This window comes from Vidua macroura, chromosome 5, assembly GCF_024509145.1.
Source record: "Vidua macroura isolate BioBank_ID:100142 chromosome 5, ASM2450914v1, whole genome shotgun sequence".
NCBI lineage: Eukaryota > Metazoa > Chordata > Aves > Passeriformes > Viduidae > Vidua > Vidua macroura.
Genome location: NC_071575.1, coordinates 38074348 through 38218526, shown reverse-complemented (window position 1 = coordinate 38218526; position 144179 = coordinate 38074348). Strand labels below are relative to the sequence as shown.

The 144179-nt window shown below is 38.7% G+C and overlaps 3 protein-coding genes across 6 annotated transcripts; all 3 read left to right on the top strand.

The window, feature by feature from the left end:
* Positions 1 to 3499: 3499 nt before the first annotated feature.
* RAB21 (RAB21, member RAS oncogene family) lies at positions 3500 to 20819 on the top strand. Its single transcript, XM_053977434.1, has 7 exons — positions 3500 to 3861; positions 10459 to 10518; positions 10689 to 10796; positions 12395 to 12458; positions 13232 to 13286; positions 13724 to 13812; positions 14706 to 20819. The coding sequence occupies exons 1-7, from the start codon at positions 3715 to 3717 to the stop codon at positions 14843 to 14845; spliced, it is 663 nt and encodes a 220-aa protein (XP_053833409.1). The 5' UTR covers positions 3500 to 3714; the 3' UTR covers positions 14846 to 20819.
* Positions 20820 to 27770: 6951 nt separating this feature from the next.
* On the top strand, positions 27771 to 61228 carry TBC1D15 (TBC1 domain family member 15). Of its 3 annotated transcripts, XM_053977189.1 has the most exons (17): positions 27771 to 27824; positions 38712 to 38810; positions 39052 to 39126; positions 39856 to 39994; positions 41771 to 41981; positions 45861 to 45960; positions 47026 to 47223; positions 48699 to 48827; positions 50314 to 50417; positions 50677 to 50771; positions 52181 to 52297; positions 53860 to 53960; positions 54646 to 54745; positions 55155 to 55252; positions 59340 to 59456; positions 60090 to 60176; positions 60860 to 61228. In XM_053977189.1, the coding sequence occupies exons 1-17, from the start codon at positions 27801 to 27803 to the stop codon at positions 61064 to 61066; spliced, it is 2001 nt and encodes a 666-aa protein (XP_053833164.1). In that variant the 5' UTR covers positions 27771 to 27800; the 3' UTR covers positions 61067 to 61228. The 3 variants fall into 3 exon arrangements, with proteins under 3 accessions (XP_053833164.1, XP_053833166.1, XP_053833165.1); XM_053977190.1 differs by lacking the exon at positions 27771 to 27824 and having other exon boundaries at positions 39834 to 39994; XM_053977191.1 differs by lacking the exons at positions 54646 to 54745; positions 55155 to 55252.
* Positions 61229 to 71644: 10416 nt separating this feature from the next.
* On the top strand, positions 71645 to 123275 carry TPH2 (tryptophan hydroxylase 2). 2 transcript variants are annotated; one of them, XM_053977657.1, is made up of 11 exons: positions 71645 to 71818; positions 74686 to 74838; positions 77085 to 77268; positions 77364 to 77464; positions 80395 to 80462; positions 86485 to 86681; positions 88441 to 88576; positions 93191 to 93317; positions 113097 to 113192; positions 122613 to 122746; positions 122849 to 123275. In XM_053977657.1, exons 1-11 carry the CDS (start codon positions 71714 to 71716, stop codon positions 123021 to 123023), a joined length of 1476 nt encoding a protein of 491 aa, XP_053833632.1. In that variant the 5' UTR covers positions 71645 to 71713; the 3' UTR covers positions 123024 to 123275. The 2 variants fall into 2 exon arrangements, with proteins under 2 accessions (XP_053833632.1, XP_053833633.1); XM_053977658.1 differs by lacking the exon at positions 122613 to 122746 and having other exon boundaries at positions 122849 to 123011.
* Positions 123276 to 144179: the final 20904 nt, after the last annotated feature.

Sequence of the window (144179 nt, the reverse complement as noted above, 5' to 3'; positions counted from 1 at the left end):
CAGCCAATAAATGAAAACTTCCCTTTTACTATTACTGCTGTGGCCCACAGTCAGCACACTGCAAGATCTCACTTGCATTTCTCTCCCACCCTGAGCAGAGTCTGAGGAAGCCTATGCTGCCACTGTCGTCCCCATCTCCTGCTGTACCACACAGCAGCAAGTTATTCTGGTGCAAAGTTCCATTCTTTATATATCCCATGAAGTGAATACAGACCTGTGGGTCTGTTCTTGGACCTGCCTGCTTCTGTGTTGGAAAACACTGGCATGACTATTTAAACAAGGATTGCCAATGACTGGTATTATTCTAGGGAGTTTATGATTGTATGGGTCCCATTTTTATTTTTAAAATTTTAACCAATTCTGCCTTCCTCTGGAATTTCCCTAGTCTGCCAATATCTGTTTAAAATGAGAATTTCTGTGTCTTTTTTTTTGGTCTTTTTTAATGTTTTCATTCTTATTACGGTTATAGCATACATCTAGTAAGCAGACTTCTGCAGAAGGGAAGTTTTGTCTTTTGTAACTCTGACACTTTAAAACTATTACATTTATAAGCCATTGGTTTACCCTCTCTTAGAGGGTTAGGGCCTCTCATTTGGAGCTGGAACATTGCCTTTGGTCCTGAAAGCAGAAACACCAATAGCAAGGGGTCAGTTAATGGTAGAGCAGCACTCTTGCTGTTCTCATCTCTCTTGATTGCATGGGAATGGTATTCAGCATTGCTATGGGTGCATGAAAACCATAATGCAAAATGGCAAAGAATTCAGAACTGCTTATCCTGGGGGGAAATGACATTTGCAGACAATTCTGCTTCAACATGGAGAATTGAATTTTTAGAAAATAATACTCTTTTTCTTTACAAGAAAAAATAACATTGTTCCTTGCTGGCATTCTTTCTTAGGTAGAAATCAGATTCTATGTGTTACTTATTTCTATAAATCAGAAAAAAATTTCATGCTGCACAAAGTCTCCAAGGACATTGTTGAACCTGTCAAGTACATCCCTGTGGGAGTACTTGCAGTCTCTCAGCAGTGAGTGAGTGGGAAAAACACATTCAGAAGAGTCCCTCCAGTGTCACCAGATGACACAAGGAAAAACGACGCACCACAGCTATGGTCACGATGAAGAGACTAATTTATTTCCTCTGACTCCAGTCATTTATATAGTTCTCAAAAGGTGCCAGTGGATTGGAGGGTGAACGTGCCACCTCTCCAACGACACTGGACAAACTAGCTGTACATCAGATTTCTCCGCCTCTATGAAAGAATGCAAAACAATAGGTTGTTTACAGAAAATTGTGTGAGAAAGTTCTCTACAAGAATGTAAACTCAGAAGGCTTTAGAAAAATCTTAAAAATCAGGGTGACACGTCCAGGTCAAGATTCTTTACAAATTATCTTTTCTTTTCTTTTCTTTTCTTTTCTTTTCTTTTCTTTTCTTTTCTTTTCTTTTCTTTTCTTTTCTTTTCTTTTCTTTTCTTTTCTTTTCTTTTCTTTTCTTTTTTCTTTTCTCTTCTCTTTTTTTCTTTTCCTCTTTTTTCTTTTCTTTTTTCTTCTTTTCTTTTTTCTTCTTTTCTTTTTTCTTCTTTTCTTTTTCTTTTTGACATGCTTTGCTCTTAACATTTATTCTTTGTCTTCTGAATCTGAATTGTTCTTTTTGACAATATTATTAACTTCCTTTTAAGTGGGTTTTTGTTGTTATTATTGGGTTGAGTTTTTTCCCCTGTTCTGATTTCTTGCTTTTTTGGACATCTTGTCCTCTTATGGACATTGATCTTATACAACTGTATGTTATTTGGCTGATATTTTGTAATATGATTCTTTTACAAGCAAATCAAATAAATTCAGAAATTTTTTTTCTGCAAGTATATCAAATTATGCTTAGAAATATTCTCCAAAGGAAAAAAAAAAGGAAAAAAGACTGACATTATCTGCAAATCAACTTCTACCCTTATATTATTCAATATATATAATGGTCCTAGAAATGAGTTGTGTGTTGTCCACAGCTTGGGAGGTGCTGTTTATGCTGTTGTAGGTTTGACCAATTTAAGTATCTCCACTGACAGCTACTGCATACACTTAAGTTCACAGTGGAATGAACACATTTATTATTTTTTAAGCAGATCTAATAATGCAAGGTGAAAGAAGAACATTATTTTTACTTTTAGAGATGACACCACCTGTGAAATAAACAGAAATGTTCAAAGTTCATGGCAATGGATACAGTAATAGAATTTGTTTTGGTTTAATAACATACAGAGTATTGTAGTATCTTCATGAAATATAAAATACATCTTGAAAGGCATTTCTCATGCAGATGTAATCAGCAGCACAGATAACACAGAAGGTGTGTACGAGTGGTTTTAGGAAGTTGTGTAAAAAGGGGAAGCAAAATAAATTGAAGGTAAAAGAGCCATTCTCTTCTCAAATTCTCTGAAACAAAATAAACACTTCCCAAATTAAATTAACACCATTAAAATAACTTGGTAACACTCACAGATAGGTAAACCTACAGATTTTTCAATAGTATATGAGATTACAGTGAAATGTGGCACTTCAGGTAGCTCTGGCAGAATTTCTGTTCTCAGACAGATCAGCCTTTACAGGTGACTGAAGTTTTGGAAGTACAGGCTTCTCATACAACAAAATCAGTAATCACAGAGAAGAACAGAAAGGATGGAATACTCTACTACTGTCAGTGGGAAATGCATCGTTTGACTCTGCACCATGGCAGAGGTTTCCTTTACTTACCTCTGGATGAAATAAAAACAATCCATTTTGTGTGAATGTAATACTGTTCAGTGATGAGGCTTCTTACACCGGGAAATCAAGTCCTTGTTCTCCTGGATGCATTCTCTTTTTCTTTCTCATACAACAGAGCATTAATATTATCTGTCAGAGAAAAAAGAAATTGCACTATGAAGCCTTTTCATAGCTATTATTTTTCTTACCACTAAATCATCACTAGAGAGAGGTTGCACTGCAGTCGTTTGGATTGGTTTGTGAGGATTGCTTTTAATTGAGGAATGATACCCAGTTTTACAAGGTAGTTATCCAGTTCTTGTGTATGAAATTCTACTGGACCCCTTCAAGCAAGGAACTCGACGCGAGAACGTTTTACTTGGGCCTTTTTTTTCACCTGCTCCCACATACCTGATTTAAAGTACTTTATTATGGACTTTTATTTTGCAAACATTTAGAGAGTAGTGTAGCTTAGTTCCCAGGAACGAAAATCAAAAAAATCCGTGCCGGTGTTCATTAGGTGCTTTCGGTTTCCCGGGGGAAACGCTCGGTGGGTGCGTGCGCTGCAGGAGGAAGCCCCACCCCGGGATTTAGGGACAAATCCTTCCAGGCGCAGGGCGCGCGCGGGATCCCTGCTCTGGGCCCCGCCCCCTGCGATAGCCCCGCCCCTAATCCCGCCCCCTTCGGGACTGCTGGGCGGGGCCTCCCGCCGCCGCCGCGTCCCCCCCTCCCATTGGCGGCGGGGGCTGCGCGTGACCGGGCAGTGCGTGACGTAGGAGGAAGAAGCCGCCATTAGGGGCAGCGGGGCCGGGCAGGTTCTGTTGCCGTGTCCGTTTCCAGCCTCTGTCTCCGCGGCCTCGCCGGTGCCTCCCCTTCCCCGGCAGCCCCTCTCCCCCGCAGTTCCTCGTCCCGGTGGGCGGCGGCGGCGCCGCGGTGCGGCCCGTTGATGTGAGGCGTGGCTCGGCGGCGGGGTGCGGATGGCGACAGGGGCCGGCGCGGCGGCCGGGGGCCGCAGCTTCTCCTTCAAGGTGGTGCTGCTCGGGGAGGGCTGCGTGGGAAAAACCTCGCTGGTGCTGCGCTATTGCGAAAACAAGTTCAACGATAAGCACATCACCACCCTGCAGGTGCGGGCCGGGCCGGGGCGGGGTGGGGGTGGTGGTGTGGGGGTCCCGCTGTTGTTCTCTGCTCACTTTGCGCGCCTCCTCGCGCTGCTGTCAGTGTCTCGTTTGCAGCTTAGTGGCAGCCGAAGCCACCGTCGCCGCTCGCTAATGGTGCCTGTCCCCTGCCGAGTTTGCTGGAAGCCAATTTTCTCGTTCTTTTCACTCCTCAGATCTAAGCTTTCAATATGTTTAGGCCTCGTTTCTCCTCTACATACCAACTGCTCCGTTTTTTTTCAATTACGTATATGAATGTCTTCATTTGAATCTTGGAAAGTATGATGCAAAAGTAATGTTGTTATTGCAATCGTTGTTAGTCGTCTGATGACTAAGTATTTCATACGTGCCATGTTTCTGTTAATCATGGTCTTCCTCATGTTCTCAAATCCTAACATTAGCACTATCTAAACGTTTCTGTTTAAGGAGAACAGCTTTCACAAAGTAGTTTATGAGATTAAGGCTTATGATGTAATAATGAGAAAGATTTTTAAAGCTTAACTGCTTGTCACGACAGCTCCCTGAATTTTGCTGGGATTCTCAGTAGTACTGTCTGCTGTTTATATAGAACTGCAAAGTGATCTTCCACACATGAAATGTCACAGGGTGCCTGCTTGAAAGTAATGGGGTTTTTTATGGCCTACTAGTTAGTGATGGATGGCATGTATGCTGTGGTACAGAATAAACTGCTTGTACTGTGCATGGTCTCAGAAAACATGTTTTGAAGTTTGCAAGTGGTGTTTTAAGTCTTTCAGGATGTCACCTTGCATAGGTAGAAGTGTGGATTCAATGTATGCCACTCTTATTTTTTTTTTTTAATAGTAGAGAAAGAAACCATGCCACTTGGTGGACCAATAGTGGGTTTTGAACTAATTTTGAGTTTCTTGAAGTACAGAAGAAATAATAGATGGTGTTAAAAAGAAAAGAGTTTTAAGGTAGTTATGTACTGTTCCCATGCATTTAGGGGAAACTTCTTGAATTGTGTATCTCAGAAGTAATTAATAGTGAAGTTTTCCCATAAATGAAAGCAGCATTATAGATGCACTAGAAGCAGTGCAGGAAATGTTTCATAAACAGATAATGTAACTCCATTTTTGCTGTGAAGAAGTAAAAGGAATGTTTTAGACTTGTGTTCATACTCAGCTTTTGGTTAATCTATTGGTGAGTTTATAGGCAAGGTTTTATAGGAAGCTAGTTGTAGCTGTCATGCCACAGAGGTAATTGATGCTTGGTATGCCACAGAGATGCCTGGTAGCTTGTAGGTGTCAGAAGTGCAGCAGAAGTATAGCATTGAGCAGACAATCAGTTAAAGTGCATCAAAATGGTCATGTGTAGCTGAATTCTCATATCCCATCTTTTAAGAGTAGGTCTAAGTAGATTGTTATGTGATGAAGCTTATGTTTGTTGTTTGGGGTTTTATGTTCTTTAAATCTGTAGTGGAAAACCTAAAATTACAAGCAAGAACTAGGTTGAAACCTAGATTTTGACTTGGGTCATAAATATCATAAAACTCACTTTTAAATTGCTCCAAAATACTGATAGCAAATGTCCATAGATGGTGTGGCTCCAGAGCTTTTGGTTTTGACTGTCTGGAGAGGGGTGTGTTGAGGAGTGGAAGCACATGTTTGCCATTCCTACTGAGATTTTCTTTCTCCACCGCAACCAGGTTTGTGGTTGCTACCTGTCTTTTAACTGGCAGCACATTGTTTATCAAGTTGTTTGTTTTTCTGTTCTGAGCCTCCTTGGCCACATATGCATCTTACTGATTATAAAATACAATGTCAATTGCTGTTGAATCTTATTGTGCATCGTGTGCACTTGTTAAGTATCTTTTATTTCCCTCCATCTTACCATTCTAGAAAAAAAATTTGGAGTTCTTCCACTATTACATTAAAAGAGAATTTAAAAATAAGATGAAAAGAAACTAGGGTATCTGATTAAGCAATGAAGTAACATGTTTGCAAAGCATCCTTTTTTTTTTTTTTTTTTTTTTAAGATAAAAGGCTTAATATGATAAGGTTGCTTTGTTTCATGGCAACAGTTCATAGTAATGCACCAAATTCCTTTTGTTCCAATAAAACCAAAATTAGATAAATACTTTGCTCTTGGTCCAGCAAAGGAGTGACAGTGATTAATCATATGAAGCGATCACTAGATGTTGAGACAACAGGCTCTCCTTCCACAATACTCTCTAACTTAAAAAAGAAAGTATTGCATAGTGCTTTATTCTAGTATGTTTGCAACAAAAAGGGTAGTGAGACTGTAGCCTTCTGGAAACTTCATCTTGAGATGTTTTTCTACTGTGAAGTTATTATTTTTATACCCAAATAGGTAAGTTTCTTTGGTGCTAGTAATAGAAGACTGACTAAAAGGGTACAGTTTCTCCTCCCTCCCCACTCCCCTCTCTCAATGCCAACTGGAGTGCACTGGAACCTCCTGTGATTTAGGGGGCTGCTGGGATGTGTTGCTGTAGTTGTGTTAGCATCAAGTCATGTACTTAAGATGTTGATGACCTGCATGTTGAAGTGAAGGTAGCTACAGATTCACAGAAGAAAGCATCTAGTTAGAACATTGTGGTAAAGCTGACGCAGGAAACGTAGGGGTTTTTGCACACAATTAATATAATCCATAACCTGTTGGCAGACCTGGCGGGGCAGTTAGAATTGGTTCCCATTGTTTGAAATATTGAAGTAAGTGTCCTCATCTTCTTACAATAATTATAAGATATAAATTGATATCAAATGAACTGTGCTGGAGTTACTCTAATAATAAACCTAAACTATTGGGTTTTTTAATTGGGTAAATACTTATTACTCAGGATAAATACAATTTCTGAATACTGCTCTCTTAAATGTGTGGAGGATTGCAGAATATCCAACCCAAGAGAGCTGCCGATGTGGTTTTAATCATAGAGTTCCTGATTGCTTTGATGGGCTTAGCATAACCTGGAAAAGCTGTCTTGGTTATCAAGATAGCTGGGGAGTGAGTGGAAGTTCTATGCCATATGCAGTGTTTGTATCCCTGACCTGCTTCTGTTGAGCATGAAGCACTCAAGGGCAGGTGCCACACACCTGCTTTTGTTCAGTGACTTTCAGGAGACTCTCTTCCAGCTGTATCTTCCTTGTGTTCTACTCAAGCCCCTTTATCAGCTCCTAGCAGGGCCTGGTGGGCATACAAAACTGGATTTATAGAAGAAAGAATTAAAAGAAAGAAAATATTTCCTGCAGCCACATCAAAAGATTGGAATTTTAGCTCTTATAATTGCATTATTCTTTTCTAAGTGCCTAAGTATTCTTCAAACCAGTCATAAGACAGTAGAGTCAAAATACAAAAATTAGACGCTTCAAAGAGTTGTTTAAAATTACTTATATTTGAATTAACCATGGTCCTGTGAGTTTTTGAAAGTCCTAGCAAAAATGAACTGTCATAGTAATTAAAATAATATGGAGAATAGCTACTGGTTATAAATCAAGTCACAACTCAGATTTGTAGTACTCAATTCAGTAATTTTTTTTGGATAATAGAGAAAATGTTGAAGCTTTTTCTATGTGTAATTATCTAATGCCCTGTAGGTAGTCAAAGGCTTTGATTTTGAAACTTGACAAACTTTAAAATCTTGGCAACTGACTTTTTCTCTAAACTATCTCAAAAAAGAAGTTAAGGCTCTTTCTTATGTGTTGGGTTTTCCCAAGTTTCTAGAAACTGCATAGTCTTGCTATTCACTTGGTTTTTTTGTTGTTTTTTTTTTTTTTTTTCTCCTCACTAACCTCAGAATGGCTAGGGAGGGGTATGTGTCAGTTGAATGGATAAAAGATATTAATTGATTTGTCTTTGGCATGTTTTCCATTGTGGATGTAAAAATACATTTTATTGATGGTAAGCATTTACCAAACTTACCCATACCTACTAATTTATGAGCAGAGTCTGCTAACTGTATTCTTCAAGTATATGAACAAACTAAAGAAGAATGAAGACTTAAATCTGTAGTATAGTATTGATGGCTTCCTCCAGCATGTTCACAAAGCTTTCTGCTCATTACTAACCGCGACTGCTTCAAACACCAAGTTCCAATCTTGTTAGGTATCTGATAGAGGATACTGTCTCTCCTTTTTTGATTATGGGCCTAAGACTTTAGATAGACTACAACTTAATCATTACAAATTCATCAATCAAATTCATCAATCATTACAAATTCATCAGAGAGAGCAAGTGTGATAGCCCAGTGCTAAATACCCTTGCCAGAGTCTCCTGTTAGGGATGTTTTTGTAATAAAAAACAAGTGTGCATGTAGGAGTCTTTTAGTGCTGGAATAAAAAATGGAAATCTATAATCTGAGTGATAAAAGACAGTATTCCTATCAAAAGCTGTAGTACCTGAAGGACAGGTTATACTGAAGCAAAACTCACCTATGTAGATAAACATACTTTAGTTTTTGCTCTGTCAGATAGGAGATATACTTGTGCTATTAACTGGGTCATTGTCTAAAGCTGCAAAGATATGACTTTATGGATACTGAGTTCTGTGTTTTAAAACATAAATCCCCTTTCTGTGAAAGCTTTTTCTGCTCAGAAATTGATTCTCAAACACTTGTGTGGAATTCACATCAACTAAGCAGGTTTGGATTGTTGGTGTTATGACAAAAGCAAACATTGCTCAGAAGAGCTTTTCCTTTGAGATTTACACTAGAATATTGAGTACTGTAGTACAGCACATCAATAAAATATTGTCAGATAAGCTTGATTCATTGTACCTAACAATAGCTTCTCTCCCTGTGGCCCAAGTGTTGGTGGATTAAAACTTCTGAAGTTGCCTCCAAGCTTCTGGCTTTTAAACTGTGGTGTAATACAACGAATGATGAAGACTACTGATGAGTTAATCCTCAGGGACAGCTATTTGAAAGCCATCAACTGCTTTCTTTAGAGTTTTTGATTAAAGAATGAAAAGTTTTCTGTTGTTGAAGATTTGTTACTCTGTTAAGCTGTTGGTTAGAGGGTCAAATCCATTTAACATGCTGTCTGGAAGTTTTTCCAGGCTTTTGATACTACAGCGAGTCCCTTCACTGTAGACTGAGAGGGTAGTGTAGTGTTAATACTTTAGTTATGTTGAACACAAGGGTTGTAGTGATCAGTTCTTTGCTATCTGCTCTTGGAAAGTGTTTTTCTTCTAGTGTGTTCTCTCTCTTCTATTTTTTATCAGACTTTGTGGAAAGGTTTGGGGGAAGATACAACTTAAAGATGAAAAGAATTTTTTTAATCATCTCATCTTGGGTCATGCAGATGACAGGGAAGGAGCTGAAGAGCAGGAGCTGCTCTAGCAACTGAATGTTGAATGACTTCAACTGTAATACAGGCAGCACTCCGGACAGGCACTTTGACAGCAGTTTAGGCTAGTGTGCATTGAACTGCTGTGGTCTTCTGTATGCATTCTGGTTGCTTGTGTAGTTAAGCAGCAAGCTGGTTCAAGCAGCTCATCTGGCCCATGACACTTTCTTGGTTCTATGGCTGGTCGGTGCTCATACCGAGAACTCCTCTTGAGCTGCTGCAATCCAGCCTAAAATAATCTGTGATGAATGTATCATAAAATACCACTGAGTACTTGTTTGAACCCAAATGCAAACTGAGGTAAAACTGAAATGAAAACTCACTATAATTTAAGGCAGAAGAAAAAAGTTAGCCCTTGGTAACTGAATTGTTTGATATAACATGTTACTGCTAGTTTTTAGAATGGGGGGAGCAGGTTCCTAATGGATCGATGCATTGAGACCCTGTTCTGGTCCATTAAACTTGTGTTAAATTATATTCCCTTTTTAGCTGTCAAATTACAGACCTAGTAACAGAGGTGGTGTCTGAAAATGTGAATCATGCAAGTTTGGAGGAAACTAGACCTACTCAAGTTACTGAAATTAGATTAACCTTGCAATGTGCTCTGGTCCTGTAAAACATTTCCAGAAGTTAAAACAGTGGAATTCTAAAGCAGCTTATGCTTATTCTGAGGCTTCGCAGCTCAATCAAACAAAAATACAGAACAAAAAAACAGATGAGGGTGAGTTGTGGGCTCACTTTAGCAAAAAACAGAAAAGCTACAGACAAGGAAACTTGTGGAACACTAATGTTCCAAGATACTTAGTGATAAATTAAAACAATTGTTTGTTTCTAGTATCTTACTAATAGTGAACTATTTTGCCTAATTCCTACAGATTAAAAATCCTGTTAGGCTTGTTCTTACTCAGACTTCACGTAGTCTTGTGAAATGCTTTGAGTTTAGCTTAGACTTATCAGTGTTGTGAATTCAGAGTCTTTCCACACAGCTCATTCTTCCCAAATCATTCAAAACAACAGCAAAAAGATGTAGAAAATGGTTGGCTTAACTCAAAATTATTTAGAATAGACTGCTGGCAAACTATAGTGAAATGGCTAACTGGCTTAGTATTGACTTAGCCTTCTTGCTTACAGAGTCTTTTGATCTGGAAATTTGTATTTTATTGATTGTGATGCTTTATTAATTAATTTCAAGTCAAATTATGTGTTTGGCGTCTAAAACTTAACTCTAATCTGTTTTGCTTTCCAGGCATCTTTTCTCACAAAGAAACTAAATATTGGTGGAAAAAGAGTAAACCTTGCAATATGGGTATGTTTCTAGTTTTTTCCTCCCTAGCTAATTAGAATGTTCTTTTGAAAAACAAAATTACTTGGGCTTACTATATTGCAAGTGTTAGGCACTTCTTAATAAAGTATTTGGGGTTCCTCAAAGTATTGTTTACTTTGTTTTAAATGCTAACAAGTGTATTTTATATGCAGGATACAGCTGGTCAAGAAAGATTTCATGCATTGGGGCCTATCTACTACAGGGACTCTAATGGTGCTATTCTCGTATATGATATAACAGATGAAGACTCTTTTCAAAAGGTACTAAACTGTAAACTGGTTGAAAAATAATCTGTGATATTTGTAAACAGAAGTCTTTGTTTTTGGCAATATATATATTTGCAAATGTAGATCATGTAATGGAAGTATACAGCTTATTAGTATTGTTTTCAAGACTGACTTTCCTGATATCATGTTATTCAAAGAATACCAAAGAATTACTTCAGTTTCTTAGAGCACAGTGCAAATAATGGCAAAGTTGTGGGTTTGATCCCTGTATGAGCCATTCATTTAAGATTTGCACTTCATGGTCCTTGTGGGTCCCTTCTAACTCATAATAATCTGTGATGTAGATGTGTGAGTTACCTGTGACAGGCTGTAAACATAAACCTGGACTGATCTTTACTGTATAAACCAAATTACTAAAAGATACTAAGTGACATGACCTTTTACAGATCTGAGAACTCTGAAATTGTAATACATGATAGTGGAGACATTACCTTCTCTGTGATAAGTTATTTGTTGTCAAATCCTCATCAAAACATGTAATTCGATGGCTAGTTATTTTATGGCTGTGTTAGTTGATCAGTTTGGTCAGGTGAGTTTTTTCTACCCTATGTCAATCTATGCTACGACTCTAGGATTTTTCAGCTGAAAACTGGTGACACTGTTTTCTAAGCAAGTTTGTCTCTGACTTTCAGCAAAACCGTTTGGACTTCTGGGTAGAGAGAAGTGAGAAAATATGGTTGTATGGGCAAGGCTTGGGTTAACAGTGATAGAAATAGTGTAAGGGTACAGATCGACGGCAGCGTAACTAATTTAAATAGTCTGGTCTGGGGCAAGTAAAGCGCTTGTGCTAGCAGTTAAACACTTATGGCCACCTGCAGAATGGTGATGGCTTGTGGACACTGCTTCAACTTGTGCCTTTTCATGCTGAGCCCTACATAGTAAAACCCTGTGATACCAAAGCATTTAAATGTGCAGAAAAAAGAGTGAAATCTGATTTACAGAAGTTACTGCAGAAGCACTGCTGGATCATGTAGCCTTATTTTTAGATTCTTGAAGTGATTGCCTCTCTTCACAATTATTCCCTTAAAATAGCACTTCTTAACTCAATGCAGTGATCGTGCAACTTTCAAACTTTTCACCACAACAGATTTGTTAACAGATTCCTTACCATCAGCTGACTTAATGTGCTTGTCCCATATGTTCTCTCAAGAAATAATATAATATAATATAATATAATGTTATAATCTAACCTGAAAAACTTAGTTCAGGTGCCTCTACCTTTAAAGTACTATTTGTGGTCTGTCAGTAACTGCCTATTGATAAAAGATCTCATGTCTGATCTAAAGTGGCCCATGCAGTGAACTTGCTATATTCAGTGTGTTGAGTTATATTTCTGGAGTAATTGAACCATTTTATCTAAGTCATTTGCTCTAAATTTCACCTGTGAAATAAAACCTGCTGAACAAGGGCCATGTGTAGCAATCTAAAGATTACTTTTTCATCTATGTTGCTCTAAACATTTTTGCTGTAAGTTTAGAATAGATGGTTAATGAAGGAAATGGAATGGTTTCACACTGCCTAAGTTAATAGTATATCAAGTGCAAACAAACTCACCTCTGTTCTTTTTGCAGGTAAAAAACTGGGTTAAGGAATTAAGAAAAATGTTGGGAAATGAAATCTGTTTATGTATAGTAGGTAAGTATGTTTCAACATGACTGAATTGGAAACATCTCTTTTGATTAATAGCATCTTCCAAATGCTGCTTTGACAGCTTGTACATGTGAAGGGGTAAAGCTTATGTTAGATATTTAAAATTAAACTGGATCTAGAAGTTTCATTAGATCACGTTGAGGAAAATAAGAGTTTGATTGAAAAAATAAGCTGTTTAATTATACACTGTTAGAAGTGCATGGTACTGACACCTGCAGACTGTAGTTTAGCAAGAAAATGTATATGATCCTTCTTTCAAGTACTCAAACTCATGGCTTTTCTCAGTGGCATTGACTAGATGCTTGTCTGTTTTAATAATTAAGTGCTTGCCGGTTGGAGTGAGTCTTAAAGCTTGGAAATTTCAATGCAAATGGAATGCAACAGAAGTGCTGGGTTTAGATTTAAATCTGATCTAATTATTAAACACTTTCATGATGTTGGATATGTGGACATTCTACAAAAATTACCTCTGCAGCATATGGAAGGTGCTAGTAAATCACAAAAAAAGGGGCAAAAGGCTGAATTGGGTGCTTTATATGGAGGCATTTAGCTGTCCTGATCTCTCTATGGAAGTGGTGCTGTAAATGCTTGTGTGAAAGGAGATTCTCAAATCATGGTGTCCTTCAAAGTGAGACCTGTGTAAGAGCTGGTCTTTACTGGGTCAGCTTGAGAAAATAGAGTACCATGATTACATGTCTGCTTTCTTTTTGGATAATTTTAGAGTACAAAGACTTAAAAGATTAATTTGTTTTCAACAGGTAACAAAATAGACTTGGAAAAAGAGAGACATGTTTCAGTGCAAGAAGCAGAAATGTAAGTCACACCTATTACTAATAGAAACAGTCATTGCAGAGTTATGCTGGAGTAATAAACTCGTGATGCTGTTAACATTGCAACCAGCTAGGCACTGCTGGCTTATGCCTGCCAGTTGTTGAGTGCTCTGTTAGTATCTGAGTCACAGGGTGTCCTGACTGACCAAACTGTAGTTTGAGAGTTGTTTATGATTAAAGTCAACATTTAAAGTTTAAATCCATTTCTAGACATGAAATTTCCTTAATCTCATCTAGTGTGTTGCATCAGTCCTGGCAGCTCTAAACACGTAATTCCTTTTTTTGTGTTAAATAAGCATGTGTAGATTAACTCTGAAGTCAGAATAAAACCTCTTGTGATCATCTTATTCCTTCATGTAAAGTGACTTAGAAAGATTGAGTCCTTTACTACAATGAGGCTCCATATCTGCATTTCTACAGGTATGCTGAATCTGTTGGAGCAAAACATTATCATACGTCAGCTAAACAGAACAAAGGAATTGAAGAACTGTTTCTTGACCTTTGCAAAAGTAAGTAGTATGTAGTTTGTTGGTAAGGTGCTCATTCATAAAATGCTTCAGGCTTCAGAAATGCTTTTCAGGCCATATAGAAAAGTTTGAGTGTAAAGTACTACTTAGAACTGACTTCATTTCAGTCTACTTCAAGCCACTGGAGTTCTGTAACAGCTTTGGAAGCTTGAAGTATGGATGCTTATAATATTGCAAATTCATGCTCTACTCCAAAAATGTCTTGGTCTTTTGTTGGAGCACTGACTACTGTTCCACTTATCATGCATAAGTAGTAACCCAAATCAAATGTCATGTTACTGGTCTCACCACTGATTGCTTCAAATCCTCTGCTTCATACTCTTTAAAAAATCTTCTCAAATTATGTTAATTACAAATCATAAACTCAAAGCTCTAATGATGCAAATTTTACCATTTGTTGAGAAATATCAACAAATGGTAAAGATCACGGTATGAGGGATGAAAATCCAACACAAGCAAATAATGCTTGTAGTTGTATTTATGTGATAAAAGAATTTAAGGAAAAGGTCTTGTGTGTTTCTGAAGAGGTAGTTGCTTGGGGATTTTTTGGGAGGGTGGAGTTTCTTGTTTGTTTGGGTTTTTTAAACAGTGTTACTGATATGGGTGTGTAAATCTAGCTTTTGAAGTTGCTAACTCCAGGACACCTGAGGATCTCTGTGGTCTCCCTTAGTTACCAGGAGCTCCTGTATGTTGGGTGCTTTAGAAAAAAGATTTAATATGTTCTTGCAGATATGCCATGTATTTAGTTCGCATAACAAATAGGAGAACCACTCTTGCTGAACTTTTGTCTCTGTGCATATAGTTCAGATAAAGATAGCAAAGTCTTAATGTAGAAATACAATGGAATATCATCTAATACACATCTTTCTTTACAGGAATGATAGAAACTGCTCAAGTGGATGAAAGAGCAAGAGGCAATGGCTCCAGTCAGTCAGGAATAGCAAGGCGAGGTGTACAGATCATTGATGATGAGCCACAAGTACAGAGCAGTGGAGGGTGCTGTTCTTCTGGATAATTATAAAACTGTGCATCACTGCCCTCTCAATATGAAGACTGCCATATTCCAAGTCACACATTCTTTACCAATGGAGTAATAGAATTAACAATATTTAAAAATAATCACATGTAACACTGCAGAGACCTTAAGTGCTAAACTAGGGGCGTCTGTGACCAGAGAATTGGCGTTTTCTACAGTGGTTAACAAAGCAATTACCAATGGCCTTTTTACATATTTTTCTTTAATGAGGAATAATATGCATGTAGAAAAGACTTACTTAAAGGCTTCATTTATATTCTTTTAAATCAGATCATTATTTAATAACTTATATACATTGTTGTTGGAATGGTATACGTTTTTGCAGCTCTTTGTACTTTGTGGTAGATGGAATTATATCACTTCTAAAATGCAAATTGATTTTTTTTAAATTAGCAGATACCTGAATTAATATTTTTGCAGGGCCTCCACAAGCCTATAACTCAACTACTTTGATATATTCTGTTCATCTGTATGCCAAGCTGATAAAATACATTGTAAATTACATATTAAATATTTTATCTGCTTTTACAGTTGCAGGTGCAGAAATATGTACATCAGTCTTGTCAGTGATTGTGAAGTGAATAAGTCAGTGAAAGATGCAAGCTTTTCATGTGCACTGTTAAATTGCTCATTCTGTTCCCCTGCCTGAAAACAGCTTTGTTTTGGGTACATCCATAGCTACAGCAATTCTTTAATCCATTTCTGGCAAGCAGCAGTACTTAGAGTATCCCCTTACTGGAAGAGAATGCTTCTATAAAAACTGCTGTTTAACATTGAGGTGTTTGACTTGCATCTAAAACAGTTGGTGCATGCACATACCTTGCCTCTGCAGTTACTTTGTTCTCTCAGGAGAGCCCCAGAAAGTCAAAGCAACTTTAGCCCTCATCTACCTGGAAGCCAGTAAACCAGATGCATGGGAAACTCTGTATTAGCAGCTCTAATACATTTGTTTCCAAAGACAGCATTATAAACTATTCATGAGCATTTTTTTTCCCTGTAGGACTCGAGTGAACAATTAATTGGCATTAACTAGAACTTCTAATTTGGAGTGATTAAATTGAAGATGTGAAACTTGCCAGATGTAGCTGTAACTTTGGCAATTCTAGGCAGAATTGAATGTATTCCCAACTTGCTCTTTCTCCTGTAAAGTGTTTTGAAAAACTCCACTTAAGTTTCAGGAGGAGGGTTTTCAGAAAAAAATGTGTTAACTACTGTCACAAAAGAACACAAGTGGTGGTAGCTGAAACTTCAAAATGTTTTGTGCTTTGACTTTTTTTACTTAAGTTGTCATGCTTGGAAAAACAGTAAAGGTGATGTCTATGACAAAGTAGAATATCCTTGGCCTTCCTTTTTCTGAAAGGTAGATTTAGTATTGCATATGAATGCACTGAATGGTGTGAATATGTTCTGATAAACAAAAAATTAGTAGTAATGAATTAGTCTGTGTAAGAAGTGTGCTGTCTTCAATCTGATTTTTATTTTCTCTGAAATAATAGAGGGCTTTGATACAGACTGATCCTGGTGCATTTTCTCCTTTTTTGCCTTAACTGTGGTGTAGGTACTTTTTCTTAGACTACCATTGCTGTGCTCTTCTTGTGCATGATGGAGAAAGGTGGTCTGTTTGTACTAGTGAAGATCAAGTTTCTTGGCTGTGCAGAGCTTTGGTTTGAACCTAAAAGCTGAGATTATATGTGTCAACATGTAGCAACACCATTACCTTTCACATATCTGACAACACTGAACTCTGACAAAGTTGAAAACCAGATCAGTTTGATCTAACACTGGTATCTGACAATCAGCCTTGTAAGTGATACAATATATGAAGAGTGAAATTGTCAAGTCTTGATGTTCAAGAATGGAATTGCCTCAGAATAGGAGTTTTTTGTTTTTTGATTAAAATTTAATTTTTTCCATCTCTGCAAAACCCCAAACAGCCCAACTTCAACTAGACTTAGTTGAAGCAGTGTGTAGAATGTATCTTTCTGCCTGCAGCTAAAGAGTTTTTAGGGTATTGTGTGGTAGGGGCACCCCATGTGACTTCTGTCAATTACAAAACTAACAAAGGCATGTTGATACTAGCTCTTAAGTCCCTTATGGAATTAAAACTGTTACTACTGAAAACTTAGGTGGGGATAAAGAGGTCTACAATTTTGTAATACTAAAAAGGTTCTGGGTGCTATTAGTGAAATATTTCTTACAATAAATTCTCAAGTTACTTTTCTTACTTAAGCTACAACATAAAAAATACTCATTGGAAACCTTCCTGTCTAAGCTGTGGTTTGGTTGGACTTTATTTATGAAACTTAAAATGTGTGTTTGCAGGATATCATTATATAACTGGACGAAAGTATAGCTTCATGAAATCTGGGAAGCTGGTTGATGACTAGACAGAGGAGAAAACATGAATTGTTTAGACTGATTTACATAAGACTTCAGCTATTCATTGTTAGCAGATAAAATATAACAGTTCCAGGAAAAAGCATCTTTGTCAAAGATATCAAGAATGTTCTTTGCACTTGAGATACAGAAAAGCACAAATAGCTTGGTTTTCTTGAGCAGGATCTTGCTCAACCTGGTGTTACTAGTATGTGACTTGCCCTTCAGGAGTCTTGAATCTTGCATTTGATATAGATTGCCTGGTTTGTATGTCTGAAGGAGAACTGTTTTCTTTTTGCTGATTTCTGTGGCTGTAAACAAGTAAGCTATTTTTCATTCTTCTGAGAAGTGAAAGAGAACAAGGCTGTCTGTCTTTAGGAAGTACCTCTGTTGTGGGGCAGATAGCCAGACGCTCACTATAGCATGTGTAAATCAACAGTGAACACACTTCCTCAGGGTGTATCTTGACAGAGATTACTCACATACATACTAAAATAAAATGGGATAACTTTGTACAGTACCTTTCTAAAACAACTCTTGATGTTCCTGCTATGAATACGTGAGCTACCTATGAAACTTTATCACTTGCTGAAATAAAATCCAACAAGCCAAAGTCCCAACAGCTTTAATGCAGCAGTATGTCTGTCTGCTGGGTGTTATTTATGGATACTGTATACTGCACTTAGACTTTACTTCAGAAGCTATAAAATATGGGATAGACTGATTCAGACAAGGACACACAAATTCAGATATCATATTTGGAGATGACTGTAACTAGTTGCAAAGACTGGGAGAGATGGCTTCATCTGGTTAGCAGTGGTCTTGCACATGGTTCCAAAATGGAGGTATCCAATGGCCAGATTAACTGTATGGTATAGTCTCTTGAAGCAGTCAAGTAATTGAGTGTTACGTTGATTATATTACATGTTTTTCTTCAGTGTTCACACATTTTGTGGACAGGTATTTTTGCATTCTACCACATAGAAAACTGCCTAGAGTTCTTAAAGAATGTAGTGATTAAAATTCTACTTTAGTTTCCAAACCAGATGAAAAAAGCTTTGCAAAAAGGTATGAAGTTATGGAAAGTGGTTAGACCTCAAATGGACTTCTCCAAAAATGTTGGATGCTGTCAAAAAAAAAAAAAAGTTTAAATGCAGGTCAGGAATCTCCATAAGCTGAAAGCAGTTAAGTGATATGAATAGTAGAGTATGGGAATAAGAGTTGGAGCCAGCCACATCCCATTTTTCTGCTTTTAGTGGAATGAAAAGGAGAAGTAGAAAAAAAAAGGAATACCGGAAAAACTGAGGTTACTGTTGGTAGGCTGCTGAGTAAGATGCTGAATTAACCATTTCTTTGAGTTGTTAGAGAGCCTCAGTAATGGCAATATCTTATTCAGGACGGCTAATACCACTTCTTGGGTTGTTCTTCTGTGAAATACTGTTTTTGCTTCATTAGAGAGAATGCAACTAACTTTGAGCAGGCTTTCAGGCACAATACTAACCTGCTTAAAAGTTTTTATTAGAATATGGTAATTTATTAACTATTTACATTTCACTGACTTTGTTAATCTTAGTCTGTATTGCATTCTAGGATTTTTTTATTGAGAAGTCAGGAAGTACATCATGCTACTAGGATAACTTTTACTACAGTTGTGTCAAAGAGTTGCAGATGATGACAAGCAGAATTGAGCAGAATAAGGAGATGATTTTGAGAGTTGAGGAGGATATGGAAGGTTTCTTGTCTTGAGATCTTGTCTCACTTGAAAAGTGAGAGTCCATGAAAAAGTCAACATTATGACAAAGTATTATTCTGCCCAAGGTAACAGGAAATAGTTTGGATCAGATAAATTTTTACTGTAATATGATAAAAATAATAAATTGCTCTACTTCTAAAATGAAAACTTATTTCAAGCTGATCTCTCTAGTCTTAATTCTTTTTAAGACTTAGGTTTGCTTAACTTGGCCAAAGCCTTAAATTGATTGCCATGTTGTACAGCCATAAACTAAACTTTTATGGTCGGGAGGAACAGCATACTTGTTCATATGCTGTCCAGTTTAGATCTTAGATTGTTTATTCAATACCAAAACCAACTATTTTTTCAGTCTATTTCCACTGCTTTGAGCACTCAGGCAAATAACATGGATGTGATGTAGCTGCAGGGTCACTGTGAAAAGAGGGCTCCTCTTTCTTTTCCTGCTTCTTGCCTGCATTGATACTTGGTGCTAAATTATTCCTACAAGAAACTGGGTGCTGCGCAAGAAGGGAAGTGCATGTTCTCTCCTTGCTTCTCTAGCTCCTCTAGACGGTGATAAGTACTACAGCAGTAATACCCAGTTCTTCTGTTTGATAACCGTTTTTTTCCTCAAGAGCAGCTTTTCTTACATCTTGGCAAATTTTTTTTTCAGTGTATCTAGTCTCACTGATCCATTCAAGGGATTTTAATTCTTTATTGTAGGTTACCCAAAAGATGTTTAATTTGAAAGTATGACAAGGAAGGATAATGAGTAGCAGTTTTACAGCAGTCTTCCCTACCAATTGGCCATATCCCATCTCCAAAACAGTGAAGAGAGAATATTTAAAGTTTAATGGTGAGTCCTTGCTAGCTCCTGATTCTTGGATATTGGAGGTGACTTATAAGAAATCTCAGTTGAAAGGTTTCGAGAGACTACTTCCTCATCAGATGCAAATAGTTGATATCATGTGACAGATCCAAACTCATGTTTCTTTTTAACTGTTGAAACTGTTAAATTGCAGGCCCTCCTTAAAGTTAACCATCACTCTGAAAAGTCAACAAATTTAGGACTTGCAGTGGAAGAGAACAAGTAGTTTCTTTTTCAGAACAGGAGAGTTAAAACTGCCTAATCAGGCTCGCTTTAGTAAAAAGAGAAGAAAAAAACCACATGATACCTAAATCTTTAAGTGCTGTCTATTTGATCATACAGGTATTATAATGATTGTCTTACTGGATTTTTTTCATCAGATAAGCTCATTAAGCTTATCAGTCTTACTCAAATAGAAAAAAACACTAGCAGGGCAAATCCAATGCTGAAAAGGATGTAGCATTTTTAAAGTAGAGCAACTTAACATTGTCAAATGTTGTAGGAATAATCTATTTGGCATTTGTGGATAAAAGACATTTTGGAAACACATACTGAAAAATACCTTGCAGAGGCTTCATGAATGTTAACCTTCCTAGTGCATTTCTGCAGCTGGAGTTATTAAATACGTCTTGATATATTTTATATACCAGTGCATTTACAGGAAGATAGTCCTGTGATAAATTAATGCCAAATGGTCAATCGACTGTGAAAACAAGGATTCTGTTGTCATGACTGCTGGTTTATCAATGCCTAATATTAAAAGTGAAAATGCATGGAAATGGACCAGTAGGGGGAAAAAAGTGTACTGAAGTCAATACAGAAAGAAAATATTGTCACTTCTTACATTTACAGAATGTTACACAATTTGAAACTTGGTGACAGTCTATAATAAAGTACCCTGAAAGTTACTGGAAACTGGGGGCAGTGACTGATACCACAGGTTTTTTTATGTTACAAATATAATATTTCTAAAACCACCTGGGCATGATGTGTCAAAAGATAGCTTTAAGATGTCAAACCAGGCTCACTGAGGTTGCTGTAAATTATGCTAGCATATCCCCAGTAAAATAAAGCTTTGATTCTCAACACTGGTCTTTGGCATCTCAGAACAGAGGAAGGAACAATTGCTGTCGAACCACGTTTATGTTTAACAGTAGACTCAGGTACGCTGCCTGTATGCAGCAAAGTCAAACATGGAACCAAGACTAGGGTGGGGATTTTCCACTAACTATGTGTCTATAAGATACTGCTGTCCTGTCTCCACCATGAGTATTTGTTCATGCTTCCCTAGTGAAAACTGCTGGCTGGCTGATGCTGTGGATTTGAACTGGGTGAACATTGTGAGTAAGAACAGCAAGCAACAGGAAAAGCATAGCAAGATGACAGCAATTTGCATGTTTCTGCTTTGGCTGTTCTTAGCCCTTTCACTTGCAGTTCTAAGAAGTCAGCAACTCTATTCCTACTATCTTCTTGTCACAGAATGACTGAATGGGTGAACTTGGAAGGGACCACAGTGGGTCATCTGGTCCAGCCTCCCTGCTCAAGCAAGGTCATCCTAGAGTACATTATATGGAATTGTCCAGGCAGTTCTTTAGTATCTCCAGTAAGGGAGACTACACAACCTCTCTTAGAAAATGTGTATTTTCTAGTAGGTGAGATTTTTTTTGTTGATGTTCAAGAAACTAAAAGCCAAAGCTTTTTAGATTAAATGTAGTCCCTTCACAGATTTAGTCTTTCCAAAATCTGTCAGCATTTCACTAAAGGGGCTGTATTAAGTGGTGAAGAGCAAATGTACTAGTTGTAGTTACACCCTGCAATCAGAGTCCTAGGGTGAATAATTCAAATAGCAAGAGGAAGCATACCTCTGAAGTCCATCTACTCTCCCACTGTTTTGTGACATAGAGTAATTGCAAAACAATCCTCAGCTGTAGTCTATGACCATCCTGAAGTTGGATTGAGGCTTAAAATTACTCCAATCAATTGCCTGCAACAAATCCTTTCAGTATGTGAATATTGCAGTGCTTAGCACTATGTACACCTTTTCTTTTTCAGAGACTTAGGGATTTCAGCCTGTATGGGAAATGAAGTGATCTCTGAAGATGATTATGGTGGCAAATTAAGATCAAGAAGTAAACATTGACGGCCCTCACACTAAAACAATTGTACTGTTACTTTTCTGCTCTTTCCAGGAAATGTTGTTTGTTGCTATTATGATGCATATGTAGAAGTGATAGGGTTACAACTATTTGTCTTCCGTGCTGCATTCCTAGTGCTGGCAATACTGGTGTGCCAATTGGCAAACAACAGATGAGTTTCTGTTTAGTCATCACTGTCATACAGCTTCCAGCTACCCTCTGTGGAGGCTGATGCAATCATGAATTTCTCCTTGCATGGCAAATGCAGAGCATTCATGTTAGTATCTGCTCTGCTTCTTTTGTATTTAAAAACTCCACAATTTTATGCCCCACTGAGAGAAAAAAGCTATTGTAAAGTGATGGTCAGTTATACCAACCATAATGTTTTCTTATGTGACAACTCCTGTATGTTTTGGGTTGATTCATATTCTGGAATTGTATTGATACACATAAAAAAATCAAGTTCACAAACATGAACTCAGTGCTGTGCTTAAGGATATACAAAACGTGACACAGCAAATGCTTCAAGAAATCTCATCATCCAGCATACATGCCTTCATGTCTTGTTACATCTCCAAGCCTTCACACTGCAAATGCAAATAAATGCCGCTGGAGGCATTTCCTCCCTTTTAATTTTGGTCTATATATACTTAGTTTGTCCTCATTTTTGTCTAACCTTGTGTCAGAAGGCAGCTAAGCATGGAACAGTACTCTATCTGCGTACTCTACTTGTGCAGGTTAGTGGGGTTTTTATGTTTTCTTTGAGGAACAGGTTAGAAAGGCTATCCTGTCTTCATCTCTCAGTTTCTGCCTTGAGGTAGAAACAATTGGTAAGTAGAGAAGATCCTAAGTGGTCCCAGAGGCTACATTTTCTGGCAAATAAATTAGACAAGGGTGCATAAGGAGCTCTCGCCTTGAGAGCAGATGGCACAATGCAGCTTTAATCCAGGTGCTTTACTCCTCTTCTGCCCTTTAAATCATATTTACATGCTGCCTGCTTGCAGTGGCTGTGCTGACCCCAACCCCATCTCTACGTATTAGTCTGAGAAACTGTAAATGGTATGGTCCATAATTACATAAAAGAGCAAACTAGTAATAAAATGCAAAGGCTGATTGTACCCCACAGGCTTTCTTGTTTGACCTGTATGGATGTAGGCAGGGACTGATCTCCCTCCTGCTCTCCTAATTGTGGAATAGAATGGGAGAAATTTTAAAAAATCTTTTCCTCTTGCATGGGGAAAATAAGAGCACTTCACAGCTAAATCCTTGGATATTTCCTTTATTGTCTACAATACAATTAATGCTGAGGACTGGTACCTCTTAAAATATGAGGAACTTGAAAAGCCTAGTCTGCAGTTACCTCCTGGGTGACTTGCTGCACCAAGTCCAGGACAGCACCACATTTACTATCTCTTTGTGGTCTGTGACAAACTGGAGTAGCCTAGAAAAATTGTGGGTTGCATCTGCCATGCAAGGCTTGGAATATATCCATTTCCTCTGAGGAGAAATAAAGATCAAAGGGAGATATTTCTGGTACTGTTTTTTCTTTGTTCCTCTGTTGTGGAGTTGTTTGTACAAATTAAGCCTGTGATGGAAGGACTTGACAGAATCTGCACTTGTCTTGTGTGGGCCAAGTTTTCATGTGGTTGAGCATGTGGGCAACTGACACTTCTGAATACAGGAAAGTACCTTGGAACTCTGCTGAAATAGCTGTGTGAACAACAACAATGGCAGCTGCTGCAGCTTTTGGCACAGTAGTAATAGCTATGCTTGCAGCTGTGACAGCAACAGAAGCCATGGGAAAGCCAGGAACACTCTGGCTGCATGCTCAGTGCTGGCTGGTGTGCTGTGACTACCTTTTATGTGACAGAAGTGTTAGAGCAGATGGTTAATTAAAATCCAACAAAGAGTGAGCCCCCAGGCTAAAGATATCCTCCTCCTTAGATTCCCATCTGTATAGAGTGTGAAAGGTTGGACTTCAGCATAGAGCTACAGACTGTCCCATTGTTTTCTTAAGGGGCTTATGGAGAAGGAAGAGGGACCTGCTAGCACCATGTCAGCCTATGGAACTTGCTGTTGTGTATCATTCAGGTTTGTAAAGTGCAATAATGTAATGCACCAATAATGTAGGCGGGAAGCAGCTTTGCATTAAGGTATCTGAGTGTCAAAACCAGTGCACAACAAGTCAGTCATGAGCCAGAAAATAAAGCCATCCTGGGCTCCATCAGGAAGAGTACTGCCAGCAAGCTGAGGGGTGATGATATTTCCTCAACCCTCGTGAGAGAGTCCTGGAATGCTGGGTCTAGTGCTGGATTCCCTGGTAAAATGGAGACACTGACATCCTGGAGTGAGACCTGTGAAGGGCAATCAAAGGCAATTAGGAGAATGGACCATCTGACATATGAAGAGATGCTGACAGATGTGAGACTGTTCAGTCTCTAGAAGGCTCAGAGGATCTTTTCAATGTCTAAAAAGAGATTATGAGAGGGAATAAAGAAGGCAGAGCTGGTCTCTTTAGTGGTATTCAATGACAAAATGGACCCAAACTGAAATACAAGAAATTCAATTTAAGCATAAGAAAAACCTTTGGCATTCCAAAAGCAACTAAACACTGATGAAACAACTTGACTGAGGAGGTTGTGGTGTGTATATTCTTGAAGATTTTCAAACCTCAAACTTTATAAAGCCCTGAGCAATCATTTGTGATCTGCTCTGGGCAGGAGGGTTGGATTAGATGATCTCTCAAAATTCCTGCCAACTTCAGCCTTTCAGCAGTCCTTTGATATAGCAACCTGATAACAAAGAGTAATTTTGCTCCTCATCTTGAGTAACAATGTACACATTGTTATGCAATGATAATTTGCTAAACAATAAGGGAGAAGGCCCAAGATGGATGTCTAGAAGATTGGGTAAGTAGCTATAAGATGGACATATATATCTCATGGAGTAAATTGGTCTGTGGGACTGAGAGTTCTCTGGAACGTACCGGCCTTCTTGACACCAAGGTAAGTGGTGACTGGCACGCAAAAAGCAGCACAAATGGGATTTACCTTTTAATTTTTTACTTAGTTGACAGCTCCATAAAGGTCATCTTGAGGAAAAAGCCTTTCACAAAACTTGTGTGCAAATTTTACAAATAATAGGCAAAGTCTAGCATTGAGCTGACTGGATAGAAGCAGGATCTTTGGCAGTGAGTGAGAGTGGGCGGAAATGGTCCTCAAAATGAATAATGGCATTTTATCTTGGGCCCTGTAGAAGGGTGAGAGTGGGTAGATGAACAGGAGGAATTAAGATGTGAGGGTTAAAATAATATGGGCTGGATGATTGACACAAACATTCTGCAGAAGTCTGGACATATCAAAATGGTATTGGTCACTGTCAGCAAACAGAATGTTACAAGAAAAAATATTTAGCTGTGTGGCTAGATGGGGAAAGTTATGATTTAGTGCTGTTGTACTAGAAAATGTCAGCAAGGGAGTTGGGTAAAGCATGAAAGAGTCCAGAGAGTTCTCTAAGACTAAGGCATCAACCAAGCTGTGGGCCCTGGAGACATATGGCTATTGATATTGAAGAGAGAGAGATGACTGCCAAGATAATCTGGAGGAAAGTAAAACCATTTTACTGTTAGCTGCCTGCAATGATAAAAAGAGATTTAAATTTGGATCAGAATTAATGGCTATCGTAGAAATATGACGATGAGTCATGAGATAAATATGTATTTATTGACACAATTTCCTACAAAGAAACAGAGGCTTTGATTCAATATGCTAATGATCAAGTCCAAGAGACAGGAGAACTAGAAGCTGGCAATCATGTTGGTAAAGAGAAGAGACCTCAAGGAGTCATTGTAGATTGTGGCTTGGCTAACAAAGTGGAAATGTGAATCTCAATTTTGAGCTTCTCCTAGGAAAGAAACCTTGACAAAGCAGTTTCATTGAAGAGCCAGAATGAGGGGATGCAATGGAACTAATCAAAGAAGTCCCCAGTGTTCATTGCAAATTCTAGGGAGGTTAGAGATGAAAAGGAAGTACAGAAGAAAGAGGATTACAGATGGGTGTGAAACGTATGTATGGTTATATTGCAAAGAGTGAGAAACAAAGGAAAAGGGTAGGAAAAGGAAAGGATGAAAATGAACACATGGGAGACCAAAGGAGATGAAACCGATGTGGAAGATGGCTAAAACAATTGCACTCCTCAAAACAATTAATTTATGGTGATGCATTTTTAATATGTAGCCTTCTCCCTTGTATTCACTGTGACATTAAGTTGTGTCCTTATTAAATTTAAATCAAAGGACTACCAAAGTTAAGGTGTCCATTTTTGCTACAGACCTAGATATTACTACAAGAACTTGTGATCTGTGTTTTTATTTAATTTTCTCATCTTTATGCATGTTTATATACAGAGAGTCACAACAGGCTTCTCCAACTTTGAAGCAGGTGAGTATTTATCTTGAAAATTGCAAATCTGGTTTTCTAAGGTAAGTATGGTATGGGTATTAATCTAACTAAACGGGTTTTTAATTCAAAAAGTCACAAGGGAATTATAATGCCACTACGGAAATAAAAACCCCCAACCAACCCATCCCAAAACCCTATAAATTACCTTTGCTCCTTCAGAGAACCAAGTCACTTCCCTGCAAGCATGTCATTTGTCTGTTTCAAATAAACAGCATTTGGGGATGTACTGTTTGCTCAAAATATTTTATGGTATTGTTGGAATATAACCAATGTCTTAAAAAACATCTTTATTATGTTTCAGACATTACATGAGAGCCAATTTTTTAAAAGTAATACCACACATAATATACTTTTTCAGATAAGTAAGACCTATTAAAATCCATTGAGTTTTGCAGAATTCTTTCAGGCTTTATAAATCTGTATACATATGAAAGCTGAATATTTGCTAAAATAGATGAGATTATAATTAAGATTTATCTTTGTTCCTTGATGTGTTGAATGCATTATGTGTTAAAAACTACCATCTTGAAAGTAGTGTATTTTTAACTGACATTAAAAATCTGGTCAGCTTAGTAGTGCCTGTGGGTACTGTGATATTGAGATCTCATAGCACTTTCCAGTACCTAAAGGGGGTCTGCAAGATAGCTGGAGAGACTTTTTGCATGGGGATGGAATGGTAAGACAAGGGGGAATGTCTCCCAACAGGCACAGGGTAGGTTTAGAACAGGTATTAAGAGAGAAATTCTTTCCTGTGTGGATGGTGAGGCACTGGGACGGGTTGCAAAGACGAGTTCTGGATGTCCATCTCTGGCAGTGTTCAAGGCCAGGTTGGACGGGGCTTTGAGCATCCTGGTCCAGTGGAAGGTGTCCCTGACCATGGCAGGGTGGTTGGAGCTAGGTGATCTTTAAAGTCCCTTCCAATACAAACTATTCTATGATTCTATGACTGGAAAACAGCAGAAAGAGAAAGAAAATAATTTGATGTGTATTTTATATCAATTATATAACATTGCTCAAATTATAATTGCAATCTCCTTTCTTCCTCGCGGCTGTACTCGCCCGCTGTGGAGCGATCACCGCTGCCCCGGCCGCCGCGGGGCCCGCGGCTGGACACTTGCCAACCTCCCGGAGGGCCGCGTGTGTGCCAGGGATTCAACATGAGAGCGGGACCGCGGCGACCGCTTCTGGAACAGAACAGCACATCCAGGCCTCGCTCCCCGTCGCGGGCCGCAGCCTTTCAGTCCCGGGCTCCGCCTGGCCCCGCGCAGTGCGCATGCGCGGCACGCAGCTGTGACGCCGTTGTTGTGGCGCGGCGGGGAAGCACGTGAGGAGTGCGACGTCACCATAAACACTCGTGGGCAACATGGCGGCGCCGCCGAGCGGCAAGGTAACGGGGGCGGGCGGCGACGAGCGGCGACGAGCGGCGGAGGGGCCGGCCTCTCCCCCCCCGGGACGCGCCGTGTCGGGCGCTGGGTCACCCTAGCTGGCGGGAGTCGCGGGGAAGGGGGGGGTCGGGCCGCTGAATGGCGTGCGGGTCCCTTTTCCCCCGCCGTGCGGGTGTCACCTTACGGGGCCGCCTCTCCGGGTACGTGCCGTCCTGGCCTCGGGCAGGCCGGGCGCTGGCAGCGGCCGCGGGCCCTCTGCGCCGGAGGCGGTCGCGGCCGGCGCGCGGAACTCGGGCCCTTCCCGCACCTGCCGGCCGGGCAGCGCCCCGCGCCTCCGCAGCAGCTCGGCTCCGGCCCCAGGGCGGCAGGAGGCCGCTCTCCGCCGGGGGCGGGCAGCTCTGCGGCCGCGTTGGCTTTCGGCCTGAGGCAGAGGAACGCGGCTTGTCCCGTCTACGTGTCCGAGTGTCCCCGAGGTGCTCATGGACGGTAGTGGCCTTTCCCCCGGCCTCCGCGCTGGTAGTGTGTGAGAACCTGCCCTCGGCGTGGGTACAAAGCCTTGTCAGTCCTATAATTTGGTAATTTAAAACTTTTTGTATGTCGCGGATCCTTGCCGAGCGTTCCGGAACGAAACATTATTGCTTGACAGGGACTGAGCTCGCAGGAGAGGGAGGTACAAGCAACACCCACTGTTTCCCTCCGCCCCCGCCAACAGATACGAATTGCGTCCGTATTGGTTTTTTGTAGAAACAGTTTTATTTCATGGCTCTGTCTTCTGAAAGCGTTGCTTTGCAATGCAGTGTTCTCAAGCACGTGGATCCTTTATTTAGGATTTAAAATCTCAGTGTGGTGTCCGATTGTATGTCGTAGCCATGGTGAGTGTGTGATAGTCTGCGGTTTCACTTTTCCAGCACGGGGCAGAAGATGATAGTTTCAGTTCATGCTGGTCTCGGCGTATGAGAACACACGTAATTAGCCACGTCTGCGCTTCTCCGAGGGTGCTGAGGAGTGACCTTAGCTATAGCATGAAAGTTCCTTAGAGCTGTGCCACCTTACCAGACCCGTTTTAACCAGAATTGTTGGAGCAGGCAATTTGTGCAGCTGGAGCTTTTGCAATTTTACTTTTACGTTCTTTACTGCTGTTAAGTGTGTAAATATAAAGATAGCCATACTGTCCTCCCAGCTATTTCTAGCTATGCACATCCAGTTTTTATGTATACAGAGAAGTTCCTTTTCTGGTTTTATCCATTTTAATATCAACACAGAAGTTTATTGGATGAACGGCAATATTTTATTTTTTTAGATAAAATTTTAATGTTTTAATTTTTCAGGTTGCTTTTTTGTTTTCTACTTAGGGTTTTATCAGGATCTTCTTCGGGATGTCTCTTGTGAAAGCAGCTGTATTATGATGGTTTATATGAGATGCTAGAATGATTGTGGATTAGTTGTTTGTAAATTTGCTGTGTATTCATTGTTCCTTTCCAAGAGCCCTGTTTGCCTGAGATTGCATCTTTAAGATATTGCAAAACTGTTTTAGTTATGCCATGTCCACAATACTAATGCAACTTCTAATTCAGTAACATTCTTTGCCGTGTCTCTTTTAACACAGAGGAAAAACGACAGTTGTGTTTTCTCAAACTTCATGAAGTGGCTAGGCTGGTTTGACGTTTCGCTGCTCTCAGGACCAGTTCCATCCTTCTCTGTATTTCCCCACCTGTGTGTTGCACTATTGCTTTCTTGGATACTGTACTCATTTGATCTGCCAGTGATTATATCTAGCAAGCTGAAATAATACATACAACTGTGCTTACTTTTATCTGGGTTAGTTTTCTGTTGGGAACACATTGGACCACAAATTGTTCCTTTGAGTAGCAGCAAGATTTTGGAAGGGCTTACAAACTAATGAAATTTCACTCCAGGTGGAATAAATGCAGTGTAGGTTGGTACAGACCCAGCATTCTCACTTCAGGCCTTTTACACTTCAGTGTTTTTACAAGCTGTGGATGTACTAAGTTAACTGCAGTGTTCCTTCTGGCTGGGCAATTTATTGTAATGGGGTGTTTCAGGTGGTAGCTTTCTGAAAGAACAGTAGGCAGTTTGTGGGGTGCTTTATTCTCATGTGGCAGATCTTATCACATGAAAGTAATGTATTTTAATGTATGTTCTCTTTTCTGCAAAATATTATACAAAGTGGTTCCCATGGAAAGCACATGGCAGTATATTAAGCAGCTGAGATAACCTGCATTGGTTCAACTTTCACAAAAACTTGTTTTAGCAAACCACATAAGACTGTGGTTTCTATTACATTTTTACCCTGTTTGCCTTTCCCTTCTCTATTGCAGGTTTTTGGGGTTTTATTTGTTTGGGTTTTTTTGTTTTGTTTGTATGCTTCTAATTTTAATTTTATTTCCCAGACATTATTTATATCAGTAGATTCAGAATCCAGCTATTTCATGTAGTCTCTGGTTTCTGCTCCGTACAATAATGGGATATGAATTAAATATGTGGTTATCTCATGTACTACTTTACTTGGACTTTTGTCCTGTTATTTTTTTTTTCTTGCTGCAACCTCTTATGAGGTTCTTATCAGTGTTTTTCTCTAAATGGGTGGCTAACTCAGTTCAGGAAAAGTTACTGCAGTTGAATTCTGGAGTCATGACTCATTCTTTATAAATGACCATCTGCCCTAGAACAGTGAGAGCTTCAGTTTTTTGCCCTTTCTTAGAGTTGCCATTTTTTTCTGGAAGTAACTTGGTAGTAAGGTCATTTGTTTTCAGAGGTTTTGACTTTATGTAAACAGGTATGTTTATATATTATACATATATTATACTTTATGAAAACAAGTACATTTTCTCTCTTTTTATTACTTTAAAAGTGGCATTTTGTTTATTGTATTCAGAGAACCTATTCTGGATTCACCCTTATAACAGAAAACTGTGTTAGAAAATGAGCTAAAAAGTTGTGTATGGGAATAAGTACAAGCTTCAATTTCAGTCTGTCAGTATACAGGTGATTATTGCAGCTGATCTAAAGACAGTAATGATACTTTTTTAATGTTCTTGGAGTTCAGAGTATCTTCAGCACATGGGCTGTTAGATCTTTCTCAAGTTACCAATTGACACATGGGCTGTCAGATAAGTTATTTTTCACTTGCTTGTGCTCTTGCTCTTTGAGTTAAAGTTTCAGAGTGTTAACTGGCCAAACATCTGAGGTTTATCTCTGAGCTCAGATGTCTGGCCAGTTCAGCAGCTAGAAGTGTTCAAGGAGCACTGTAGCTATTACTAAATAGTAGTGGTGTTAGTGCTGTATGTTTGGGGAAGGAATCTGTGTTTTCAGTGGAAGTTTGTTTTGTTTTTTTTTTAAATATGGTGTTAAAATTAGCTTTGCATCCTTCAGGTATTTTGTTGGCATAGATACAGCGAATGATTTTAGATGTGTATCTGTTCTGTGGGATAGGCAGTATCTTGTTCCACCTTCTACTAGTTAAATGTGAGTGCACAGAAGCTCCTGTACTATGCATTGTTGTGCCATTTTATTAAGCATTTGATTTAAAATATTTTTAATATCTTTTTCAGCCTTTATAATTTACTGTGAATACAATCATAATTCTTTTTGATTATACTGCACTTTGTAGGTTTTCTTTGTGAATGGAAGACTATCTCTCTTGAATTTACTTAAGGCTTTAATATGCTTGAATGTAAAGCAGTTAAGTGATAATTCTGAAATTTCTGTATTTTCTTTTTATTTTCTATTCATTAAAGATTTCTCTTTGCAGAAGTACTTACAATAGGACCAGTGGGTTACTAACTGAAGCTCTTGCTGTCAGTACCCTGAACAGACTTGTATTTTCACTGATACCCCTCTATTGTTGCATGAGTAGCAGAAATACCTTGTAGTTCAAGAAATCTTCAGAGCACATGAGGAGAGCTTGAAATATGTACTGTGGTGAAATAGGAGACTTTTCTTATGTAGTTCCTGGTGTTGAGAGCTTTCTCATATTTGTCACAACATGAACAACATTTGTGGGATTCTGTCCCTCTCCACCCCTCCCCCACCTAGAAATTGGGTGTTTTTAAGACTGGCAGGTGTGAAATGTTACTTCCTTGGGAAAAAACGTTGAGCCACAGGCTCAGCAGACAAAAGGCATACAAGGTTCAACAAGGCCAAGTGCAAGGTCCGTGGGGCAATCCCAAGCACAAGTACAGGCTGGGTGGAGAATAGATTGAGATGAGTTCAGGGGAGAAAAACTTGAGGCTGTTTGTGGGAGAAAAGCTCAATATGACTCAAATGTCCACCTGCAGCTCAGAAAGCCAACTGTGTTTTGGGCCACATCAAAAGCAGTGTGGTCAGCAGATCACGGGAGATGATTTTCCCCCTCTCCTGTGCCCTCATAGGACACCATGTCAAGTACTGTGTCCATCTCTGGAGTCACCACCATAGGCATAGATCCAATGTAGCAAAGAGGGCTATGAAGATGGTCAGAGAGCTGGAGCACCTCTCCTATGAAGGAAGGCTGAGAGAGTTGAGGTTTTTCAGTCTGGAGAAGAGAAGGCTCCAGGAACACCCTGAAGTGCCTTCCAGTATGTAAAGGGGGCTTACAAGAGAGCTGGAGAGGGATTTTTCCCAGAGGAATGTAGTGATAAGGATGAGGGGCAATAGCCTTCAGCTGCAGGGAGAGCCTCGGTTTAGATTGGATATCAGGGAGAAGTTCTTTGCTCTGAGTGTGGCGGGACACTGAAACAGATTGCCCAGAGAGGTTGTCTACTCCCTATCCCTGGAGGTGTTCAAGACCATGCTGGATAGGGCTGTGAGTAACCTGGTCTAGTGGAACGTTGCCTGCCCATTGCAGGGGGCTTGCAGCTAGATGATCTTTAAGGTCCCAAACCATTCTGTGATTTGTATTTTATTACAATTTAAATGCCAGATATTGTAGCATATCTTCTGTAGAGCAGAAGATTATGTTGATCAAGTTAATGTTGGCTTGGTGCTTTGTGGAGCACTCAAATGTATTGGCACCTAGTCGTTGGAAGCAGACTCTTGATGCAGTAGGTACTTCAATGTGCCCACTGACCCTTTAGCAGTGGATGTGTGAGTAAGCTTTGGGCAAACATCAGCTATTCCAAAGAGGAAGATGGCAATTCAAGCAGTATAATGTATACTTTTATATTGAGTTGTATTTCTTTTTACTTAATGCATAGTTATAAACTAAGTTGCTTTCTTTCGTGGGTGTAAGGTCACTTAGGCCAACCATTGTCTAAACTGAATTAATTTTATTGGCCTGTAATTGTTTCCTTACTGTGTTGCATTTTTTGTTCTGTTTCCTTTCCATTAGAATCTGAAAATAAGGTGCTTCACAGCTGCTATATCCGTTGTTGATGTTTGTGGACAGAGCCATTTTTCCTTAATTTGAAGTTTGCAAACCATTCAGACTTTTCTACTCAGTCACTTTCTTATGAACATGTCTGCTTGCTGTTTCAGCTGTTGAATCCTTGGTGAGGTCCTTTACCTGTTTCTCTAACATGAGGCAAAAAATGAAATAACTGCTATTGAAAAGTTGTTAATATCAGTATTTACACAGTGCCATAGTTGTTAACTTACTCCAGGGCAGTAGCTGATTGACTATGTAAAAGCTTCAAACTGTGTTATGAGATGCTGGATGGCATCTTGGCAGAGCAGTGCTGGCCTCGAGCTGTACTCTGGCAGAAAAGGGGAGTGAGTGGAACACTCACAAGAGTGAGTTCACCCAAGAACACAGGGTGAGAGTATGAAGTGTCTGAAACATGGGACTAACTAGCTGGGAGAGTTGCAATGCTTCTCCTTTCTCTCAAATGTTCTGTGTTTGACAGGTTGTTGGTATGTGACAGACCTAGGAACAGGAGATGCAAACTATCAGTACACATGGTGACAGCTAATACTTAGGTGCTCAGCACAGGCAGCGTGGAAAATACATGGGTGAGGATGGCAGGACCATCCTGTTCTGTGGTAGCCCCAGATCTTAGCTCTCCTTTTATTTGTTGTCGATACTTCATTGTCTTAGGGTGCAATGTTGTCATCTTTCATTAGCGGGTAGCACAGGGTTGTAGATTGCTATAGAATAGCAAGCATTAAATCACAAGGCTTTGCTTGTATTCTGTCATATATTGTTGGTGTAGCATCCCAAAGGCCTTCTGCTCATACATGTCTTAAACAACAAAAATCCTACATACATTGCCTGTTTGCTGCTCAGTGTAAGCAGAACAATAGAAATATGGAGATATGCATTGTCCATGCTGTGTCCTTATGATATTAAGAATGATGCAATTTATTTCTCAGAAAATGTTACTGGGGCGATGGTGGGACTTCAGAAAACTATTTTTTGCTGAACACAGACTATAAATACTTGAAGAGTTTTCCAGAACCTTAACTAGCATACGCCATGACATGTAAACCGAGCCTACATCCTGCTGCTTCCATCTGTTTTTTTAATAGTAGATGGGTAGACAGCTATTGCTTTGTGCAGCTTTCCTGAATTTTCTGCTGTGGTTCCCTATTTATACAGACCCTCAGTCAGGATAAGAGTTGGAATAGCTGTTGTCTCTGTGTGGTACAGCGCTTTCAATGACTGATCTGATTAATTGTGAATTTGCCTTTGACCTCTGTAGCACCCATAGAAAAAAAGAAACAGGTCAAAGTGGCTCACTAGCATTTGGAAACTTAAATAAATTTTTAGCTTTTGGTGGGATTCTGAAACAGACAGGCAATGGGTCTAGTTTTCATTCAATAGAACTGGACAAATAAATATGCTGTGAATTGTGCTTGTATGCTGCCAGCTCGGACTACTTGATAAGCACTAAAGACTTACGAGCATAAGCTTCTCAGGTACATCTTATTTCAAACTTGAGACTTCAGGATTATTAAAAAGTAATACTTAAATCATACTAACTTTTTTCCTACCGTCTCCATCATTTTCTTAGAGAAAAAAGTTGCCAGCTGAATGCTTTTACAGTCTTAAGTTGCCTTAAGTAATGCTTATGATTTGAAGTATTCTAGGAACTTAAGGATACCATGGATGGATAAATCAATTCTGCATAGAACTAGCTTTAAGCTAGTAAAATGTCTGAAAATCTTTCAGTAATTCCAATGTACAGCCACAAGATATAATTAAAATTTATTTGAAATCAAGTTATTTTCAAAATTATTCAGCTCCTGTCACATTACATCTTCATTTGCTTTGGTTGCATTGGTGTGTGCTTTTGAAAAACACTCTTCTTTTTTCATTTGTGTTTTTCTTGTGGAACCAGCAGAGTCTGGCTTTCATGTAGGTAATAACATCTAAACCTGTGACATACACATCTCAGTGGGCAGTTCAGTAGATGTTTGCAAACAGGTACAGAAGAAAACAGTTTAAGTCTGTAGCAAGGCCTGTCATTGCTGGACAGCAGTTTTGGCCTCGAGCATCTGAGCAACACAAAGGGCTTTTCTTCCCCAAGGTTCTGTTTCAGGGACCAGTGGATAGACTGCAGAACACAGAATTCTTATTAGCTGGATGGTTGGAAGGGCTGTAATACTGGGGTGAGGGATACTTTTGGGATTCTATTAAAATCCTAGGGACATGTTGACTTACCTAGTGACCTGTGGTATGCACTTATTAACATCAATTTGTCTTTTTTTTTATGATGGGCTTATTGATTTTGTGTAGATTTAGGGGAAGAGTGATGGCTCTAATAATATGAAAACAAAATGAAAGATTGAGCTTGTCTCTACATACTTCTCAAATTTGTAAAGGAGCCCATGATGAATATGTAAAATAATGAATAGTACAAAACCAAGGTGAGCCAGTAGGGTGTTTTCCTGTCTTGTAATACAAAAAGCATAATGGACTAACTGAGCAGATAATATTCTTTAAAACTCTTTAATTCTTTCACACAGTGGATAATGAAGCCTTCCTACTTAACTAAAGGTTAAAGATTATCAAGATTTCAAGGAGGTTAGGTTGTTTTCGTATGCCGAGGGGGTTGACAGGTAATACAGAAGCAGATTTGGGTTGGGTTTGGAGGGGTTATAGTTACTTCAACAGCTAATGAGAGGGCATCAGTCTCATTATCTTGCCCTGCCCATATCTAATTCCTTCTACTCTCTCCATATGTAGGATCTCAGTACGTAGATGTCGCATGCAGACCTTACACAAGTATTTTCCTGATGCTTCAGGTCATACTCCAACATTTACTGCCTTTTTGCATGTTCTGCAGTAACCTACTGCTTAGGCAAGAGGCAGTGTGTGAAGCCATTACTTAGTTTTGAAATCTGTTTTCTTGCATGCTTAAGAGGTCCAAGTGTGCTGACTCACCAGGCGTTTCCCTGAATATTGGGCTGCAGAGGCCCTGAGCAAAAACCTTTGTAGGCCACGCAGTGTGCGAGATTGAGCTACTAAGTTTAGTAGCAGTTGTCTGCTGATAGGTGGGATTTTACTCAAATCTAACTATTGGTATACTGTCTTTCAGTTTGATACTTTCCTTAGTACTAATCACTTGTACATGTAATTTAACATTACTTTTAGTCTTTAAGCTGATTTTAAATAGCTTGCCAGTGTTGCAGTACCAGAAAACAAAAATCTGTAACAAGCTATGTTTTACTGTAAAGTACTGTAAGAATACTTAATAGCATTTTTGAATTTTCAGCTTGCTAAGAACTTTGTGTGAAATATAGCTACCCAGTGTAGCTAATTTCAGGTGCTACCACTATTTCCAAGCTCAGTTTGTTCAAATGCATTTATGGAGTTACCTTACAAAGTACTGCTGAATAGAGTGGCTCAGTATTTTGAAGAATTCAAGATGGTAACTCCCAAAATGTTCTGCAGAGGGATTAACTGAGGAAAAACATCTAGATACTCTTTTGTACAGTCAGTGTTATCTCTTTCTTCAAATTAGTTAGAGTTCCAGTTAACAGTTGGAAAAAGTATATAAATAGATCATGCTTGTGATTGGAAAAGAAAAATCTCAGCAGCTTGGCCTTCTGGCCTTTCAAACTTGGAGAAGATTTTCTCTTAAATAACAGTATGAGGGGAGTGAGGTGCTTTGTGACCAGTCCTCTGTTTTACAAACAGCCTCTGAAGTTCTGAGCATGTGCTTTGGTTTTATCACCTATTTTGGTGGAGCATGGCACAGGGAGCTGAAGCTCTTACAAAGAGCAATGTAAGATTTTTCAGTTGCGTGACAACTGTGGCATTGGAAACACATTTTCTTTTCCCGTGAAAGGAAGTGTTTGTCCTTCTGAGAGATTAATGGACAGAAAAATAATAAAAACAGTTATTGGACATCATACCTTCTAGAGTGAGAAGGTATACTTTATGATACTTACTAACATTTTTGGCAGAAGTGCACTTCTACCAGTATAACTCTGATACAAATAGATTTTTATTTTTTTTTTTTTTTTTCTTGGAGCAGTGGTTGATGACTGGTTCATATTTCTGAGTAGTTTTCATGATAGATCAGGTCCAAATAGCTAGAAGGTAAAATTTAAATAAATGTCAAGGTTGCCTTGTTTGAACAGAACTGAATTTGAAAACAGATAATTGGTAGAAATAGAGTGAGGATCTTTTTGGATAGAAAGGAGAAAAAAAACTGTAATAGACAACAGGAAAGAAGACTTCCAATATTCTAAAGGCAATGATGTTAATAATCCTTCAAGCAGATGTGCTAAGTGACCTTTAGAGTTTTCTTCCAAGTGATATTTCTGTTTAACCAGGACATTCCTGACATTTCTTGCTTGTGTAAAAGGTAGAGAAACTGAAGCAAAACTAAAACAGAAAGGATGAATTAAGTGAATTTTATGGCTCTTTTTAAGCCATGTTTTCTCATCTGGCTAGTTAAGCTTACACACCTAACCTTTTAGTTTACTGGCCTGACTACAAGTGTAATGATTTTAGAAAGCAGATAAATGAGAAAAATAGCTCTTGATATTTTAGAACCAAAGAAATACATTATCTGTCTCTCATTAGTTAAAAATTTCTAGGCTTTGCCCTTAAAAATATGTTTCTTAAGGCAGTGTTCGCATCTTAGAGTGAAAATGAAAATGGTTCTGAAACAATTACTGTAACTATTTGATTTATTTCACTTTCACAAAATCGAAGGGACTCTTCACTCTTAGACCTGTGTAAAATAGGACCCATTTACAGTATTTATAGAGCTTTTAAGTGTATGTGTATGTAGCTTTGAAAAGCCTGCTAAATTTTGACAGCAAAGGGTTCTCTTTTTTTTTTTTTTTTTTTGAGAGCATGATCAGAGTACTGTGAAGTGTTTTGAAAATGCTTAAATGCAAAAGTTATGTGGGCTGTGTGCATTCCTACAAGCCTTTCTTATCCAACTGTTACATATCCTACCTTTCAGATGGAATCTTTGCTACTACTGGCCCTGAATGTAGGATTAGGCATTTAATTTCAGATTATAGTTTTTTTATTTCTCTGGAGTTCATCTTTTTACACTATTTGGTCCATTTAAAATTTAAATTAGTTTTATAATTTCAATTCTTAATGGCAGGTCGCAGAAAGGCCGACTATATAAGAAAGCCTTTTAATGTTTTAAAAGCTGTATAGGACTTTCATTGAACCTGTGCCTGCTGATTTAAAAATAACTACGTTTTGAATGCATTTTCTTGTGGTGTTTTAACAAAATATTAGTAGTCAGTATGTTGCTTAGAGGGTAAGTTTGATCAGTTCCATTTCCTCTTGTTTCTTGATTTAGGTAAGTGAAAGACTTGGATCTTGGACTCTTTGTAACAGAATTCCTAACAAGATAGAAGTGTTTATTTCAAATTTTGTCAGTGAGTCAAAATGATAACAAGTACCATAGGGGGATAAACAATTTTAAGGATTTTAAAACATTGTTTTTTAAATTTCATTACTCATTTTGTTATAGGTTGTATATGAGCAAGAAGGAGTTTTCATTCACTCCTCCTGTGGAAAAAATGATGACCAGGACAGCTTAATAGCAGGAATACTGCGTGTCATAGAAAAGGTATTTGCGTAATACAGTTACAGAACTTTTGTGTATTTGTTGGCAAAGCACATAACAAGTTTGGCAAATCTTAAATGTCTTTTTAAAGTGTAGGATTTTGTAAATGAACAAACATCACATTGTGTTTGACGTTGTCATCGTTTATATGTATATGTAAGTTTTAACATAGTCACACCATGACTATGTATGGCAATAGGTACTTTGCTGTGTAGTGTTGAATTTTTTGTGATTTGTATTGTAGGAAAATGAAGTGGTAGTAGACTGGAGACCACTGGATGAGACTTTGGATACTTCTAATATCCTCTGTGCTGGAAAGGTTTGTTTGTTAGATATCTGTGTTCTTCATTATATTTCTCCAGAGATTTTATTTTGTGTTAACTAATGCGTAGGTAATTTCATAACTGGAAGCAAAGCTTATTTATTATTGGTAGTAATAGCTATATGTAGGAATCTTACTTGCAGACTGCAGGCCAGTTCAGGTTATTAGAATATGTGTGTAGGTTGACTGTATTTAGTTTTTACTTGGTTCACAAATAAAATAGTAGGGGACTAGCTATGAATAGTAAAGACCAAATGAGTGTAAATATATAACAGTCACCAGTCCCTCTGCATCTACTGTGTTGTAGTTGGGTGATTCACTCTTCATAGATAGACATGAAAGTGAGAGGTGCTGTTCTAATGCAAAATAAAAACAGAAGTTTGTGGGGGTTCCAAGATGCAGTGATATATGGTATTTAATCAGTGTTAAGAGGATGGGGCTAAATAAAAAAGATTCAAATTTTACACTTAAATGAATAATTTGTTATGGTCATAGAGTCTGCAAGAGAGGCAAAGATATTTTAGGATGTTGGAATTTACTAAGTAAAACCACATAGTCATAAGTCCAAGTTTCCTGTGTTGAACTGTATCATGTTTCTGAGGATTTCAATACATTTTCTTTTAATCTACAAAATAAAGATGCTGATTCTTCATGTTGAATCTGAGAAACTAGGTCAATTTTCATGCCTTATTTTTTTTTGCTAGTTGGTTTTGTTGTTTCTCTCAGGATTCCAGTTCTGTTGTGGAGTGGACTCAAACTCCAAAAGAAAAATGTTCCCGAGGAGCAGACCGTCCAAGTAGTTATGAAGCAGAATGGGACATGGTCACCACAGTCTCTTTTAAGAAGAAACCTCATTCAAATGGAGGTACTTAACAAAACAACGTGGAGGGCTTTTTTGTGTGTACAGTGTTCTGGTTTTCTTCCATGATGGCAACTTGTAACTGAAGAATTGCCTTTAAGAATAGCCTTTTTGAAAGGCTGGGATTCATTTGTGCTAAGAGGTGAATCTCTGGGTGTGGAAAAACATTTACAAGTGGAATAGCTGTCATCTGCCTCTTTTTTCCTTAAATTGGTAGAGAATTGGAAGTAGAGTATTGAAAAAGACCATTAAATCTAACTTCTTGCTTCATCATTAGATGTAGTAGCAGTTTTATCTGCACCGGGCTTGCGCTCTTTAAAACAAGTGGAATTCAAACTAGATGTTATGTTAGAAATGAATATAGAAAAAGAATGCCTTTCCATACTGCAGCAGCAGCGGGAGATGGAATATACAATTATGACATACATAGGTCTTTAATATGGTCTTTTTTATGTGGACAAAATAATTCTACAGCTACACCATTTTTGTTATAGTGTCTCAGTAGAAATGTTGAAAAACGAGTTGTGACAAAAGAACAGTGATTCTCGAGTAATCTTTTTTTCTCTGATTCTCACATAGTGTTTTTTGTTTAATAATACTTGTTTTCCGTGTATTATTTCAGCCTGTAACTGGGGATTATTGTGCTTGTTTTACCATTTTTATAATTACGGATATTCTTAACAGTGACATATAATGGTTTTAAATGTCATGCCCGTCTTGTATGACTACAGGGTTAAGATGTCAGATTATGAATGTTTTTGAGTAAAGCACAGTCCTTGGCTTTTTTATATACACACACACACATAGCATCTCTGTTGGGTAAATATGGCTTACCACATCACTAGTTTGTATTGAATTTTCATCTTCAGTCAGCAGAGCATGTCTTCATCCATACGAAGTGTCACTGAGGACTACAGACTTGGATTATGCTCTTTGCCACTTCTTGCTTATTTCCAATTGCTATAATTTGATATGAGCAGGCCAGGGGGTGTCCCAAATTCCTTCTGGACATGCTGGCAAAAGTGTCCTCTGGTAAAGGACACTTTAATCCCTTCTCCTTGAATATATGCAGTTTTGCACAGCATGTATGCAAGCTTGCACACTACAGGAGGAAAGGGTGAGGGGGAGATTTCCAATTCCTTTGCCCTTACTTCGGTAGCAGCCTTACATGACATGTGGCTAGCAACTGTGGGTAATATATAGGTTATAGGATTGTGGCACATATCATGTTTAGTCTGAGTAAGTAGCACTACCTGGTCGAGGTGCAGGTTGGATTTAGCTTGCTGCTGGAATTTGATACATAAGATGTACATTTAACTGCTTGATCACCTCTGTTGTAGGATCACAGAGTATCTTGAGTTGCAGGTGACCCACAGGGATGATCAAAGTCCATCTCTTGGCCCTGCACAGGACAACCCCAAGAATCACACGTATACCTGAGAGTGTTGTTCAAATGCTTCTTGAACTCTTGTTAAGCTTAATGCCATGACCACGTCCCTGGGAGCCTGTTCCAGTGCCCAGCCATCCTCTGGGTGAAAAACCTTTTCCTATAAACTGTAGGTACAGTTTTAGGGGAGTAGCCTGATGTACTTGTTGATTGTTTTACAAGGAGGCTCAAAGGGAAATCCAGAAATAGTAGTTACAGTGTGCATTTTATTATTAGAACCAATGCTGGTGTTTATGTTTAGAGTTTGTTTTTTAGGAACAGTGACAGATAAAATGTATTTATAATTGCTAACACTGAAAGTCAAACTAAAATAATGTGCTAATTTTGTTTTTAAGATGCTACAACTCATGCAAACAGAGAAAGCAAGTGGTCGTTCCTGTTCAGTTTGACAGATCTGAAATCAATCAAACAAAACAAAAAAGGCATGGGATGGTCTTATTTGGTGTTCTGTCTGAAGGATGATGTGAAGCTTCCAGCTCTTCACTTTCATCATGGAGATAGCAAACCATTGATTAAATGTCTTGAAAAGCATGTTGCACTGAATGAGTAAGTATCAGACAACATTTAGTTCTGTAAAATACAGATTATTGGTTTACTTAAATCACCTAAAGAATTTCAGTGTAATACTTCCTGATTGTTATTCCATTCCTTTTTTAATTAGTAGAAATAGTTTTCAAGGTGACTGAAACTGTGGTTTCACATATGCGTTTGGAATGTAAGCTGAAGTTTAAAAATTGTTGGATTGATTTATGATGTATTTTAGAATCTGAAGTGTTACTAGCACTGGATGCCTCAGTTGCTCCCTCTAGTGGGTGCAGAGGCTTCTTATGAACATGCAGTGTAAAAGCTAAATCCTTCATGAGCTGCTTCTATAAAATGTGATAATTTGTTTACAATTTGAGATGCTCTCCTTTGTGCAAAATATGCATGAGTATTTACATGAGTGTGCAAGGTAATTTACAGTACTGTCAGCTAGATCAATTGGTATATAAATGTTTTCCTCCCCAGTTCTGTTCCCCTGTAATTTCTTTCCTGGTCAGTGTTTTGCTCTTGATCTTTACTACACAAATCAACTATCTGAGTGTAAATATAATTAAGACCCTGTCATTCTGTTAAATAATTTGAGGTTGTTGTGTAGTTATATTGTGCTACCTCCAAGTTTTTTACTAGGATAGCCTTTTTGATCAGCATGCATACATGTAGAATAAAATAAAATTTTCTGCTCTCACTATGTAGGCATAAGTATAATTTAAGAAGCCAACAGGTAAATAAGGTTAGATAGAATATGGAGAAATAAATGTGATATGACATGTATACCCATAACAGCTGTAATATTAGTGTAGCCTGTAATTTGTTTTCAAAAGTGTTTTGCTATTGTCACTTGCAACATAATAGTGTAATGACAGATTTGAAGGTGGATAGTGAAATGGCTGTAGGAATCCTTATAGAGGGCTCTTCTTACATTAGTAGCATCACTGAGGCCAGAGATGCCTTCAACAAGTAGGGCAGGTTGATGCTGAGTAATACTGAGGAAAATTTTGCTGGAGAACAAGTCAGTAGGATGTGAGTGGTTGTATATTTATTGAACTGATTTGTGAAAGCCTTTGACAGTTTCAAGACATGGTGTTGGGGTTTGTGATAATCAGAAGTTTTCAGCTGCTTGGAGAAGGTAGCATGGTCAGTGTGTCCAGTTGGTAGAATGGCTGTAGCATTGTATGTGAGCTTTGTAAGGGGAAAAGTCAGGAAGACCAAAGGAGAGGCTAATAGGGGGACAGGATGAACTTGTAAATAGGAATATTCTCTGTACAACTGTAGATTAGAAAATTAGAAAATTTTGAATGACAACTTCATCTTAAATCCTGAGGGTTTTTTTTTTCTCTAGGTTCCCTTCCTTAAACATTGTCATTTAGATTCATAATTTCCCAGCCTCTGCAGGCATAGGGAAACATTGTTGTCCTGTTGTTCTGAGTCACAGAAAGCTTTATATCAGATCTGTGTAATCTGTTACCTGTGGACTGCGACAACATATTTGAAATTTTCTAACTGATTTCTAGGATAAGACAGCAAAACTTGAGGTGATGTTCAAGCTTCCAGGCTGTGCTGTGCTGCTTGGTATTGCCACCTTGAACAGTTGTAAGCATTAATGAATACAAGAGCAGATACTTCAGGAACTTTAAAGCAAAAAGCAATGATAGCTACGGAAATTCAGTTTGGATGACCTTAAGCATTGATGTGAGCAGGAACTTCCAGTTTTAGTTTCCTTATTCAGTTAAGGTCTCTTCTGTCACCAAATTATCTTCTGTTGTCTAGTCATGAATTATGATTATTTTTTTCTAAGGAAAGAGAAAAGAACAAATAGGCCATCCAAGTTATGGAAATGACAGAGTCAATCTGTATGTTTCTGTTTTTTCCTAATGGTTATTCATTCTTTAGTACATAATGTATCTCAGCTCACAACCTCATTTAGGAAAAGATGTTTACTCAGCTGTCTGGATGCCACAAGTAAATATTTGTCAGTGTAATTACTTGTTATCCCAACTTGTATTTTATAAAATATGGGATATTGATATTAAGGCAGAAATTTTAGCTTACGTATATATTCTCTTTATGTTATAGGTATTTTCTTATGTTCCTATTACCTCAAGATTTTGTCCTTCTCTAACACTATTCTTTATAAATATCACATCATTGCTAAAATCAGCATGAAGCAGCGAAACTCATACAAAATAGTTGTGATTTGTTGTCCTAAGGATTAGGTGCCTTGTCATTTGATTGCACCAGTCTCAATATTGAGAAAATACCATGTGCACAGATGACACTTTCTAAGTTGCAGGACTATGAGGAAGTTTCAGAAAGTGTCTAGCTCACAAATTTTTGAACATTACTTAAGTAGGTGTTGTTACCTGCCTGACTGTCCAGAAAGTGTGTTTAATTAAAAGAGAGGTATGGTGCAAGGTTTTAATTCTTTTCGTTAAGAAAAACATAATACATGACTCAGCCTTTGCCCCTGTGCTGCTCTTTAGAAAAAGCCAATTGAGCTTCATTAACTGTTGGTGCCTCAGAACTATGACTGTGATGTCTGGCTGTCTCAAAAGAAGATCTCTTGTTGCATTTCATATCCGTCAGTGTTTACAGTGTCCTGTCCTGTTGGAATGGGAAAGAGATAAGGCTTATTAAAGTTCTTATCTTTGACTTTAATAACATGGTAGATGATGCAGGTGCTAATAAAAAGGAAAGTAATTTTTCTTTCAAAGACTAGAAATAGCGGATTTAAACTTTGTGAGAGAGAAATAGAGAGGTATTTTATAAATATAAGTCTGTGCAATGGATTAGGGTCAGATGGCAAAGTGCTTGGCTTTCTCCTGCCTGGATACAAACTCTGAAGCTTGAATGTCAGCCTGCTTTCTGAGCTGTTCTCTCTTCTGTCATCTACTGAGCAGTAAATTGGTGATTCAGCAGCTGCTTAAGGAAGTAATGGGGTGCCTGTGCTGGAGAAGGGGGCAAATGGGATGTTGCAGGGGGAGTAGGTGTGAGAGCAAAAGAAAAGATTCCTTACTAGGAGCAGCATGGTTTCAGTGCCTTTGGTGTCATTTTCATCTGCCTATGGAGCCCTGTTGAGTAGCAAATGTATTGAGTAGGAGTGTGCAAATACAGTGAGTTAGGCCAAGTCAGGTTTGTGTTCATTAAGCTTTTGGAGTCTACACAGAAATACATTTGCAGGGCTGTACTGAGGTGGTTCTGTTTTGCAGTATGATGGCTCTGATGATGTCTTTTAAGCTCCTATCAGTATGAATCTTAGAATTATTCTGACAGGATCTGTTGTAGTACTATTGGTTAGAATTTGTTGATGTGCTTTCATACATTGAAAAGCAGTTTGTATTCCTTAATGTAAAGTTTTACAGGGTGCCATAATATAAGATTTACTAACTGGTAGAATGAATTCCTTAACTGTATGGGTGACATAGGCTCTTTTAATTTCCTCTATTATTTTAAGGGAGTTTCAGCATATATTGTGTCGAGGCCGTGTCTCACTACATTTCCTGTGTCACTTTTTTTTGTCCATTGTCAAAACTAGAAAAATGTACTTGAAGAAAATTTTGTCACCTACATGTAAATGGAGTAATCTTCCCGTGTAATTTCTCAAAAAATTTTCTAAAGCTTCATTTTTCAGGGAATGAAATAGTACAATTCAGAATTAATATAAAAATAACATAATCTTTTGAAAAATGAAGGTTCTGTTTTATGTAGCATTAGTTGGTTAACTTGTGCCAAGGACTGATCTTTCATCACATGAATGATCTTGCATCAAATCTTTTATTTTTTGCACAAAGCCTGAAATGTGACTTCAGAAAACCAGTAAATGTTCTGAAAATTTTACAGAAAAAAACAGTTGGACCCAGACATGCTTTTTAAATTTTATTGTAGATCTCCACATGATGAACGGGTTCTTCTTGTGAAGACTCAGAAGTCACTGTCTCAGTCTTTTGAAAATCTCTTTGATGAACCATCTTATGGCTTATTACAAGTATGTAATATCTTCAAATTTTTTATTCTGAAGACATGTATTGAAAAAATGCACCCTACCATGTCACAGGAATATTCGCTGAGAAATGACTTAATGCCATTGTAGAAGAAATAATGCCATTTATGACATTGTTGTTAATTATTACCAAGAATAATGCCATTGTAGAAGCATTTACTATATCCTAAACCAAATGCTTGCTATAGAAAGTACACTTAATTGTAAGTTGTTTTCTATGATGTAATAACTTCTTAACTTTCCTGTGGTATTATTTCAAACCTATTCAAGTTCATGTTCTCTGTGATTCATACATTTGTCTTAGTCTTAGTGGGGAAAGGAAATATGTCAGGAGATACCACAACATATTAATTATAATTTTCTAAGTTTTCCTTGACTAAGTATTCTTTTCATTGATATTTTCTGAGGCTTTTGAAGGGATAATGGAAATACAGCACCAAAGAGGACAGTATTGGCTAAAAATACGGGGTTTTTTAATACTAAACGGTTTATCATTTGGTGGGGCTTATGGACTTGTGAAAGTCAGCAGCAAAACTTGAGTGACTTAAATGAGGACATAGGGTTTATCCACTGATGTGTTTAATTAAAGAAATTCTTCATGAATTAATTACATTCGTTTCTGGATTTAGTTGTCAAATCAAAATTTGTGTGAAATTCCTAGCAGAGTACATGATTGTTCAGACTGTTTTCTCTGTGAGGGTAGGGAAACTGGGTGTAAGGTTTCTGTTTTGTGCCATGAATCACTGATAGCAAACAGTGGATCTGATCCAGTTATATGTGTAGGTCAGGCTTGCTGAAAACACTGCTATCCAATCTGTCAAATCAATTTAGCAGTATTATCTTCATACTTAAGATGTGTTTTTTAATCATGTGATGACTGTTCTGTATTACTACCAATACATGAAACTTAAATAATTTTGAGATCTACAATACCTTTCCTGATGTTTTCCTTTGAGTACAAGAATTACGAATATATATATATATATATAAATAACAAATATATTATAAGCACAGGTGTTTGTGTTTTGCTTGTTTTCCATGTTATAACAGAAATGGAAGAAAGATCCATACGTAGTAACAATGGGAAAATTTTCCAAAGTCACAAACTATATTGTTGGTAGTTTACGTTCAAGTGATCAATCAAATCAGAGGCGACCACCATCAGAAATGGCAGACTTCCTCAATGATACCATTCCAGGGCTGAAGATAAATCAGCAGGAAGAGCCAGGATTTGAAGTCATTACACGAGTGAGTCTATAAATTAATGACACGGATGCACTGATTGGTTTTATGCACTCATTTAAAAGAAATGTAGGACTTGAAGCATGATGAGTTATACTGTTTATGCAATTGTGGCATATTACCATTTATTCACAAGGATTAAGATCATCATCAGTTACTTTTGAGTATGTCATTCTTATGTCTGTGAACGTGAGTTTTCTTTGAAAGGAAGTTTGTAATTAATGAAATGGTGACTATAGTTATGTTAGAGGCACTACCTTAAAAGGTGTCTGATTTTATGTTCAGTGTTTCCTCTGAGGTCAATTAGAGCTATATTAAGTAAAATTGGAGAATGCAGGCTAATAACCAACTTTCTTGGCTAGTCGCTCCTAACATTTCAGTTTCTTTTGAGATCAAAAAAAAAAATTAATTGGATAATTAATGTCTAGAATGTACAAATTACAGATATATGCATGATTTGAACCAAAGCTAGACTGAATTTATCATTGGATCATGAATCACTGTGGACACCTGTTGGAGTCTTTTACAGATATGTGGAAAAGCTTTATTTTTAAATGCTTGTGATTATTATTTGAGCAGCTTACATATTTTTAAAACATTAAACTATTTTATATGAGGGAATTTTTGAGTTCAAGCTAGTGTTAATATCTTAGCAGTAGCTGCATGAACAACATAATTCTAAGAAGTTGTTGCCTAGCACTTTGTTAATTTGTCAATGAGAAAAAATATAACAAATGCTATATATGGAAAATAACATTGACCTATATGTTTTAATCTGACGAATGCCTTGGACTTCTAAAGAGTTGAAATACAAATTGATTTGGGGGTTGCTATCATAAAAGTATTTTTAGAAAGTAAGAATTTACTTTCTGCTGAATTCTCCTGTACTTAGATATGGAATTTGGGAACTGAGAGACTAAGCACAAACTGAAACTTTTGATGGGTGTTATAAATTCTGAAAGCACATACATCCTTGGGTTTTTTAAGAGGCTGTGTACTAAAACTGATCTTTCTAGTCACATTGTGCAGTCTATGTAGGGATAGCATCTCCAAACCCAGGCTGGTTTTCAGTTCTCTTGTAAGATGCACTCATATGTATCAGGAATGTGTTTTTGAAGTGAAGCTCCCGATTATCCTTGTTTGCTGTGTTGCATTAGTTCATGGGAAGCTAGCTCAGAGGTGTTTGTGGAATTAGAAGGTTATGTAAAACACACATACATCCTCCAAAATCAGAAATATTAACATGTATAGTCAGGTCCTCAGCACCAAGTGTCTTACTCTAAGGATCTGTTTGTGTTGGCCCACTCTACTTGCTCATGTGGGTGCAACCTTAGATCCTTAGAGTTGCTGAGGTATGTGCATGTGGAAATATAATTGCACTGACTATAAGAAACTGGCAAGCTTAGTACCATTTGTGCAGTTGTTTGCAACTACTGAAGCACTTCATTGGGATTCATATAATGCCTTTGTGTGTGTTTCAGATCAACCTAGGGAAACAACCTGAAGTTAGTAGAAGAGAGCCTGTGTCAGCTGAAGAATGGGCTAAGAATATGGACTCTGAAGGAAGAATTTTAGATGTTGACTACATAAAACGATTGATATTCAAAGGGGTAACTAGTTTTTCTAAATTCAGCAAGACCTATGGCTTGATTCTGGCTTTTACTTTCCTTTCCAAACTGTGGATATTCTGCTTTCATTAACTTGTAATGTTTAATGCAGAACTTTGAGCATGACCCAGACAGTCATTATTGAGAGACTTCATAAGCATGGGTTCATGCCAGTCAAATACCTCAGCAGTCTTGCAGCTATATAAAGTGCTCTACAAGGAGGGACATCTTGTTGTGGCTGGCTAAAGGAAATGAGTTGGAAATACAGATGCTTAAGTGATAAAACAAATGAAAGTGGCTTTCAGGAAAAGACCAGTATTGCAGTGTTAGGATATTTGGTTTATTCTTTTCTCTTACAATGTTTTTTCCTGTCCTTCTCGAGCAGAAGCTGTTGGTTTTGCCCAGCTGTTTGCTGGGATTTGACCCTCATCAGAGCAGTGCTAAACACTTTTGCTGGTATTTTTAATTGAACTGAGGGGTTTTACAATATGAATGTGAATTTAGTGTCAGTGATGGAAATTTTGAAAACTAATTGTGTCCTGTAGCTTTTCTACCTAATGTTACTTCAGTATTTCTATATTTTGGTGGGAATGCAGCTGCCTTGATGCATTCATTTTGTGTGTGTATGTTTACAAGCAGAAGTAGAGAATGATAGCACTGTTCTTCAATATTAGTGTGCCTGATGTGCCCAATTAAGGATCCTTCCACAATAATGAGAATTACTACAAACCTTTTCTTCCTGTAGCCCACTTTCCTGTCAATCTCTGCCCATTACTAGGGGACTGAGTGCTCTATTTTATTTATGATTCAAGATCTCCGAAGTGGGGACTCTAATAGCAAAAGTTCCTTATTCTTATGTCTGTACTGCAAGAATTGCAAGAAATTGTCTTGATAAGAGCAGGATATGATTCAGCTCCATACGTTTTTGTCATCTAAAAATGATGAGCATTACTTGGGAAGATTTCTGACAAGCAGGCTTCTTTAAAGGACGCTAGTATTTTTGACTGAAAGATTCATTGAAGGTTAGCCATGTCTTGTGAGATGAAAATATTTGTTTAAAAACACAAATAAATGGAAGACTAGTCCTCAAGGTTGTTTCATGGCAAGACCAGAAGTTTGGCAACTGTAACCAGACGCAGTGTTATATTTTTTACATTTCTAAAGGTACTTTTTTTACTTCTTAAAGTCTGTGATGCCTGTAAGTTTTTTATTTTTAGCAGTTAAGCAAAAATATAGGAAAAAAAATATTTTCTAAAATTTCTTTTTTTACCTAAGTGTGGATCCAGTGCTTCTACAGTATTCTGTTTAATCCTCTCATTTCCTCCTGTTTCCTCCCAGCGTGAGACCTAGTTAGCACATGAGACTTAGCTACAATGTAAAAAGAAACTGACTTGAAGTTGCTACTTTGGGAAGTGTTGTATCAGTCTAGGAATGTTTCCTCACAGTATGATAATTCTTTTGTTGATGCGTCAAACCCTTTTGTCCCTAGGGTCTGTGCCATACTTTAAGAAAAGAGGCATGGAAATTTCTTTTGGGATATTTTCCTTGGAATAGCACTAAAGAAGAGAGAGCAAATCTGCAAAAAAGGAAAACGTGAGTACAGTGACATTTTCTTACAAAATAAATTTAAAAGGTGCATCTTTTTAAGACATAGTGATGTAGAAAGCCCTTTGAAAGACAGCTGCTAAAGTTGTTGAATGCAAGAACCTGTGACATCTTCTTAAAAATAGTTTTACTGAAAACATTACATAAACAGGTGTTGTTATCCCATTTATCTCAAAGAATGAATGAATGCTTAAATTAAAAGACGGAAAGGTGAATGTTTGGTTTCAAAATTGTCGTTCTTCTTCAGGGATGAATATTTCAGGATGAAACTGCAGTGGAAATCTGTCAGTGAGGAGCAGGAAAAGCGAAATTCAAGATTAAGAGATTACCGCAGTCTTATAGGTAAATTCATGTTTAGAAACATATCTAAATGCACACACACTTTTAAAAGTTAATATGAAATTGAAGAGCCTGCATGAAGACGCACTAAAAATGAAATGTTGCTCTTTTCAGAGGTGTCTAAACTGGGTTATGTACTTAATATTAAAACTTTCTCAAGCAGAGTAATTCAGAGCTTTACATATTAGTGTTACTAACTGGATTTTTAAACTTCCTTTACTCAACAACAAAAGACTCTTTATTTTGTGTTATGTCATAATGTGTTTTTACTGGAAATCTTGTTAAAATAATGACGTCCAGTATGAATGTGAAAATGTCTGTTCATATTTTATAATTTCTTATGGGGATTTGTGTATGTGCATTCTGACTTCTGGGGTTAACACCTACTTCTAAAAATTTAATCAAATTTTGCTGAGTATTAGCAGTTTGTATTCTCATTTATCTTTGGTAGTGAGATTTGGGCATCCATGTTCTGGATTACTAAATATTTTTTTCAGGAATCAGGTCAAGATTTCTTGGTTATTCTGAAAGAAAGACTAAACTTATTTCAGGCAGTTACTCAACAGACAAGCTGGAAGGGTCAAAGTAGTCTTGTCTTGGTAGACTAATAAACTACATTTTTAGAGAATGATAACAGAAAAAATATATTCTGAGTTTAAAAAAGGCCAGGTGCTTATTTCTGTTGAGAAAATGATTTTAATTTTTAAGTATTTGAAATGTATGTGGCAGTATTAGAGTTATGTAGTAAAATAGATTCAAATCTACAAAATACTTCTTTTATCAAACTGCATTCAAAATTTTGCAAAATTTCAAAATATATTGGTCTTGAATTTCACCTTATTAAGGAGTATACTGTGTGCTTGGTATGTTTCAGACATCAAAACTACCTGATGAAAGAGGTAGTTTCATCTGCCATGAGTTACAGGAGCTTATTACACAGTATTTATAAAATACCGTTATGAACTGTCACAGTGTCTTTGAGCTGATCATGTGGGAACTTTGCAACTATGGATTATGCTGCATTGCATCAGTATTCATAAATGGCATTGTAGAGTTAGCTTGCATAAAATTGTTTTTAATCCTCTTAAGTGTAAAACATTTTTGCTGAATTATAATCAGGATTTTTTTCCATTAAATGCATTATCAAAGAAAAAGCAAAAAGCTTTAAAATATGTTTGTAAGCAAATACTTTCATTGCAGATAGGAAGGATTTTCTTTATTTTAAAACATTCTTTATTTTAAAACATTCTTTATTTTGAAATGGCATTAGTTATGTAGTTGTCTCAGACACTTCAAAGCTTTGCAACAGTGTTTGAGAAAGAAATCATCAGCTTAGATATTCTGAATCAATTTGATACTGGCTTTGTAAGACTGGTTTTTAAAGTGTTTTTAAATCTGGACTGTTTTCTTAGAAAAAGATGTTAACAGGACAGATCGAACAAATAAGTTCTATGAAGGCGAAGATAATCCAGGACTGATTTTACTTCATGATATTTTGATGACCTATTGCATGTATGACTTTGACTTAGGTAAGTTGCGTCCCTCTGAATGTAAAAGCCTTCTTGGCTTCTGATATGCAGATTTCCTTATGCAAAGTCCTATTAATAGAATTGAACTTGTATTGATTGCAATTCTTTTTGTAATTTTTTTTTTAAATATAATAATTTGTAGTGTTTAATAATGTAGATTTGTTGGTTTTGGGGGTTTTGTGTGATTTTTGTGGTTTAGGTTTTTTTGTGTTGACTTTTTAATAGAATTGAAGCAGTCTTGCTTTTCAGAGTTTTGAATGGGTTTAGGTCTTCAGAGCTGGAGTGTTATATATATTTTTAAGACTGATAATATCAACAAAAATGATAAGTCAGCTGCCAGTGCTGTAATTAAAGCTCAGTATGCTGAACCAGCTGTTTGTAAACATGGTGTTCTTTTGAATATTTAAAAAGCTGGTTCTTGAGAAGTGCACTTAGCAATCTGTCAAAATTACATTTTAGTACATGCATCTGCTGCAGAGGGAAAAGCATATAACATCTCACTTTAATCGCACTGTTAATGTGATAGCTAAGTCTTGATTTCTTGTTAATTGTGTTGGGAAGGAGGGAAAAGATATTTGCAGTCGGTTCTCCCTTCACCCCTGGCATGACATTTGGCTGTTGTATACTTTGGAGTTTTTTTGGGTATTCTGTATCAGAAAAGTTTTGGGATTCTAAAAGCCCACTTTATGCCAGATTTTGAAAACAATAAGTAAGATTGAATCTTTAACCGCTAGTAAACATGCTGCAGAGCTGTAGTTCTTGTCAGCTTTCATTCTCTCTGAAAGAGAGTCTTGTTCTTTGGCTTGAAAGCAATACTTTACTATTAATTCCCTTTCTCACTTTGATAGTTGAATTCCTTGTTGTTGTCTGCTTGGTTACACAGATGGTCTTAGGCTTGGGTGTATTTAAAGTACTGTCCAAGCAGAACAGTCCCAATTTCCTTAAATAAAGGAATCTTTAAAGCATATTCAGTGACAGGAAAAAAAAAGAAGTGTAAAATGCAAAGTTTTCTTCATAAGAACTGTTTTTCTGGAATTGCAGCTCAACATCTCTTTAAGTGAATTTGAGAAGAAAATCTTCATTAGAGGGTGGGTGAGGGAGTGCAAAGATACTCAAAATTTTTAAATGTCTAGAAGAAAGTAATCAAGTACAAATAGAAAGGAGATGATATACAAGTTTGTATTTGTGATGGTGCAAAATAGAGACTTAATCTTAAAAATATCAATATATGCTTCTGAGTTCTAAATAGGAACATTTTTACTAAAAATATGTTGTGTACAAACTCAGTTTGTACATATTTTAATAGCTATTGGAACAATGTGTTTGCTTTATATTCTCTTTAGATGGGCAGAAATGGCTTGTAAATCTTATCAGATTTACGGGATATTGGTGCTTATTAATACAAATTTGTCTTTACAGGTAGTTGAATCAGAGAATTATAGTATCTGTATGTGCTAATATTTGTTTCACTCAGTCATTCATCACACTTGAAAAATTACTGTTTAACTGCTGAGTTTAAATTTCTTTTTGCTTTTTCCCCCCTCTGTTTTTTCTCCATCAAGGTTATGTGCAGGGGATGAGCGACTTGCTGTCACCTGTCTTGTATGTTATGGAGAATGAAGTAGATGCCTTTTGGTGCTTTGTGTCATACATGGATCAAATGGTAAAATTAGGTTTTTTTAGCTCAAAGAAACAGATAAGCTACAGATAGTATTTGGGGTTAATTTTACTTTATAAATTTCACTGGGTTTTTTGACTTCTTTTAAAGCAGTCATTTATGTTTGGAGTCAATATGCTTTTGTTGATTGAGGTTGTGATGGGTTTGCAATAGTATTGCTGTATGATGCAGGCATATTTGACTCCTTAAGAATTCCAAAGTAACCATCACGGACAAATTTGTATTTATCAGGAGTCCTCAAGCAGGATTTTGTTCAGGATAGTGGTTTCATTATATACCTGCCTTTTGGGTTTTGTTAAATGCAGTTTAGACTTCCCACAAACTGAAGCTTTTATGACTTGTGCATGTGGCAAGAATGTGTGACTGATACGAAAGTAGAAGAGAATTTTTTTGTTTGAGTGTAGTCATGCTGCTGGGAAGGACAGAGCTTAATCAGATTTAAACTATAATTTATTACATGATAAATGTTAGCACAGAAATACAGTTCAGTGCTTTAGTTAAACTTCTCAATTAAAGGCAGACATTTCATTAGATAGAAATACAGTTAAATGTCTATATATTAAATACCTAAAGCGTGAGAACCAATGTTGCAATAACAAAACTTAAAATTCCTGCAAATCTCAAAATTGACTTAATAAAAATGACAGTGCTAATGTTTTATTCCATACAGCATCAGAATTTTGAAGAACAGATGCAGGGTATGAAGACACAACTTATTCAGCTGAGTCATTTGCTTCGTTTACTAGACAGTGGATTTTGCAGTTATTTAGGTAGGTGTATTGTTCATGCACAGTAACTGAAACAGCTTCCTGCATTCTGTTCCTTACAAGTCTAAATATAATTCCAGTATTCTATGAGTACAGGACTTGTAACTTTATAATGCCTAAAATATTTCAATAATTGCTCCATGCTTATTGAAAAAATAGGGTCATCCTGTTACCAGTTTTAAAAATATGCCATACTCTTGCAGATACCTTGATTCTAAATTTTAATCTTAAAAATTAGTGGTGTAAGCATCTACCTGTAAAGTGTGGTGGATTTTTTTTTTGTTGTTTTTGTTTTTTTGTTTTGTTTGTTTGTTTGTTTGGGGTTTTTTGTTTGTTTTGTTTTGTTTTGTTTTTTTTCCCTGTTGTCTGAACCAAATTTGATGCTTCTGAAATGTCACACTCTTATTCCTAGAATCTCAAGACTCAGGCTACCTTTATTTTTGTTTCCGGTGGCTTCTTATCAGATTTAAAAGGGAATTTAGTTTTCAAGATATTCTCCGACTCTGGGAGGTAAGGAAATATATCATCACACAAACTCCAGCAGTTTTTGGACTTTAGAACAAAAAGCATGGATCATTTTGCCAAGTGTTTAATACTCTGATAAATTAAAAAGGATTTAGTACAATGATCTGAGGACAAGCAAGCATTTCTTATGTCTTTTTAGCCTGAAGAACAACTTGTGAAGTTAATGAAAAAATACTTACTAGAGCTGGTTTGGATAAATTGGCTGTCCAAAATTATTTGGACAGGAGCCTTCAACTGAGACTCTTAAGTGAAAGTAGTAAGTGGACAGTACCAGTTAATTGTTAATGGAAAACAGCTCATGATAAAAGGAAGAGCATTTGTTTGATTAATTCTTTGGTATTGGTGATGCTTTATAGATTAAGTTGAATGAAGCACTGTCAGGGTAGTTTGTGATAGCCAAAACCATGAGGAGGATGATGGCAGAAGATCATTTATCTTGATGATAAGGCCTTGTGATGCCACATAACATTATGTAAAACATCAAAATGTTGAAGTTGTGATAATTCTGGCTTAATGGGATCTTTTTTTGATTTAGGTGGTCTTGGGATCAGATGAAATAATTACGATTAACTAATATTCTTGTCTTTAATTTTTCATTCTGGGAAAATTGACAAGTGTGTCAACAAGACAGGTTTATTGTCAAAAATGCATTTAACAGGAGCACAATATTCACTGAAAACTCAGAAGAACAGAATAAATGTTCAGATGAATGGAGGGAGTATTTTATAGGAATAACATCGTATGTGTTGAGGAACAGAAGGGTAATGAAAAGAACAGAGCTGAGATGCATAAAGTTTGTAGTATAATGAAAAATAATGTTGCTTCTGATGTGATGAAAAATGATGTTGATACTTTTATTCATTTTTTCCCCTAATGAAAAAGGAGTCACATAAAGAGGAGGACCAGTATTTAAAACTGTCTGAAATAAATATTTTTTAGCTTTTTTATTATCAGTTGGTAGAATTTAATATCATAGAGTATTAAGGTAGTATTTCAACCAGAGGACAAAAAAGTTCATGGATAACACTCATAAATAAGGAAACCAATATGTACAAAACCAGAAGAATTCTTTTATTTGAAGGTATAAATGATAATGATTTGGGAGGGGAGATGCAATCACCTCTTCCCCCCAGTATTGTATTCTCAGTATTTTTTAAAGACTAATTTTTTAAGTAGATGACAACAGTATTTTTGTTTATAGTTTATAGTCCCAGGCTAGCATGTTTTATCACCTCTGCTTTAAGGCATATATATGTGTACATACAGGGAAGAAATACACTATATTTCTCTCTCAAGTATTTTTTTCCTCTCTTAGGAAGATGATGGAAACCTTTTGATATATGATAATCTTGTAGGTTTCTTATAGTGCATCATAATGTATGTTTACTACAAGTATTCAATTTCTTTGCTAGGAGACATGGAATGGGAAAGGGAGTATTTTGTTTTCCTTTTTAAAACAAAGTAATTAAGGCATTATGTTAATGTTTTTATGTGAAGGCCAGAGTCACCTTGATCAATCCAGCTTACGGTGAATTGTTTTTTCTCCAGTGCATAGCCATGCAGCACCATTGGTATCAGTGAAATAAGTGGAGTTCACAAAGGCAAGCTATAGACTCCAGAGGCCTTTTCCCTTTATAGAGAAATTAAATACTTTTTTGGGTATTTGGCTGAGCAAACCTCATGTCCAGTTTTGTAATAGCACACATGAGGGAATCCATTTGAAGGCAATATTACACAATGACATACTCACTTGCAGTGCATAGAATGGGATGAAGGAGAGGTACCATCTGAGATTCCAGTCCCAGGTTCCAGGGCTTCTGGGGCTTTTTCCGTCTGATTTGCTAATTTCAGGGTTCTTGTGGATCTCTGTTTCTGTCCTCTGACTCATGTGAACCACTAAGTAAGCATCAGACGCTTTTTCCTTGTTCCTACTGGCTTCATGACTTCCAGTGTTTTATCACAAAAAAAGGAATGAGAAAGATTCTTCACTAGTCTGGTTTCTCCTGTCTCCATTCACCTTGGAAATGGGAGATGCCAGTTCTCATCATCTGGAGTAGAGGCTAACTCCCAGCTTTTGCACTTCCTGAGCAAGAGCCATAATCATATTGTGGTACAAAATGTGAGTGGTTGTTTCATTGCTCTGTGACAGAGTTGCATGTGATAGAGAGGTGACATTCCACCTTGTGTGGATAAGCTGAGACACAGTATGTGAGTGCCGTTATTTGCGATGTTACACGCAATGCCTTTTGTGTGTGGGTTAAATTGCTCTGGCTGTGGATGGGTTAACTTAGAGCACATTTTAGTAGTGCCTCCCAAACACAGCCCAGATAGTCTACTGACCCACTTGTTAGCTGTCCCAAAATTGAGAGTAGTTCAGTCCCTCCTTCTCACTTGAGAGACAGGCAGTATCACCTGGTAATTCCAGCCAATTCTTAATCTTTTGTTTGTGCAGTGGGTGTTTTAGAAGAAACCCAGAAGAAAAGTTCTGTAACAAAATAACAACTAACTCATACCTAGCTTCAGTGTTACTCTAGTACCACTTGGTAACATAAAGCCAAAATGAGTTGGGAATAAGTTACTTTACATACATTTATTACAATATTCATGGCTGTTGAGGTAGCGTTAGAACACACGAGTCTTTACTTGTGTAGCTATATCGGAAAGAAAAAAGAAAAAAAGAGTTATTGCTCCTTATTCTTATATTTTTATCTTCATATTTATAATTTAAATGCTGCTTTTTCTTCCATGCTTCCAACATGTTGTGATGCTGCTGTTATGCATTTACATACATAACCTTAAGTGCATGCTCTGCTCCAGACTTCAAAAGGTTTATCAGAAATGGTAGCAAAATGTCTGGATTTTTTTTTGGCAGCAGCTTGATGTTGAACCAAATCAATGCACAGCTGTCAATATGTCCTTCTTGTAAAGTAGGAGTAGAAGAACACAATAGTAGTGTAGACAGACTGTGTTGGGTAGATTATAGGCATTTTCATTCAACTGTTATTTTTTATCAGCCTACTTGCATTCCAGTCTTTCTCCTGGAGTGAGAGAATGCTTTAACAGAATATTGGTTGTCTGATAAAGATGCAAAATTTAATTTCTGAATTGAAACAGTCAAGTTTAATTGTACTCTATTTTGGTGAACTTGGTGTGGATATCTTTGGGATTTATGCAATCTTGTTTACAGGTTACATGTACTAGTAATGAAGTTCAAGTATAAGCTCTTGCTCAGCTATAAGGCATTATTCCATCAATAATGATGAAAAAAGTTTTTTGCTAATGAAATAACAAATTTTCAGCAGTCTGATTTCTTACCTGCCTTTTTTGAGAGTAAATCCATTATCTTAAATCCCTTTATCTGTCAGGGCAATTTGTGCAAACAGACTTTGCTTCTTTCTGGTTTTGTTGGCAAAATTGTTCTCCAGCTTTCTGCCCACCACACATGTTCTTTTAAAATACTTTTTTTTTTTAAGGTTTTTGTGAATGTACTAAAATAGGGTATTAGTACTGAGGTTACGTATTTCAGTCCCACTCAAGAATGATAATTGTGTCCTCCATGGGACCAAAAGCCAGTGTATCTTCAGTTGGAAAGGAATACCCACCCACCCCCAGTACCTGCATGCACGTGTCTTTATGTCATGGTGGCAGGATTGGGAACAACTTCAGCACCTTATTTATAAAAATTAGAGCCTTTTTAGCTGTTGCTGGGCATGACACTCTTCTGCCTATTCACACTTAATGCAGATACTCTAAGCCACACAAATAATGTGTTAGCTTCAATTACTTCTGTTTCACATGAGCTGAGGCAGAGCCCACATTCACAAGACCACAAGCTCAAGCGGTTTAGTAGCATTATAGTGGACCAGATAAGTGTTTGATGACTCGGACTTGCAGTTGTCTCTAAAGGGCCCAAAGTAAAATTCCAAATAATTTTACAAAAACTTAGTTGCTTTCGAAAACAGCTTATTGTTAGTTAAGTGATTTGGCTGGAGGACTTATTTTCTAAGAACTACTTTTCTTTCCAGAGGAAAATTATAAGCATTTAAAATGTGGGGTTTTTATATTTTAACAGGTCATGTGGACGGAATTGCCTTGTCAGAATTTTCATCTTCTCCTTTGTTGTGCTATCCTAGAATCTGAAAAACAGCAAATAATGGACAAGCACTATGGGTTCAATGAAATACTAAAGGTACCAAATTCTTATGCATTATTGTACTGGTTTTGGCTGCAGTAGAGTTGTCTTCCTAGTGGCTAGTATGGGGCTGTCTTTTGGGTACTAAATTAAAATATTAGTTAACTTTTTGGAGTTAATGCAGTATGATTGTGATTTATGCTGGGGGAGGGAAAAGTGCATACTATCTTCTGAAGGGTTAAATGTCTGTCCTGCAGGCTTTCAAAATGGTTTATTGGATGCCTGTGTTTAGTCATAAGATCATTAATAGATTGAAAATGGTTCCCCCTCTGATGATATTTAATACTAACTTTTGCTTTATCTTCTGTGATCTAATTTATCATATGTGAAAATGTGAGCTGCTGGGGGAAGTATGTAGGAGGGCCAGATAGTTTGTCATGTTTAGAGGTACTATGGATTCTTCTTGCAGACCTTGGATGCTGGTGAAAGGCAGCTGTTCCGTACTGTATCTTTGAGTAGCCATTTCTCAAAGCTTATAGACTATGTCTAGCATTTCGTAGCTTAAGGGGTACGCTAATAAGGTGATACTTATTAGCAGTGCAGTATTACAGTGCAGTGCACCGTATTAGTATATTTTGGGTGAAACATAGTTATAATTTATCTCACTATACCTTGTGAATCTATTTTTAGCATATCAATGAACTGTCTATGAAAATCGATGTGGAATATATACTCTGCAAAGCAGAAGCAATTTCTATGCAGATGATGAATTGCAAGGTAAAGATATCTATCTACTGTGAAGGTTTATAGACAGGAAAAGTATGTAGTTAGCTGTAAGTGTTCATGTATGACTTGTGAAATAACTGAATGCCTGGGTACAGTATAGCATGTTGTGTAGCTATGCAATGCCTATGTTTGAGAAGTCTGTAAACAAGAGTAATTGATTTTATAGAGTAATACTGTTCACTGGGGGAAAGCTGAATTGTGGTTTTTGGTTGTGATTTCTCAACTTTCACTAGGTAACCTCACTCCAAGAAATTTGATGTTTGGTGTGCTTGAGAAAAACTAGTTGAAAGGTGCATTGCATTGAAAGCTTGCCAGACTTATTAGACAAAAACTAGTGGGTCACTCAATAAAACTAATTTCAATAATGTGAAGTGTAATTGTAATAGTTGATTAGACTTTAACTTTTGTATGAAGATTATATTAATCAGCATTAATCAGGAATTGATTCCTGAGTGTGTTCCCTTTGTGGTCTTCTTGAAAAACAGCTACAGAAAATGTTAACTGTAATGTAAGTATTGCTGAGAGAGATGATTTCAGTACAGCTAAATTCAGATGAATGATTTCTCACACAAATGAGTACTGGGAATACAGTATGGACAGAGGGGACTTTGTTGTTAACTTTTTGCATTTAATTACAGTGATTTTTAATATTTCCCCTGCCACCTCCTTTCTAGGAATTGCCTCAAACAGTCAGTGAGATCCTGGGGATAGAGAACAGTTCGGTATCGCCAGATTCAGATACTGGAGAGGATGAAAGTGGAGCTGAGTTGAGCTGTCCGACGTCACTATATCAGAGTATCTCAACCCCTGTAATTGCTGCCAATGGGACGGGGAACGGTGCTCAGCAGGCGGCTGAGACACAGAACCTGACACCTGCCTAATTACACTTGGTCCCATTGGAGAAAGACTTTCACTGAGCACATTCTTTTCAAGCACTTGAGAGATGGATATTTAAATTTGGTGTTGATTAAGCTTTAAGGTTGTAAAGAAAATCTGTACTGTAATGCTTTTGCATTAAAGCTTTACAACATGACTCAACTTAACTATTTTTGTAGTTTCTTCTACCAAAATAGCCTTTTGTTTTCAATAACATTCCTTAATATTTTTGTAGCCAAGTGCATTTTCTTTTTGCTGGTAAACTGGAAATGGATGATGATTAAGAATGAAAGAAATTTCTGCATTTGCTGAGCTTTCACACATACTGATCTAAGATAGTGTGAGCTCTTCAATTTAAGCAGATTCACAATATGGCAGCTGAAGCTGCTGTACAAAATTTTCAAGCTGAAGTGATGCTGATGTGTTAAAGGAGGATTCTTTTGTAAATGGATTTTCCCTATTGCAAATGTTTACAAAAATACTTCTAAGTATTTGTTGCTGGTTGAATGTAGATTTGAAATGGACATTCATACTTGCACAGTTTAATGTCCAAATACTGAATTTTGTGTAATTGGGAGTGGGTGAACAGTATATTTTTACATTAACATATCTTCACTTTATATATACATATATATATTTACACACATACACACACTATATACACAAGTGTTTGTGAATACTAAAAAGGATAGTTGTATTTTCAATATCTAAATAAAATTGACTGTTCATTCATATGAATCAGTTTGACCAAATTAATGCACAGCTCCAACCTGGGCTCTTTTTCAGAACTTTTCTAACTGAAGATAACTTTCATATGATTACATTCAGTCCTACACTTGATGTAATTTTGCAATTGATACCTTGCAAACTTTACTAATGTTCATATTTGTTAATATATTAACTGATCAATTAACCACTTACACTGTTTTTATGGCAACATTATCTGGAGAACTGGTAAGCAGGTTATAAAAAAGCCAACCAACAAACTGCACACCAAAATGGTAATCACAATTAACATTAATGCATTTTTTTGTATCTGCAAAAGGCAGTGAGTTTATTCCATGCCATGCTGATGTCTTTGATGTTTTGTGAAATTCAACATAACTGATTAAGTGTATTCATTATTTGGTAACTATTGTACATATATAAAATAAAAGTCAAAGCTGATTTAGTGTTTTTAATTAAATCATATTTAGAGAAAAAATATAGTTGTCTGGTTGTTAATGCAAGAACATGAGCCAGAGGGGACAGCCAGTGGTTAGTCCATGGATATGACATATTTTGTGGGTAATGGAGGGCTGTGGGAGTTTCTGCTTGTTACTACAGAGTGGAACATGCCTTTCCTCTTTAGGTAGTTGAAGTGTGGGATATGGCAGAGCTTTCTTTTCTTTTGGAGCTTTTACAAATATTATTTGTGCCATCTTAAGCAAATACAAGTAATACAATAGGCTTCAATAGATAAATCAAGTTGTTAAAATAATTTGGGAGTAGAGTCAACTTCTCTCACCAGTTGTGAGCAAACACTGGACAGCTGAATCAGTACAGATTTTAGTTTTAATATCGTCAATGTGCTATCTCTCATCAGTTAATAAGAACTTGAGTCCTAGGCCGTGAAAGTCAAGGATTCACAGCTCAGTGTTATCTGTAGCCTTTCATTTCCTGCCCAGGAAATTACTGTGAAGCATCATGCCTTTGTTCCCTGGTGAGCATTGCACTTCTTGGCAGTTAATTTAATGTGACATAGAATACAGAAAGGCATTAGAACTTAGATATTCAACACTTTGGTTCAAAGATATTAAGCAAGTTAGTTTCAGTATTTTTTGGAGTACCTAGTTCACTTTGAAGTGTACTTGCAAAATGTTTTCCATCAAAAATTATGTTCAATACAACTATGGAAGGAGGAGGGAAATGTCTACAACAGAAATGCAGTGGGTAAGCTGTCAGTTAACTGTGCATGGTTCTTAGTTATTTAGGATGTGCAGCCACAAAAAAACTCTATTCCAGATACTAAGATCTTGAAGAACACCATAACTGACTGAACGTGAATATTCAAATGTTTGGGAAAGACATATTTAAGTGGAATTCTGTAATTTCTTAGAATTGCAGCTATGGCTGCTAAGAAAATCTACCAGCCCATAAAGTAAAGTATGCCTTTTCTTTTTTGGTATAATTGTTCATCTTTTATCTTTGTATTCAGCACTTGGATGTCAAAGATGAGAAGGTTGCTCGTGAGCTAACAGTGAGCAGCTGCTGTGGAGGGCTCGGGGTAGGTAGGCTTGCTCAGCTTTCCAACAATAAGATGAAAGGCCCCTTGGAGCATTCATTATCTGTAGTTTCCTTCCTGCTGACAGGCAGCCTTGCAAAGAGTTGCAGGAGAAACCTCATCCTCCACCAAACTATTCCTGATTGTTTTAGTCTCAGTGGAGACTTCAAAAACACTGTGAGAAGCTTTAATCAGGATCATGATGGCTAAAATGCCATGAAATACTTTGGGTTGACAGTTCAGGATGTTTAAATTTACTTTGTATTTGAATAACTTAGATTGCTTAGAATTAATAAATGTGAGCTAAACCAGAACACAGTTTGGTCACAGTTGTCAGGCCATAAAAGAGGCAATACTGGTTTAATTCCTACGAACCTGTTTTGTTTTTTAATGTTTGACACTTGAAGATAATTATCTTCTGTGGATGAGGTTTAAAACTTAGTATTTTTCCATCACAGCAGTTTTCCAGTGTTATCTGTTCCAAGATAAAAATTATATTGATGCAGTTCTTTCAAATATTTTTTTTTCCTCATTTTGCCTTTTTGGGCAATTTTATTCATTTTGAAATTACGTTCTTGAAGTTATTTTCCTCTGTTTGTGGGCAAGATGGTAGCTTACAAAACAGAGAAATGGAAATAGCTTACAAAATGGAGGTGGAAGTTTCTTGGAAATTTGGACTAATGTGAATGTTTATGAAAGGGTTTTGATACAGGGAAGTTAAACACTAGAAAAAGATTATCCTAAGTTACCCAAAGTCATCACTTTAAGCTTCAGTTACATTGAATAGTGCCTGTCCTGTTCAGCTACAGTGACTCTGTTTGCACCCAGTGAATGTTGTAGCCAGTGGCCTTCAAACCTGTGTTGGGTTTGGAGGTTTTGTTTTGGTTGTTGCAGGTAATGTTCAAGGATTTTAAGGTTATATATATATGTTACAAAAGGTACTGATTGCTTTGAGAATCAGATGTAGAAAGAGTGTGATAATTGAACTACAGATCAAAACAAAAACAATGCTAATAGAAAACATTGTATTAGCAATGCTTTTGTTTTGACCTGTAGTTTAATTCAAACTAAGGTGCTAGTGTTCAACAGAGCCCAGTTTTGTTGCTAACAAGATTTTTTCTTAAAACCTTTAAATTTTTCTGGTGGACAGTTTTAAAATGCTGGTGGTGCCTCATTAATTATTCTCTTTAGCTTTTCCTCACACATTATGTGACAAAATTCCTTGGCCCTAGTCAGTCAAACAGTGAGGAACTGGTTTCCTCATTACTTTCAAATACATTCTTGAGCACCAAATTAAAGCTCCACTGATGAAACTTTTCAGAAACCTGTAAGAAGTGTTCTTCTACTTTTTGAGATAGTATTTTAGCTCAAAATGTATGAGGCACTTGTTCCTCACTTGTCTTAAAAAAATTTTCTGTTATAAGACAGTTGTCTAACTTGAAAAAAGATTTTATTTTAAATAATTTAACATTCAGAATTTGGATTATGAACTAGTTTTGGTATCACTAGCATGATTTGTGCATACTACTGTCATGCAAATGAAGCCTTACCAAGTATGGGGTTGAATTTCTGTAGGTGGAAGCTATGTTTTCCTCAAAACTTTCTCTGTTGGACAGCAGAGATGACAATGCTGAAGAGGTTAGCAACATTCTAAAAGTGCATCTGTGAATTGATTAATGTTACAAATAGAATTGGAAAAAAAAACAATTAAGTGTGCTGAGTACAAGATTAATAATTTGCTTATGTGTTAAATGTTCTTCTGACTCTATTTTAGTAATTGCATTGATGCAACTGAAAACTGAAGGTTGGTTTGTGGGCTGCGGAAGAGTGACTGGTAAAAGTTTTATGTGTGGCTGGCTAAATATCTTAAAATATATTTTTCAAATCTGTTGCATGTTGTTTCTGAGTATTTGTTCAGTGGTTGGTGCCATCTCTGTGTGAAAGAACCCTGTGAGAGAAATCAGTGCTTGTTCTTATAAGAAAAATTCCATGAGCTGCTCTATGGTGGCCGAGTTTAAAGCCAGAAATCCTTACTCTTGGTTCTGTCTGTGCAATTACATCTAGCTCAGTAGTTGGTGTGACCATGAGCTATGTATATGAGCTTTGATAAGGTGATGAGACACAGATACATAAGTGAGTGCTTAACAGACAGATTTCATATATGTGTGATACTATATTTGATTTGAAGATGCTTTCAAATGGTTTTGGGTTTTTTTATGGTGTTAAAAGATAAGTTGTTCTTCATGTTTAGTGGGACTTCAAAATGTGCTATTCAATTAAGTGATATTATTGCAGTGCAGACCTTGTATAAACAAAGCTTGAATTTAATTTTTCATTTGAGTGAGGATTTTATTCTTAAACATTTTTTTGAGAATGTGGTATTTTTTCATGTTAAATCACAATATCTTTGGCCCAAGTTGAATTTTTATGATGAATTGAAAACAAAAGATATGTTGTAGGATGTCCATGTTTACCTCATCCAAAATGAATTTCACAGCTGAATCAAATATATATTTCAAACTTTCTACGTAATTCAAATAGATGAATTCTCTTCATCCGATTCTTCTATTGCATTCTTCTATATGGGTTTTGTTTTCAAAGAATTCAATTATAGTATATATTTTGATTATACAGGCTCATGCCTCATATCCTACCTTAACATTAGCTCTTAGACTGTTTCTGCAGGTGTATCTTGTTATTAACCAAACACTGCAGAGCCCGATGTGCAGAGCTGAAACTGCTGCCCAGGCTACAGCAGTTCAGCAAAAGGTGGTCACTTGTGTCCTCTTGGAGCATTGCAGTTGACCCTGGCCAGCAGCCATGCGCCCACCCAGCCTCTTGCCTATTCTCCTCTTCCATGGATGGGGAGAAAATAGAAGGAAGGCAGGAAGGCTCATGACTGAGGCAATGACAGTTTAACAGGAAAAACAAATGCTGTTCCCACAAGGAAAGCACAAAGAGGATTTCATGCACTACCCATCAGCAGGCAGGTGTCAATACACCTCCTGGAGAGCAAGATCTCACCACAGGTTCCTTGGAAAGATAAAGGCCATGATCATGAATGAAGTGCCATGACCTGCTTCCTCCTCCTTTCCCTAAGCTTTTATGACAGAGCACAATGGCATGTGGTGTGGAATGTGCTTTTGGTCAGTTTGGGTCAGCTGTCCTGGCTGTGACTGCTCTCAGGCTTGTGCCACCCCCGGGAAGCAGCCAGAGAACCTCAGCTCTGTGCAGTGCTCAGCAGCAGCTGAAACCCTGCTGTTACTGACGCTGACCCAGGCACAAACCCAGATACATCACCATACAGGCTGTTATGGAAAGTGAACTCCATCCTGGCCTGACCCCTTTGGTGTGATGATTCTTGATGATGAGTGAGATTATGTTAGGAAAAACTCCTTGCTATATTGAAGAGGACACTTTTTAAGCACCCATCTAGATCTGATGCAAAAAAATTAATTGTATTACATACAACTGGTGTGCAGATGTTCTGTTTTGCTTGCCAAAACTCAAAGAGATGCAACACTAGATTTTTTCCAAAGCACTCTTGGTATATGAATTGGTCTAGATGGCCTTTAGGTTCCATCAGTACATGCTACCTTTGGGCACTGGTCTTGGAGAGCTTCCACACACTCCTCTGGTTTTACTGCTCCAGTAAGTGATGCAGGAGAACAAAGATGTCTTTAAAGTACAAACTTCTGGGTTCAGGGACTTAATAATTCCTCAAGCAACAAACGAGTTCTACTGCTGTGACCAAAAGTGGCAATCCCAGCTCTTTGTGCTCTGCCGTGGGCTGCTACACCTTTTATGCAGGTGTGATTAGCTTGTACAGCACACAGTGAACAGCATAAAGGAACTGAAATTTCAGACCTATATTATCTTAGCCAGATCAATCATACCACACATTTTTTCCTCATGTGGTGAATACTTGTATATATGCATACAACAAGTTTGTTAAAATTCCAGATTTACAGTATTGGAAGGCACTTAAAAAAATTAGCTAATTGATTAGCTACAGTATCTTTTGTTAGAGGGCATGTCTTGTGCTAGATGCCTTTCTAATCCATTTGCAGGATACTTTTGGAGATCCTGCACTGTATTATGCAAGCAAGATTTCAGGTGTTTGTGGATTTCCAGTGCAGATAGAGTGATTGCATGCTGCTAGAGATTTTCTGTAACTTCTGACTTCCCTCGCAGGAGGTCTGCCTACCCTGGAGATTGTGCAGCTGGTTATCTGTAAGCAGCCCTCTTTGCCCCAGCATCTGCTTAAATTTTGTAACCATTACAGCATTTCTGAGGTAGGTACAGTCTGGGAATTTACAGCTGCCCCCCCCCCCCAGGGGCTCATGTAAGGCTTCTACTAAATAGTTCAGGTGTGAGGGTAGGTACTTGAGGCTCCCCTGTTCTCTGAACCCTTCCATTTAACTGAACCCACCCCTTTGTATGATTTGTACTTTCATCTGTACCTGTTTTCCATATCTCTCTTGTGAAAATGTTATGAGAAATTATGCCAAATGCTACACTACGATCAAGATGAATGACATGCATTGTTTTGCCTTGGTCCGCAGGACTCTCATAAGAGGAAATGAAATTTGCTTGTCTCAATTTGTTCTCAGCAAATCTGTTCTGACTGTTTAATCATCTGTTATCTTCTGGATCGTTACAAATAATTTTGGTACTTCTGTTTTCTCAAACAAATGAAATTAGGCTGGTATGTAATTCTTCAGCCCTTCTTCCTCCCCATTATCTTCTTGGAGACTGACATAATTTTGGCCTTTTCCCAGTCTTTTGTCACTTGTCCTTCCCCATAGTTCTTAAAACAGTTATTGATGGCAGAGGTTTAATGAGCCTCCTCTGTAAATGGTTTCTGTGCTCTCATTCGCTATGATCAGACTCATCAGAAGTATTCTCCAACATTGTTTCATCTTGTTAAAAGCAAAGAGCTTATCTCTCTGCCCTTGCTATTAGTTATGATAGACATCTGGTCACAGTTGATTCTTTAACAAAGACTGATGTAAAAAAAGTGCATTGAATACCTAGCTAATTTTAAGGGCTTTTATTGTTTTGTCCTTTCCTTGTGTTCAATGGTCTAATAGTTCACTTCTTATAGCTGCTGCTGTAGTAATTTTTTTTAAAGTTGCTTTTGATATCCTATATTAATGACTTTGAATTTTGTACCACAGCTTTCATCTATGTGCTATTCTACCTGTATTTAGTAGCTTGGTCCTTGTTTGCATCTCCTATAAGCTCTTCTTTTAAGTTGAAGGTAATGACAAACTAATGACTTATACTATTACTAGTATAAGTGTAGTAGAAGACCACACTTCCTCTGTGATGAAATAGTTTCCTGATTAAACTATGTTTTCCCTGGAGCGGGGAAAGGACTGTCTTTCTGCTCTAGGTTCCCTCTTCTTGGCTCTTGTAATAACTAAATTTATTGAAATCCTTTTTTTTTTTCCTCCTGAAATTGTTTCTGCCTTTTTCTCAGAACCTTTCTTTTGCTGAAAATTGTGAATTCACTTTATGTTCATATCATCTCTGTTCCCAGACCTTCCTAGCCAGTCTATCTTTTGGTAGATATCCTTGCCCAATGGTTGTTAGTTGGTTAAAATCCCCTTAGTGTTAAAAGACCTTGGGATGGTTTTGCTGGCTGCTTGAAAACCCATATCTTCATGACTTAAAAATAAAGTGTACATTGTCATCACAGATTTTTCATAGCAGACTTACATTGCTCAGAGAACTGGACTTAGGAGTGTGTGTGTTTATCTCTGGTAAACAGGAACAGAATGTACATCTTTCCTTGTTGAAAAAGCTCCTTCGGTTAGTCCACTTGTCAGTTGTTTCATGAAGTCCTTGTTTTACCAACAAAATTGTGATTTGAAAAGGTATTGGGACTTCTATTTTCTGCTTGTGTCAACATCTCTTACATGAATAATTAGCAAATCTGTTCTCTGCCCTGCCTCTTTAACGGACATTGAATAATGGTGCTGTTTACATTTTAGATCCTTGTGGAGGCCATCTTCCTTTATGCTTTTGTGATACCTTTTCATAGCTTCATTTCTGTTTCTCTTCTGCTGCATGATGACTTGAGAGTTCTTTTTCCTGCTGTAGTGTGCCTTGAGACAAAGACTTGGTGATCTGGGAGAGGCAGGGCTAAATTTGAATAGTTTTTTGGTAAATACTAGCTGCTCTGCCCTGTGAATTTCACCCTCTGGTTCAATCAAGCTATGGTAAATGTTACAAATATTTTTAAGGAAAATGTGCTGAAACTGGCAGTTGATATCTCTGGTGGGACTAAAATGACTCAAACATTGAAAACATCTCACAGTTTTGCTTTAGATTTCAATTTTCACTTGAGAATTCTGCAAATTTTTAAGCTTAAAAAGTGCATAGCCAAGGACTTTAGGCAACAGTGACTCTGCTGTCTCATGAGAGAAAAAAAGAAAGTGTGTGTAAAGTAAAGAGGACCTTGCAGTTTCTGAATTCTGATTATAGGCCATGAGGTACCTTTTAGTAACAAGAGTGAGCTTATCCATTTCTTACTGTCAACATTAACTCTATTTCCCAAGATGAAATAGCATTGCTGAGCGACACTCTGATATGCTCTAGATCAGGTACTTTTGAACAGTTGCTTTGATGAACTTCTAATTTTTTGGTCAGTGATTTTAAGAATTTACTTAGTTTAAATATACAGCACTGTGAACTATAGAAAAGTAAGTTGAGCTCTCAACAAAATTTGTAGTTTAGCAATATTCCTAGAGCCATATACCAGCTCTGTACAGCAGCTAGAACAAAGAAGAAATAAACATTTTCAGTCCCTAAATGTCTTTTGATCTGGTGCTGATATGGCAAAGTCCATCTACAAAATACAAGTTGCCAAAGAGGAACTCCCTTCTAGGGAGAAGCAATCTCTCTGTGGGACACATGGGCAGAGAGCATGGTTAAAACCAGTTGAAGCACTGGAGTCCTTCTACCTGTTATTAACACCCCCTGACTCCTTCATTTGTTTTGCATTCAGGAGTCACGCTGAAGCGGTTATGAGAGACAAAACCTTTGCTGTACTCTGGTTACTGCACGAACGTGCAACAGTAATGAGGCTCCAGAGCAGTAGGGTCATTGAATTGTGTGATGTCCCAGCTGCAGAGCCAGGATCTAACACTAGATAAAATCATGCTCTGTCTTGCCTGTAGGTGGAAAGGCGCCCAGTCATGTTTGGTTTTGTCACCGGAGCATTCAGAAAGTGCTAAGCAACCTCACTCATAAATTGTTCAACTGCAGGAACCGTGTCTATGTATCTCATGCACAGCAGATAGGAATATCAAAGTCCAAAGACACCAGCTTGCTTTCCTATCATCAAAAGTAATGAGAAAACACAGGACAGGGAACATCTCTTGATAACTTAGGATATGAGACTGAGCTAATAATACGTGTGGCCATGTGAAGCCAGCTGTTGCATTCAACTAGTTTGCCCCTCTTTTGGGAGGCTCAGGGCAAGTCACCGATGGTGCTTTTCAAGGGGAAGTAGTAAGTTTCCCCTGCCTGGTGTGTTGGAATAGAGAAAACTGAGTACATATTTGAGGGAAACTGACAAAGTGCTCCCAATTCAGGTGTGCTGCTCAGTGCTACGTGCTGTAGGGTAACCTATGTATTCAAAGGATGTAGTGGAGAGGTTCTGGAAGATGAAAGAAGTGAGGAGGAGCTGGGATGGCAAGTGACGATGGCAAGTCACAAAATGAATGTTACAATGAAAGAGAAGGTAGAAATCCTAAATTTCGCAAGTAAATTTGGGAGATGGGTCAAGCAAGTCAAGCAGTCAAGTTATTGTTTCAGCAGTTGCCTTCTGCTCACTTAAACGGGGAGATGGATTTCTACACCAAAGCATTTCTCACTATCTCTGCACAACACCTCTGCGCTGAAGCTCGGCTCCTGCAATTCTCTGCCGTGCTGTCCTCACATTCTCGAGCCTGTTGCTCCCGGGGCTGTGAGCCCTGCCGTGCCTTGTTGCCGCGGTGAAGGCGGAGGCCGGCCCGGCCGTGCCGTTCGGGCCGGCTCCGGAGCGGAGCGCCCGCGGCAGGCGCAGGTGTGAGGGGAGGGCGAAGGAGCCGCCCGGAGCAGCCTCAGGGCGGGTGGGGACAGCGGCTCCGCAGCGGGACCTGCGCGGCTGCTGCCGGCGTGAGGCGGCGGGATCGCTCTCCGCGCTGCGCTGTCCCGTCCCGCCCCGGCTGCTGAGATGAGCGGGAACCGTGGGCGTCCGCCTGCCGGCGGCTCTCGTCACCCGGAGACGGGTGTCCCCTAATCGTGTTTCCATCAGCCCCGGCGGGGGCGTATAAAGGCAGCGGGCGCGGGCGAGGCGGGCAGAGCGCGGCGCTGCCCCCCGCCCGCCGCCGGCCCCATGCAGCCCGCCATGATGATGTTCTCCAGCAAGTACTGGGCGCGCCGGGGCTTCTCGCTGGACTCGGCCCTGCCGGAGGAGCGCCCCGCCGCCGGCAGCCTCACCGTAAGTGCCGGGGCCGGGGCGGGCAGGGCGGGCCGCCGGGGGGTCGGGTTCCGCCGGGGCCCGGTGCCAGGCAGCCGTGCGTCCCCCTTGCTCCTCGCTTCGTGGTCCAGTCAGCAGTTTCGCAGCAGCTGCAGGGGCCGGTGGAACTAACTTTGCTGTCGAATCGGTCTCCGTTCAAAACGCTGCCTTAAAAGTGTCATAAATAACAGAAAAAGTTTTATTAGCAATACAAGCCCTACTGCAGAAATGAACCGTATTGCCGCTGGAATAATAGAAAAAAGCATTGGATCCAGCTCAGATGGTTTTAAATGCTTGGATTTTGGAAGCCCTTCGTTAGTCCAGTGGGTTATACACATCAGCAGAGACTGCCTTTTCAGGGCACTCGTAAGGCTCACAGCACGATCTAGAAAGCATTTTTGGCAAGACACAAATGCCGTGCACTCTGCGTTGGTGCCGGTGGATTTGCTGCTGTGTTCCCGGCTTCTGCCGACGGTGTGCAAGGACACGTGGGAACACCGTGCCAGGGCACTGTTGAAAAAGACTGTCAGAAGATAGACATGGTTCTTCATAAGGTGATGATATGGGTGCAACGGGTGCTTGGGTGGTTCCAAGCATGGGATAAACTTCTATATGCTAACAGGTAAATAAAAGTATGTGTGACTAAATAAGGCAACCTACTCTGAATACATGAAATAATTAGGATTATGAAGACTGTGACTCCTGTAGAATTTTGTAAGAGATGAAGATTTTTATCACTTGGGTAAAACCAGCAGAGTACATGGGTTTGTACCAGTTTTGAATTGGCCTACTGGCTTTATAGTAAAATGTGGTATATCCCTGTTTCTACATGTTCAGCTTCTATTGAAAGCATTGAATTAAATGTAATAAATTTGTTTTACTGTCTTTATATTTGAGTTACTTTCTTCTCTGAGTTCTGCTGTAAATGACTTCTTTTCCTGAGGACTTTCACTTGCTTCAGATAAGTAATTTTCATTAGGAAAGTTGGTCTGTTAGTCATTGTTTAATTATGAAGTGTACTAATGAACATGGCTAATAAAATTCAACTTCATCCTCTTCTACTGGACTCATAACAAATAGGTGTTCATTCTAGTTTTCAAATGCTTGAGAGGGTCTTTCAATCATCACTTCGGGTAATGCGCTCTTGAGAGCATTAGGGAACCTGTGATGGGCTTGGAAAGTGCTGAGTGCCCTTGTTTTCCAGAGGAACTGACTGAGATTCTCAGATGCTCAGTTGACTCTGTGATGATGTGCACAAAGCTTCTAGAAAGCAGCACACATGGAAAAACCACACATGCTGTAAAAGCAGCACCTTTGTCACTTCATCTGGAGGTTGTGTGCTTGATGTATGTGAAAAGGAATTATCCAAATCCTAGATATTACTGAAGTTAAAACAAAAGTGACCTTCCCCATAACTATCCCTGGGCAAGATTCCTACCATATCAGGTAGGAGCAGATTCATATAAGCTCAATTGCTAAAAAATAAACACGTGTGAAACCCATTCATATATCATTATGCAAACAAACTGGTTTTCCAGATTGTTCCCTTGTGTTCTAATAAACAATGAGTAAAGACCAAAGAGACTTAGCATGCCCCGTACCTGTTTTAAATGTGGCTGATTTCACCTGTTCCATTTAAAGAGTGTTAAAAGATCTGTTCAAAAAGTTGAATTTTCAGGTTATTTTCTGTAAGCTGCTTTAGAATTTACTGAAGTACAATTTAATCAATTTGAATCATAGAAATAGTATATGTTTTTAATGTGTATCTGCATATTTTTATGGATTATAACAAAGCAGTTAGCATCTCACTGAAGACTTAATTTCTCCAGAAGTAACAGCCTAAGTATCAGAAAATGCAGGCTGCTTTTTGAAAAATGTGGTTGATGCTATAAAAATTGTCGATAAAGGCTGTACTGTTGGAATTTAAACAAGATTTAAGATTTGAAAATAACATTTTTTGGAAGATGATGACTGAAATTTCACTTAAAACAGTCTTGGACTCACAAATTCTGAGAAGAATGTAAGAGTGGCCAAGGATGGTGCAATTTTCTGTATTTTTTTGAGTTCCTCAGCTAATTCATCTTCTGTGGGGTGTAAAGTTTTTCACAATGAGAACATTCAGCCATTGGAATAATCTCTTGAGAGAAGCAGTGAATTCCCCAGCACTAGACAATTATAAGATTTGGTGTGACAAGGTGCTGGGTCATCTTGTCTAGACCATGCTTTTGCCAAGAAATGTTGGACCAGATAATCCTTGAGGTCCCTTCCAACTCGATATTCTGTGTTGCAGTCTAAGCATTTCTGTTATTGTTTGTATAATCAACAGAGGTTTTGTTTTCTCAGGAAGATTTGCATTACGTGATAACATTAATTGTACTATGACAGAGAACATAAAGTTTTGGCTTTAAATGTAGTAATGGTCAATACAAAAATACAGACCAGTGCACATCTTCATAAATTGACTGGTACAAGTTAGGATAGCATCCCTGTGATTTTGCAGCAACATTCAGGTTTCAATAACTGTGCTGCAGGCTTTACCAGTAATTTAGACTGTCTCCATTTGCTTCACATTCACTTCTAATTATAGCATTGCCCAAATAAAGCCACCATATATGTATCCCATTTATGCTTTTCCTTAGGCTTTTTAAAATTTTTTTTGTATGGCCTCTTACATAATCTTCTCTAGCAGCTGCCTTTAACCCTTGATTCTGATTTCAAGTAAACACACGACCTTTTCTTTCAAATTAAGCCAGGATGAGTTCTGTTCAACTATTTTCAAACAAAAATTTGCGGGAAATTTCTCTTGCCTGTTTTCATCTGAGATGATCGTATGTTTTATCTGTTTGTAGCTAAACAGATCAAGTTCTGGGAAAAATGAGGAGAAGAAAGGGAATAAGGGAAATGGGAGAAGTGAATCTGCATCTGAAGGTGGAAAGACAGCTGTGGTGTTTTCCTTGAAGAATGAAGTTGGTGGATTGGTGAAAGCTCTCAGACTCTTCCAGGTAATGCTTACAAATCATTTATGCTGGCTGGACTGAGGATGGCTACTGAGGTCAGGCTCTTTGTTGATATCAATCTAATGGACTGTGGCAGGAGGAATAGAGTGCAGCTACACTCGCTCTGCAGAACTGAATAAAAGTAACTTAAAATTTTATGGACCATTGAACAAAGCATTTTGGGCTTGTGAAGGGTTTTCTGAAATAAAATTTGACAGTGATGCTGATGTTCACATGGTTCACTTTAGGTTTCTGATGTGATTCTCAACACTGTAAATTAGATTTGAAGTTGTCTGTGCAGGCCACAATGAAAGGAGACACTTTCAGAGAGCAGTTTGGAATCTAATACAATCAGGTTATGCTGGTTGCAGCCTTGCTTGGTCTTGAAATTAGAGACATCTTTAAGTGTTTGCAGGTTCAGGGTTTTATATGTCTAACTGGAATGTCAATTGTGAGGTATTGGTTCCCACATAGATCACGTGCAATCAGTGCTTGTCAGTCAGACTCCTGGTCAGAATGCTTGGAGGTGTGTCTGAGGGTCATTAAAGCAGCATAATAAAAGTCTTAAGTTGTTCAGTCTGTGCAGTGAAGAGAAAGTTAGGAGGTGGCTTGGAGCCTGTGTCTCAGGTCAAACCATCAGAGGGATGTAAGTGTGGGATCACTGGGCGTTACCAGCCCTCACTCATAGTAGCTGGCTCTGGGAACAGATTCCTAAGGCTGGTGTAGATCAGACACATAGATTCTCCAGCCAAGAAAAAGAGGTGAGTTAGACCCACAGGAGGGAGCCTGCCAGGAAGCAAGGTGTTTGACAAGAAGAGGGGAAATGTAAGTGAGTGAACAGAAATTGCAGTAGGAGTTGTGTTTTCAATGCAGCTAAAGTGTCTAAAGGGTTAAGTGTCTAAATGCAGTTCTGGCTGAAATGCTGGTATGGGTTCACACCTGAAATTCTGGATTTAAACATCTGCTAACCCTTCTTGGGAATAGGCATAGAACTCACTCTGGTCTCTTAAAATGTGTCTGGAAGATGTGGCAGGGATATCCACCCCCATCCATGTAGTCACTTAATGATTTGAATACTGCAGGAAGGAGTGCAGAGTTTTGTTTTCAATTTACACTAGGCAAGACAAAATTGAATTTGTTATGTGATTGGGTTGCTACACCGTATACACAGTTATGGAGCATGCCAATGAAAAAACTGTGTCTGTATATCCAGAGGTGTAAAAACAGACACTGCTGGTTGGCTCTGCCAGAGGACACGTCCACCTGACATGGACATTTATGTAAAATACAGCGGGCAAGTGGAAATACAGGCATAAATTTCTTCCCATTTAGAAGTCAACAAATGTTTTATTGGCTTCACTGTGTAAGTGCATGAATAGTTGTGAAAAGTAACAGTTTCTATCTAGCAAGAAAAAGGAAACATCAGACTCCATTGGAAGTCAGTCATGTTGAGAATAGCCGTCTAATCCAACCTCCTGTTTTGAAGCAAGGCTGTCACACTAGATCAGGTCAGCCATAGCACATTATAGTTATCTGTCTTTGTATAATACCCTTGGCAGACCAGTAGTTGTGATGGGAGAGAGACCCCTTAGGAAAGTCTTCATGCTAGAAGTATTTACACTGTGATGTTTGTTGCAGGATTTGTGTTTGATGGGGACATTGCTATAGAGACTAAATTCAGTTAGATTTTAATTATATTGCTGTTAACATTCCATGTTATTGATAATTACAAAGTAGATAGGTGAAGATTGATACGTGAATATTCTCATAAAAATATTTTCTTCCTCATGTAGTAAGGTACATCAAGTAGTATGTTTAATAACATTTATTTAAAGAATCACACTCCATTATATTTAAATTAACATCATTATTATGCAAATTGCCAATTAAAGTGGCATTAGAATGTAATATTTATAGCAAAGATAAATATAAAACTGCATTAAATTAAAAAAAAGTGTTATACTGTCCTCTGTAAGAGATTGTTTTGGTAGATAAAATGAAATCATTAATTGGCTTTCTTCATTAAAAAAATTAATTTTATTTTTACTTTCCATGTAAGATTTTTTTTTTGTCATCAGTATTTAGTATGTGTCACTAACTAATCCTGTAAATAGAAAAAGGGAGTACTTTCAATAAAAAGACCTTTTAAAAACTGGAAAAACCTTCCTGAACAATGTGCCACCAGTATTGCTCTTCTAGCATTGCTCTTCTATGTATGTCTATATTTCATCTGTTATTTCGTCTTTCCACAGGAAAAACACGTGAGTATGGTTCATATTGAATCACGAAAATCAAAGAGAAGGAATTCAGAGGTGGAAATTTTTGTGGACTGTGACTGCAGTAAGAAAGAATTTAATGAACTGATCCAGTTGCTCAAGTTTCAAACTAATATAGTATCTCTCAATCCACCGGAAAACATTTGGACTGATGAAGAAGGCAAGGCTGTTTTTGTATCACTGACAGATGTTTTGCACAGGTATCTCCATGATCTTACACTCCAGTGCATTCAATTTGGATTCTGTTTCCTACAGATCTTGATTGTGTCCCTTGGTTCCCCAGGAAGATCTCTGAGTTAGACAAATGCTCTCAGAGAGTTTTGATGTATGGATCTGAGCTGGATGCTGATCACCCGGTAAGTGTAACACAAAATTGTCCCATAGATGATTTGTCAGATTATTTGCCAGTCCAATAGAAGGCCTATTGACTGCTGACTGTTTTCAGAAGATGAGGACTGGCTTCTCTTTGGTAGTTTCAGTGAATTAATTTTCCTTTTCTGTAGAAAGATACACAAAATGCAGGTCCTCCACCAAACTTGTTCATTGTTTAGCAACTTATTAATTGTTTATCCCCTTTTCTACTGTTTGCATTTAAAAAAAATGTAATTGGTTGATAGAAAAGTTTCAAATTTAGAATTTGGATCAATATGACCTTCAGTTCTGCCAGAAGTAGCTCTTGGGTAAGAATTGCTATTGTCAATAGGTGTCAGAAGAAAGAATTATGAAGGAATTATTTGGCACTCAGGAGGCAGTTACAAGATAAAACAGAGAAACATGTTCCTGTTTTTGGTGAATACAGCAAATGGGAAGGTGTTTCTCATTGTTTCTCAAAATCTGACTTTGGTGGCAGGAGACAAGCCTGCATACACAAGTGGTATCTCTAGTAGTGTCAAATGCTCAATGCGAAAGACAGGAATAAGGTGTTTGTTATTGTTTTATTTCTTTTTGCTAATGGCTATAAATGCTTAACCACTGAATCTTTAGATGACAGACAATTGCAATAATTTGTATTAAAATACTTTCCCTTTCAATAAATCCAAGCTTTTGGATTTATAAATCCAAATCTATAAACCTCTGAATGACTTGACTGAAGGACACTGGTGGTAGATAGTTATATTAATTCCTAAAATAGGCTGGATTAAACTGGTACTGTCAGAAATTTCCAGCTGAAAGGAAGTAGGCAGTGAACTAAGATATCTGACCATAAGACTGTCTTGTAATAGAATCAGATTAAACTCTAGCTCTAGATGGTAGTTTCCTTTGGTTTTTGTGGCACACATTTTTTTCTGCTGTGGTGGGAGCTCAGGCACAGATTCTCACCCCTGTGCACACAAGCCAAATGGAAACCATCACAAAGATCCATGGCAGCCCCACTGTCTCTTGTGTCACCTGCCCACATACCAGCCACAATCATCATCATCATCATCATCATCATCATCATCATCATCATCATCACCTTGCTTGGTTCTCAGCCTCCTCTATCATGTAGGAGCCCTTCCCATACTGAGGGCCCATAGTCACGGAGCACATTCCTGAATCCTGGTTTCTGCCATGTACTTTATGATGACAAACTAGGATTTAATTCACATTTTCACTGAAAGGAAATGCCTGTTGATTATCTTCAACCACTTGCAATAATTTGGTTCAAACCGAGGTTGTAGAGACAGCTCATTCCAGCTTCGAGTTTATGGCTGTGACAGGCCATTAGATACTGTTTTATGTTCTGAGCTGGTACCTTCATTAAATACTTGAGCGCTCTGCTGAAAATTTGTCTTCAGTTTTACAGAAAACAAAAAAAAAGACATTTGCATTATATGAATATATATTTTACACTTGGGAGGACTCTTACAAACACAATTTACACACCATTTTTTAGCCTATGCAGCATGCTAGATGATAGAAATAAATCTGTAACTGGCCTTTGAAAAGCCACCCCAGTTGCCTACCCTGTTCCTTAGCAGTGGCATGTATGTGCCAGAGGACCAAAGAGAATTATCCTATTACAGAACCTGTAAGGATAGCACCACTCCAGCAGCTTAGCCTTAACTGACTCCATAATGGCTAATGATTTCAGTCTCAGTATCATTACATTTGACAGGCTTTTAAGTCCCCTCTGCTGTCTTCCATCACTTTCCAGGTCTCCTGAATGGTCTTCAGCTGAGTAACTCAACATTTACCTCAAAAGGTATTAAGGAGACAAGGAGGGTCCCCCAGATTACAGCAACCTTTTGTCAGTCAAAGAAGCTTTTCTGTGTAGCAGTGGAGGTTGAAGGCTTTCTGTAGTCCTGTGAAATCCTCCCATACTCTGCCCTAGCACCACAACTATGGTTATGGGGCAGTAAATGTCTTCTGAGTTTTATGGAAGCTCATACAAGTATTTCAAATCAAGCAATATCATCTTTTAATTTGTTTCAGTATTTTGCATGTCTATGTGAGCAGTAAGGAAAAAAAGATATTTTAATTTTCAGCATTTTAATTTTCAGGGGAAATCTTAATTGCACTTTCTGGGCTACTAACTGGGTAACTTAGATAACTCTTTAACCTTTTTTTTTATCTTCAAGAGGTTGGCAGTTCTACTTTGAAAATAGTTTACTCTTCTTGTAGTCCAAACCTGAATTGTCTTTATATTTTATAGATAGAGAAGAGATCTGCTCTAATTTTGAATAGCTCAAAGAGCTGTAACTGGTCAGCATGTATGTGTTATACAACTCTTCTGCTCTTAATGTGGAAAAGGTGTGAGCCTACTGTAGCCCACGAGGTGCAGCCCTTCCTTTGTAACTCAAACTTGTGCAGGAGGCTGATGGTTCAGTTCCTAATGTGTTGGTTAAGATGGCAACTGCTGAAAAAAGAATCTTCAAAATGAGTTGCATATGATTTTTAGATGCTTGATTCTAGTGAAGAAAGATGTATAAAAAACAGGTAGATTGTTGTGCTATGCACCTGTGTGTAGATCTCAATTCAGATCAAGGAAAACATGAGTGAGATAAAATGACATGAAAAAAGTTTCACTTTTCAACATCTTGATGAATGGCTGTACCTATAAAAGGTAGAGAGCTCTCTTGTCCTCAAGAGAGCACAAAGCTGTCTTGAAAGAACTCCTGTGAACTCTGGTGGAAAAAAAATATTAAAAAAAAAAATCCTCATTTTCTCTTGCAGTCCAGTAGACAGTGTAAATTAAAATACAATGTGACTATGTACTAAATAAACAGTTTAATTATGTATTTTATAATTCTTACAGCTAATTTTATGTCCTTATTGTAAATTACTCTCTTTTTCCTTGCTTAAGGGATTTAAAGACAATGTCTATCGACAGAGAAGAAAGTACTTTGTGGATGTTGCCATGAGCTATAAATAGTAAGTACTGACATAATTCTTCCCTGTGCTGCTGACTAGCTAGAATTCATGCTCTACTTAATTCTGTAGGATGAAGTTTAACAGTAGACAAAGTCATCCTTTAAACTTTGACTAGTTTAGTGTAGGCTATAAATTACAAACCTGATGCTTGGAATCTTGTTACATTTTTGATACAGCTACAGGCAAGTAAAACATTTGAAATGCAAGCACTCTCTCTTTTAGCATTTTATTCACAGCTGCTTAAACTTTGGAAAATATTTTACCTATATTTGCCTGTCTTACTGACAAAGTGATGCACTGCTGAATCACACATATCTAGCATCCCTACATAGTTGGGAGAGCTCACCAAACCCCAAAATTATTATTTTCTTTTGATGCATGTACTATACTGGGCTGAGGCCAATCGCATGAGGTTCAACAAACCAGGTGGCAGGTCCTGCACTTTGCTCTTAACAACCTGCAGTGCTGCAGGCTGGGAGAAAATGGGCTGGAAAGCTGCTCAGTGGAAAAGGATCTGGAGGTGTGGGTCAGCAGTATCTGACCATGAGCCAGCAGTGTACCCAGGTGGCTAAGAAGGCCAATGTCATCCTGGCCTTTATCAGAAATGGCATGTTCAGCAGGACCAGAGCAGTGATTCTCCCTGTGTACTCAGCACACAGGATGGCCACACCTCGAGTCCTGTGTCCAGTTTTGGGCCCCTCACTGTAAAAAGGATATTGAGGTGCTGGAGTGTGTCCAGAGAATGGCAATAGAGATGGTGGAGGAGCTGGAACTGAGGTCTGATGAGGAGTGGCTGAGGGAGCTATGGTTGTTTAACCTGGAGAAAAGGAGGCTCAAGGAAGACCTTATCACTCTCTACAATTGCCTGCAAGGAGGTTGTGTGAAGTGGGGATTGGCCTCTTCTCCCAGATAACAAGTGACAGGATGAGAGGAGATGGCATCAAGCTGCACAAGGGTTTAGACTGGATATTAAGAAACTGTTTTATTGAAAGGGTAGTCGGGTGTTGGAGTAGGCTGCCCAGGGAAGTGGTGGGATCACCACCCCTGGAAATGTTCAAAAGGTGTTTGGATGTGGCACTTTGGGACACGGTTTAGTGGTGAACATAGCAGTGCTGGTTGGACTTGGTCATCTTAGAGGTATTTTCCAACCTTAACAATTGTATCATTCTATGATTCTACTGGGTGCTGCAAAATGCCATTCATTGATTTTGCCAATACAGCTCTAAATTTCTTAGAATTTAGTCAGTTCATTTCTATGTAGAGAAGCTGGTGGCTGCATGCAAGTAGACTGCAAGTGTTTTCTTATTCTGGTTTTTTTTTTTTTTTTTTTGTTTTTTTTTTTTTTTTTTTTCTGCATTTCAAGTCAGTATTTTCAATTTGCTACAGTCTCTGGAAGTTAGGAAACTTGCTGTTCTACCTACAAACAGCTACTGTGTTGCAATTTTCTTGTCACAGAAGCACTCAACTAGTTCTAATCCTACTCTAGGTTTTATTTGCAACAGGTTTAAACCCTCATTCTCAAGGGAAAGAACATATTAATTTCATGTTCTTTTCCATTTTCTTCTCTACACTTCTTCAGGTTTTTCATTTTTTCTCCTTTGAGATTTCTACCTACGTGGTTTAAGAATATGAAACGTGCAAATTTTTTCCACTTATAGGAGGCACATCCTGTCAGGAATCAAGTCAAAACTGAATTTCTGAAGATTTTTCAGTATAAGGTATATTATACAGCCTGCAGGAGGCTGGGGGGACAGAAACATTAAGTCTGCTTTTGACCATAAAATTCTGATTATATTTTTCCTCTACTGTTGTCCCAAGGCAGTCATTAAGCTATTACCAGTCTTACACACGTGTAGGTGCTAGTGTTCTTTCCCCTTTTCTTTCTGCCTACAGTGATATTTGTTTAGGTGGGTGCTCACGACATGCATCCAGCACACTGAGCTGCTGCCTGCTGGGGCAGATGTTTATTTGTAGAGAAGCTCTCTAGGCTGCCCAAGTAAGTCCTGAGTTTAGCCAGCTTTCAAATGTAAATTGAGATAGCTTTTTTTTTTTGGTTAGAATGTTTGTTTAAAGCTGATTGATTCATTATCTTTCTTTTAGTCTAATGCTTGCAGTGAAGTTAGTGCTTCTTGTCATTTACTGCAGTGTGAAATGTCAAGTGGATACCTGTGGATGAGGGCAGGCTGTGTGTGCTCTTAGGCTCTTTCAGTAAGTGGGATAGTTCTCCATTTATCCATGATGGTGGCAGTAGTGCTGTACATTTCAGAGCTGCTAACTTGCTGGTAAGATCTTCCTTCCTTCTCCCTCTCAGCTGCCTAAGTGCTGGAAAGGTGATGCAGCTGGCTTACTAAGCAGTAGTTGGTCTTTTGCTTCAAAGTGTGGCCTGTTTTCCCACCCTAAAACCAGAAGATAAACACCTTTTTGCAAAATAACAAAGTAATCGTGCATATTTTCAGAAAATAAAACAAATTGAGGAAAGGAAAACCTTTTCATTCTTTAGATTTTGAAGACTTAAGAACATTTTTGCAGGCACATTACAAAAATTACACAATCCAAACCAGAGGTTATTTGAGGACCAGATCTTGTACTTCAGCAAAACTTCTCAAATAAACTCTTTCATTCCACTCATCTTTTCAAACCTTTAAAATATTGCAAACTTGTCCTAGTATTATAAGCAGAAAGAAAAGAAGAGGCTTCAAATACTCTTAGCCAGGCACCAGAAAAACTGGGAGACCAGTGTTTAGGGCAGTTATCTAACATGTGTCAAAATCTCATTCATACTTCAGATCTCCTGCACTGGTTATCCTTACCCCCAGGGACATGCTGTATCTACTGGTCTGTACAGTTCGTCTGTCTCTGGGTATCCATGGAGAGACAGCCCAGGGAGACAACCTCAGTACCCTGCTGCAGCACAGCCCAAGCCATGCTGAGGAAAGGCAAATCAGCTCAGTGAAAGCTGTTCTGCTACAGCTGGGCTGTTTCTGGTACCCATGCTGTGGAGCTTGTCAACAGTCAACATTAGACAACAGTCTTGTCTGTTGTCTAATGACTATTTACTTATTTCCACAAAAAGAACAGCTCTTTTACAAGAGCTGCCCTCCTTGGGGATAAACATCTCTCAGTGTCTTCCAGGCAACTGACTTTCCTAATCACTTACTGAGGCTTGATGTGTTTCTACTTTTCATTTTCCATTGTAAAAAACCCAACAACCCACATTTGTTTCCTTAAAAAATCCAGAGATTTGGCTGCAAGGAATTGGCTCCACAAAAATTTTAGTTGGAAATCCCAGATCAGCATTTCCTTTATGAATTGCTGCTGTTGCATAGTGGAAGATGCTTTGCTTTGCTCAAACATAAAGTGGTGTCCATAATGAAGCGAGAGAGAGAAAAACATTACCAAGAGAACTTGAAGGAGCAGGTATTTGCTGGAGCTGGCTGTTAAAGACATGTTAATAGAGCACAGAAGTGAAGATCAGCTGTGTGAAATAAATGGACCAAAAAAGCCATAAAAAACCATATTCCTCCCTCCTTCACTTAGCTTCTATCCTAAAGATAGTGAAAATGCATTAATCTTGCTAATTAGTCCTTTGAGACTGATTAGGGTTTGGAAAAGTGTTGAGAAAATTAAATCTGTAGGAAACATACGATGTTTAAGAGGGAATTAATAATATGAGTTGATAGCTCATGACCATGGCAAAATAGAAGAACCCTATTTTAACAAGGAGAAATAAAAATTCAGATTAGGTTAGCTTGTAGAGTCATCTTAACCACAAGGAAACTGGCTATGCATATTGGCCATTTCCATTATTTATTGAAATATTTGTGCGCAAGGTGGATCTTGCATTTGAAATAAGAAGGTAAGAAATATGAAGTTTGCAGAGGTGAGGGAAAAATGCATAGATCCTCCCACAAGTCTGGCTGCCTTGATTCTCTCTATAAAGAAAGCAGTATCATGATCAGCTGGAAATAAGATCAGCTCTCCTAGGCATGAAACCTATTAAGGAATTAATGTTCAGTGAACCTTACTTCAGTACTAACGAATTAATTAGAACAATAACTAAGTTATAAACCTTTTACTGAGTGGTGAGCAAGCTTCAGATCCTTGATTGTGTTTAAGCCTTTCTAGTGACAGGCTAAATAGAAACATAAGCTTTTCCACTGGTAAAACATATCTTCCTCTTTGATGTGCCAGTGCTGACCCATACTGGTAGTATTCATAGTGGAGGTCAGGCTTAAGGAGAAGGGATGAGGCTGGGTATTCTGGCAAAAGCAAATGGATGGAGTAGCAACCTGTTTGTATCTGTTGTGTACAGTACAATTCAGAATAGCTATGCTATGTTTTCCATGAGCTGGCAGGCAGCTTAAGGCTGATGAAGTGTTAAGGGGGAGGGCAGATACTAGACCTGAAGGACTGTCTCCCACTGCAGGATGGGCACAGACCCAGTGCAGCTCCTGTGATGAGAAATACTTCACTAAATGTGTTGAAATTCTTGTCATGTCTGCAAAAGTGGCTGACAGGGAACCAGTGCGTGTATTGGATATTCAGCAGTCCCTACCAAGCACGAGCACCTCATACAAAGTTGCCTTTGACTGACAGATAACTGCCATGGATCAAAATCCTTTGATATCATGAAAGGCAAGGGGATTAAATGGTAAGTTTTCAATAAAGATGAGGGGACAACCACAATGAATGTAGGGCAGATGATCCTCTCTTGTACATGTAGGGACTGCATAGCAGCAATCAAATGTGACATGAGGGCTTATTCCTTGTTACCCCATACACTGGAGACAGGATTATGAATTTAGCAGCAGCTGGCAGCAATAGGCCAGCACTGCGGTTCTCCTGCTGCAGTGGAGCTGCCCATGCCTGACATGCCTGTTCAGCTGCTGTCTGTGGTACTGGGGAAGCTCCAGCACCGGGCTGGGAGTGCCCACATTGCCAGCCCTGTGGCAGGAGAGTGAGAGATAAGGACTAGTGGAGTGGAGGAGGATGCTGTGAATCCCTTTGCCAATCTGTATGTTGTTACAGTGTGGGAGAAGAAGATGCCTGAGGAGAAGGCAGATTGCAGAGATTACACATTCTAGATTTTGAATATTAATTCCAGAGGAACATTATAACATTTCAAGGGGCAATTAATGACATAAGATGATGGCCCATGGCCATGTCATGGGAAATTCCTTACAGCTAAATACAAGGCAGTTGGAAGGATCTCTTAGCAATGTTCACACTGTCAGTCAGTTTTGAATTAACTGTAGCTACTCAAGGCAAATCTTGGATGTCAGAAACAGATTTGCAGGTATCCTGGAAGGCTCCTGCTTTCCAATGTCTGTACATCTGTGCAAACAGGAGGGGGCAGAAGAACAAGGCAGAATTAAAACAAAAGGAAAGATGTATTTAAAGGCTTAGTTTCCTCTAGGCTGGGCTGCTGGTTCTGAGATTATCTTCCTCCTAATATAGTCCTGCATGAATTCAGGGTTCCAAACATATCTGCATATGTAAGCAACTGTCCAAGCAATAAATACACATTTTTAATTGGATCCATATATTTCTAAGAATCTATGTAATTGCCTAATCTTGACCCAGCATTTGATGCTGTGTGAATATGATGTATTGTAAAGAATGGATAGAGAATGCAGTCTGCTGAAGGTCTTACTGAATCAGGATCTTCAGCCATTCTCTTGCAAAGGTACCAGTGGCAGTAAGTGGAGAAATATTAGTCTGGTATAGGAACATGGTATATAAGAAATTAATCTTTCTACTATGATATGTGCAAAGGTTAAGAAGCAATGAGATTGCTTAGTAAGAAAAACAGTTCTTAAAGAAATGATGGAATATGTACATCACAGCATCAAGAAATAATTTTAAGGAACAAGCATCAAGCTGTCAATTAAAAATAGTTCAAATAGTTTTAATAGTTTAATTTGCCCTTATTTAAATAATACTTTTTGTGGAAATGTTGCTATCTAAAATCTGTCTGCAGTCTGGTTGTATTCAGATGTATTTTGTATTTTTTTTCCAATAGTGGTCAGCCCATTCCAAGAGTGGAGTACACAGCTGAAGAAGTTAAAACTTGGGGGGTGGTATTTAGGGAACTCAGTAAACTCTATCCCACCCATGCTTGTCGTGAATATTTAAAAAACTTTCCTCTGCTGAGCAAGTACTGTGGATACAGAGAAGATAATGTGCCTCAGCTGGAAGATGTTTCTATTTTTCTTAAAGGTAAGATTCATATTTGGTTTACCAATAGATATGGTTTCATGACAACACTCTTTTTTGTTAGTATTGAGTGAAAAGACTCAGAGCACTGTCAGTGGCCTTCAGTTTAATCTGAAGTATCATTCTGGTTTTGGTATTCTCTGTGGCAGAGAGTTTTTTGAGTCAAGACAGTTTTAGGAAGATATTTGCAAGTATGAAATGGAGAGAAATTAATCAGCTGAACATGTAAAGCATGATGTTATCTTGTACAGGGAAAAAATCCTTTGGTGCACTGAAAAGGAACATCTGCGTTAGCCACAGATGGGGACTTCTGATAACTGCACTGGGCATCCCCCAAATATCTAGTCAGGAAAAAGGGGGAGTCAAATGCCAAGATAACTGAATTTAAAGAGGAGGGCAGGTTTGGCACACTGTTGTGTAGTCTGATGAATATGAGGCTTTCCGGAGTGCTGAAGACCTCATGAACTAGTCCTTATATTTGTATGTTGCAAAAGATGTGTTGGACACTGTAGGTGATGTGGTGCTTCTCTTTTTTTTTTTTTTTTTTTTTTTTTTTTTTTTTTTTTTTATTTTTTTTTTTTTATTTTTTTTTTATTTTAAAGTATCAGTGTATTACATTAAGTTCAAAAATAAATTCTTATTTCTAATTTGTAATTGAAATGTATCCCATATGGACAATGTGGCAGGCATGGAGATATTTTTAGCTCTAGAGGAAAAGTCACCAAAAAGTTAATTTAACAGTTTAATTTCTCCTCAAAAATCCCTTCAGATACATATATTTGTTTCTTAAACCTCTTACTCAGGAACTAAAATATTATAAAAGTGGATGTTTGAAAAAAAACGACTTATGTGCTGGTAAAAGAATAATTAGCAAAGCATTTTATCCAAATATATATATATGGACAAGCTAAAGGAAATAAAGAATTTATAATGGCAAACTTACTTTCCTCAGCCTATGCTTCATCCATAATTCTTGTTTGTGAAAACCCGCATTTGCTAATAGCTGACTCATCATTCTTTGAATTTGATTGAAAAGTCCTTCTGGGTCTCTCATGTGTTGTGCTACAGTCTCTAAGGAACGATGCCAAATTGTACAGATTTTTTTCTCCCTAGCTAGAAATTCAAAATCTCACACTTGTTTCAGAAATATGTTTTCAGACTACATAGAGCAGGTAGTAGTACCTGTTGCAGAAAAACTTGAAACATTGCCCTGTAAAAACTTTGAAAGAATAAAGAATTAATTCTGGAGAGAAACATACTTTTTGAAGTCACTGAGTCTGAAACTGTTTCACTCTGGGACTAATCTGAAAAAGGAACACTGTTAAATATTTCAATGAGGACCTTAACTATAAAAATCAGTATTTTATTGACACAAACAATATTTTATGTGTAAAAATAAGGATGATTTGTTTTAATCCTATTCTGTTCTGTTAGTTTTTGAACATATTTTGCATATTTTCCAATATGGAAACATCTGTTCCATTTGGTACCAGACAAAAATTTTTGTTCTTAAAATTTTAAGAACATCACTTACGGTACCTTAGCATTTTTTTCTAGATAAAGATATTCAGACCAACTTTGGCTGTTTTTCTTATACATATGCTAGCAATGCAAAATACTTCTTGCACGTAATAATTGAAAATGATGTATGGTGATTGTCAAGATTCTTTTTGTCATGTAGAATAATTAACAACAGATCTGTCACCAGAAAGTGATACAGTGATGTGTGTAATGTGGCCTTTTATTATCTCTTTCTCTTCAGAAAGGTCTGGCTTCACAGTGAGACCAGTTGCTGGATACCTGTCTCCCCGTGACTTTTTAGCTGGCTTAGCATACAGAGTCTTCCACTGTACTCAGTACATACGGCACAGCTCAGATCCCCTCTACACACCAGAACCGTAAGTTGCTGCCTTTGCTTTAGTACTGAAAGAATATGCTCACCAGTTTCTTAAAAGAACCAACTGAATTTGGCAAGATTGAAAATATGAACCCTTCTACAAAATGTGAAATTCTTCTTACACTGCTGATGACAAAATCCTTCACATTGGCGAGGCAGAATTTAATTCAAAGTCTTTTTTGTTGACTTTTTACAAGGGTCTTAAATAACTGGGTTATTTATATAGTGGGTCAGAAATATTATTTAAAATATATTTCAGTGGAAAATGGAGTTTTCACCTAAAAATTTTGAAAAAGTGTCTAGAGAAAATTTTATTTTCTGCTGGACAGCTAGAAAGAAGCTGTGGGGAAAAAAAAAAACCAAACCCTGAACATCTTGAAAAAACCCTGCTTTCAGAATTTTAATGTGATCTTCTGTGTTCCCATTTTTATTTCTTTGGACTAGATTGCACAGCTGAACTTAATTTCTCTCCCACAACACAACACAAGCAAGACATGGAGCACTATTGTCTTACCAAGAGAGAGCATTAGATATGAAGCCTGTTCCAGGGAAATTATGACAGAAATAAGAAACACTTTAATTATGACTTTTATGGGACACCATTTCAGATTTTCCAAACCAGAATATTGTGAGTTAGTATAAAATACTTTGGCATATGGTCTTTTGATTAAAAGTGGGGAAAAAGAAGATCAAAGAGATTTTAGTTCTTGTCTTGTGTTATATATGTTGTATTCTGTGCAGTAATAGCAGAACAGTATGTGTCATTTAGACAATATAGAGGTAGTTTTACCAAAGGTATCCGCTGATCTTGTAACAGGAATGACATTTTGGCAGTGAATCAGTCATCAGGCAGTTAGCATGAAATTGTAGCTGTGGTTTAATCTGCTTGGACTACTTGAGTATGTTTGATTTTTTTCCAAATTTACACAAAGGATTCATACATATATATTCAGCTCCAGTTCTGTAAACATTTGGACTCATGGCTAAGTTTGATTTCATGAATTGACTGCCAAAACCATGGAGTAATATTTTTGAATATAAAAGGTTTAACTGCACGGCATACTAAGCCGTATCTAAAAATGCGGTGGCTTTATTCTGGCAGGAGTCACCAGGTGGTGCTGTTAGACACTTCACTACCTTTTTCCTCAGCATCAGGGAACGGGGCAAAGTACTTGCTGAAATGCTCTGGGGCTAGCTTTGTGTGCATGTTTCTTTTGGAAAGGAGGTGGTGACCCCTGAAGGAATTCAGTCACTTCTATAACCTCTGTAATTAGAACTTAAATCTCTTAAATTTGTAGGAAAATTGATAGAATGGAAAATCTTGAAAGAAGGGCTTGGATGGAAGGAAGGGCTGAACCTCTTTGGGTCTATTTAAAAATATCTGTAGATATTTCAAAAAAATAAATGACATAAGGGAAGTACCAGGCTTTGCATCAATGATTTCCTCTCCTGTGGGAAGCCAGTGTTTCAGGCTGCAGCATGTACCAGTGTTCAGCAAAAGAATGATGATGTTTATTAACTTAGTACAAACTAGAAGAACATTTTCATCTACTGATAAGAGATTTAGGTACATAAGTCCAACAGGATAAAGGCAATAAATAACATCTTCCAGGAAGCAATTAAGTGTGTCTGTGCTTTTCCTGATGTTCTCTGGTTCATCGATTTGTGTATTTGAGAGCCCCGCAGTTTTCAGGATGCTGCTTACATTCAGAATTATGCAGTGGATCATAGCTGATCCTTAGCAGTAATGGCAGCTGCTTTTTTGGTAACCTTTCTGGTCATGCTGTCTGGAAAGTCACTGATATAATAATAATAACAGTTGAGTTAGAATTAAGGTTTTTATTCCTTATTTGGGCTGAACTTAAAAATACAGTTTATTATCTTAACACCTCTAAATATGACTAACAGAAGATTTAAGGTTTCCTTTTCTAATGATGTTATACCCATTTCTTGCAGACCTACTGGTTCACATTAGTTAAATAATGTGTACGGGCTACCAGGAACTCCATAGGAAAATTTTGAAAATCCCATTTAAAATGTGTTTAAGTTTCTTTCCATAACATAGAAAACACAGTAAGTGTTACCAGAAGTGTAGAGTGAAAGCCTGGTGCTTTTTAAAATCAGTGGCAAAACTAAGTTGATTTGCGTGGGGACAGCTCTTCATCTTCTGCAGTAGCTGCAATGCCCTGAGATCTCCTGGTTGATATATGGGGCCATAATGAGGTTTGCTGCAGGTCCTGGCTGGTGAATGTTGCATTTCAATGATATAAACCAGGTAAAAAGGCTCCCTTTGACTTCAGTGGGCTTTCCATCAGATTTAACACCCAGTCTACAGAGCTAGATACAAATTAGAGAGTTCATGTTGTTTGATCTGTATCACTACCATATGCATTTTAAAACATATTTCTTCCTGATTTTAATTATGTTTCTACTACATTCACAGAGCTGCATAGATTTCTTCTGCTTTACTAATTTACTCCAAGAAAAATATTTTGCTGTGAAAAGTCCATTACATACAAAAATCTTATTTTCTCTGAGCAATGTGTGTGAATAAATTAAAGGAACTTAATTATTTTCAGAATAAGACAAAACAAAATAATCAAGCCTTGGTAGTTAAGCAAAGAAATTATATTGTTAAGACTATCTATAAAGGGCCAGACTGGCAGGGAAGCCTAAAAGACTTCAATGACAATCCCAAATGCTGGTTCATGTTTCTGCCTGAAAGATTTTGTGGTTTTGGAGTTTTTTTGTTCATATTCTTTTTTGCTTTAAGCTCCCCTCTTTGTAACTGCACATTCAGAACACTACTTTGCATAGCTTTAATGGAAGAATCTACAAGCTAAAGACATGAGAGAAATATCTTCTGCCTCCTCATTCTTTTCCCCTTGCCAAGAGACAAGTTAATGGGATTAGGCTTTGTCTGTTCTCATTTTGTCTGCAAGAGTGGACATAACAAAGGCCATGTGTCCCAGTGCAGAACTGGGAATAAATCACCTTTCCTTATTTGTTTCTGGGGGTTGTGGCTTCAGCACAGGAAAATAGAGAGGTAGGTACTAGCTCAGGTGTCAGTAGTAGTGATGCTGCTGTAGAAGCCTGCCTGCAGATGAGAGTGCTTACCTGGAGCCAGGAACTTGGAGCCAGCTTCACTGTTTGCTTCTGCTTGAACGACTGACACAAAGCTAAATACAGCTGAACTGATGGAGTGTAGCACAGATGCTCAGCAATTAGTGTTGGTTTGCTCCAGAATTGGTGTGCTGGGCTTCCAGAGAATGGGCTTTCTGACCCATTTTGATGTTGGAAGTTGATGGTTGGCGTAAACAGGTTCCTCCAGTGAATTGCTTGGTACTGGGAAGTGGTGTGTCTGTCAGACTGCAAACTGTATTTCCCAACTGTCCTTTGCATTGTTAGTGAGCTAAATCTTATAGAAAAAAATTGTTGTGATTGGAATGGAATTAATTAAAGGAGGACCTTTAGCTTTGATGATTATCCAATCAACTGATGCAAATCACCAACTTCTGTTTACTACCATTCACCTACACATTATTGGTTCAGACTTCTTTGTGAGGATACTGAGTAAGGAGACTTTAAATTATATAGAGGGTTGTTTTTCTGTTCATGATTTAACTGAAATGTCATGTTCTGTGACTTTCCAAGTGAAAATAGTTTATAAAAGACAAATTGGATGATTTTTGGTAGAAGGCAGAAAACTTGATGTTTTCTCCCTGCCTTTAAAACATTTGTTTACAGCTTAGGATAAAAAAAAAAAAGAGGAATGTCATGAAAGAGACAAAAGTAAAGGAAATGTCAGATTGGATTTTTAAAGTGAACTTTACTACCAAGTCCATTATTTCCTGTGAACAAATGCAGCAAAACTTTCAGAATTGTTTGAAAGCTTTTGTAGATGATGCATGTGCACTTCCGTTAGCAGTTTTTTGTACACTTATGTCTGCACTTTGTCATGACTAACAATGCACTTACAGATGTGAACAGCTGTTCTTTTCAAAATGACTTGGATTCTCTGCTTTTTCTGAAATCTGCTTGCTGAAAAGTAGACTGCATAACAAAAGTACCCAGTAATTGCAGTAGGATCTCATGATTAAATGAGAAATTAGGCACACAGAAACCTCTGTAAATATTGCCCCATATTTCTGGGGGCAAGTGGCAAAATGTTTGATGTGGAGTGCTACCCAATTACAGAAAGAGGAATGGACAAGAGGAAGAGGGAATGTGTTGGATTTTGATTTATGTAGAGAGAAAAGCTGAAAACTGTACTTGTGGGACAACTGGCTTTCCTCTGGGCAGCTCAGTCTTCATGTCACCAAGTCTGAAAGATTGTAGTGATAGGCTCTCCCACTCAATCTGGAAATGATGAGCAAGTCATGGAACAGCTAGGGTTAAATGACAAATAACCTATTTAATAGAAACATATGTGTGTGTTTCTACCTACACAGAAACCGTATACAAAGGAAAGAACTACACTGTAAAAAACATGTTTCATTGTAAGACTTCTAAGGTAGGGGTCAGACCCCTGTAGAATGTCTTATGTTAAATTAATTATGAAATTATTATGGTAATTATTTCTGTAATGACTCTCTTTTCATTTCCATTCCCTTAGGGATACATGCCATGAACTCTTGGGACATGTGCCTCTACTTGCTGATCCCAAATTTGCACAGTTTTCACAAGAGATAGGACTTGCTTCACTGGGAGCATCTGATGAAGATGTTCAGAAATTAGCCACTGTGAGTCAAAATCTTTCTGTGGCATGCTCTCTCATCTCTCCTCCTTTTTAGCTGATGAACTGATGTGCATTGTTGTATTTGTGCTGCCTACATTTTCAGGTTCCATATGACTGTGGTTTGAAAATCACAGAGCTTTAGGTGTTTTTCCATTGTTTTTAAGAAGACCAAAGCTGATCACACTAAGTAATCTGTTTCAATTTTTATTTTCCGTAATCACCAATTTTCAGGACTAGCTGAGATGAATTTTGTCTGCTTTAAGGTGCTGGAAATGAGTAAGAAAGGTAAACTTGGAAAAAAACAAAACATAGAACATTTTGATGTGTGCTCTGATCTCTAGACTGTTAGATCCCCCAGAGGTGGCTACTTTGGCTCTTAGCACTGATATTTCTGTACTCAGTGTTCAGTTTTGCAGCTCTTAATTGTATTCCGGTGTGTGATGGATTTTAAGATGACATTGCATCATTGCCTGCTGCTCCCCTTGGAGAATATGTAGTTACTAAGCCAAGGCTGTGCAGCAGTAGATCTAGATCAAGACCAAGCTCCTCAACCAACAGCTGGGAGATGGATTCTCTCTTGCATCAAGTGAGTCACAAGCCAGCAGACAGTGTGAGCTGTCTGTGTGTTAAAGCTGTTAGATTCTGCTGAGACTGGAGTCTTCATGACCTTTGTGTGAGGAACCCTGTCAAGCTGTCTTGACTCTCCACCCATGAGCACCTGTCAGCTCTGCTCTATTGCCATATTCCAGTAACCGGGATGCAACCCTTTGCATCACGATATAAATTAGTGACCACTGGTCTTTGCCACTTGCTTTGTTCAGTTGTTTTGACTTACTGCATATTTTCCTTTGGTGGATCCTATTAAAACTAAAGCGGCAAATAATTTAAGGAACGATATTAGATTAAAAAAACTCCATATTTATAAAACTCCACATTTAAACATTTTATCTTCTGAAAAATTCTGTGAGATCGAGCAGAGAAGTTGGTTACTTTAAAATTTTGCATCATACTGCTGCTCTTCTACACAACTACAGTGGGGATTTAAAGGCTTGGAAAGAATTGTTGGATGCAGAGTCAAATTAGGTTCAATTAAACTGCAGAAGTTTTGATGGACTGTCTTAGCAGAGGCTTAGAGTCCTATCTGCCAAAAAAGGTGTTTGTACCCCTTCGCTTGATTTGAATCCTGTTTGATTTGAATCTTCTGGCTCCTTCCAGAAGAAGCCACTAAATTTAATCAAACTGTTTTCACTCCTTAGTTAGACAGGCTCAATGTCTTGATCTTGGCCAACTTCTCTCATGTGATTCCCAGTGTCTTCCTTGTTTTTCTAATGGATGTCTGTGGAGAAGAAACTGTTGTTTGTATGGAGGAATCATGAAAGTTGGGTGCGTATTTCCACATGTGCTTGGGAGGGACTTAGTAGGACTATGTACTTAGTAGGACTAAGTAGGACTTAGTACCTTGCCATAACATGCAGTCTTAGGAGAAACTACCTAACTGGCTGTCCCTGTAAGTATTTTGAGAAAAATGATATGCCCAAATATTTCAGCCCAAAATAACCTTGGGTGACATGGGCCTGTTTCAGAGGAAAAAGTTGGTACTGGGCTGTTTGGGCAGAGATATTAATATAAAGTGACCTCTGAAAATTACATAAATGCTTGTACTCCTCCCCCTCACAGAAGTTCCCAGTAATGGCTGACTGTCATCTGAACAATGAGCTGCTCCTGAATCATAAACCAAAAAATAAAAGAAGACAGCTGAATCACTTTCCTTTATTGCACTGAGAATCTGATATCTGAGTCAAAGCTGATTTCTCCCCCCATGCTGGAAATAGCTCTTTCAAGTGGAGGAAACACTTAGAAAGAGTCTGGTGGTGTTATATTTTGTAGGAGCACAATGAGAGGCTGTGCTCCCCTGGGGCAGATGCTTGAAAAATACAGAGATGTTACTTGCCCTAAAATGTGCAATGTAAACAGCCAACTTGAGAGCAAGTAGAAAGAATACCTCTCAGTGGTGAAAGTGAGGAGGCCAAGAAATTAATTCAGCTGGGCACCAAATGTCACCTGAGATGCCATTGACTAACTTTTGCGGCATTCAGTCCCATTTCCGTCCTAGATAAAAAACAGACACAGCAAGCTGAGAAATGCCAGCCAAGAGTCTTAACACAGGAAAGCATTGCAGGTTCCAGTGAGGTGACTTCAAAGTAAATAGAGAAACGAATGGAGAGAGAGTATGCATATTAATGAGCTTGAATCAATATGCCCAAAGCAAGCTTGCCATTAGCCTGACTGGTTTCAAAAGATAGTGACATTAAGTGCTGAGCCATTACAGGGAGGACAATGGCATTAGGAAGAGAAGAAAACACCTCTTAGGAATTCAGACCAGAAAGAGAAGAATTATTACAGGTGATTTCATAGTCTTTTGCTCCATTCTGCTCTCAAAAAGACACTGTGTATCAGTTTTGATAGATCTGCTCTTTGTGCCCTGCCATGAGCTGCAAAGGAAACATCTGATGTTTTTGTCCCTGTAGGGCTGACACACTGGATGTAGAGCAAGCTGGAGCCTGGTGCCTGGGCAGACTAGAAGTGTTTTGTAAATTGCAGTTAGTCATGTCTGTGCAGCCCCATCGAGGGCAGGAATTAAATGGGAGAGCATTGCAGGAGCCCTGACACTGGCCAGCTGGAGGGAGAAGAATGGCTGCAGGGGAAGAGAGCTGAAAAGGCAATATGCAAGTTCCCTTCATCCTCTTGGGGTCTTGTAGTCAGATGGGGGAAAGAAGAAAGGACTTGCTTCTGCTTTACCATGAGAGTGGAACAGAAAGAGCTAAAAGACTGTCTTTGTAGTGGTTTGTTGAGAGATTCCATTTTCATTTACAATATTTTAGGAGAGTAAGAAAGAGGAAAGACACACACACACACACAAAAAAAAAAAGGTGACAAGAGATTATGTTACTGAAACAGAGCAAAATATTTGCACCAGCCACTTCTTTTCATGGGGTGTGCTATAATGCAGTTCTTGATTGAGGAAATACGATATTGACCGTGCATGTCTTGGTTCTAATTATTATCATTGTTTCTCATATCTTGTCCTGTTCTGATTGATTTTCTAAAACTGTTTTTGAGGTGATTTTTCAGCATGTCTGGTCTTTCTATTTTCAAATAGTACAGTAATAAAAAAGGCTGTCTTTTCTGCTTACCTATCAAGCCATAAACTGTAGAGAGGACTTGACATGAGGTATTTCAACTAATTTATGTAGTATATAATTTACAACATTTAACAGCACATAACGTAAGGTTTTGCCAGGAAAATGATACCAAGAAATACATCTAGATTTACATTTCAGTGTTAACTTGTAATTTGTGGACTTGGGAGCTGTCTTTGTAAAGCTGCAAGTTGCTAAGCAGGAACCTGCCTATCTTGCTAATGGCAGAAATGACTCCTGACTCCTGCTAAGTTGTTTCAACACAGCTCAGGTTGCCCCTTCAAGATGCATATGCATAAGATGTGTTTGTGTGGGTGAAATTCAGTGGGGGGCAGTTCAGAAAAGGGGTTAGCAGAGTGTCTTTTTCATGCAGTTCATCACCAAATCTTTCTGCCCAAAAATTTGGTCATTAGGGCCCAATAAGTTGCACTAAGTTTTTTCCCAGTCATTTCTCGCTGGAAGTTACATTTAAACATTCAGTTCTTTAGAGCTGTGAAACTTTCACCTTTTCATCTTTCTTGATAATATTTGTTCTTGTGTTTTAACAGCATGAGACAGTAGAAATCAAGAAATTTCTTTAGTTCTGGCTGTCCTTTACATGGAAAACCACAAAAATTGCTTCTAAATTTGAAGGAAATTTATGTGATGAGATCTTGTAAATGTATTTCAGGCTTGTTATGATCTAAAAGTTTTACCTTGCCTGGATGGTCACTGAGGCCAACAGTTCATTTCTAAAGCTAACTTTAATTTTTCGGTGTATGTATCACAAACAAAATGTTTTAAAATTATATACTGGCTTAAAAACAACATTCAGAACCACCTCTCTGGGTTGTGGCAATTCTTGCGATTTTATCTGCCTGTCTTCCCTCAGAATTTTCTGGTCTCGTTGACATCATTCTAGTCCTTTTCCCACACTGAAGTCTAGCACATAATTCAGAACAATTCTCCATTATGTTTGCTGAGGAGATAACCAGAATGGAAGAAATGGGAGCATTTCAGATTAAGACTGAATAGCATTTTGTAACTTAGGGAAGACTCAGCATTTGCGGTCTCACTAGATGGAATAACCTCTCATCTTCACAAATAACAGATTAGATTTCCCATAGGGGCTATTTAGTACCGCTAGGCTGAAAGTACATTTTCTGAACTGGCTTGCTGTCTTCCTCCATGGATGAGCAAATGGAGCTGAGAAGAAAATTTGAGATTTCAAAGATTTCCACTGTACATCTAAAAAATCAAGACCACCTGTGTGTTTCTCATTTGTAGTTGTGAAATGATTCATAGGGAACTAACCATCATTTTAAGTCTGTGACCAGTTCCCCTGCTGAAGCTATTCTGACATATAAAAATAGTTATGTATTGGCCAACTGAAACCTGGTATAACAATCCAGAAGCTATGGCAATCAAAAGCTTATTGAAATTTAACATTCAAATCTTTGCTTAGTCTTTTTTCTGTATCTCAGTTGCATGCCATGTATGTGTGACAGATGCCAAGAGTGAGTGCACAGTGAGTACCTTAAAACCACTGATGACATAATGGAGTTTCTTGAAAAAGTATGACTTCCAGCTACACCTGTAGCTAATGAATAAAGGAGCAGAAGCATAGCTGGGATTTAATACAACTTAAAACTGCTTGAGTAAATTTTGATGTGCTTACAGGAGACATATGAAATTACTCTGATTTGGCCTGTATGTCACTTAAGGGAGATGAATCAATTCCCAGGGTAAAAGCTAGGACAATAAAGCTGAAATCAGGTATAGACAGACATTGTCCTGTTATACCATGATCTGTACTGTTCAGTAGGTGGCCTGGGCAATGTTTCTGTTCCTGACTTTGACCAGGCAAAACCACCCGTATGAACATGCATTTGGAAATCGATCACGTGTGAAACCTGAAGCTTTAACAAGGAGCAGAAGCAGATGAAATTTTGTGGCTTTCTCGACCATTACAAAGTCTCACAGCACTTTGAATCAGGAGTAAAGGATGACTTACTAATGGATTACTTTGTTTGGTGAGGTGTTGCTAGGCTCACTGACCACTGCTCTAAAACCATTCCGTAATTTGTGGGCCTGCTCTGAAAAATGTTCTAAAGGAATTAATAAAAAGTAATGGGCTCCATTTTTAAGGGTTTGTTTCAGCAATGCTTTTCAATAAAGTAGCTGAAGCACTGAATTGAAGTCCTTCCTACATTATGCATAATCAAAAAGGTGAGCAGAAAAGATACTACATATGTCACAAAACAGGACTAAGGGAAAAAAAAAAAAAACAACTGTAGATTCCAGGGATCAATATTTAATATTTTAGAATACTGCATTTTTACAGTCATTCTGTCAGACATTTGTGGCCCAAGAAGAAAAATATCAGCAGAGATACTTAACTGTCTTTAAACTAGCATTCCAGATTTAAGAGTTCCATTACCGGAACTGGGAGCTAATGCTCATTATTTTCTGCAAGATTTGTGGCAGTCTGCTAAAGCCTTTTTTCTGGGTATGGAGAGTCTGTTTCCACATTTGCATCTGTAAGAATTGCTGTGCTGGTCAGGGCCATGGCTGGTGACTTGTGTCCATAGTAGCATAAATAGCTGCTTAGGGGAGATGAAAGAACAGAATGAGCATAGCTGATTATTTTCAAATGTTTTCCAAGCTTCTCGCCAATCAGGAACTTGAAGAGCTCTTGTTCTCACAAATGTGTTTTCTATGTATCTAATTATCTTGAAAGGATTTCTGTCCAGAGACAGTTGTTTACTTTCGAAGACACATATACTTTTAGTACCTGCAGTAACTTTGTCAATGAGCTCTATGGCTCAACTACTCAACTATTCACTGTCTGATGAACTGTCTCATTTTGTTGCTTTTAACCTGATTCCTACTAGGTTTTTTGTATATGAAGAGAGAATGATGAAATCATCCCTGGAGGCTTTCCATATGCCATCATGACTACAGAACACATTTTCTTGCTTAATTCTCTCTTTTCCTGGGTAGGAAACCAATAATTTGTTTAGTCACTCCTCATGCTATTGAAGATGTTATTCCTCTCCTGAATCCTTTCCAGCTAGAACTGTAAAAGAGAAAGGATGTATCAGTCACCAGGCTATGGAGCACAATAAATGAGCAGCCTGAATGCTAAGCTGAGTTTTGATTAAGTTTTGATTAAGCTGAATTTTGACACTGTGGAGTCAAGTCAGTTTTGGATGTGCTTGCTGTAGAAGTGGGAGCCTTTTGTATGATAGGAAGACTGGACCTGGTGTTTTAGAGCTGACACAAGTTGTTGCTTAGGGATGAAAGAAATAGGCTGGATGCAGAAGGAACATAGGATTCAGTGGATCCATCTTGCATTGCCGTACAAGGATGTAAGTCCCTCCAGCATGTGATCAGAAAGGGGTAAGTCAACATAGGATGTGTTACTCTTGGAAAGAAACATCTTGTGCTTTATACTGGGTCCCTCAAAGCTAAGAAGGTGAAAGAGGGCTCACTTGTTACTATGAGGGTGTCCAGTTGGTCAAGTCAGTAACCTGCTTCTTGAAAGGATCTCATGTTGTCCTGACAGACAAAATTTTGTGCTCACAAATAACCAGAAAGAGTGTTGTTCTGTAAAGTACTTATAAATATGTATCCTTGGGCCCAGCCCAATGAGGAAACTAGATGCAAGAGAGAGCTAATTTGACTTAATTGGGAGCAGGGAAGAAATTAGAAACTTTACTGTAGAAATAATATAGTTCATTTTAGACAGGATGTGATTTATAAAGATCAAGCCCTAAGCAGTTAGAAACGCTAAAGGCTCTATTAAAATAACAAATTGCAGCCAGAGACTGGGTTTGCTTTTATTTCTTGCAGCATTTTGTTTCCAAAAGTGGTTAGATCATAATCTGTGAGGTTGCTGAACTGCAAATGCAAATTTTCATGCACACAAGTAATACATTTTGACATAGAGGTTAACAAGAGAATGGTGCAAATTTCACACAGCACTGGCTTGCTAATTACGTTTGTTTATTTTCAGAAGCAACTTCATTTTCATTAAGAAATTGCAGATTCTGCAATAGTAATCTTTGCCAGTAGTTCAATAGCTCACACTCTGAACATTTACTCTGCTACAGTAGTAATGAAAGTGAGCCTGAAAAATAGCTTAGAAAAAAATTTAGGAGTGCATGCAAGTGGCAAGCATCTTCCACTTCAGTGTTGGATCCAATTGAGAAAGGCTGAGGAATGGTTGAAAGCAGTCTATGAATTTTGATAGGATTTTTTGCATATTTGTTTTCTCTTTTGACCTAGAGTTGATAAAATATTAGCAAAAAGACATAAAGTGTCTTTTATAGAACATATGTAACCAGGAAAAAAGGAAGTATCCAGCATAAGCTTCCAGTGAGCAACAATAAGACAAACATTTTGGGTAACAACTACTAACAAATCAATCATAACTTACAGGAATAAAACTTTAAATATCAGGGGGGAAAAGAGCAATAAAGAAGATGTTTGGAATATATTGCTGCTGCTGTTCCTGACTGCCCCTGAGCTTTCACCAGTATGCAGAAGGAAAGTGAGAATCCTGGGCTCTGTGTAGGTATTGTTCACATTGTAACACATTATTTAAGTCATTTGTACAAGACGTGGACATCCTCCAGCAGCAGCACACAAGTATATGGGGAAATGAAGGAGTTTAGCATAAGGCAGCTCATTTCAGCCATGTCTAGGTCTTGCTTAGGACTAAGGGAATATCTGTGCGGTGGGTGCACAGGTGGAGGAATTGGCTTTACCTATGCTTTCCTTGGAGCCAGAGCTGCTGAGGAGTGCTGTGCAAAAATAACTTTGGTGACTGCAGGGAGAGTTCTCTTAGGAGCAGCTCCCTGAATGCAGCTGTGTGGTTACCTGGCTGGGACTCACAGTGGTGTTGGGATGGGCCAGCTCCAGGCTTCCTTTGCTTAGGGATCTGTGCATCCTGCTGCATTGTGCTGTGCAACCATGGCTGCTACCCTGCATACCCAACCCTCATTTCAGGGGTCAGTGACTACATCAGGAGAAGGAAGCCAGGAGATTCTGCACTCAGGCAGAAACCATAACAGTTATGTGTAATCACAGAGTCAAAGTATCACAGAATGCGTCAGGTTGGGAGGGACCGCAATGGATCATCTGGTCCAATCTCCCTGCTCAAGAAGGGTCATCCTGGATCACATTGCACAGAGTTGTGTTCCAGATGGTTTTTGAATGTCTCCAGTGAGGGAGACTTCATGACCTCTCTGGGCAATGTGTTTCAGCGCACAGTTACCCCCACAGTAAAGTTCTTCCTCATATTCAGGTGGAACTTCCTGTGCATCAGTTTATGTCCATTGTCTCTTGTTCTATTGCTGGGCACCACTGAGAAGAGCCTGGAAACCTCCTCTTGAACCCTACCTTCAGATACTGATAGACATTGACAAAGTCCCCTCTCAGTCATTTCCTTTCAAGGCTGAACAGGCTCAGCTCCCTCAGTCTCTCCTCATAAGAGAGATTCTCTTGAGTCCCTGAGTCATCTTCATAGCCTTTTGCTGAACTTGCTCCAGTAACTCCATCTCTCTCTTATACTGGGGAACCCAAAACTGGACAACTGGACAGAGCACTCCAGATGCTGCCTCACTGATGTCCTCAAACTGTTTACTCTTCTTTTTGTTGTCTGGGATAGTTCAGTAAGTGATTTTGCTTCCAAAAGGACATTAATACACATAGCTATTATGCAAATAAAAACCCAAATTATTGGGTTATAATATGCAAATAATTAACCCAAATAGTGTCGTATGGAAGGAGTCTTAAAATACATACCTGTATAGAGCTGAACAGATGTCAACTTAATGTTCACAACCACAGGACTGGTCATACCTCATGTGTTCAGTCTAATTATCTCACCCAGCATGCTGAGTGCTTTCTTTGAGTGCACAGATTAAAGAATGGAAGTAAGACAAAATACTTCTGGCATCCGTAACTATGCCGAGGGCTCAATTCCTTAATGCTGTAACTTCGGAAGCAGCTCTTATGCCTGTCGTCACCTTTCTATCAAATGGCATCAAAGTGCTGGATGGAATATATGGTCCCATAAATTTTTAATTGAGATACTTTTGGGTGATCTACCATAATAATTTTGCAAGTACAGCTTAATTTTATATTTATAAGTCCAATGCTGATGCTACAGAGGGCCAGGGGGCAAGTTTGCTGTTGCTTTCAATAAGCTAGGATTGTGAGCTAAATAATAGCCTCATTTCCATGTGTACCATCTCTTAAAAGATGTAGAGTTGTACACATGCAAATGAAAATAGAATTTGTTGCTGTAAAATTAATTTTTATCATTTACTTTCCAAAACATCTTATTTAGAAATGAGGGTTTCTGCTGGGATTGAATTGATTCTGAAGGATGCATGATTTTGCAGTTGTGTCTCTTCCTTTGTCTAAGCTTGTGTGGTACAGCATGCAACAAATTCTGTTAGCTACTTCTTAGAGCTTGCAGGCCTTCTGAAATTATTGCATAAAGGTTTTTGTTTTATTTGTTGATGATTTTTGAAAGTTAAAGCAAGTACTTTAAACCTGAAAGCATTGCTGAAGCCAAAGAAAAAGTTACAGAGAAGGGCCTTGTGGCTGTTAATTTTAGTTGTTTTGGTTTGATTCCAGCTGTGGCTGAAATTGTTGCAGTGCAAGGTCAACAGAACTTCAACATGGTGGTGCCCTTTCAGGCACACTTTGAACAACACCTCCACTCTCTTATTCTGTTAGTTTGCTTTTGCATCAGACATAGCATTAGTTTAGACTGAAGAATCTTGTTTCAGTTGTCAGCTGTAAGTTTCATATATTCTGTACCATATAGAGAACCTTCTATAGACATTTACAAAGATGGTGTCTACTAATAGTGCTAGATAAAGCCGTTTGAGCTCAGAGCTTTTTCAAGACATGCTGGAAAGAGTAGGTACTCACAGATTATGATTTTTTTCCCTGTAAAGTGTATTACTCTTTTTTTTTTCCCCTAGAGATTTTTGTTCCCTACCTTGAATCAGTAGGCTGTAATTGTAATAATTATATAGTTAGACTACATAAAAGTAGCTAAAATTATAGTTTAACAAGACATTTTACATCTCTCAAATGTAAACACCTTTATAGGATTAAGTTTTTCATCTTTGAATGAGCATATTAGCTTATATACAGATATATACTATACATCTGCAATGAATTTAGCACCTATACAAGCACAGAATTCTTGCATATCCATAGGAATCTGATCACTAGTGACAATTTTGGAGTGATCTTCACATTTGGTAGTCAGTCACTAGACCAAAACTCACTTCCAGACCAAAAATTCCTGTAAATTCCTTTGACTTTAATAGCCACGATCTCTCTGCTCAGGTATTTGCTCAGTATATTTTTTCCACCTTGCAGAATACATGTTCATGCGATTTGCTTTGTGTTTATACACTGCTGGCAAGTAAGTCAGTGGTGACTCAGTTGACTACTCTGTGGTTATGACAGATTCATTTTACATGCCCTCACTGCTGAAAATCAAGGTGCTGCAAGAATGTGCTCAACCATACTTGAAAAATATTTTGTTTGCAGCCGTGAAAAACATCTTCAATTTGGATATATTTTTAGTAGCAAAATTAATAGACATTTAAAATTTCCTGAGCTACTTTTCTTCTTTGATCTGTCTGTCAGCTTGACATGAATAGAACTTACACTTTTGTGCTTCTGCCTACTATCTTTTTTGCTTCTTTTTTGCAAAGCAGGTTGAGTTAATGCATTAAGAGTCACAAAAGCTTTTGGGAGTCCCTTGGCATTTATGTGATTAAAAGAACATTGAGTTTAAATGCAGTGTTGCTGTTAGAAACTGTGATGTTTGAAAACAAGTCAGCTATTAAATCAGTTTTCAGTAAATAGATACAAGAACTTAATTTTCTTTTTAAAATGTTTAGAAAATTAGTATGGATGTTAGTAATTTTGGAATAAAGTCCTAACTCTTTTTTGCTGTTTGGAAATAAATTCCAAGTTAGCATGACTGTGAAGAAATAGTGCGTTTTTTCCTTGAAATCAGAATTTTAAAATTTCACTGGCCAGTTGTCCCTGACTCTTCTCTCAGTGTGTTTTTGTCCCCACAGTTACAGAACTTGAAAAAGGTCTGATATCCTTTCAGCCCAAGGAGGCTGCTCCCCTTTCTGAAGATATAGCCTCCCCTCATTAGTAGATACATTAGGAGTTTTGCAGCTGATCATGTACACAAGAAGCTCATATCCCTCCTTGGTTAAAATGACATGGGAGGCTCAGTGGCTCTCCTGCATCACTCCCTGCAGTACAACTGTCACAGGCAGTAATTGGCCAGGCAATTAGTGGGGACACAGCCTGCTTCAGGGAACAGCATCAGGAGAAGCACCACACGATCCTGGTGCCCTCCCCAGGGGAATGCCTGTTAGGGAGGACACCGGGGGTCTGTCTCTGGGCTGGCCCAGGGCAGTTTCTAAAGAGGCCTCACAGCTCAGAGTAATGAATTCTGACAGTGGACTGGCACAGGGCAGTGGTTCAGTAAACTCCCTGCTTACAAAAAAGTGAGAGTAAGCTTGTGCTGTGATTAGTTGCTTCACCTTTGTGACTTGATAATCTCTGGATTTACTTAGCCAGTCTATCAAAAGCTTTTCCCAGGATAAATGGAAGAGAATCCTGTGCCAGTTTTCCCCTTTTGCAGTTTCCTTGGAGCATTGCAGCATTTTCAAAAGGATGAACTCCGCCTCCCCATCCTGAAGAGTATTTCATGGAGTGCTGCAAGTTTATGCTTTCTCTTCTGAGTTGCCTGCTTAGCATGCTTGCCATGGAGTGGAAGATGGCCTTTTTAGAGAAGGACAAAAAATGTTGGACTGGGGCTGAAATCTACAGGTAATTGTGGTAAATATGTCCTGAGGCCTGAGCTAGGCTTCTGTAGAAATTCTGGTTCTGGATGCAGGGGGAAAAAAAAATCTGAGGCGGTTCTTGTCTATTCTCTGGATATTCTTCTAAGCAATCTTCTAACAATCCTAGGGTCAATGATGCATAAAACGAGTATGCTGTCAGGCAAAGGACAGACAAATTATCTCTTGGTATATGTATTTGTTTCAATTTTTCTCTCACTTTTGTGATGCCTCCTGTCATTGTTCAAGTCACTGGGTCTTTGCTGGAGGAATCATACTCTCCAAGCTGTAGCATAAACCACAAAGCTGAGGAGAACAGTGTGGAGTACTAGCCCTTGCCCCTGTACCCTAACAAATCAGGACCATTCTTGATTTGATAGATTGTATTAGTGCCAAGTTCTCATCTGTAAGAGTAGCAGGACAAAGAGGTGTAAAATAGGAATGGAAAAGCCAAAAAGAGGGTCCCTTATTGCAGCCTGTGAATTTTGAAGAATCTTAATGAACCAAGTGTGTCATATGAGGCAGCATAGACTAAAGGGTGTGGTTGAACAGTAGTGATATGCTCAGCTTTTTCTTTTTTTAAATTTATTTTCAGAGGACCCCATCTCATGTAGTCCCAGCTAACATGTGAAAAAACCCCACTGTCCCTGTTATGTTACCTGTGTGAAATCTCTGGATGACTGAAATTTGAACCAACAGCTTGAAAAAGAAATGAGCGAATACTCTCTTCAGCTAAAATAGGGAGCACTGAATGTGAATTCGTGTTATATGTTATAAAATAAAGTGGAAAGGAAATGGCTCATTATTGCACATAATTTTTTCTTAATAACTCCACATGAAATTAATAAACCTTAAACCCCCAGGTTTTAGAAGTTGTTCTAGATAAGAGTCAAATGACAGGGAAGAGGAAATAGGAAGGGCAAAGCATCAGGGCTTCAATGACATGTTTAACCATTATCTAAGCAGCAGTTTCTAGTTTCAGTGATCTCATCTTCTTAGCTGCATATTAAGCTTCAGCACTGTTAGTTAATTATGTTGAAAAAAACAGGAGGTTTTCTTCTGCCAGTGTTGAGCAAGTTTGCTTTTAGGGGCATTGATTTTTTGCACCATCTCTGTGACCACTAGCTTTGGTGGAAGGGAATTGCTGCCTTGCCAGGAAACACCAGACTTTCTACGTAAGTGTTGAAGTTCCTGATTCTTCACCCCCAAATAGCTCCAGGGTTTTCAACTGAGATAAAATGAGTGGGCTGGACAGACATCACCTTTGCACAGAGTGAAGAAATGATGTGAGGGGAAAAAGGAGGCTATTCTGAAGTAATTCAAACACAGAGTGGGATATTATGTGACTTCAGCTATGTGGGAACTAACGTCTTTTGCAACAGCAGAAAAAATCCCAGAAGTGCTTCATCCTCCTCTCACTCTGCTTGCTTTTTAGAGTAGCAAGAGGGCCTCCTTCATGTGAGAATGAGCAACAGAAATATTCTATCAAGAGACACAAAATTGTTAGTAGGAGTGTTCTCCAGGTCTTATTCTGGAAGTCATATTACACCTGCAAGGTTGGCAGCTGCCATATACATTGTCTTGTCTTGGCTGGGCTCCCCAGTGTTGGAGGTATAGTGTTACCTCTTTAATTGTGTGGCTTGAGGTACATTTTTTGCTCCCTAACAAATGCATGATAATTTTATTTTGGTTACCATTATGAGTTTTTCTGCAGAAACTCCTGAAAAAGCAAGCATAATTTCAAAATATTCATGAGGGGTTAAGCCTTCCTGAGCTCACTATAGGCCATGCTTTCTCTGAGCATGTCAAGCCTTGCATTAGAGGAATTTGCATGTAGTGGTACTGTGTGCTGTGACTGTCAACAGAAATGAAAAGGTGTGTGTCTATCCCAGAGTACTCTAATGAGCAGCACCACATTTACTCAAACTATTGTTTATAAAGAGATTGTTTCAAGCATTCACCCTTAGTGAAAGGTCTAAATGCGAAGAAGTGAGATGAGGGGAAAAAGAAGGCTATCGTTAAATATGTTCACTTTGCAATCCCTGAAGGAAACCTCATTTCACTGAGCCTAAATGCTTTTCAAAGTGGCAGAGTAAAAAAAACATCTTCAAGAAGGTAAATCTGAAGAATTAAACTTTGTCTTTTTATTTAGAAATGCTGTTGGTTGTGAATAGGGTCACTGCCTTTGTTGGAGGTAAGTGAATCACCTATAATGAGACTTGGCTATCGAATTTTACTCCTCTGCTTTTGATCTATTCACAAGCTCATCATGAGATTTATTTGTTGTTCAAAAATCTCCCTGCATTTCTGCTCAATAATGTTCCTGCATGAATAGCTGTCAAATAGCTGGTATTGCTTGAGGTCTGGGCTCCAACACTGGGCTGTATTGGCTAGTTGCCTGGGTTACCTTTGTTGCATCTATCTGTTTCTTGTAGCAGAGCATTCCTGATACTACTCAACACACTGTGAATTTTGAATAATTCAGTCAAATGTGAAATGCCAGCTGTGTTTTGGGTTTTTTTGTGACTATTGATGTTTTTGAGATTGAAAAATAAGCAACTATTCAAACATTTATTTGCACCAGCTCTGAATGAAGAAAGAAAGCACAAATGAGAGTCACATATATTTCTGAGTTGAGAGTTGCTTGCAATTTGAGCACCTTTTACAGGGGAATGAAAACACTTTTATTTCATTAATTTTTAGGATTAATTTCTAACAATGGGGTTTTAAAAAAACTTTCAGTGGTATATAATTATTTATTTATGAGATAATTACAACTATATGAGAGATTTAATCTCTAGGTGAATATTTTTAGAGCAAAAATACCAAAGGACTCCTAAAGAAAATTATTCTTTGCATATTGTGAACATATCACATGCATTTGAATTGAGTGGTCCATTCAAATATCCTTTGAAATCTGAAATCCTGTAGAAACAAGGTAAATACATTTTCTTAAGGATATTTATTTGGCACTGGTCTTTCAAGTACTTACATATATTAATAGTTGTATTGTCTTCAGGGCAACTAATTTTATATACATATAAAGTGATTGTGCTATTACACACCAGCTTGGGGCTGTAGGCCCATGACATTGGCAGTTCATGTAGTGGTGAGTCTTCTGCCCATGTATCAGGATTGCAGTCCCGCAATTACACAATCTCTCATTCTTCCTCCCTTGTGGCAGGGAGCACAAGTGAATTAGCTCTTAACATGCTTGGTGTTCTCAGGATTCACCCTGACAACATTTTCTTAAGGTACTTTCAGAAAACAGATAAAATCTCATGCTATACTTCATGTTGAAAATTGCCAAGTGACACAAGTATTGGTCTCCAGCTATACCATAAGAAAATTAAGCAAAGTGGAATGGCTTGAAAGGCCTTTTTATGAACAAGTCAGATTTTCTACTACTGACTCTGTGACACTAGGACTCAACACTATGCACAAGTTCTTTGCACAGATCCCAAGAGGGAGATTCTCAAATGCAAAATGATGTGGTGTGAGAAGGGATTTTCAAAGGCTTAGAAACCAGACAGGTGAGGAGAATTGAGCCTATCGGACCTTTTTTCCTGCCTTTGAAAATAGCTAAGCATCCTTGAATAACAATTTTTTCTGTTAGCTGTCATAGCTGTCACTGATTTTTCTTTTTCTTGCGGTAGTCCAGTTTATAAAGCAGGGCAGTGTCTGAATACAAAGAAGAGACACTGTATTTACCCTGGAGACCAGGTTTGGAGTTTGCCAAGGCTTGATGTTCTCTGTATCTTTCCTATCAATAGCAGGACAACTGATCTGACTCCTAAAATCACATATACACTTGGCCAGACAAGCTACCCCAGTATCTTGTCTCTGACACAGGCAATTACAGACATCTGCAGGACAGTGTATGTCGAGAGCCATGTGGTGGTATTTTCCTGATATACTGTTTTACTTGCCAATGACTTTTGATTCAAGGGCTCTGGAGGAAGAAATCTGCTATATTAGTATTTTATATCCCTTAATTGGATTTTCTTCCATGCATCTGTTGAATAATTTTGTACCCATTAGATAATGTTTCATGAGCATGACTGTAAAGTATCTTTCATATATTTTTGAATAAGTAAGAGAAATAGAATTAAATGATACTGAAGACAATCTTGTGCTCCTGGCACAGTCTTGATTGATGTCACTTGGTATAAAAATTCTTTCTAATCCTCATTTGGCATTTTGGTTCTTCATCTCATTTTGCTGATTTGACTAACAGAGCAGCGTTTTACTGTAAGGCTCTTTGAGAACTTCAGAATTTATACAACATGGAAAGCCACCTTTCCTACTTCAAGAGCCTATCTATAATTGTAGCAAATACACACTTCACCCCAAAGGTGAGATGGACCTGAAAGTAAAGTACAGATATTGCTGTAGTTTGTAGAGGAACCAAATATCTGGGGCCACACTCTAGGGAGTATGCCAGAGACAAGTCCAAGATTTCAAATTAGAGCAGGAGAGCCTGGATGACCCTGTTTGTGTCTGCATTCACCAGCCTACATGTAACAGCAGTGTAATAATCAATTTTGTCTTAGGTGAGGCTTCAAAAAATATATTCATCTCAACAGCCACTGCTTTGTTCAGTCATTCCCACTCCAGTGTGCTTATCCTGTGTGTAATATAGAATATCACAACTGTAGTTTACCATACAAAGCGATGCATTTACTGGGGTATCTATGTGTCTGGTCCATAAAAAGTGTCACTTTATAGTTAATATTTAAACTCCTTATCAGTATGCCTCAATGTTTGTAGGCTTGAGAACACAGCTTACCAAAGCCTGCAAACTCTACTGCACTGAGCTGCCTTTGCACGTCTGAGTAGACGTATCAGTGTGGGGGAATCATGTATTGCTGACTACCGATCTGAAGATGGCAGCATTGGGTGAGCTTTGCACTTTCTTGGCTAAGCAGGGAACTCTTAAATACAAGATTGTACTTGTTGCATGTGGAAAATTTATAAATCAGCTTTTAATCTGAAAGGCTTTTCTTAATGTTGCAGTTTGATACCACAAGTTAGTAGTAGGCAGACATATTGCTATTTATGTGTTTTATTTTAGTTAGTTATACTGAGAGTTCAAGCCTTATAAATAGTAAAGATTGGCTCTCACCAGCAAGTGTTAGCTCATAAATATGACTCCCTTTTATTACAGTAACAATACTAATAATTTTTGAACCAATGTAAAAGAAGCTCCCTCTTTAAGTACTGTCTATCCATCAAGGAAGAAGTGGAATCAAGTCCTACCTGTCTTGTGGATACTGCTCACCCTGGACAGCAGGGATTGCTCTCTCTGGTGCCTGTGTTAGCTCCTCTGCCTTTTGCGCTTTCCAGCCCCCGGAGTGCACATCCTCAGAGGAGTGGAGAACATTTCTCCTCCTTCCCTCTGCTGGCCCTATAAATTGCTAAGTGGGCATTTGACTTTCTCCTGGGAACAGCATGACATTGGTTTGATCTTCTTCAGCCTAAGAAAGGTCAACAGTAGAGGTGCCGCACATGTGGGGACTGAGTGCTGCTCTTACAGATCTGAAACATACAAACACCAGACTCCTTTTCAGCTGCTGTTGGAAAAATGAAAATGATCGTGATCACTGTGTTTTATCAGAAGTCTAATCCTGCTGTATGTCTATCAGAATGTTAATGTTAGCAACATAAGAACTACTACCTGATAGATTCCTTTAAGGAACTCTGAGGAAGAGGGGGACAAATTCAAAGATGTTAGTAGGATTTAAGTGTAAAGCTGAGTAGTTAGTTTCTAACTGTGTCAGCATGTATACAAACAGGACTGTGGCCTACTGATAGCTCTTCTGGCAAAATATTTAGGCGGGGAAGTGAAGTTTGTACTCTTTGTGATAGGTCTCTCAGCTCCACTCATTACTTCTGTGATGCCTTTGTCATTTTGTGTTATTGGCTGTTTGTCCCTGAGACAATATTTTTGGAAACCAGTTGTATTGCCTGCCTCCTAAATGGTGACATCAACTCAATGGATGTACTGAAAAATTTTATGCCAGCTTGATTTACCTGAGTCAATAGCAAAGCCAGAGTTGGAAATTAGATATTTTGGGTTTGTTTCTTTGCTTTGTTTTATTTTATGATGTTGTGCTTTCACCTCCCTTTTTGGATATCTGTGCATTTGACTACTGGATGGAATCAGACTTGAGACGTTTGAAGTCTCTGCCACTGGTTCCTTGTTCTCAGCTGGCTGAGCAGGTTTGGATCAGACACGGGGCTCATGTTTTTATTCTTTTTTTTTTATTATGCCCTTCTACATAATGCTATGCTATATGAATCACTAGCTGTACAGAAACTTTTATGAGGCTAAGCAATTAATAGTTTCTGAATTTCTAAAGACTGGTTTAACTTAAAAGAGCTGTTAAGTTCTGGTCTTCTATATTTAATATGATCCCCAGTCTGGAAGAGTTGGGAGTTAAGGAGGAATTGAATGGAAAAAAACCCAACATTGTATTGGGATGTATTCTGAAGTTACTTTAAAAACTAAAATTTAGTACAAAATATTGAGTAATTTCTTATCCTAAATTAATTTCTCCTGCAAAGACATGTAAATCTTCTATGTTCAGTGGAGTTATGCCTCTTTGCACAAAACCTGAAATTGTCAGATGATGTAATAAACACAAACATATATAGGGATATGTGTATATATATATGCAATATTTTTATATAACTTAGAATTCAAATTTCTAAAACCATCAGATGTAGAAATAGTTACTATCTTAATCTTAACTGTTTGATCTAATATCAAAAAGCATGTGATGTGTTGGAAAAAACCCAAAGCAAAATTCAGTACAATAGGAGCAGAAGTGACTGTGATCTTTAGCATTTAGTGGACAGTGGGCTGTCAGTGTATCTTATGATCTTCCTAAAATTTAACTTTGTTAGGTGGGTACAGCAAAGTTAGATACAATACTGTTATGCTGATTTAACAGAACTCTTTTCACAGCTTGTCATCAGTTTTACAGATCAGGCACATTACCTGATGGAATGTAGACCTAAAAAACAATTGTTATTGTTCAAGTGAATTCATAGGTCAAGTGAATTCACTTGACTGAATATAATTTTCTTTCTGCAATTTAAGAAGCCAAATGCCATATTCGTTCTTTATTTATGACAGAATAAAATCTTGTGAAGACTACGGCCTCAACTCAAGAAGGCTCTTAAGCACATACATATAAGTAAATTCATTCTAGCTCTAGACAACTCAAGTGTGTTTCAGACTTTAAAGTGATATCAGCCTGAGCTTAATATGGAGTGCTCTGAACTACATCTTAGAGATCTTCAGATGTTCTTAGACAGTCAGACTATCTACCTTGCAGGATTTTGTTTTAAGGCATCTCATTTATTTCTGAAGGTTTCAAAAACCTCTGGAGGTTACTATTAGCACCTTTGATACCTAAAAATGATCTTGCTGGTCTGTTTCTAACTGGCCATTCCTGTGAACTGCTTGTGTACCCAGACAAAGAACAAAATCCTAAATTTTTGTGCAAAGCTTCCTCACTGCTGAACATGACATTTAAATTACTTAGTAGCAATAATATACGTTATCTGATATTATATTCAAAGTAGATAATTCTAAAGAAGTGAGACAGGCAAGTGAATATGGTACTGATTGTTATTGTTGAAGTGCCTGTTTGCAACTATACTATTTGTACTGAATATCTGTATATTTTACAGTGCTATTTCTTTACGATCGAATTTGGCCTTTGCAAGCAAGAAGGACAACTGCGTGCTTACGGGGCAGGACTTCTGTCTTCTATTGGAGAGTTAAAGGTATGTACCCTTAAAGCACAGTAAAATGTTAATCTTAACAAAAAAAATAATTGGTTATAAATATATTGACTTTCAAATAACAGTTAAAATTCTCAAGATAAAAAGCTTGTATTTAAAATACGGTATTGACCTAAAAGCTTTGTTTGAAATATCAGCTGGCACTTGAAGCATGAAATGGACTTGTAAGGCCCAAAGTACCAAAGCAACTATAAACTAAAAAACTGATTTCTGCTTGAATTTTCATTTCTTGTCAAAGGAGGCTCAAGGGTTCTAATAGGTAAGAGTGCTTTGGGCTCTAAAAGCTTTGTTTGGGTAAGGAGCACATATTTTTAATACCCACAAAAAGTGCTACAAATCAGACATGATTCTGTTCTAAGTAATCCAGTGTACGTGAGTGGATTCATTATTGATGTGAAAAGAACAGCATTCATTAAAGTCCTGATTAAGTAAATTAATCATATTTAAAATTAAGGAATGCATATAAACTCACACTGAACTTGCCTATGTTACAATACATAGAGCCCTATTCTTTTAAGGGTGAAAGTGTTTAACCTTGCATGGTGTGATTAGTTGAAGTGGATAATTTATTGCCTCTTTTAATGCCTAGAAAATATGGGGAACAGGCAAAAGGTATTTTGTCACAGCTATGGTATTTTGGGACATAATACATCTCAGTTAGCAAGATGGGAGGGAAGGGTAAAGAGAGGGAGAAGTACCATCTTCAGAGACCCAAATGAATGGTGGCTTTGCAGGTAAACACTTGGATTTAGAAAGCATATATGGAAAAGTATTGAAAACTGTTTCTATACCTGTTGTTTATTTGTGTTTAGACATCTTCCCACCCTTCTGGGCTGGCTTTCAGTGAGCTACTTGGCAGTTTAATAGAAGTATCTCAGTCTCTTTTTGCTGTTTGTTTTACCTGTAACTTGTGAATATTTGTGGTGAAGCTTATTAGTAAAACTGCTATACTTCCAGTAGTAAAAAATGTTGAAGAAAGTTACCTTCTCTAGTGTTTTTTCTTTGATTGCATTAGAGTTGCTCTCAGTTCTGTGCATACTCCAGCCACAGAAACATTCTGTATCTATCTGGCAATATTTTATACTCACAGTGCAAAGATGTTTGAATGAAAAGAGATGAAGATGCCCCACTTGTTTTCCTTTGGCTCAGCAACATTCAGTGCTAAGCCCCAAACTCTGCAGGATTCTGTAAAGAAAGGCCTTTTATTTAAACTAATAGTTAAGGTCGTTAGGTGATGACCCTGGAAATACCTATCATATAATTTACAAAATCTAAGGGCATACAAAAGAAGAAATGAATAGTCAAGAACAAAATAAATCTTCTGCCATCAATGTCATAAACAAATGCATTATTCTTGTCAAGTCTGCATATTTGGTGCCACACATTTGTGACCCCAGATCTGGGTTCTTTGCTCAGCAGTAAACACGGAGTATAAACGCGAAAATTAATCCTTTTGAAAAGCAATGCTAAAAGCTAAATAATCTGACATTAACGGGCTATATTTATCTGCTACGGTGTTATGGCCAGATATATACCATAAAAATTTTGTTGTGAGTCAATAATATTATATACTTTTCTGTTACACTACATATATATTTTGTAGATATGACACCAGAAGGGACTACTAGATCATCTGATTTGACCACTTGTGTATCATAAGATACTAAATTTCACCAGATCTTGCATATACCAATCTTAAGTAAGAAATTTCAGTTACTGATAAACTAAGCATTTGTGTGCTGTGGGAACATAACAGCACCATACCACAAGTAGACATAGTCTCCATTAAGGGACTGATACTGTGAAAAATATTCAAAAAGTCTGTGGAAGTGTGCTCCAGGGTAGAAAAGAAAGTAGAAGTTAAGGGAAAAAATGCAAAAAATGACTAAGTTTTCTGATAAAATGACCATGGGAGAAGCAATTTTTAGACAACAATCCTGGCATGAATGTGCATCTTCTCAGCAAATTATTATTAGGGAGGTGCTTGGGAAGGAGAGTGTCTGGGCACCATTGTGGTGGGCCCCACATGGTACCACCATTGTCACTCTCTACTGTTTCTTGGGGAAACAGTCTCCCTCCTAGCACCTACTGGGAGGACAAATTTCTTCCTTGACCTGAAGGAAGGTCATGCTAATAGACTGTTGTTGAGATCCTGATTGTAACTGAAATCCTTACTGATGGCAGCAATTGCTCTGAAAATGGTGAGAACAATGCTGGCTATTTCTGTAGTGAGTGGGGATGAATAAGAGACTCAGATTGCATGGCCACGACCTCTCCGTCATGTGTGCAACACTCGTACTTCTCACAGGTGTCAGAGTGAAGACATCCTTTCAGAAATAACTTCTGCCATGCTTCAGGCGGGGATGGCTGTGGCCCATGGATGTTCAAATACTTATGTATCCTTGCCACTAGGAAGGAGGATCTTGAAATGTTTTGCTGCCTTGACTTTAGAGTCATAGAATAGTTTAGACTGGAAAAGTTCTCTAAGATGATCAAGTCCAACCCAGCACTGCCAAATATGCCAGTAAGTCATGTCCTCAAGTGCCATATCCACACATCATTTAAATACCTCCAGGGATGGTAACTCAACCACTTTCCTGGGCAGCCTACTCCAATGTTTGGCAACCATTTCAGTGAAGAAACTTTTCCTAATATCCAATCTAAACCTCCCCTGGCACAACTTGAAGATATTTTTACTTCTCCTGTCACTTTTCGCTTGGGAGAAGAGACCAACCCCCACCTGGCTACAATCTCCTTGTATGTAATTATAGAGATTGAAAAGGTCTCACCTGAGTTCCCTTTTCTCCAGGCTAAACAAACCCAGTTCCCTCAGCTGCTCCTCATCATTGTGCTCCAGACCCTCCCCCAGCTCCACTGCCCTTCTCCAGACACCCTCCAGAATGTCAATGTCTTTTTTCTAGTGAGAGCCCCAAAACTGGGCAAGGACTTGAGGTATGGCCTCACCAGTGCTGAGGGACAGTCACTGCCCTGGTCCTGCTGGCCACACTATTGCCGTTGGTCTTCTTGGCCACTTGGGCACACACTGCCTCCGGTCAGCTGTTGTTGCCCGGCACCCTCGGGTCCTTTTCTGATGTGCCACTTTCCAGCCATTCTTTGCTGCTTGGGGTTGATGGCACCCAAGTGCAGAACTTGGCACTGGGCCTTGTTGAACCTCAACAACTGGCCTCAGTCCATCGATCCATCTTGTCCAGATCCCTCTGCAGAGCCTTCCTGTTCTACATCAGAACAATGCTCCTACCCAAATTGGTGTTCTCTGCAAATTTACTGAGGGTGCCCTTGAGACTGCACAGTCATTTTTTATTAATATGCTTTTGTGAGCAAGAAGAAAAGCCTTTCTCCAACTTCTGACCCTAGCAGGTCTCTTTTCAATGCATCAGTATGCACAGGAAATAAAATGGTCACCAATTTTATGTATAATTTGTATAAATTTCTAGAAGTACCTGAGTCTATTTGTAGGGTAGAAATGGTGAGTAGTATTTGGGCTGTCTGGAGGACTGAATGACTTGTTCAGTCATCCCTGTTTCTGTATTACACTGCTCCACTTCACAAATCTGGTCGACAGCTCTAGTAACAAATAACTGTAAAAGCTAGAGAAATGTGTGCACCAGCCTATCACTATAGGAGTCCTTTGCAATTTTTTTCCCCACTCAGTATTTAGACCTAAAATTTCAGATAATGAAAAATGCATTTCCCTATGTGCATGCTATGAAAGTATCAAGTAAAAAAATATTAAAAGCACCACAAAATAAGGAGAAAGAGAAGATTAAAAATGAACCCTGAGGGGAATCGAATAATACAGTAAGTAGTTATAAAATGTTCTGCCTAATAGAGTTAGGTTAACTCTTGCTATTACACAGTACGTATTTGCGGCTTAGAGATAAGGTGGAAAGAATGTACATTTCAATTATTAAAACTGTTTCTAAAAAGCAGTTCAAATGTCTTTGGAAACTTTAATCGATTTAATTTGTGTGATGCTCTCTTGAACTCTTTCATTAAAGGAGTCTCCTATCAACTTCAGTTGGCTGTAGATCAAGTCATACATCCCTGTTGTATGCTTCTATACTGAACACAGAGGGTTAAAAATCTCTCTCTATAAATTTTTAAAGTCAAATATAGTATCCAATTGTATTATTTTGTTTTAATGATAATTTAAGAAGTGCCAGCATTAGACTGTATAACCAAAAATAATAAAATGCAAATTTTGGCTCTGTTTTCTGAAGAAGGTGAAGAAAACAACTCCTGCATCCCAGATGCTAATTTTGAGACTCCTTAAATAGAGAGATTTTCTGTATTTTTCTACACAATATATAAAATTACACTATTGAACAAAATTTTCTGGTAATACAGGACACTGTCAGATTCAGAATATATTTTGTAGATAAGCAGGAGAACATTTAAGAATAGGTTTTCTAAGACTCTTTGTACTCCCCCTGGGAAAACAAGGTGATAAAATCAGTACTGGCACACACACACAACTTCTCACCTGTGTTCCTATTCTGTTCTCCTGTACTTCTCAGACACTGCAGTATTTATAACTCATCTCAAGTTTTCCCCTTGCTAGCTGAAGATTTTACTTTTTGGGTTTTGTTTCATTTATTTTCTTGCTCAAAGCTGAAAAGCTCTGAGTTGTATTACTGCAATCCATTTTTATACTCAAAGGAGGAATTACAGGACCAAACTCTTTTTTCATGTGCCAGTGATAGTGGTCACTTAGGAAATGATTCACAGCTGTGCAGCGTAAATGCCTGGTGCCATCTGACATGCCGCCACTGCAGAAACGTGTAAAAGGCTTCTTTAGATCCTGTGCTGTATATTCCATTCTCTGTACGATCCATCAGACAGCCTAGGCCTTAGACACCTATTGTTAAGTACCTCAATCACTCTTTTAACCTTTCATCTGGCAGGGAGTGGAGACATTTTTTAATTGTTATGCTTATTTTCAGTACAAATGATTGTCTGCTTCTTAAGCTGTCTGATACTGCTGCTTTTCCTGAGAATCAGTGATGATTCATTTTGAAGTTTCACTCCAAATTCGTATTTCTTGAACCGAAGAAGACTCACCAATAGTATTACTAGTATTACCAGTACAGTCTGTATGAATAGGCCATTAGAGACAGTTATCACAGATCCACAAGATGGTGAGATGTCCTACTTTACCAAAAGCTATTTTCCATGAGTGCTAACCCTAACATCGCATTGGAGGTGGATAACATAGAGGTTTCTCATGGAGAAATACATATTGGGTACTTACTCATTTGAGTTCACTGGAGAACTGAATGTCCAACCAAACCATAAGTGAATAACGTGTATTTTAAAAACAGGCCGGAAGCTGAAAGCTTTTGGACTCACCAGACAATTTTTTTTTTTTGTTGTTGTTGAGATTATGTACTTCAAAATGTTGAGATTGCCAAGTGTCACAGTTTGACGCTGGCGCAATGCCAGCACCCCCATGAAAATACACCTTCCTAACATAAATGCTGTGAGATGTGATTAGGAACAGAGTAGAGCAGGCCCAAGCTTAATAGCAAAGGAAAAAAAAATTATTAAACTACTACTACTATAAAAGATACATGCACTAAATCCAGGATGAAGATCCTCCAAAAGACTCCTCCTCCCCCCACCCAATTTCCAAAACAACCACCATAAAACATCACCTGGGATTCCTGATCAAGCTGGCACCCTTCAGATAATCAAGACTCAGTCCATAAAGGGAGAGAGGAGTCTCTCTTGCACCATAGACCCCCCAGGAAACACAGTTGCCACCTCCAGTGTTTCCATGTCACATATGGCACCGCACGGAGAAAATCTGCCAGTGTGACACTCTCCTTTCCATGTCACAGTGCTCTCACCACCACACATGGACAGACTGCCCATAGGGCTCCTTTAAGGATGCTTTGCCACGGACCCAAAGAGACAACAGTTCGTTCAGTTTCTCATCTTGGGACTACAGTCCCTCCCCATTTTCCCCTGGGGCCGAGGGTCCAAGAACAGAGATTATCTTCTTCCTGAAGACAGAGGGCATTCCCTCCTCAGCTTTTCTCTGTTCCTGCCATCCCTGTGCTGATAGTTGCTGAAGCAGGTCTCTGGTTCACCATTGCATCCCCCTAAAATGCAGTCTCTATTGCAGGAGAATTTGGTTCAGTCTATGGCTAACACGAAAAGTCCAGCCAAAAGCTACTCCATCATCTCCTCCCACCTAAAAATTTCTTCTTCTAACATCTCAGGTCCCGGACTGTCTCTCTTCTACTTCAAATTGAGGAGGAGTAATATTTTACAAAGCCTTCATTTTCCAGGATAGGGTTAAAAGTTCAGACTCCCTGAATGGCTGAAATCTCTGCCCAGAACTCCAACTCCCCCACTGGGCACCTTCCCCCCGCCTTCTCCTTCTCCTCTGCTGGCAAATTCCAGGTGCCATCAGGCTCTCTGTCTCTTTCCCTCTGGGGGGGGGAACAAAGGCATCTCCACTTCTCTCACCCTTCCATCCACAGGGGTCGGCCCGGTTCCAGTCCTTCAGCCCCCTCGGCCTACCTCCCTCAGGCCGCATGGCTTCCCCTCCGCCACCCAGCCCGTGGCTGGGCAGGGGAGATCTGCACTGCACTCTCCGACAACCGAAACCAGAGACAGTTCCCCTGGGAGTTCTTGTTTTTACCCCCCTGTGTTCTCAGACACGTGTCCATGCCTTTAGTGGTCACTCCAGGTGCCAATATCCACATCTGACTACTGATTGGTTTGACCCAACTTCCTGAGAAAATTCACTTCTGTGTCAAACCACGACACCAAGGACCAGCATTTTACAGTACTGTAGTTTCTGTTAAATGCTCTGGTCAGCTTTGAGTCAGTGTCATGATCATTCTAGTTCATACTAGATACTTTATGGTCTCTCTGAATGTTTGTCTGCAGGCTCCTTTCAATTGCTGAACTCTGGCATTGCTGGTGTCAGCATATCAACTCAATAGCAGATGTTACAGATGCCTGCTGTACAAGTTGAAAACACCATCCAGACTTGCAAAGATGGAAACATTGCTTTGGTAGCCATGACAATTCCTACTTGATCTAAGAGCCAAAAGAACTTGGAGGGGAGACAGGTATCTCGGGTGGAAACTCAGCAGAATTTACACCTTCTGTTTCCAAACTACAATCCTAAGAATAACTCATCTGTTGTCACCAAATTTTGAAGGCATGTCTGAATACTTTACCCTTAGTTTACAGGGTGCACATGTGCTGCTCTCCTCATGTTCCAGTCTCTGCAGAGTTGCTTTGTGAAACAGCAGCTTTATCCATGTATAACTAAACTGGGATTCAGAAAGAATCAGTCATTTCATATGGATAATCTGAGGAGAATAACTAGAAAGGCTTTCTTAAAGGACATCCCCTGTGATGGCGACATCCTTTCGTTCTCTTTAAACTCTCTCCTTTTATAAAATTAGAGCTCAGTGACTAGAGCAGTTGTTCACAATGTAGGAGCCACAGGCTGGATCCTTTCTTGATGCTGATAACTTCAGTCTCAAGGACTAGGCCTGGCCCATCAGAGGCCATTAGTAAATAGAGAAGTTAACAGTGTCTCCCTTTCTGTTGAACCTTTCACAGTACAGGAAAGAATCCATGAGCAACAAGTAGTCAGTTCCTATGGAATCATGGCCTGTATCATCATCTTCATTCCCTGCAAGGAATCAACCTCACTCAGTCCACTCAGAGTTTTGAAACTTTGTGCTTTAGACATTTGAGCAACCAAGTCTCACCTGGAAGCACAAAGGCACCTTAAGAGGAGATTTTTATCTATAGATACCCTCCCAGGGAATCTATTATAATTCCAAGTGAAAAAAGGCAAATTAATTTTGATAGAAAGAGGTAAATGCCTTAATTTCTAAGCATTCAACCACACCATGGTTCTGCAAAGAGAAAATGACAACAGGGATATAGGCAGAGGCCTAATATGGTGAGCCTGTTCTGCAGTCCTTTTAGAACAGGATGATGGTTGAGAGAGCATTTTTTATATTTGTTTTCAAACCTGTTTAACTGATGGCCAGCTAGAAACAGCAATCATTGTGAGAAGGAAAAGAAACATGTACTAAAGAAAGTTAATTCCCTGACATTTTAAGATTCCATGCATTAATTTTTCATGTATTTATTTTTGGAGAGAGAGGAGGTGGGAGGAAGAGGCTCTTGTTCCAGTTTTCTGTCCTGCTATTTGGAGACTTCAGGTTGAGAGGTAGTATGATATTTTCAGAGCCTTTCACAGGGGTTTAGGAATGAGCATAAGTAAGAGCAATGATAAAAGTTGTGGTGAATACCTTAAGGTTAATAGTTTACTCCACTATAAAGAATGACCATGCAGATAGAAAGTAAAGAAATCAGAGGTACCTTCGGACCTCAGGGATCTGCTTCCTCCCTGTCATTTCTTTATGCTTTTCCTTCGCATTCATATCTTCACTCTATATAGATATCAGGGGACTAAAGAAGGTTGAAAGGTGACCTAAATATGCTTTGCTTCCTTACCTTATACTTCTGTAACAGAGGACTGAGAATGAAAATATGTGTGCTCTAGAAGATAAGGTAGATCCAAAAGCCAACATAAATATTCAAGTTGAAAGGGGAGCAAGAAAACATTTTCCTGGAAAATGTCTCAGTACCTGATTTTCAGTTCTGAACCTCTCCTTTCTAGTGACTTGTGCAAGTCATATAAAGAGAAAGGCTGATGAGAAATCTCTGCTCTGCATAGCAGCATTTGCCATATCTGCCCAATGTCTCTTCTGTACTTACCTATACTGTTTAGTTATTTTTTCTTTGCAGTACTATGTGAAGCATTATTGCTCAGGTTGTGTGGCAGAAGAGTAATGCATTTCATTGTCTTGCAATACATTGCTATTATTTAATAGGCTTTCAGATATGTAGGTTCACTTTTGTTGTCAGGAAAATGCTATATGATTTTAACCTGAAAATGCAAAATACAGATTACATGAATGATTTAGTCAGACTCAATTTGCCCACCAAGACGAAGATGAATTCTGCTAGTTAAATGAGATTTTGGGGACATATATGTTTGTAATTGTATAGATAATTTTTCAAGAATGGTTATTTGATAATTTTCCTTTTTCCATCTGAACATTTGCATCTGTATGTGTTCATGGTAGGTGCATTTCTAATATCCTCTTTATTATTTTATTATTATGGGGAAAAAACATCTCCCATAGTAAGAGCTTTTTAAGTAACAAATTCTGTTCACTGTTCAAACTGAAAAAACACAGTATGTAAAACAAGACAAGCTACCAATTATGGGAAACATACAGGACAGCGATCTAAAACCTGTATATATGAACAGCTGATATAGATACAAAGCATTACCAAAATCCAGTTTAACAGATCCTGTGGTGTATTTTGCAGCATGCTCTCTCTGACAAGGCGAATGTGAAAACATTCGATCCAAAGACAACCTGTTTGCAAGAATGCCTTATTACTACTTTCCAGGAAGTTTACTTTGTTTCAGAGAGTTTTGAAGAGGCCAAAGAAAAGATGAGGTAAATTATTTTCCCTGACTTAAAAATCTAATTTTCTCTTCTTTAGTGGCCGGGAAGAAAAAAAAAAAAAAAGGGAAGTTAATTTTCTTTTTTTCCTTTCAGGGACTTCGCCAAATCAATCAATCGTCCCTTCTCTGTGTATTTCAATCCATATACACAAAGTATTGAGATTCTGAAGGATACCAGGAGTATAGAAAATGTTGTCCAGGACCTCCGCAGTGATCTAAACACTGTATGTGATGCTTTAAGTAAAATGAACAGATATTTAGGGATTTGATATGTTTGGCACTGTGATTTGCTGTCAGTTGCTCTTTCTGTCACCACTTACATGAGATGGCTAATTTATCAGAGCCATCAGTTTTCCCTTTACAGCTTGGCCTGTGGCTTGCATCATTGTGTAGCTCTGTCTAACTGTAATGTGCAGACAAACCAAGGCGATGCTAATTTGTAAATGAAACATGGAATGTGGCAGAATATAATAATCAATTCTTCAGCACAATGTCATGTACAAGTATACCATTAAAATTTTCCTGGCAACAGTTTGGTTTCCATAAAATGATTCACTTCAATGTTTAAGAAATGGTTTTGCTGATTTCATTAGGCCTGAGTTTATTTCTTCATTATCCCTCCCATTCCATATGAATCCATAAGAAAAAAAAATTGTTTGCAGCATTTTATTTTCTTTGTAAGAAAGCATTATTTCCTTCTCTAGTGGTAAAGACATTGTTTTGTCCATATATCTGTTACAAAACGTAGTGTCTCTGAACAATACAATTTATGTACCAGTAGCTATCAGAGATCAGGAAGGATATGTATCGGTACTAAAAGGTCTGTGAAGATTGTACATAATGAGAACCCACAACTGACAAATGTCCAATGTGGCTGAGCAATTGCAACACACTAAAAAAAAAAGAAACCTCTGACAGTTCACGTAGAAAAGTAGTTGTAGTTCACATGTGTTACCTGTGACAATCCTGAGAGTGTTGCCTCTGAGATTGCTATCTGGATATAAGAGATGAAGCACTTGTTTTAATTTCATTGTTACATGTGAATCCAAAGTCCTTCTACATCCTTGTATGTCTTCTGCATTCCATTGTGTCTTGAACTTAATTCCTCTTGCGTTTCAGGCATAGTTTGCCTTTCCTCATTATTCCACATTCAACCTTGACTTGGCCATGCTTGACTGGGTCTACACTGTGCCAGTATCAGAACATATAAAAGGGTGAATATGGAAATTGTTATTTAATTATAGCTGAGATGATTTTCAGTTACTAGAATATTTGTGGAGTGATTAAATCATAGGAACACCCAAACTGCGTTGCTTGTATCAGATGGATGCAGGTAATGCCTGACTTAATAAACTCTAAGCTGGCAAGCTCTGACAGAAGTACAAGCTCTGTCTGGGAAGCACAGAGCAGAAATATTTGAGCTGGCTCTTATCTGGAAGTAATAATTATGCATGTCTTTCCTTTATCTGGGTTATTCTATTCTCCTATTAGCCAAAATAATGGTGAGTTGACTATATTGTGTGGACCCTTCTCAATGGAAACCACATGGCTTATGCAGATCATGCCAATAAGGGTGAAAGTGTCACAGCTTGTCTACATATATGGAAACTAGGTAACTATTGAAGCTGCTCTCCCAGCTGAAAGAGTCGTGCAGAGACTCTTAAATATTGCTAGCAATTTCAGCATTAAAAAGGCACCACTTGGTAGTACCAGCATATCCTTAAATAAGAGGCAATCTATAAAGATAATTTTCACAGGGATATCTGCCACCTCCTCAAAGATAACTGTGAAATAACAGAAAAAGCTTTTTCTGTGGATAGTCCCTGCTGCATTCTAATGGTGCTGCTAATAGGGTGTGGAAAAATCTACTTTTAGATTTAACTGTGACTGCTGTTGGTACAAATGAAGAGCTGTTGAGCTATCCCATGGGGACCAGCATGCCGGAGGAGTTTTTAACCTCCCAACATTAGTGCTGACTGTTAGCTAGCACTTACCACAGAGGAAATGCTGGCAACCTTAGCAGGAAACTTTCTCCCACTTTTTTTTCCATGGAATCTGATGAACCCCTTGTAGCCCTTTCTGGAGAAAATGGACTGTACTGAGATTTGCTTTAACCAGTCTGAAAAAATCAAGAAATAGTAGCTCTTACTTTGTTCAAGAACTGGCAAGGTATTGTTGCTTGCTTAAGTAAAATAAAGCCACAATAAGCAGCAAAGATTCAAAACATACAAAGTTACCAAGGCTTTCCCTTGAATCAGAATGATGCAGGAAAACTTTAAATACTTATAATATCTGGATTTATACTTGACTTTTCTGAATAGCTTAAAATAAGAATTCCATAGCAGTAAAACAATAGAAGCATATCTTCGTTTTGTTTTGTGTTGTTAGCAAGTAAATCTCATTATGGATTAGGGAGAAACCCTTGAAATCCAATAGTCATTCTAGGACTAATGATGGCAAGGAAACTGTCTACAGTGAAGATATAATGTCAATGACACAGAACATTGTCAGAGGATAATGGGCTCCCACTGCTAGATATATGATTTTATTTCTATTATACAACATGATTAAAAATAAATTAACTATAATGGGCTAAGGAATAACAGTGATTTAGAGAGACAATCACTCATTGTTCTTACATAGCAAAGCTGCTGTCTTACAGGCTGCAGAGCAAACTGACTTTGGGCTTCAGCCAGTCAGGAGCCAGGACTGGGAAGGAATGCTTTAAAAAGTGCACTGTTGCACTTTTATGAATCACACAGTTTCAGCTTAGCTGAAATTATTCTCTGTGGTTTTTATTAGCAAATTAAGATCAGCCATGCAGCAATCTCCTTGGATGACAAGCTCATTTAGGCATAATGAGGAAATTATTGACAGTTATCAAATTACACCAACATTTTATTTGGAATAGGCCACATTTATATATGGTACTTGTTTAGCTCTAGTGAGCTGGACTCTGGAAATTGGACTTCTGGCTTAGTCTCATTTATTTCCTGTGTAATTCTGAACTGATGCTTTATGAGTCTGAGATATATGCACTTGCTTTGCCTGCACAGAGTAAATGGGCCCAATCTTAATGAATGTAAACCATTGCGGTGTTTACTACCATGCAAAGCCTAAAATGAAAAACAACACTCTGAGACATGACAGAAAATACAAATACCAAGTTTCATTTGAAGACCAAGACATGGTTCATGCATTTCATTTAATTTGCTCAGTAGAGGAATGAGGAAGGTGTTAACATATTATATTGCGTCATCTCTCTCCACTCTTCAAGACCTGTTGGGAATCCTGTTTTAAGTTTGGCCCTAAAATGCACTTTTGTGAAATAAGGTGTCTTTTCCTTTCCTCTTGTTAGTGTGTGATGTGATGGAAAAAATTCCAGAAATTTATTGTACTGTAATATGTATTTAGTGATGAGCTGTAATGGATTACAGAAAAAAGTTTCATGTCTTTGAAAGGACAGCCCGGCTCAGAGAGCTAAAGATGCTGAAGACTTTTACCTACAGGCTGCTGGTACAAAGCCAGTCCAGTCAGCAGTTACTGAAAGCTATCACCAGCCAGCAGTAGCTTGGCTTCTGTGTGATGAACTAGGAGGCTGTGATTGCAGAGTTTGGAGAAGAGGAGACTGAGGGGAGACAGGATAACCTTTTTCAAACGCATAGAAATAGCTGCAAAATGGAAGGGACAAGCTGTTCTCCAGCTTCAAGAACTAATGGACTTAAATTGCAGGAAAGGAGCATTAAGTTATGTAACAGTGAAACGTGAGGGACATTGCCTGGAGAGACTGCAGAGCCTCTATAAATTTTCAAGAGAACAGTTTAGGCTGCTGTCTCTCAGGGGAGAGACTGGCACAGTCAATCCCATCTTGAGACCAGAGGAGAGGCCATACAACGTCTTGAAGTCCCAGCCTGGAAAAGGCTTCAGACAGTTCATTAGAGCAGTAATGGTCAACAGCCATGACTGTGGAGTATTTATATGTCAGCCTCACTTCTGACTCCCCCTTCAGTCTTTGACCAGCCCTCAAGAGTGGTTCTTTGTAAGATTGATCCTGGGGCCTTTGGGGTCCGATCCGGCGAGCTCTGGACCTCCGGCCCTTCTCATTCTCAGAAGGACAAAAGTAAAAGGTGGCAAGCATTCTTTCCTCTCAGGACCAGACTCCCATTTTATTCCTTGATAGGAGCTGCCTGGTGAACAAGGCGATGTCCCTGGGGGGAAAGAGAGGCAATGATTTATGGCAGGAGATTTTAAACATGGGGGAATGGGGGGAGGAGGAAAACGACCACAGCCAATGGGATACAAGTAAGGAGGGGCAAGGGGAGGAGTAGACCAGGGAGAAACCACTACCAATGGGGCTTTGGGGAGGGTGAAGATCATCTGCTAATAGAGGGGAATACAAACATACTATTCAATGCAAAATACAAAACCCAGTGCGAAACAACAACTAAATAAACTATTTAGTGCAATGCAACAGTTCCTCATCTTTCTGTCTTTCCTTAGGGAATGACTAGGATCCATGGTCTGAGTGTAGCCCTATATGCTAACTGTGGTGCTCTATTTCAAGTTCATCAGACATTTGGGAGAACTCTGTGAGTGACTCACCTGCTAGACTCACTCCTTAAGTACCCTGATTTCCAAGGAAAAGAAACCCACTGGTGTAGTCCAGAAGGGAACTTTGGTTTAGGCCCCTGCTGTAGTTTCACAGGGAATTTGGGGACTGCACCTGCTGTCCAGCCTAGTGTCACATTAAGAGCTAGGTAAGGATCAGTGCAATGCTCTTCTACTCAGGAAATCAGCTTTCCCAACCTGGAAACTTTTCTTCTTGTTTTATCAAAACAGTCTATGTCTTTTTAGAAATATGACAGCTTCCCTTCTATCTCAGTAGGACCCATGATCATGTTTCCAAATCATTTGTGAAGGGAGTAATTCTGCTATATTTATATTATGACTATGCTCTGTGGTATCAGTGACTCCAGCTCTGGAGATGTTTCATGGACAAATTCTTGCCTTCTCAGTGAAGAGTTGGACAACAATGACAGATTCCTCTTATGGGCTTCAAATTGTGTTTGAGACAGGACTCTAAGAGAAAAGTCTTGGTTATACTAGAAATTATTGGCTATTAAAATATATATCTCAGGAAATAAGTTACTAGAAATTAGTACCTCCAGCTGTCATACCAAAGGCTGTAGAGATGTCCTTGGCATTCTTATTGGTAATTTCCTGTAACTTAAATGAGCTTGAAGGCTAAACAATGAAATCCTTAATTGAAATGCTCTATGAAACCTCTTGTTTTTATGTGATCCTCTAGAAAAGGTAAGTAGACAAAAATAATTTGAATTTAGTAATGTCTATTCAAAACAACTATATTTAGTTTAAAAGGACCCTCTAACACCTTAGAGTAAGAATTCATGTTTCTTTGCCAACTGCTGAGATGTTAAGGTAAGACTGAAAATAAGTCCTGGCATCTACTTGGAATTCGTGCCAGAGGGGACTATTCGGGTGGTATAAGTGTGGAATGGGTTATACAGTCCCATACTTTGAGATGCAGATGGGTGATGGATATTCTGGTGGACATTTTTTAAATGTAGTCAGAAATTTCATGGGAAAATAATGGAGAAGAAACTGCTGTTGCCACACTCCATCTTTGGAGGTAAAGAGTTGAGTTTGTGAAGCAGCAGGAGGTAGATTTCAGTCCATGTTAAACTGGCACATGACCTGAAACACAATCCAAATACGCCTACATTACTGGCTCTATGTGAGCTCCTGCATAAATACAATCCTGATAACAGCAGCAATAAAGCACTCTAGAGCCAAACAGCCCTGTTTTCCCACAGGAGAAAATGTGGGTGATTTGAGACCAGCATGACACAAATAAAATCACTTTTATTTCCTATAAAACCTTTTAGAATGTGGTACTATTTTATTTTTGATAAGAATTATAAAGAGATATATTAATTATGGAATGGTTGATGCTCGTAGTATTTTCTGCCTTAAACTTTTCTAGTTGTCACCAAACTCCCTACCCAGTCTTGCTACTTGACATGAAAGTGGAGTAATGCTGAAGATGTGATGCTGCCATTTCCCAGGGCTTTATGGGTATGCCTAGTGCTACCCTCCCTCAGCACCCTCCTTGCAGTGAATTACAAATCTCACAGATATGAATAAGGTCAGTTAAGGGTAAATGAGTTTAAGGTTATATACACAGTGGATTTGCCACTCCAGCAGAATTTCTCAGGAGGATCTATTTGGTTGAATTCCCTTTTAACGATCTACATTAACCCTCTAGATCACTTGAAGGTGGAGTTATGAAAAAGTAAGTGTCTCTCGTCAGATAGGAAGCAGGGAGTCAAAATCTCAACTGCTGCAAAGCCAGCACATGTTCCAAGAGATGTTTTAGTGCCAGCATCAGTCAGTTCAACTGGAATTAGCTCAAAACAGATTTTTTAGTTGCTGAACTGAAAGGCTACATTTTACCTGCAGGCCTCAATCCAGCCACTGTTTTCTGAGACAGATCCATGTCTGCTGGAACAGGAGCTAGAGCTGTAAGTCAAGCATGCAAAGCCTGTTCCTTACTTAATTTGCAGATATTTTAAAAAAGAAAATGCAGTGTGCAGAAGATGAAGAGGCAACACGGTCTGCTGTTTTCTGAGATGTCATTCACTGCTCCTTCCCAGTGCTGGTCATCACAGTTCATGCATCCAAGGGAAGACTTGGCCTGTGCTAATTGACAGGGGCAGAAGTTATGAAGCTGTCTGAATCCCAGAGAAGAGTTCCTTCTCTGAGCTGCTGATGAGGCCTCAGAAGGCCACTGCTTGTCTTCTGTGACATGTTTGTACAGAGTAACTCCTCAGGCTTTGTCTGTGGGTGTCTCTGTAGCGGGATCACTTAACACTTAACACATGCTGTCATATGTACAGGGAAGGTAGTAGAGAGAGGTTGGGAAGTGCCAAGAATTTTATTCCATAGCTCTCCTTCTCAAATCATCTCATACCTGGTTGATGCTTTAAAAAAAAAAGCAAAATAGAGGCCCACCAGTACCATCCATCCATGCTTCCCTCCCACTGCAGCCCTTGGGCAGGTCTTCTTTAAGGCATCATTCTTGACTGTCCCTTCTCTTTTCTGAGGCCAGTAATGGATCTGAAGGGCTGCGTGCACTGTCCCTGCTGTGCCCACCCAGGGCGTTTCCCCAGTGGGACATCTCTGTGCGGAGGTGAGCGGCCTCGTGCAGCTCCGCGGGGCAGTACAGTGAGTACAGTGAGTACAGTGTGGTAGTGTGTGGGAGGATGGATTGTGAGAGAATAGAGATAGTGCTGAAGGTAATCTCGCCCCTGAGGAGTTGCAACTGTACTAATTACCAAGACTAGGAACAGCCCTGCCCTTAACAGGGTGCAGCTGTGTCCAATAAGAATTGTCCAATAAGGATGGGTGTTATAAAAGAGTGGGTTAGCTGGTTGAGAGATAGTTGTAGTCAGTTGGTTGTGCTGATGTGGGGAGTAAGGGTCATGTGTTTGTGTTAGGGATGGAAAGGGTTAGACAATTGTGTCAGGGACAGGAAGAAGTCAGCCAGCCAGCCATGCAGAAGAAGAGAAAATGAGTGAGTGCTGCAAGGAGCTGACTGTGGGAACTCACGGAGAGAAGGTATGAAAGTCTTACAGTGAGGTAACAAACTGGTGACAATTTCCATCCACTGTCCATTGGTGCCAAGCACTGATGTCAACAGCGGTGCACAGTTCTGGGGTGGTAAGCCCAGCCTCACTGCTGAAGTGAAGCCTTCCAGGCTACTTAGGGTGCTCAGTGGGGCTAATGCAATCTCCCATGCTCCATTTCAAAGGCAGAATTGCTTTAAATAAGCAGTTGCTGAGGAAGCCTAACACTTGGGACTGTTAAAAAAGCCAGTGGTGCCCTCAAACTTATAAGGAAAGGGGATGTGCAGCTGTATGGTACCTATAGGCAAGTATTGATTTTCTCATCACAATAGCAGCACAAAATCTGGCATATAGATGATGTGGGGTTCATGTGGATTCAGTTTTGTTACACCATCTCTTAGAAAGCTCAGGAGAAACAAAAGATTATCTGTTTGCAGCTGGACAGGCATAGGGACCTCCATTTAATTCTCTGTGTTCTTGCCATTACCTTATTTCCAGTAGAGAGGAAGAGCACTGTACTCATAAATGCTGTGTAAAAGCTGGTGCATTTTCACTGAGTGATAGCTTGGTCTGTCAAAGTTAGGAATAAAAACATGGTTAGAGGCAGCAAATTAAACCTCAAATGTAATGCCTCTGATTTGCAGAAGGGAAAGAGGAAGTGCTAAGTAAATATAGGAAATTGCAACGTTATGCGTTGTGAGAGCAATTCTTTCCATCCTTGTAGCTAATGGACTGAACAGAAAGTGAACAATTTATTTCATACAATGATTCACCAACACTTTGACAGGGTTTCCAATTCTGAGCTCAGTTTCATGTTCAGCTCCCTGTTTACTAGTGAAATAGTACAATTATCTGTCTACCTCTTACACTTTGTAAGCAGGCAAGGCTGCAGGATCTGAAAAGAATAAAAATAACTGTATAAATCCTGAGTATTTAAGGCTGAAGGGAAGGGGAATGAAGCAAGTGTTATCTTTCCTGTGGTCTATTGGAACATTCCTCTAAAAATAAAATTAAATTCCTAGGGAAAATAGGTCCAAAAGAAAAATACCAATGGAACTCGGTTTTCAATTTCTATTTAATGTTTCCCCCATCTAGGTTTGTGAAAGGAGATCACAAAACATTTCTCGTTTGAGTCCACTTGTCAAATTGTCTATAGTAAAGTAGCCAGAACTGTTACAGCTGAATTGGTCACATAAAACTCTGGTGAAAAAGGGATGCTTCTCCCAGAGGCATTTAGTAAATGTGCTAAGCTGCTTTACAAGACAGGATGACATTTTTCTGCCTTTAACCCCAGTTTTATTGAGAATAGAAATCACTTGGACTGTGAGGAGTTCCAGTTTTTAATCTCGACATGTTTGTGAGCCAGCCCTGACTGCATACCTCTTGCTCATGGGATCAATGTGTTTGAATGGAGCACCTCCCAGAAGAACATAATTAGTTACTTGTTAAGTTTGATTTTTTCTGATATATCAGTGTTTTTCAAGGCTATTTGGAAGGATATTCTGGATAAATATATTTTAGAAGTCCCAAAGTACAAATTCAGTAGAGCTTTCAAAATCCAGTGAATGTCAATGGGTTGGTGAAAAAAGATAGTGGCTATAAAAATGAGTATAATAGCTATTAATAAGGATTACAAGATGAAAATTTGAGTATTTAGGAGTCTTATTTCAAATTGCATAGGTAAAATAGAAAAAAAATTAGACATCAGTAGCAGCAATTACATGCTGCAGCCCCTTTGGCCAGATAGTGATGAGACTGTCACTTCATGGAAGAACCTGAGTCTATGGCTTTTGTTTAGCATTCAATAGGAGTAGAAAGTTGATGCTAAAAATGCTGTTAGTCTGAGGGCCACTTCAGTTGATGGCAGCAGCAGTTAATGTGGGTGCTGAAGTCTGGGATCTGGCTGAGGAGGTAGGGTGGGTAGCAGTGGGCAGCTGCCTTTGTTGGGAATGGCATCCACCAGCACCTTCAGAGCCCCTAAAGAGAAGGCATTTCGTACTGCTGTTTTGCACATTGTTCCTGGAGACTCAGGAGGGAATTCTGCATAACAGGGAGACAGTATCTGCCTTTTGGGTATAACAGAAAAGGGACAGACAGTCTTGCATGAGTTTGGTAGGGAAGAGAAATTTAAGATTATCAATAGCAGAAGAGTTCCCTAATCCTAGCCTATTAAGGACAAAAAAAAAAAAATCCTCATAAAAAATCCTTATAAATCCTTAAAAATTCCTTGCAAGTCTTAAGCTATGAGTACCAGTGTCTATGCACAAGAGGAGTATCCTCTGTTCCAGGGCTCCCTCAGTGACACTGGGGGAAAGGGGAGAGAGGTGTCAGGTTAAATATCTGCTGAGTCTCTATGTGAGTTTTCTGCTGCTCTTTCTGGAAGCACTGCTCTGGGTCTGGGTTTGCCGGGCAAGCCAGCAGTGCTGGCTGCATGGATGAGATTTGCACTGCTCAATTAATCTGCTCCCTGTAAAACAGAGGAATGTAGCACTCTCCTTGAATTATAGAATTGAATAGGAACAAATTTACATTAGGTGTTTACTACAGGATGAAAAGGAACGTAACCTCTGAGTACTTTTCTCTGTAAAATTAGTCCTGGGTACAGTTCCTGCAAATGTAACATTAGTTCATGGCTCCGTTCAGTTGGTTGGCTCTCACTCTGTATCTTTCTGACTTTATCAAGTTCCAGGCAAACCTTGGCAGTTGTCTGAATTTAAGTGAAATCAGCCATTTTTTTAGCTCTGAAATAAATCTCATATCTGGAGGAGCAGGAGAAATCTGCCCGAAGAAATCTGTGGTAGTCCTTGTCAGTAACTCTGAGCTAAGACGCATATATTATGGTGGCTCTGAAGCTGTCTGGGCAGAATTTGCACGAAACCATTACTGTGACTTAGGAGCTACAGCAGATTTCTCTGGATTCCCTTAAATTCCTTAGTGTCAGCTTTCTACTGGGCATGGAATAAAGGCCAGAAATCACAAACTGGGGAAAAAATGTTTCCCCTCTCTTGGCAAGCAATTGGCGCAAGCAGAAAACTTCCCTTTTCAGCATCAGCAAGTTCAAGTGGAGACTGACTGCTCCACTTCCCTGGCACTCTCACCTCAGAAGCTGGTGTAGACAGCACTTGTTTCCTGTGATTCCCTGTAGCAACCTTATTTTCAATTGCCTGGAGCATGTTGCAAGGTGACTTGTGTTTCCTTTTCAAAAGATGGCTTCATCTTTGGTACTGTAGAAAGGGTCTTTCTTTCTCAGAGGTTTGTGAAAATCTTGTTTGGTAAGATACCAGTACATCTACTTTCACACATTTGCCTAAGTGCTTCATTCTTGGACATTTCACAGTTCTGGGACATGTAAAACCCTAAACAAAAACTCATCTATTTTGGTCTTTTTAGAAGATTAAAGCAAACAAACAACCTGATATTTTGCTGCCCTCTTTTCCTTCAGTGTTTAAATTGCCATTTGCCCTAATTAATCTTGTGTGTGGCTCCTTAGCTAGGCTATATATTTTTTCAGTGTATGTATGTACATGTAAAATAAAAAGAAGCCAGATTATTTTCCAAGCAGATTTTTCCATGTTCTCCTATGTCTCAATTGCTGCACAGGGTTCTAAGAAGCTGCATGCGTGGTTCTCATGCAGAAAACAGAGCAAACATAATGTGACTAACCCATATTGACTACCAGATGCCTCAAAGTGTTCAGGACTTGTAGTAAAATACTGTTTTCTTTGGTCTGTCTCCACTCTGCCTTTTGATGCTTTTCTCTTTGATGCCCTGTGACCTCAGTGCAAATGCAATGCCTTCTGCTCAGTGCTCTTGGCAGATGGATGGTGGTGCCGTCAATTCCAACAAGGACTCTCAAGAGCCAGCCCACTAGACTCTTGCTTGTCATTCCTCAGAAGGATGGTAACTGATCAGCTAAAGCTAATGGTTTCTGACAAGCGGTTAACTAGACTTAAAGAAACTCTCTGTGAAAGCAGAGTCTTCAGACAGATATTTAAACTAGGCTTCTCTTCAGATGCAAATGTTGGCACCATACTTTGCCAGCTGATTGCATCATAATTACAATTACTATCCTAGCCCAGAGAAAAGGCTCAGTTCTTTGGCCCAAGTATTGATTAACTGGTGCAGTCAAGATTACTTCACAGAGAAGTGATAACCAATAATAGTGTTGCAATTACAGCCTGGAAAGTGCGATGAGGAGAGGCTAGATTGGAACTTCAATAGATCAGGAGAGAGGCATTGTTTATATAATCCTGAAGATCTTAGAGCTGCTATGTTAAAGGAGATAATTAACCTGAGGGAACCACTGATGACAGGGAGTAGTTCATGTCCTTGGGTTGTGTGCAGGGAGCTCTCCCCACAGGAATTCTCAGAGGAAAATATTTAGCTGACTGAACAGGGCTGATGCATGTGTGAAGGTGTAAGGAGGCTGTATATTGTTACTGTTAGACCATCAAATACAGCTATAACTGCACAAAGGGTGTTTGGCCTTTTAGTACCTGCTCCCTGTCTTGTCTACTTGGGCAAGAGTGGGAAGGAGAGGCTACAGCACAAGGTGGTACCAGGACATCCCTCTTCTCTCCTCCTTCTCATGTGGGTGTGCGAAAACTTAAATTTAGTTGAAAAGAAATTTTGTTTGGAGCAATAAAATTTTGCAGAAGAAAACAGCAAGTTAGAGCTCATTAAGTTTATAGGGCTGGTGCTGGTTTATTCCTAAGAGTGAGCTGCACCTTTGAGTTGAGTCTAACAGCCCCTTCAGCTTAGCAAGGAAAGCCTGTGAAAATTCTCCCACTGTGGAAAAAGTTCAGAAGAATTTTCTTAGTGCTTTGTGTGTCAAAGCCCAAAGGCCAGGTCACTTTGTCCTGCTCTAAGAGTTCAAATCTCTTGGATTAGCAGAGCTTCCAGAAAGCCACAGATGGAACCTCATTCTCCTGAACTTCTGGAGGCAGTGAAGCAGGACATACAGCAAGGATATGTCTTTATTGATGAAAAAATTATTATATGAAGTCAGTAAGTTCATATCCTCAATCTCTTTGACCCATTATTTAGACTTCAGCTAATTTCAAAAGTCTATTCCAAAGCTAGTCTGTTCCAAAACACTGTTTTTGGAACAAGCCAGTTCCTCTGCTGTTCATGGATCACACGGCAGGAATGTGACTGCTCCTACTGAATAGCAACTGCCCGTGGGCAGTGTGTGTGCTTATATTCCCTCTTGCTGCCCACGCTTCCACACAGGGCCATATTGGTTTATGTAAATTCATGCGAATCTCAATCTCTATACATGTGGGCATATTCCACCCATCTGATAAGGATCAAGGGACACACCTCTTGCTATATACTTTATATTTAAACAACCTGGGATTAATTTGATGCCAGGAGAACAGCTTTTAATTCCCCTTTTCAAGGTATTAAACTACCAACATTAACTTTCTATGCTCAGCTCTTGGGGTCTACAAGGAAATGGTGTGAGCAAATTTGATAGTAGGTATATTGGCATGTGAATGTAAATTAGGTAGAGAGCTGTAGGCAAAATGAATATCAGGCTAGCTAAGATGTGTGGTGATTTACAAAGGAAAAAATTGAACCAAATTAAGCGCAAGCTAAATTTTTTTTTTTTTCCTCATTTTGTTGATAGTTTGAGTGTTTGGTCTATGCTGTGGGCAGATTGTTTGGAAATAGTAGGTGATGAATTCTTTTGTTAATGAAAACATGGAGGGCTCTTGCGTCCCACTCTTAAATGTAAAATCTCTTTGTCAGAGCAAGTCTTGCCATTGACTGGATTTATTTCTCTCAATGCTCTGTTTTTCCTTCCTTACCAACTCAACCTCAAATTCTGCAAAAAGATTCAGGCCTTCAGTTTCATCAATTTGGGTGCATAATCCGGTGGTGTTCTTTTTATTTCCAGACTAGGTATTGACTAGAGAAATGTAGATAAAAAATAATCTGCCCAACTCACAGATACTGTTTGCATGCCTCCTCTTTACTGCTGTTGCTCTTTACCACTTCACTACAAAAGCTTTGTTAGATTTTATGGGGTATTTGTAAAAGTCAAGAGATTCTAGAGAATTTTACCTTTCTATTCAAGCTAAGGTAAAATATATCAAAGTTTGCAGCCCTTTTCAGCAAAATTATTGCAAGCAGGTCCTGCCCTTTCTTAAATTGCTAAGGCGACAGCTTGAGCACATCCATTGAGTGACAGCCCAATCACCTGGGGAGAGTAGTATCTTACAGACAGGCAGATCCCAAGCCATTTTAGTAATTATAGGTGAAAACTAACAGCTTGCCAGTGCAGGTTCTTGAGTGCTCAAGGCGTGTGCTTACAGTAGGAGCCTTCCCAGCACAACTGCTGCATTCAATGCTTCTGTAGCAGCTTGTCCAGGGGACGCCTGGAGAGAGCATCTTGTAAATAGAATAATCAGGAGATAATAAGTGTAATGGACAGTAGTTTTACAAGCTCCTGACCAGCTGGAGTAGAGAGACCCCATGCTAGCTAATGCAGCTACATGATTGTCAGGCTGAGCAGCTAACCAGGCCTTTCAGTTGCAAACCAAAGTAATGTTCCTTCTACTCAAAGATTTTGTATAATGTTTCTTGATTGCTTCTACCAATGAATTTTCATCTTCCATCAGCCTAATCTTACCTGTTCATTGCTTTCATGAGGCAGTGAAGTTCCAATCTCATTATGGAATGGGGCAGCACATACTGTCAACCATAATACCAACAGCACTGACATCAGGCTGTCAATTTTCTGTTCATGTAGGAGTAAAGTGGCAGCCCATTGGCAGGAGAACAGCTGTTTCTTCAACAGGACTTTTCCTGAACTTCGTCATCAGTGTCAAAACAGAGGATGGTAAAGTGTAGACACCTAAATCAAAAAGCATGGAAAATGCCACCTCCTTTTTTATTTACACACTGAAGGTGTTTGAATTCCCTAAGGGTCCCAAGGCTTGACTCTGTCATTTTCCAATGCCTAAATCTCTGGAAAAACCCAGAAGTCTCATTATTAGGACTAGGAATTTGCTTAGGTTCATATGGGGTTTCCAGTCAGGCATGTCCCTTAGCAAGTCTCCTGAAAGTCATGAACAACTTAATTGGAACAGGAGTACTAATTTCACAAAATTAGGAATGTGTGACCCTTCCTTTTTAAAACAGAGGCAGGGAAAATCTCCCTCCTCCTCCAAATACAGTAGCTGTCTGGAAGGAGAATTGACCAAAGGCATAAGAGGTTTTCTGCCTAAAGGAGGAGAGCCCAGCTCTGTGTATCTGGGCTGGAGATCGCAGCCACCAATCTCTGCCCTGAACTTGGGCTCTGTGGATTAAGAACTGGAGGGAGCAAGATGAATTCTGATGTTAGGACAGAGGTACTTGAGTTTTACTTCTCCTTTACCTTAACTATCACTGTTTAGAGTGAGTATTCCTCCCGGAGCTACAGTGGGAATTTGAATTAGCATGGACACTATCTTTCCCTGATTAAATTTTTTTAAAATTTCTGGATGTTATTCTAAATGCAGTGTGTCCATCAGCCATTTGGTGAGTTAACAAGGCTGGCATGACCACATCACAAAGCACCAAACCTAGGCTTCTGTTAAAACAAGTGAATTTCTAACCATTTTGTTTGCCAGGATAATCTTCCCATACTCTAACGTAATGTTGTCTCAGTCTGCAGACAGCCTTATCAGAAAAGGATGAACCTTTCCAGGCCATTCATCTCGGTGGAGTACCAACCTCTTACTTAACTGGTTTCACTCAATATCAGTGCCACTTGTATTGTTGGGTGTTTTAGATAAAGGTTTGGAGGGACATGCAGGGTAGGAAAGAAGAGCAATGCCACGGAAAGGAAAGCCATCCACACAGCCATCCTCTGCATGTGGTTGATAGATTAAGCCCCTCTGGTGACAGCAGAACAAACAGGGGCTGGAGCTCTGACCAGCTCATCCATCACAACCTCACCTCAGAGCAGCCCCTTCACATATTCCATTGCTGTTAAAGGTAGAAATCTTTCCCCACCACCAGCTGAGATCGTCCTCCCTGCAACCTGGACTGGTTGTCTCTTGTCCTTCTGCCTTGTCCCACTCTTTCTGCTGCTGTAATTTGAACCATCACAGAAACTGGTGTGAACGAGTATTGCGAATGCCCTGAGTGTTGTTAACCAGAGATGTTGGTGTTGGTAGTGACACCTCAGCAACCCCTTGGAGAATCAAGTCTTCTGTCTTCCCCGTATCCAAAAAGCAGTCTGCATTTGCCCATGTCTCCATCACAGTGGCTCCTTCCCTGCCCAGGTTCTTCTACAGAAAACCTCCCCTTCCCCACTCTCCTCTGGGTTTTCCCTTACCTTTTTCCTGAGGGTTTTCAATACACGGCAGTCAGTCTTCTCTATGCCACTTGAATGAAACCCTTTGCTTTTAGTTTCCAATTTTTCTAAGCTGTTCACTTGATCTATACCCAGAATTATAAAAGGGGCAACTCTAATCTAGTCACTTCTCTAATGCTTCAGGTGTGAATATTGTAACTTTGTACCAAAGTACCAGCTTTGGTACTTTGTTCTGGATGTATGATAGAGAAGAATTGAAGGCTATGCTGCAAAATGTTTGTCTTTCTTCTTTTAAGGCTGACAACCAAACCCCATGATTTTTTTCTCCTCTCCCTCTGTGCTGTAGCTTTTTCACACCTCTCCACTGAAGAACTCCTTCAGAAGCACTAAAAAGAGTTCCTATTTCTTTGGATAAGATGTGGTTAAAAAGGCACAGGACTGTGAGGAGGAGATGGAGCTATAGAGCTAAGCAAGGCTGAGTCAAGGCAGAGGAAGAGGCAGCATCAGTTGAAGTCAAGGAGAAGTAAGGGCCTGCAGTAATAGGGAAGGGAGGGATGTTGGAGCCTGTCCTTCATTGACTCAATAAATAACCCACATGGCAATAACAATAAATAATTTTATAAGGAGCTAGATGTGCTTTTAAGGGGAAAAATGGTAGGGGGTGTAACTGCAAATTGAGAAGGAAAGCAGCTGAGATGGGTTTCCCTGTTGCTGTCCGTCCTCTATTTGGCAGCAGCTCATTTGTGAAAAAAGCAGTCAAGAGTAGTTTATGATGCTAAGACATTTCAGTGACCTACACTCAGTGAAAATCCCTTATGTTCCTCTATTAGCTAGGTTTTTCTGCTCAGAGCTGAAAGAATTTCCCTGTCTTAAATCCTATTTTGTTAAACCTGGCAATCAGTAAAATCGCAAGTTCCTTAAGAAAATCCTCTGGGCTTGTAAAGGGACATGTTCATTACCCTTGTAATTAGCAGGAAAACCTCATCTTGACAGGGCACTCAGTCCCCTCTAGTTACCTTCCTTGCAGCTCCTTAATCACTAGGTGCCATTCAGATTGTAGATTGCCACTATTTAGTATGTGTTGTAGAAAACTCTGATTATATTTCACTGTGAAACACTGAAAGAGCCATAAATATTTCCATCAACCTGTGTGTCCTCCACTCCCCAGACTCCACTTCTGCAATACAGGTAATCCCTCAAAAGGCAGTTTAGGTTTTGCTTTTGGTGGAGCTGATCCTTATGCGAAGGAAAGGTTACCTTGGGAACAAGGTTAAATGATAGGCTTATGGACCTATTCTCTTATTTCCCCTTTATTTTATGATAGAAATATAAGATGTTGTGAATGGTTCATCATAACATATGCCAGCAGAAGCATGCCAAAAATAGCAATCTGAAGCAGCACATGGTATGTAACGCTTGCACACTTCTCCGAGAGTTAGGGAGATCATTGGAACAACACATGTCAGATGCTATTACTGTCATATTGCTGGGGCCATCTGTTAGAGGCCAAGATCAAGACCTGCTGTTTCCCTGGGAACAGCAGCTCCACGAAGGGCTGTGGCAAATTAAACTAAATCTGCTCAGGCCCAGGGAGTTCATCTAAGGGATTTTCTTGTTTTGTTTTGAGATTTCATCAGGGATAAAACGAGCAGTATATTTTGGATATTACTCCAGGGGAACTCTGAGGAAAGGCTTTTTAATTCTTGTTTGTTTGCTATGGGGTTTTTTTGAGGGACTAAATTGCAGGTCCAAGATAAGGACCAAATTGTAAGGACAGGATGTGCACATTTGCACTCACAGCTGTGCTTCTTGGGAAAACATGTTCATAAGTAAAATTCATACAAACGTGCACATGAAATTCTTTGCAGCTTCTGAACAATAATTTGACAGCAACCTGGAGTTGAATATGACAACTGATTTATGCAGTTGACTACACAGGCACAAATTTTTAAAGCAAAGACAAGACTTTTGAAATTCCATATGGAATTTGGATGCCAGTTCCTCCCACTGGTCTTCAAAATCTCAGCTAGGATACCTGTAAATGTATTTATAAGAAGTAAGATGAAATTCTATGCAATTTGGATCCACAAGGAATTTTGCTACTGGAAACAGTAGGCTGGATTTCAGACATACACGTACTGTATCAATATAGCTACTCACACACATATATCTATTCATATGCATATAGATAGATGTTTTCTATTAGCATAATGGCACAGTTTTAGTTCTGCTGCATTCATAGAAATTTATGTAATGGGCATATGTTTTACTGATGTGTTTCATAACAGTTCTAAACAATGTCCTTGCAGACACCAGAACAGGATACAATTAAATGTATTGATGTGGAAGATTGGAAGTCTCTGTTATGAAGACAGACGTGGTTCAAATGCCATGAAGTGGGAGCAGTTTGCAAATGTAGGAAAATGGTATCATAGACGTGGAATATTGTTGCAGAGGTTTTGTTTCTCTGCTTGTTGGTGAAAAACTTGGACCCAGTTCGTACCCATTCTGCACCTTCCGCTTAGTAGAGGAACTTGCACCACAAAAAGCCTGCAAAGCTTTGCTTTAACTCTGCTACAAAAAGAGGTTCTGTTTTGAAATCTTAGGCTGTGCTACAGCAAAAGAATTCTTTTCCTATGGACTCAGGATATTCACAGTGAGTGCCTCATTCTGCTCCTGGAGGAGCCCAGCACAATGGGGTGCAATAGCAGGAGGGACCTTTCCAGAGTGGACGAGGCTACAATCTGGTACTAAAATAAGGAGGTACAATGGGGACTCTACAGGGCAGGAGGGAGATGCACAGGGAAGAGAGAGAACTTCTGGGGATTCCTGGCTGGCAGCACCTTGTCATTCTTCTTTTTGACTATTTCCATGTTTTACCCAATGACTGCTTCGTGTAAAATCTGTGGATGGTCCTTGGAGTAGGATCCAAATCTCCTTTTCCAGTACAGCATTCTCACTGGCAGGATTGAGATCTGAAGTTTATTAACTACATCTTCAGGACCTTTTGCTTGTGGAGGTCAGACTCTGGAGAGAGGACAATAACTTTATGCTCACAGCAATTTTATAATCTACTGTTGTTCCGTCCTCTGGGCCTCTTGCAGGAAACTGGTGTCAGAAAGATGCTGCTGCAGCTTTTGCCAGCGAGGCGTAATGATCCCAACTAGAGCACCCTCTGTACACATATCACTGTCTGAGGATGCTAACATTGCAAACTGATTATGCACTGCAAAAGTACCTAACAACCTTCTATTTATTTCCTTTCCATGAGAAATTCCCCAAGTAGGTCTCTGTCAGTCCTCCCGACCATTTCTACTCATTGCGTTGTTCAATCAGAAGTGTTAAAAATACATTTTTGGAAGTTTTGTTTGATTGAAATTCATCATGTCCAAATTAATTCAGATGAGTTGGAAAGCTATTAATTCCTTGGAGGAGGGAAGCAGGGTGGAACTGAAAGATGGCATGGCAGTTTTGGAGCCAAGCAAAGGGTGTGTTTGCAAACTACAGGTACTGTAGAGATGTTTGTGACCCCTGAGAAGTGCTAACCTAAGAGAGAAGCTTCCATAATATGAAATAACCTCCCCTTCCGTCCCTCTCTGGGTTTAATGTGAGTATTATTTGGAGTAGAAGCAATTTTCTGATTTTGAAACTTGTGCCAAATGACAAGTTCCCCGGACAGGGCATTTCGGCTCACTGAGACTGAAGTTCTTGTCACTTTTACTCCCACCTCCAACACAAATGGGCAGCACTGCCAATTTCCCTGAGCAGCTGCTGGCATCTGCCACCAAGAGGGACTCTGAGGGAGTCTGCCAGCAGACTGACTCCAGCTGAGGGACCACACAGCTTCCAGCATCTCCATTCTGGGGCAGGTGTGCCAGTAGTCAGGATGACTGATCTCTGAGGATTGTCCTGGATTAAGCAAAAGCTTGAAATGTGCATCTGGCACATTTTGGGCTGCAGAGGGTGGTAATTTTGGACTAATATGTGTTTCGACAATGTGTTCAAACAATTCTGAAGATTTCCCACAATCTAAGTGCTCATGTTACCTCCTTGCTGGCACTTTGGAGTATTCTCCAATTTCATTTACTATCTTGCCTGTATGTGACCAGAAAAGCTTCCAAAAATGGTTCCACCTTTAAATTCATGGAAAAAGAACAGTCAATTCTTAAATTATCTGACCAGCACTGGTCTATATATTTCATAGGAAGTGATAATAGAGAACTTTCATAAAGCAAACCCTAAACCATCCCAAATTGTGCTTTCCCGCGAAAGAATTCCATCACAAAAACTGCCTGCATGTGGACTGCAGGAGCTCAAACACAAGGTGTGTTAACATGAAGGCTGTGTCCAATCTGTCTTGACACACAGAGAGGGTATTGCTAATCCCACTGCCAGACACTAAGTCATTCCTTGCAGCAAGTGGTTTGTTCAGTCCCAGCAGAGAAGGAGGCAGCTGCACCATAGGGGCTATACAATTATGTGTAATTTTTCAGGAAAAGATGTAAAAATATTTTCCTTCATGAGCTTGAGCTGTATATTTCTAGTGACATAATATTATCATTCTGCTTGCCTTTTTGTGGTGTTTCATGATGTGACAGGTTTCAAGTATTTAGTGATTGTAAGATTAAAATGTGCAGTGTAAAGATGGTGTTTGCTGCTTTCTTGCTTGATGTTCCTTAGGCTAGAAGAGGCCAGAAGAATTCAGATAAATCAGGGCTAAAATGTCTTTTTTCAATATTGAGGAAATACAGACTTACTTGTTTACACTTGGAATATTCTTTAATGAAGGCAACTCTTGGAGTAATAGTATATATGGGGGAGGCTGAGACTGGAGCTATTTCTCCTAAGGGAATTATGAATTAATATGTGTTCCTCTCTTTTCCTCTACTTTCTCTCTGCTGGTAGGAAAAATTATATCCATAATGTAGCTTCAGTCCATGTCATTTAATATCCTAGACTGGTTTCCCCTTGGGATGTAGGGGAAGTGGGAAGAAGAAATATATTTCGAAAAGGAGATGGTTTGTCAAGATTTTAAGAGCATTTTGATCAAAACAAGACCCCTCAAATGCACTGGATTCAATACAGATTATTTTGAAAATGTTTCCTAGCAATTCTGTGCTGCTTTTGCCATGTCCTATGGTTTCTGGGTTCAGAGATGGAAAAGTTACAGTTTGCCTTACCAAGCCATGGTCCTGTGAGAAATGAAGAGTGCCAAATAGCCTGTCCCTGCTGATGGCTGTCAGTGGGACATCAGGGAGAGAGCAAAAGAAACTGGGCAAATCCCTAGGGAGCCTTGCCAGCATCCAGCGCTGGTGGCCCAGCTCCTGGTGCTCTGCCTCTCTGGTGGGGAGCACCTCTCCTCCCTGGGGAGCTGATCTTGTGGTCCTCTGTCACTCACCAACCCCTCTTTCCTCTGCCCATGTGGAGCTTCTGTACCCAGGAGCTCCTTGTGCCTTTGAAAATGAGCTCCC

Excerpts from the sequence above, each read along its gene's own strand:
- TBC1D15 (XM_053977189.1), top strand. The coding sequence starts at position 27,801 with ATGGCGGCGCCGCCGAGCGGCAAG. Across the intron at positions 39,995-41,770 it reads GAAACCTCATTCAAATGGAG|ATGCTACAACTCATGCAAAC; the intron begins GTACTTAACAAA and ends TTTGTTTTTAAG. Across the intron at positions 50,418-50,676 it reads AATCTGCAAAAAAGGAAAAC|GGATGAATATTTCAGGATGA; the intron begins GTGAGTACAGTG and ends GTTCTTCTTCAG.
- TPH2 (XM_053977657.1), top strand. The coding sequence starts at position 71,714 with ATGCAGCCCGCCATGATGATGTTCTCCAGCAAGTACTGGGCGCGCCGG. Across the intron at positions 77,269-77,363 it reads CATTTGGACTGATGAAGAAG|ATCTTGATTGTGTCCCTTGG; the intron begins GCAAGGCTGTTT and ends TGTTTCCTACAG. Across the intron at positions 88,577-93,190 it reads CCCCTCTACACACCAGAACC|GGATACATGCCATGAACTCT; the intron begins GTAAGTTGCTGC and ends CCATTCCCTTAG.
- RAB21 (XM_053977434.1), top strand. The coding sequence starts at position 3,715 with ATGGCGACAGGGGCCGGCGCGGCGGCCGGGGGCCGCAGCTTCTCCTTC. Across the intron at positions 3,862-10,458 it reads AGCACATCACCACCCTGCAG|GCATCTTTTCTCACAAAGAA; the intron begins GTGCGGGCCGGG and ends TTTGCTTTCCAG. Across the intron at positions 10,797-12,394 it reads ATGAAGACTCTTTTCAAAAG|GTAAAAAACTGGGTTAAGGA; the intron begins GTACTAAACTGT and ends TTCTTTTTGCAG.